The sequence below is a fragment of the Taudactylus pleione genome, unplaced genomic scaffold (genome assembly GCF_031769625.1).
Source record: "Taudactylus pleione unplaced genomic scaffold, aTauple2 ptg000392l, whole genome shotgun sequence".
In the NCBI taxonomy this organism is placed as follows: Eukaryota; Metazoa; Chordata; class Amphibia; order Anura; family Myobatrachidae; genus Taudactylus; species Taudactylus pleione.
The window spans coordinates 1,857,718-2,001,896 of record NW_028284793.1 but is presented as its reverse complement, the minus strand read 5'-3'; the positions used below and the strand labels follow the sequence as shown (position 1 = coordinate 2,001,896).

The 144,179-nt window shown below is 42.0% G+C and overlaps 1 protein-coding gene across 1 annotated transcript; it reads right to left on the bottom strand.

Moving 5' to 3' along the window:
- Positions 1 to 51,743: 51,743 nt before the first annotated feature.
- TGFBI (transforming growth factor beta induced) lies at positions 51,744 to 133,819 on the bottom strand. Its single transcript, XM_088445991.1, has 17 exons — positions 133,632 to 133,819; positions 133,048 to 133,146; positions 111,168 to 111,232; positions 106,937 to 107,094; positions 106,631 to 106,795; positions 96,848 to 96,994; positions 96,067 to 96,211; positions 95,011 to 95,223; positions 93,796 to 93,933; positions 91,331 to 91,476; positions 89,600 to 89,736; positions 86,860 to 86,990; positions 75,481 to 75,605; positions 74,488 to 74,590; positions 59,276 to 59,352; positions 57,718 to 57,742; positions 51,744 to 53,877 (listed from the first exon to the last, which is right to left on the bottom strand). Exons 1-17 carry the CDS (start codon positions 133,748 to 133,750, stop codon positions 53,831 to 53,833), a joined length of 2,040 nt encoding a protein of 679 aa, XP_088302117.1. The 5' UTR covers positions 133,751 to 133,819; the 3' UTR covers positions 51,744 to 53,830.
- Between the last annotated feature and the right edge of the window lie 10,360 nt (positions 133,820 to 144,179).

Sequence of the window (144,179 nt, the reverse complement as noted above, 5' to 3'; positions counted from 1 at the left end):
AAAATTTTTAACTAAATACCCTAAGGGACATGAAAATTACCACTTTATAAAATCTCAAAAAAAAAATCCTGTGCTCTTCAATGTGGGGAAAAAACACCTGCTGGGCATTTGCAAACCACCACTTTCCTTTGCATGAAAAAATGTGGGTACCCATAGTGATCCCTCATCTCTAGAAATTTTTAGGGGGTTCTTTCAATACCATTGATTTTTTTTTTTTAATCGTTGATCCTAATTCACCAGGGCACCTTTTTTTTGATTATTAAATTGAATACATTTATAATGTGGGCACGTGCAAGATTGTTTATCCCAGGAAAAGCTCCAATGTGCTAGGAAAAGTCCTGCAATGATTTAATGTTCCAAATTCAATTTGACTGCAAAATCCAAAAAACATATTACAGAAAGGTATTCAATATGGGAGCAAAAAGTCTGGCATTGACTTTTTACTCCACATGGGAGCTTTTACTGGGCAAAATTATCCGGCGGGTGGCCACTTTATCACAGTATTCATTTTTAAAGCAAGAAAAACGTGAAGTGGCGATTTAGATGGTGGGGGAAGAAAATTAGTTTGGAAATAATTGTAGGACCCCCCTAAAGATGTCCAGACCTTGGGGATCACTATGGGTACCCCCGTTTTTGCCTGCAATTGAAATTGTGGTATTTAAATAGCTTTGCCATTAATTTTTTAGCTGCCACGGCTTTTATAAACACCAACTTCCTTTAGGAGTTTAAAATGGGGCTACCCATAGTGATCCCCCATGTCTACACATCTTTGGGTGTATCCCTGGAGTTGTTTTTGAAAAAACCTGTTGTGTATTACCTGTATCAAAACAGTTTACAAATTAAAATAAAAAACATTACATAGGGTCCCCCCTCAAATGCCAAACCAGGCTCAGGCTTGGCAGCCAGTGGTGATATTTAAAAATAGGGTGCACAAAATGTGTTGGGTTCCTCCATATTTTAGATACCAACACCAGCCTACAGGGACTAGTGCTTGTTTTTAAATATGGTGGATCCTCTATATTTAAGACCAGCACTAGATACAACCAACCGGGGTGTAATGGCCGGAGACCCAATCACTGCGGCTCCAGGTACAAAGCCTTAGCACCCCAAGTCGGTCAGCACAAGCTGGTGATATTGGGGAATTTGGGGACCCCCCAAAGAAGGTTCCCCCTCTCCCGAGCACCACAGGCTTACGCTGAAGCCCGGCCCTGTTCCCCATGCCCCTGGAGCTGTGAGTATGGGATAAATGTGGGGCCTATAAAAGGGAAACAATAGCACATTACAGTGGATTTAAAATTGCCAGCATGCCTGCCATTTTGCACCTGTGGATCTACAAGTGCCAGCAGACATCCAGCACCTGTAACTTCACTGTAAAATAAATATTTTAAAAATTAAATAACACACACATTGTGTCCAGTTTAACTTTATCACACACACATACCCATTCACACATATTTACCTATACCAGATGTTTTGGGTCCCCTTGTCCAGTCGAATTTCGTGTTGACTGGCCTTTGCAAGTGTTATTTCATACTTGCTGTTATCCTGGCTTTGTTTTTCGCATTATTTTTTTAATTCTTTTCAAATTAAAAAAAAAAATGTGAAAATCCATGGACCAGCTATTAGTATGTGTGGCAACAGCTCCCGAATGGCCGCTGACGGCAGTGCGCGGAGCATGCAATTTGCGGCCGCAATGACTGTAGTGCTCCCGCTGTTTGGCTGGTGCAACTGACAGTTCACATGTGGGTTTTTTTTTTTGCCTTTAAAAAAAGAACCTTATTGTTAGTTTGTAAGGATTGTTTCCCACCTCTCAGTTTTCAGATGACGTCATTTTCCTGGTGTCACATTCAAAATACATGTTGTTGTTTTTTTTTTAACCAAAACAAATATTAAATTTCTAAATTATGTTTTAAAAAATGTTGATCAGCAGAATTAAAATGTTGTATTTTAAATTTTCATTTTAGCATCGGACAGAAGAGACACCAGACACCAGAAAAAAACAGTTAAAAGAAGAAAAATTCGCTTTATTGAAGCCGAAAATAACACCATCGTTGAAGGAGTCCACCGTCACTACGCGAAGATCTTCGGCGGCCGAGCACAGAGAACCACTGGAAGGGAGAAGAAGGCAATCTGGGATGAGATTGCCTCCAGGGTTACAGCAACATCTGGCCGAACACGGATTGGAGCCGTTTGCAAGAAGAGGTAAAGGTAAAGGATAAATGTTTGTAGTTTTTATTGACAGATTGTAGCATTCGACAAAATTGAATTTACAGACATCACTGGTCTTACTCTGATTCAAAAGTATTTTGTTTTATTTGTTTGTTTTAAATTTAATAATTATTTTTTCTTTTTTCAAGGATCAATTTTTGCATGATGCAAGGAAAAACTTATGATATTAGATTTATTGGTCTAAAATGTTTACCTGACTTCTTTATTGTATTTTATAGGTACAGAGACTGCAAAAGCCAAACAAAGGAGAAGATGAAAAAGCAGAGACAGCACGAGAGAGGAACCGGTGGTGGACCAGAACTCACCATTCATTGGCTGCCATGGGAGGAACAGATCCGCATTAAGATGAATCCAATAATGGTTACTGATGTCAGTGGGATAGCCATGACTGCGCTACTCCTCGTGTGGATTGTAAGTAGTATTTATTTAATTTTTTGTTTTTTTATTCATTATACATTGACAATATTTACAAGAATATTTATTCTTTCAAAAATAAAGACAACACCTCAAAGAAGAAACCAGAACACTGGAGGAAGAACTGAAGACAGAGGAGCAGTATCCAAAGTTCAGAGGACAAGTATTAATGCTCCAGATGTGCCCAGAGGGACCTCAGTTGAAAAAAGTAAGTTTTTTTGCTTTGTGCATTTTTTTTGTTAATTTGCAAAAAAAATTTTGTTACAAGGTAATTTTTACAAAAAACTACAGCTAGAAAACCATCAAAGGAGAGTTCAAGGCACAAAACAGACCAGATCGCCAGGATCAGGTCTACCAGGCGTCCAGAAGAAGAAGGAAGACAAGCAAGCGTCGTACAATCTGTGGAGCAAAGACTCCAAGGATTGAGGATAACATTTTCACACTACAAAAAATAAGTTGCTTTGTTCCTAATGGTGTATATTTTGATTTGCTTTTGAAATTAAATGAATTATTATAGTTTGTCTAATTTGTCTGCAGCAGCGAATTTAAAATTATTAATTAAAATTTGTGATCTGTTCACGGGTAAAGGTCTACCGGGAGGATCCTCCACAGTTAATCGTAATTCATATTAAACATAATACTGAAGTGTGTTGAATGTTAATTTTTCAGTATTTTATTCTATAACTTTAGAACGCCTATTTTTTATTATTTTAACCCTTGTCCAAATTAGAAGAGTCGACTGTTGAAGAAATTAGAAGAGGACCTGGATTGGAAGAAAACATTCAAGAACTTTAAGCACAAGAAGATTTGGGCATAGGTGTGCAAGACTCTTCGGAACCTTTAGGTAATAGTGTTTATTGTAAAGTCAATTTCATTCTAAACTATTTACAATTTAAAAAATAGTAGTTGACTTCATATTATGTTTTTTTTTGTTTGTTTTTTAACTCATCGTGAATAATTGTAGTTTTAATAAATGTTCAAAATAATTTTGTTTTAAAAATTGACTTTGTACTCTTTTCTATAGAAAACGTCGGACCATCAACCAGTGGAGGTCTTTCTTCAAATATTGGACCTTACTTCAGACCCGATCTACTGGAATCACAGGATGAAGAGGATGTGGATGTGGAACAAATGACGCCTTTAAGACCTACAACAGTTGGTAAGTTCCAAACATATCTTCAAATGTAAATTTTCTAATGAATAGTTTAGTTTTTAATATGGGTTTAAATCTACAACAGTGTACTGTTTTTTTTGCAAAAAAATCACGCACACAATAGACCTTTGTCAGGGGCATTGCTTGTTTTTATTAATTTATTTATTTTTTTCATTTTGACACAAATGTTAATCAATATGGACCTGATTGTCACCTGCTTGCGACCGCATAGCACTCACAAGCGGATCCAAAGATGGTCAGTGAGCATGTCTACCGTCCAGATTGTGTGTGGAAGCTGCTTAGAAAATGCTTTTTAACTTTCAGTGGCACTGACTGCAAGATGGGGTGGATGTCGATTGCATTTGACTGTTCACCACCTGCTTTTAGAGCATCTAGGGGGGTGCCTGGTCTAATCGAGACTTTCCTTAAGGAACGCCTGTTTGTGGGTGTCCCTACTGACATTACTAGTGATGTCAGTAGTGAAGTTCCAACTCTATTACAGCACGAAGTTCACTGGGTCTCGCGGTCAACAATACCCTACCACAAGGGTTCTTTTTGCAAAGCCCTTATGATAGTGATAATCGCGACTATGGGCAGGTTGGTCGCTAATGTTCTGGCTGGTAACCCACAGGTTAGCATACGGGTCTCAGGCCATAGGAAAATCAAACGGACCCACCTTCAGTTACAGTGAGCGTTTGCATATAGCATTAGCAAGTATCCTAAAAATCAGGGAATATTTAGGTTATTACATTTTTGTGTTGTTTATTTATTTTTTTTACTTTTTGTAACAGATTTTCTATTTTATGTTTTATTCCTAGTACAACAATTTAAAGTTGTGGCAGAAGTACAACAGCCCCTTCCACTGGCACAAGTGGACAAGATTATTGAACTGGCTAAAGACATGGAAGATCGCCAGAACAGCTTCAGGGATGTCGTGGACCGAATACTAGAACAAATGGATGCAAGAATTGGAAGACTTTTGGAAACATATCAAGAGGAATAAAGACAGCAAAGACAGGAACATCTGGAAACCCAGGAGAGATTTTGAGGAATTGAAAATCAGCTGTCTGTCATGTCCACCGCACTCAATAGGATAGTTGAAAATGCCGAATGTCAAGCCACATCACAGAGAGACATCGCCACCAGCAACAGCCTCATTGCCATAATTACCCAGAACATGATGTTTTTCCTAGGACCTCACAGGACAACAACAACATTTCAAGGATCACCACGAGCCTATGCCCATGCAATGCCACAGCCATGGTATGGTCAGGAGGCCCAACAGTTTTAGCCACCACCATATATCTACCAACGGGTAGCACCGACACGACCAGCACAACCACACTGTTCAAGAATGCCAGACCCAACAGGAGCAATTGTTAGAAGAGTAGAAGAGGAGGATGAAGGAGCTTCTTGAATATATTAGTTTTCCTACAAAATATCAGGTTGTATTACTCCTTTTTTGTCTATTTTGTATTTATTGTAACTAACATGCAACTTTCTTCCGTACCCACCCTCAAAAACAGGATTCTTAACGGGAGTTTTGGGTGTTTTGAATTACATACATGGGATTGTATGTGAAGTGGGTAAATGATGACGGCTCCCAAAATATTGACTTATTGAAAAAATTGTCATATTCTTGCTTTCTGACCCCACTTTTTATTTTTAAAAAAAATTTAATCCTAAGATTGTATGTTATTAATGATGTTTGATTGTGTATATGAAATTTTTGCCTCTCAAATTGTATTTTTTCTTTTTTTCCCCCGGGAGCCATACTAGGTGATCCGTATTTTCACTACGTTATTGGTGAGAACTTCATGAATACAACCATTTAGATACAATAAACATTGGTGAGTATTAAAGCACATTTTCAATTTATTAGATACTTTCACAAGTTCAGTTTTTGTAATGTGACGTTTTTTAAGTTTACCTTCTGATATGTTTATTTTATTTTATATTACAGACTGTCATAAAAAGAAGAAAAGCTCAAGAAAGAAAAGATGTTCAACAAAGTGTTTCTATATATTTAAAAACAATTTCATCATTTAAACTTCATTAAATTTTTATTTTTATTCATCAATTAAAAAATGTTAAGTAAAATAAAAGTATTTTTTTTCCAAAAATGTTTCTGGTAAATGTTATACAGATAGTTTATTGTAAGTTTTCTATGGGTGTTTTGTTAATATTTTATGTAAAAATTAGGTTGGTTTACTCTGTGATCGATTTCGCATTTTTTTTGTTTTGAGGCACACACGGGTCATCATATGTATGAGGCATGTGTGCCTCCAAACGTTAAAGGGATGTATGCAAAATCAGCCTCAAACTACAGTGTCATCTTAGCTGCTTTACTTGGGGTAGACATTACAAAATTTTTAATGTACTTTTTTAAGGGCTTGTACTATATTAAATACCAGAATTTTGGTAATATCCAGAGCGTACATGCTGTTAATGTGTGTGTATATATATATATATATATATATATATATATATATAAAACACAAGTTAATAGCAAGTACGCTCTGGATATTTTCAAAAGTTAATTTTTCAAAACCAACCATTCCTTTGCGAAGTAAAAAATTTAGGATTGATACAAAGCTGTTATCGTGTGTGTGTTTGTGTATATATATGTATATATGTGTATATATATATATATATATATGTATATATATATATATATATATACATATACATATACATAGACAGAGACCCTGCAACAGGTGGAACTCAGAGGCATAAAATTGAATACAAAAGATTGCTTTATTCAAGCTCAGTCTTTTCTAATAAATTCTAAGTTTTCCTGTGCCACCTGTTGCAGGGTGTATATTATTGAGGGTGGTGTCCTCCAGGGAAGACACCTGAGCAAGGTACCCCAAGGTGGCATGTCACAGAGTGACATGTGTGTGTATATATATATATATATATATATATATATACATATATATATATATATATTTATTTATTTTTATTATAGTATTTTTAGAGTCTACTAGTGGGTTGTATAGAGAATGCTTGGGGAAGGCTACTCAGAACCCCATTACTACTGTGGCCATTGCTGGGGTTAGCCCACTACAAGGGGCATTGCTGGGGGGAGGCTACTACTGCTCAAAGTACTAGTGGTAATGCACATAGGGGACCACTACTGTGGGCACTGAATAAGGGGCAATAGTGGGGCATTGCAGAGAGGACACAACAGTTAGGACCAGTGTATAATGGCTTGTGAAGGCTAAAGAAATGAATATGGTGAACTGAGGCCCTGAATGAGAGCCGGACGCTCTTATAGAGCGCTCGATCTGAATCTGTTTTTAAATTTAATTGAATAAAAGTGGCCTCCTGGCCGCTCGCTAAGTTGTGGGTAACCACCCACAGCTTTAGCGAGCGGCCAGGTGAAGGTCACCATGGTCAACACCATTACATACATTGGGCTTGCCACGAGACCCTTGCAGTAGAGTCTCATTGACGCAATACCCAGGGGACTTCCTGCTCTATTACAGCAGGAAATTCACCTGTTGACATCACGAGTGATGTATTTAGGGGCACCCACAAACAGAAGGAGTTCCAGCAGGTACGCCTCCGTTTGGCTAGCCTCCCCACCTTCCAAATATGGCAACCAGGTGATCAACATCGACACCCGTCCGCTTTGCATGTGAGTGCCGGAGGAAGTGCTTTATGCGCTTGCTCTGGGGCTCGTAAGTGCGCACTGGCTAACCATCGATCCCCTTGCGAGCGTGGCTGAATCAGGCCCTACCTTCACAGACAATGCTTAAAAAAAAAAAAAAACAATCAGGGGTGTAACCAATTAAACACATCATCTGACCACAATCAAACATTCTTACCAAACACAAACCAAAAGCAGTCATTTATATTCTGTGTACCAGGGCACCCGAGTAAACTTTTAGACAGTTGTAGTGCTGCCGTAGCTTAATTGTGCAGGACTAAAATACACTGATAAACAACATTGTAATTTGATTAAGTGGTCATACATTACCTTTTAAAAGCTGTCCAGCACCACATAACTCACATTAGGGATAACAGTTCAACTATATTTACTTCATATTACTATTTTTTTTTAATTTTAAAACAAATAGAAGATAGGCATAGGGCTGAGTGCCTTTAAAAACTGATGGTCTATGCCACTGCAAAACATAAGTCTGAAAACCACTGAGATAAATGCAAAATCATTACTTTTTATCGGTTATTACACATTTAATTAATAGATACATACAATAACTGAAAAAGTGTAACAACCTTCAAAATTTAATTTGAATACAATAAAACACAAAGAACAATTAAAAAAAAAAATTGGAAGTTTATTTTCACAATGTTACACACAGTGCAAATTTACTTTATATGGTATTTATTATGGTTAAACAAAAAAAATTTCCATTTTGTATCCCTGAAAAATTGGTTTCTTTTCCTTTTAAAAAAACAGCGGTACAGAAGTGACTTCATCCAAATCTTGAAATCATTTGTTTAAGGTGGTCTACCAAAAAAAGATTAAAAAAAATGTTAAAATTTCAACATCTAAGGCATGGTGAATAGCCAACAATTTTTAATGCATTAATTTAACTTCAGGTATCTATATTGAAATTACTATAAATCTAATAGTCAATAAAAGTTGTGAGGAAAACCACATAGTAAACATTTCTTTACAAAATGAAAACATAGGCCTCATTGATTATTTTGACAATAATAGGATAGCTATGCCATTTACTCAGTAGGTGTAAATTTTGCCTTTTTGACAAAAAAATAATTCCCAAAATTAAATTATTAACCTGTTTATGCTGCTAAACTTTATTAAAAAATAAGACCGGACATACTTTGTTGCCAGACAGCATATAGGGGTTTCTGCACATGTAGACGGCCAGGAACTTAAGATGAGCCAAGACCTTTGAACACAAGTTTCTGGGGAAACTTACGTTGGTGTGATAAAAATGGAAATATCCATAGGCTACAGTGGGTAACATTCCGTTCAAAAGTGGCAAACTTCAGTGGCCAAAATGGAGATTACTGAGAACATATCTAAAAACTACTTTGCCATTTATTGCAATGTACAGACACAATTATCTGCGGATGCAGCTAACATCAGCCATACATGTTGTGCCTGGAGAAATCAATTAATATTTGAAAAAAAATACAGCACTACTCCCAAAGGTGAAGACAAGTTACTTCCCATTAAAACTTATTACAAGTGTTTTTTACAATAATAAACAGTTACACATTACACAATAAAAAAAGCCCTCTATGACAGCTAAATTGGCGAGTACTTTGATAAGACATCACATTTGCTAAATATATGTAAAAAAATACCTTTAGTTCTAGATAAATAATCATAAATTCCAATGGTCACAACCAGGCAGTCTCTCTTCCTTGAGGATGACATATCAAATGGATCTGTTTTTGAAAGGAGTAATTTGATGGTCATAATCTTCACAAGGAACTTGCTCCATTATCAGTTAAAAAATATAAAAATATAAAATGATTAACACTGTAACGATAGTGTAAAAGACCATAATAATTTTACATGACAATACCTACTATTTAGACCAAAAACATAAACAAATGGTGCTTACAAAAATCCTTACAAACCAACAGCAAAATTTGCCTAAAGAACATTCCATGATTTGTTTCAAAACGCAGCTTTATGTATGCTGTGAGCACAGAGGGTGGTTACATGTGGCCATGGATGAAGGGCCTCATTTAGATACTGAGAGGAGAAGTCATCATAGAAGCGATGTGGCATAGATATTTACGGTACTACACAAGAATGAGGATACTTAAAGCCATTACTCAAAAGGCAAGTAGATCATTCTAGTAATCCAATGTCTTTATTTGTCCAAAGGGCGATGGCCAGCCAAACAGCAACCAATATGGAATAAAGTCCCATAGGACAGCAGGCAAAACTCCCCCAAAAGAAACAAAAAATAAAAAATAAAAAAAGAGATAAAAATTGCACATTTACTAAAGACCAACAGCTCCATGCCTCTATTTGACTTTAGCTCACCAACATTACTCTGCAGCGTCGAGCCTGGAAACATAGAAGCAGGGTGCAAGCCCTTATTTGATTGGTGTAGCAAGAAATACTTAGCTGAGTTAATAAAGTGGTTATTCGGACTGCATAGGCTTAAACATACATTCACCAAATGCAAAATTGCCAGACAGGAGATTCTTCTAATCTCATGAGTGTGACTTTCACAGGGTGGGTCTTCAAAGGAAGCTGACTATTCTGGAATACATTTGTATAGCTAAAAAATAAATGGGAAAGATTAAACACAATAATATTAAACACATCTCAAATTGCTTTACAACATAAGCCATCTTAGCTATTTCGGACTATAGCATACCTGTTTAAGATTGCTGCGTCTTTGTTCTTCTTAGCGCAGAACCTTGGAAACAACCGTGCAGGCTGAAGACCCTCATTTGGGATGCTGAGACAAGAGGTTTTCACGGAAGCCGACTGGATAAGGTTGCTTGGGGGACTGCAGAGGCCTCAGGATACTTTCTCCCTTTGCACAAATGCCAGGCAGGGCATTGTTGGACTCAGATGCCATGCACTCTCCATGGGTAGGTCCTCGAATGACAGCACGATTAACTGAAATAGATGAACATAGGAGTAGCAGGGGAAAACAAAACGTAAACTAAAAAGGCTGGGAAACTTTAAAAAAAGACATTTACATTTGCACCAAGAAAAAAAAACTATAAAAAAAAAAACAATTTGACCTTCAACTCACCATGTTCAAACTGCTGCGTCTTTGTTCTTCTTAGCGCAGAACCTGGGAATCAACCTTGCAGGCTGAAGACCCTCATTTAGGAAGCATTGACAAGAAGTAGTCATGGAAGCCGAGTGGATAAGGTTGCTTGGAGGACTGCAGAGGCCTCAGGATACTTTCTCCCATTGCACAAAGACATCTACCAACCATCCCAAAAAATTTATTTGAAACAGGAACAGAACTACAAAAGAAAAAAATTAACAAATTTTTTAATAAGACACACTGTACTTGACATTTCATTTTAGGTATATTTTTCAAAATCAAAACCAACCTTAACATAACACAACTTCCACAACTGGTGGAAAAAAAAAACAAATCATCAAAATGAAAAAGAAATGAGCGGCAAGAATTCCAAAAAAATTAATCCAAAAGGACCATCAAGCTAGACACCAATCAAAACAAAAATTAAAAAACAATATTAGTATTTCAAATTAACCCATTTTGGAAATTAAAAACCATTTACTTAGTAAAAAACATTTCATACTTACAATTAAAAAAATCCTCGATTAGTCCTTGGCGCGAAAAGACTTCGTCGTCCTACCTTCCGGCGGTGCGGAGGAAAGGTCAGCATCCTGGCAAACCTCAGGATCAATATGCACCGGAAAACAGTTTGCAACACAAATGTTGTGTAAAATGCAACATGCATTAACAATGCTGCAAACCTTTTCCGGTGAATAAAGCAACACACCGCCGCTATGGTCTAAGCACTGAAAACGGCTTTTAAGTACACCGAAGGTCCTTTCAATTACACCCCTCGATGCTATGTGTGCTGCCTGGTACCTTTTCTCAGCATCACTTTTGGGATTGGATAATGGGGTCAACAACCAGCTTTTATTGGGGTAACCCGCATCACCTAAAGACAAAAAAAAGGAATTTAGAGTAATCAATGACATAACATGATTTGAAAAAAACAAAAAGGGAAAACAAGTACCAACATCAATTATTTGGAGCCAAATTAAAATAACAAACGTAAGATTTTAAAAATTTTCCTGAAATGTTTAACACATTTGCATTTAAAACCTGGGTTTTAAAAAAACTAATTGTGTATTCCTTAAAAAAACAACATTTGTTCAACCAAGATCACATGGACTAACATAGTGAAGACAAATTTAAGTGTTCCAACTATTGAAAGGGAGCACATTTCAAATGCTGGACTCAACTTACATGTCTGCTATTCAAATATATTGTCAAATGTACAAACATTGTAATCCAGCAGATGTTATCATTCACATTAGCGTCAGTTTGTAATTTTTTAGAGTCTGCATAAACTTTGTGCATGAAAATCCTCATAATCCAAGATCACTTCTTTGCCCATGCTAATGAATTCTAGCGCCACCCCCACTTCTTAAAAAATCTACTACAAAATAAGGTTATACCATCTCACTTACATTTACACGCAGCCAATCATACCAAACAGAAATGTTCAATTAAGCCTTTACAACCACAAAACATGAGTTAACATAGGTGATTACAGTACACATGAAGAAGAACCACTTAAAAACAAACAAAAATTGTAATACAATTTAAAGATATGCACCACTTGCTATAAAAAAAAGGATAAACAACCAAAAAAAATGACCATAATTACGCAACCCCCTGATGAAAAGTTTGACACTATTTAAACATAAGGCGCCAAATTGAACTTTTGGGAACAGAATGTAAACATTTTATGCCAAAGTAATTACACAAAAAGTAAACCTTTTAGAGCATCTCCTAAGGATGCAGAAAAGTTCACAAAATGACATCATGGTGAATATGAGAAAAAGCTAAATTCAAAAGTCACACTATTTACAACTATTACATAACAATGAATATCTCCATTGCCATACAACAGACAAATCTACGGCTGCAAATACGGAAAATTACAAGGCCAAAAATTTTTAACCCAGTGCAACAGCATCATTACAAGGTTAATAAAGAAATATTCTATGAGCTATCAAAAACTACACAGTGATTTATGTTTAAAAGATTGTAAAAAATTAAATAATTAAACCAGCCTAAAAGAACAATTGACAACTTGCACTTATCCAAGCAGTTAGCATATTTAAAACCACATAATTTAATTTTCTAGTGAGGGACCAACTTTTTTAAAAAATTTTAAATTTGGCACAGAGATGACCATATGGCTACTACCCAAAAGGAAGATAGGGCCTAATTCAGCACTTGCTGCTGGCGACTGCTGGCTCTAAATGAGGGTGTCATTTTTAGCCTCCAACAGCCACTTGCAATGCTGTGGGTTACCACCCACAGCTTGTGCGAACCACCTGGAGACGGTTGCAATAATTGCGATCATCTTCTTTTGGTAAAACCCCGAGGTAGGGCCTCAGGGCCTGATTCAGAGCCGCTCGTAAGCGGCCGCTCGTTCGCTCCGAGCGATGTTCGCACATCTGCGCATGCGTATGGGTCATAATGCGCATGCGCCAACCAGTCATTGCGGTCGGAAATCGTGGGCTCGCAAAACAGCGAGGGTCTGCTAATTTGAGTAACAGAAAGAGGCGTTTGTGGGTGGTAACAGCGGAAGGTGCTTGAATACGGGGAGTGGAGATCCGAACACAGGCGTGCCAAACGGTCAAAAAGGGGGTTCAATGGGAGTGCATAATTAGTAAGGAAGTGTCATTGATCACGTCACTTGGTTGTCTTTTAGCCTGAACTGCTCGCAGTGATTGCGGGAAGTAAAACCTACCACAAGCACTGCGAGCAGTTCAGACACCTTTCGATGTACTCGATTAATCTAATAAATAGCGGAGATGACGTATGATGCGAACGGCCATGGGGCGTCTTTACAAAATAGCGAGCGCATGTTTCGTTCGCTCGCTCAGACATAGAAGCGTCAACAGACCGCAAAGAGCATGCGCTCAATTTAAATAGCCGGCCCCTTTTTCTGAACGACCGTTCGCAAATAGCGTCCAGCTCTGAATCAGGCCCTCAGCTCACGCAAAGGACAAGTGAACTCCCTTGTCTAATAGAGCAGAAAGTCCACAACTGTCATCACAACTGATGTCAGTTGGGCCGCCCACAAATGCCAGGCGTTCCAAATGGAACGTCTGCCATTTGTGCTGTCAGACCCCCTCTCCAACTCCAAAATGGGGCGACCTGTCACTCACCATCAACATCCACCCTGTCAAGTAGCGAGACCCACAGCGACTGAAGTTCAATCACTTGGCAGGTCACGGAAATGCTCACACCAGAGGGTGCACATGCACAATAGGGTAACATAGATCCGCTTGCCAGCGCTGTGCACTGGCAAGCGGGTCACAATCATAGTCCTGAGTACAAGCCTCACCATTGTACCTCTAAAATAACATAACAAAAAGTACATTCTAATTTATTTTGAGAAGTACATACAAAATCAACAAATACATTGCATTCAGTAAGTATGATTGTAAAACAATCCAAATGTGCATAGATGTCACAAAACCCCAAATTTCCTCTAGCACGCAAATAGCCAATATCACATACACTGCATTGAGGATAAGGCCCTTTTACAATTTAACAAACACATTTTTAATTTAAAATAAAAAAAATGCTACTCACCCAACAGCCAGCCGTTCTGGAATTTGCCGCTTTCAAAGTCCCGAGCTAATGTCGACTGGCTTAAGACGAAGGCGTCGTGGGCCGACCCAGGAAAGCCCACAAAAAGATCTGTTATTCTTAAGTTGGCATCGCAAACCATTTGGACATTCAGGGAACGGAAATGTTTTCGGTTACGAAAACATTCCTCCGAATGTCTGCGTGGTTGGACAGCCACATGGGTGCAGTCTATCACTCCCAGAATGTTGGGGAACTGTACAATTTGAAAAGAACCAAATTTGGTCTCCCTCCATTCACTATCCTGATCAGGAAATTTAATGTACTGGGTCGTCAATTTAAGGAATGCCTTGAGAACCTGCATTAAAATATGAGAAAATGTTGGTTGGGGAAAACCGGCGTCTTGGGACAGGGTCGGCTGGAAAGTGCCTGACACAAAAAAATGCAAGGCAGCCAGGAGCTTTGACATGCCACTGACTGCCTTGTTTGAGCGCTTCCGTGGTTGCAGGTCCGGCTCCATTTGATCATATAGTGCATAGATTAACGAGCTAGATAAGCAATAAATCCTTATCACTTCTACCTCGGGGAGACCATCCAGCTCACGTCTAGTGCGAAACTGACGTGGGTGTGGAATTGACTCACGGACCAACTCACCCGATGGAGCTGCCTCCTGATCACCACCTTCGTCCATGGCCAGACGAGACTCCACTGATGCACGGACCATGAACATCCAGATGCTGTCAGTATGCTGCTCCATCTTTGTAGCTGGTGTAAAAAAATTTACTTCTCGTAAGTTAAATACCTCAAAAGTGTTGGAAAATGCAAAGTTAATACAGCTGACTGCACAGATGCTGCTTCTCCCTGAATGTCCCTACCCAGGAGTGATTGACTTCATGTCAGTGACAGGAAATACTGCTGAGGTAAAAGCAGGAAGTGTTGTGAAGTAATATTAAAAACGCTGATATGACTCCCAAAAACTCGTTTTGCAAAAAAAAATATACAGCCATTACTAAAATCCCTCTACCACCTCAATACCACAGGTGAAAATCCCCCCCCCAAATGTTTTTGGGACTTTTCACCACCCTCCGATTGGTGGAAAAAAAACGTTGAAAAGTCACTTCAAAACGCCGATACTTTTTCGATGTTTTCATATTGAATATGGAAACGGCAAAATTCAATTAATTTCAATAGGTGATGAATCGCCAGGCGAAAAGCCATAGCGGCTAAAAGTTTAAGCATTTTTTTTTTGCGTAAACTCGAAATTGAATACGGTGTAAAAGTAAAAGCAGCAAAAATGACGTCATTCGAGCGTAAACCTTGCAGAAACAGACTTTTCGCTCCATATTGAATACCCCTGAATGTATAATTTTTGTCATAGTTTTGAAACTTTATACTGCAATTTTTAATGTGCTAAAAAGGAAACAATCTATGGGGTTTCGCTATCAAGGTCATTGAAACACTTGACTACTACTAATGTGTGGTGTATTATGCATTACATATGTGAACAGACAGAAACAATATGCTGAATAAATACTGTCCTAGGAATTGAATCTGTGTCTTTCAATTTCTAAAGAATGTAGAACATGATCTAAAGCTTACTGAGCCATCTGATTTACACATCATAATTAAGACATATATTGGAGCCTACTTTTGGCTTAGTATGTTGGCTATATTCATCTTCATCCTTGGAGTCTAAAGCCACTACTGTTCTACCTCCTCCTGCCTTAGCCTGCCTTTCCTCTTCTTTTCTCCTGATCCTCTCCCCTTTATAGGAATGCTAAACATATAACACAGGGGTAATCTTACACTAAAAATGCACTCTCTTGACACACACAACAAGAAATAAATAACAAATACAAAGCTGACAAAAAAATGACAAACTTTTAAAAGACACTGAATAACACACAAATAGACAAGACAACTTACAAACCAAATCAGCATATAAGAAACCCACCAATCTCACCCAAAGAGCTCCCACAAACTACTAACTCTCTTTTAAGGATGATTTTTTAGATACTATATATGGATTCCTTATAAAAGGATACTAATTATCATTTAGTTCTAAACCTGGGAAGTCTCTATGCTACAAGGATTCAAGTTGTTTGTTATTTTTATTATAATTTTTTTTTTACCATGTAGGAATCATTATTGTTGCCATAAATTCCTTATTGGATATCCAAGTTCAGTTGTTGATTAGTCTTGTTTTCTATTATACCATATGACCAATATATATTTTTTAAAGATACTGTTTATATGCATGGCAATATTGGATGACTAGTCTGCATAGAGCTTTATAATTACATATATTTAGGCTTTAATTAGTAGTCCTATTGGTGCAATATATCCGTTCTAGATTTTCTGTGTTTTTATATATATGTAATTTTAGTTTTTTATATTGTATGTGATTTACACTTATTATTTAATTAAAAATACTTTATCACTGACCAGTGCCTACACACATTTTTTATTTTTGCTTGCCCATGATAAGAAGAAAAAGGCCATTGTTATGACTGGGCATAAAACCAAAAAATCCACTTCTTTATTTTAATTATTTTTACCCAAATCCTGACAAAAGTTGTCAAGCCATCTGTAGCATTTGTAAAGCCAAAGTAAGTAGAGGTAGGGGCATTAACCTTCTAGGAACTTCCTGTTATGTCTTTTGCAGTAAAAAGCTTTTGGCAAAAGCTGAAAGTTATCCTAAAGTAAAACCAACAAGCAGTCCAGCATCAGCTAGTACCCAGCACCTGCAATCTCCAACACCTTCAACATCAATCTCCTCATTAATGATCAGAGGTAGTTCTGCATCCAATTTGCTCTGAATCCTCCCCTATCCACAATTCCTCAGAAGAATCCTTGAGCTTTAGTTCTGCTGCTGTTGCTGCTGGGGGTGGATCTTCATCTCAAAAGGAGACCAAGAAGACTACATCTTGCCGCTGTAGAGAAGAGATCATTAACAGTACTCTTAGCTGCCTTAAGCCGATCATCAAGGCCAGGTCCAGCATGACCCACGCTATGTAGCCATGCTCTGTGCATGGCTACACAGAGCATGCGATCGGCATCCATTCTTTTTCCCAGGGGCTGGCACCATTGCACAGCTGTGGTGGTGGAGGTGCCCAACATACTGACAGCCTGCGGGACACTTCGTCTCGTGGGTGGAACAGTGGGGCAGTGACTGAAAAATGGGTCTGTCCCACTGAAATCAGGAATGGCTGGGAGGGGTGCGCCCTCTATGGGGTGGCACCCCTGTCCGACCACACTGGTCAAACATGCCTTGAGCTGGCCCTGCTGATCATTAACAACACTTAGCTGCCTTAAGCCCATTGGCAGCTTGTTTTGTAGAAGCCCAAACAAACCGACTACTTCAGACTCAAAAGTAGCAGTTCCTGTCATTGAAGTGATTGGTTTGGTAAACTGTGCATGTCCTCTTTAATATACAACATAAGGGTAGGTGAGGGGGCCCAAGGACAATTCCACCTTGCACTTCTTTTTACTTTGCATTATGTGCTGTTTGGGGCATTAGTGACTGTCTTTTGCATAGACAACAAACATTTTTATAGATAATTAAACTCCCATCCTGTCTGCCACTGCGATGTGGCAATATTTCATAGATGTCCTATATTCTTTTAAACTGCTGCATGTTAGCCAGCCAGCTCACTGCAACATTTGGCCAATATTGGTGTAAACAATATTGTGAGCTGTCAGGTGGTGAAAATTGACTGGAATTTAATGTTATTGAGGTTAATAATACTATAGGAACAATAACAGGCCCCAAACTATGTAATTTTAGCTGTTTTTAATATTTTTTCTAAAAAAAACTACAGATCTAAAACTAAAACAAGCAAGGGTGATTTTTGGCAAAACCAAAACACGATGATGAATTAGAACCAAAACACGGGGGTCGGCGGACATCTCTTAATAGAGTTAGAGTTATAAAAGAGGTAAATTATGTTTTGTAGAAACTTATTTATGAATTGCTTTTAAAATAATTAGTCTAAATGCCAATGCAGGTTGAGTGTCCGATATCCAAAATGCTTGGGACCAGGGGTATTTTGGATAACGGAATATTCTGTATTTTGGAATATTTACATATCAAAATGAAATATCTTGGGAATGGGACCAACATATACACACAAAATGCATTTATGTGTTATATACACCTTATACACACAGCCTGCAGGTAATGTTATACAATATTTTCAATCATTTTGTGGCTCAAACAGAGTTTGTGTACATACATGAAATTCAGTTATGCTTCATATACACCTTATACACACAGCCTGATGGTAATTTTATACAATATTTGTACTAATTTGTGCCTTAGACAAAGTTTGTGTACATTGAACCCTCAAAAATCAAAGGTTTAATTTTCTCAGTCAAGCCAAAAAAATTCCTTATTTCGGAATATTCCGTATTTCAGAATATTTGGATATGGGAGACTCAACCTTTACCCTACTACAAAAAAACATCTATCTCTCCTTTTCAAATAATATATTTTGTACCTTTCTATTTTTTTTTTAGTTTAAATTAATTGCATATTTGTTATTTCTAAAATTACAAATTAAGAGATTGGTCAGAGCATACACTGAGAGGTCTTCTTTGAGAACGTCAATAAAAGATTTTAATTCTCTCAGAATCCACAAGAACAATGACTATCTATGACATTAATGGTGACATCAAACAGAAATAAACATGGATATTTTTTATCACGTGCCAGCATTTGTCAATATGTGGAAAATATGTTAACATGTGTCAGCGTTAATATTAACCCAGATGTACCAAGCAATAATGACTGGAAATGCAACCTACAGTATATGTATTTGAAATAGAAAGCACATGTTTTATACTCACCTTAGAAAGCAGGAATTCCATTTAATGCATCTTACAGACAGTCTGTTGGTTATAGTATACAGGTGCTTGCATTGTATAATCGAAAGTCTAGACTAGAATTAAGCCTAAATTTCAAAAGATTCCAAGTCACATAAAGGGATAAAAGTAAATGAAAACATCGCTTATGCAATGTGACATAGCGGATGGATTTAGAATGCGCCATGTAAACACATTTTTTTATGTTTTTATTCTGTGTTGATCTTGCACTTGAGATAACCTTGTGCTGGAAGGCTGCTGGGGAATTTGAACTTTAATTTCCTGTTATTCAAAAGAAAAAGGGAATTTCTGTGCACTTCACAAAACAGCTGTTCCTTCTTTAAGTCTAAAAATATTCAACTAAATATTCAAGTATTAAGGTAACTGGGGTAGTGGATGAAGTGCTGGGTGAGTTAGCAATATATTTGCTTTGCTAGGCAAGTATTCAGAATTTCGTTTTAGGATCGGAAGATAAAAAAATATTTCAGCACTATGTTTTAATTGTACTTTACTGTATATATGTAGTATGCTGTTTCATCAAATCATTCATTAAACAAACTTACTCATACAGTATTTCTATAACTATTACTCTATCAACATGTTTTTATCCACTTTCTTTTTGTACCACCTTAGTTATTCACTGGGGAAACCACACGGCATGAGACTCCATATTCCTAAGCAACTAAATTACTCCTTTTAAAAGGAAAACTGTGTATTAATCATCCAAATGTCAACTTTACCTGGATGTTAGGAATCCTCCAACACGCAAACATATTGCAGAGTAAGAGCATCCAGAGCTGCCAAGAGAAATCCTGGGCCCCAGTACAGCAACTTCCTGGGGCCCCCCTGGAGGGGTTTGGCCACATCATGTTGGGGGTATGGCTGCACCTCTTTGGGGGCATGTCTTGCATGTGAGTAGCACCCACTTACAAGACAGGAGCATGACATAGCTCCCAGAAGCTGGGCCAAAAGTATTCATTATTACTCTGGGTACACATCTGCACAATCTTGGCGAGATTTGGTCAAATCAGAAAGACAAATTGGGCATATCATGCAGTGTGTATGACCGATTTGTGCACTCCTGCGGTCGCATGCGAAATCTTCAGGTTGGTCGTGCTGCATGGTCAATCAGAAGATATCGTGTATGACTATGCCATATTGCCATAATATAAATACATATATATAGACATATATTCCATAGACAAAAAACCTTATGGTTTCACATGTCCCATTAAGGCTGCTTAGACATGATCTGAAAATTCACAAAACCTATTGAATTTCTGCCACTCAAACTCCAAAAAGCAATGAAATTACGATCATTAAGGCTGGCGCCTTAATTAACGTATTCCTTGCGTAACACATATGTGGTATGCCATGACACCATGTGGTTAACTGCAGATTCAGCACTCACATAGAGTGAGATTGTTGTCACTCACAAAATGGTAGAGCTGCTAATTCACAGAATGGTGTGCTCATTGGAATACACACATGCAGTCTATGCAACTGAGGTCTGAGCAGTTATGTGGCTCCCACATCCCACTCAGTGCCCTCAATCTTCCCATTCAGTCACCACAAAAATGTCACTGAGTTCCAACATCCTTCTCACTCCATACATCCATCTCATTCAGTATACACATTCAGCTTCCCAATTGCTAACACTGTCTTACTCTGTCTATACATGTAGACTATATTCGCTTCAATGCTGCTATAACTTACCCAATCCCTACAGCTGTGTGTTCTCCCAACTGTGCTAGTCTGCATGCACTGATCCACCAATATGTCTTTCCAAATGTGCACCACAGTGTCTTACTGCATCCATGCCACTGTTTACTTCCATCTGCACCACTGCCTTTCCCCCAGCCACGTCACTCTGTCTTCCCCTTATCTCTGCCATATTCCTCCATCTGCACCACTCTGTCACTCCCAACCGTGCCACTCTGTCTTTCCCCTCCCACCATCGCCACTCTGTCTTCTCACCCATTTACACCAATCTGTCTTCCCCAATCCCTTCTGTTGTGTGTTCTCCCATTGTGCTAGTTTGTATTCCTCATCCACACCAATCTGGCTTTACCCATCTGCACTGCTCTGTCTGCCCGCATCCATGCCACTCTGTACATTCATGTCGCTCTGTTCCCCCAAACTGTGCTACTCTGTCTCCAACCCCATGTGCACCATTTTCCACCAATCTGCATCAATTTGGCTCGCCCCATCTGTGCTGCCTAATCTTCCCCTCTACACGCCATTCTTTCTGCCCCATCCAAACTGCTATGTCTCCTTCCCCCACAGTGGCGTAAGTTCATCCCAGACACCCGGAGGCAAATAATTTGGTGCCCCCCTAAAAAAAGGGTAAAAATATATATTGTGCATATCTATCTATCTATCTATCTATTACATATGTACAAAAACACTAATATAAAATAGCCTTAAGCGGGGTGAATATATTATGGGCAATAGAGGAGGTGCTCCTTCAGTGCTGGCACCCAACGGCAGGTGCCTCCATTGTCTCACATAGTCCTGCCACTGTTCCCCCATCCACCATACTCTTATCCCCATCTGCGCAGCTGTATGTTCTGCTCAGACCTCAGTTTCATAGACTGCATGTGTGTATTCCAATGAGCACACAATTCTGTGAATTAGCAGCTCCAACATTTTGTGAGTGGCAGCAATCTCATTCTGTGAGAGTGCTGAATCTGCAGTTAACCACATGGTGTCATGGCATACCATTTCTGGATTACGTAAGTAACCCATCCATTAAGGCGTCAGCCTTAATGATCGTAATTTCATTGCTTTTTGGAGTTTGAGTGGCAGAAATTCAATAGGTTATGTGAATTTTCAGACCAGGACGATATCAGCACGATTAAGGTAATTGGAACGATGAATCGTGTAAATCGCATAGTGTGTACGCACAATTGTGCGCTCCCGCTGGCTGTATGCGACGTCTTATGATTGTCTGTGCTGCACAGACAATCATAAGATAACGCATACGATAAGGTGCCAATCGCACAGTGTGTACGGACAACCGGACGATCAGACAATTTGTTGTTCAATTAGTGCAATCTTGACGTCTTCATATAGCCACTCCCATTTCCTCCCACAATTCTCTGCCTTCCCTGCATGGTGTCCGCTCCCTGGAGGCCTGAAGACGCGATTTCTGTATTGTGCAGCCGCTGCAGCTCATACAACTGGTATGTGTGTGTGTGTGTCTGTGTGTGTGTGTGTGTGATTGATGCATGTATGTGTGTGCCTGCGTGGGACTGTATGTATGTGTGTGTCTGCATGAGTGTGTGTGAGTGACATGCATGCCAGTGGCAAACGCTGGATTTTTAAGGGGGGTTTCCATATATATATATATATATATATATATATACACAGCATTCATACACACGCAACTTAGCATACTCATGCACAGCGTACACACAGCCACGCTCACATAAGCATTCTTACACACAGCATACATGCATACATACACACACAAGTATAGTTACACACAAGATACCTACATTCATACATACACACAGCATATATACACACACACACGCATACTTATGCATAGCATACATACTAGGGGTGTGCACCGGCCACTTTTCGTGTTTTGTGTTTTGGTTTTGGATCTGGATCTTTCTTCGTGTTTTGGATCTGGATTGGTTTTGCCAAAACCACCCTTCCGTGTTTTGGGTTCTGGGTTTTGTGTTTTGGATCTGTATTTTTTTGAAAAAAAGCATAAAAACAGCTAAAATCACAGAATTTGTAGGTTTTTCTGCTCCTATGCTATTATTAACCTCAATAACCTTAATTTCCACTCATTTCCAGTCTATTCTGAACACCTCACACCTCACAATAGTGTTTTTATGTCCAAAAGGTTGCACCGAGGTAGCTGGATGACTATGCTAAGCGACACGAGTGGGCGGCACAAACACGTGACCCATCTAGGAGTGACACTGCAGTGGCAGGCAGGATGGCAGTTAGAAAAACTAGGCCCCAAACTGTACATAATGCAAAGAAAAAAAGAGGTGCAAGATGGAATTGTCCTTGGGCCCTCCCACCCACCCTTATGTTGTATAAACAGGACATGCACACTTTAACAAATCAATCATTTCAGCGCCAGGGTCTGCCACACAACTGTGGCTGAAATGATTGGTTCGTTTGGGCCCCCACAAAACAAGCTGGCAATTAATGTGTCCCTGCACAAACTGGCTCTACGGAGGCAAGATGTCATCCTCATCCTCCTCATCCACCGATTCCTCACCCTCTTCAGTGTGTACATCCTCATCCTCACAAAGTATTAACTCGTCCCCACTTGAATCCACCACCACAGGTCCCTCTGTACCTTCTGGAGGCTGGTCTCCCTGGAAGAGCTGATAATTCATTTTGATGAACATCATCTTCTCCACATTCTGTGGAAGCAACCTCCTACGCCTTTCGCTGACAAGGTTCCCGGCTGCACTAAACACTCTTTCGGAGTACACACTGGAGGGGGGGCAACTCAGGTAAAATAGAGCCAGTTTGTACAGGGGCCTCCAAATTGCCTCTTTTTCCTGCCAGTACAGGTATGGACTGTCTGACATGCCTACTTGGATGCTGTCACCGATGTAATCCTCCACCATTCTGTCAATGGTGACAGTATCATATGCAGTGACAGTAGACATGTCAGAAATTGTTGCCAGGTCCTTCAGTCCGGACCAGATGTCCAAACTTGGTCCTGCCTGCCCTGCATCACCGCCAGCGGGTTGCTTAGGATACCTAAGTTTTTTCCTGGCAGCCCCAGTTGCGGGAGAAAATGAAGAAGGAGCCGTTGACGTGTCACGTTCCGCTTCAGCTGACAGTGTGTTCACCAGCAGGTCTTTGCACCTCTGCAGGCTTGTGTCGGCCGGAAAGAGAGACACCACATAGGCTTTAAACCTAGGATCGAGCACGGTGGCCAAAATGTAGTGGTCTGATTTCAACAGATTGACCACCCTGGAATCCTGGCAAAGCGAATGAAGGGCTTCATCCACAAGTCCCACATGCCGAGCGGAATCGCTCCGTCTTAGCTCCTCCTTCACTTTCTCCAGCTGCTTCTGCAAAAGCCTGATGAGGGGAATGACCTGACTCAAGCTGGCAGTGTCTGAACTGACTTCACGTGTGGCAAGTTCGAAGGGCTGAAGAACCTTGCACAACACGGAAATCATTCTCCACTGCGCTTGAGTCAGGTGCATACCCCCTCCTTTGCCTATGTCATAGGTGGATGTATAGGCTTGTATGGCCTTTTGCTGCTCCTCCATCCTCTGAAGCATATAGAGGGTTGAGTTCCACCGCGTCACAACCTCTTGCTTCAGGTGATGGCGGGACAGGTTCAAGAGTGTTTGCTGGCGCTCCAGTCTTCGGCACGCAGTCGCTGAATGGCGAAAGTGGCCAGAAATTTTTCGGGCCACCCAAAGCGTCTCCTGCACGCCCCTGTCGCTTTTCAGAAAATTCTGCACCACCAAGTTTATTGTGTGAGCAAAACATGGGACGTGCTGGAATTTGCCCAGATGTAATGCCCGCACAATATTGGTGGCGTTGTCAGATATCACAAATCCCCAGGAGAGTCTAAGTGGGGTAAGCCACTGGGCGATGATTTCCCTCAGTTTCTCTAAGAGGTTGTCGGCGGTGTGCCTCTTACTGAAACCGGTGATACACAGCGTAGCCTGCCTTGTAACGAGCTGGCGTTTCTGAGATGCTGCTACTGGTGACGCTGCTGCTGTTGCTGCGTAAGGTGATACATCTACCCAGTGGGCTGTCACAGTCATATAGTCCTTAGTCTGCCCTGTTCCACTTGTCCACATGTCCGTGGTTAAGTGGACATTGTGTACAACGGCATTTTTCAGGACACTGAGGACACTTTTTCTGACGTTTCTGTACAGTCTCGGTATCGCCTGCCTAGTGAAGTGGAATCTAGACGGGATTTGGAACCGGGGACACACTACCTCCATCAATTGTCTAAATCCCACTGCACTAATGGCGGATACCGGACGCACGTCTAACACCAACATAGCAGTCAAGGCCTCAGTTATACGTTTTGCTTCAGGATGACTGCTGTCGTACTTCATCCTCCTCGCTAAGGACTGTTGGAGGGTCAATTGTTTAGTAAAAGTAGTGGTGTTCCTACTTCCTCTCTGGGATGATGAACGACTCCCAGCAGCAGCAGCAACAGCAGCAGCGGCAGCAGTAGGCGTAGCAATGCAGGATCCTCCGGAGGAATCCCGGATAGGAGAGTCAGTCATGCCAGTGATATGGCCTGCAGGACTACTTCCGATCCTGACTAAGGAGGAAATTGACGAGGAGGGAGTTGACGGTGTGGTTTGCAGGCGCTTGGATACAACAGGACAACGGGATTTAGGTGTCCCTGGACTGCTTACGGTCTGAGCCAAAGTTTCTGAACTTGACAGTAACTTTTTATGAACGCGCTGCAGGTGCCGTATAAGGGAGGATGTTCCTAGGTGGTTGACGTCCCTACCCCTACTTATTTCACCTTTACATATGGTACATATGGCAAGACAGTTGTTGTCCGGATTTGGATAGAAATATTGCCAGACCAAAGAGGTGGAATGTTTGGTCTTCTGCCCAGGCATGACCGTGATGGGCTTTTTCATCCCACGGACAACAACTGTCTCCCCCGGAGCCTGATTTAAACAAACCACATCACCATCAGAATCCTCCTCGCCAACTTCCTCCTCAGCGCCAGCTACACCAGTATCCTCATCCTGTTGTACTTCAACAGTGACATCTTCAATTTGCATATCAGCAAGTGGACTGTGGGTGCTCCTTTCAGCACTTGCAGGGGGCGTGCAAATGGTGGAAAGAGCCACCTCTTCCCATCCAGTGCTGGGAAGGTCAGGCATCGCAACCACCACCACACTTGGACTCTCTTTGGGGATTTGTGATATCTTCTTAGAAAGCACAGTTCTTCGCTGTGCTTTTGCCAGCTTAACTCTTTTGATTTTTTTAGTGGGAGGAGTGCTTCCATCGTCATGTGAAGCTGAACCACTAGTCATGAACATACTAGGGATCGACCTTAGCCGTTCCTTGCCACTCCGTGTCGTAAATGGCATATTGGCAAGTTTACGTTTCTCTTCAGCTGATTTAAATGTCTTTTTCAAGGTCATTTTCCTGAACTTTGCCATTTGGGATTGTATGTGCCCTCTACTATGACATTGGGCATCGGCCTTGGCAGACGACGTTGATGGCATGTTATCGTCTGTCATGACTAGTGGCAGCAGCTTCAGCACTAGGAGGAAGTGGTTCTTGATCTTTCTCTATTTTATTTTTATCGGAGAAAGTTTGGTCCTCCATTTATGTTATATCGATTTGATATATACGTGCGGCTAAACACAGAAAATAAATTTTTTTTTGGTTCGGACTGGAGTGTACTTTGTGGGTTACAGCACCCTTTAACGGTCAAGCCAGCCGGCCCTTTACTTATGACACAGGCGCACTCTTGGCACTACTTTGTTGATGCACGTGCGGCTACTGCGCACACAATTCACAAACACAGAAAATAATTTTTTTTTGGTTTGGACTGGAGTGTACTTTGGGGGTTACAGCACCCTTTAACGGTCAAGCCAGCCGGCCCTTTACTTATGACACAGGCGCACGCTTGGCACTACTTTGTTGATGCACGTGCGGCTACTGCGCACACAATTCACAAACACAGAAAATAATTTTTTTTTGGTTTGGACTGGAGTGTACTTTCGGGGGTTACAGCACCCTTAACGGTCAAGCCAGCCGGCCCTTTACTTATGACACAGGCGCACGCTTGGCACTACTTTGTTGATGCACGTGCGGCTACTGCGCACACAATTCACAAACACAGAAAATAATTTTTTTTTGGTTTGGACTGGAGTGTACTTTCGGGGGTTACAGCACCCTTTAACGGTCAAGCCAGCCGGCCCTTTACTTATGACACAGGGGCACTCTTGGCACTACTTTGTTGATGCACGTGCGGCTACTGCGCACACAATTCACAAACACAGAAAATAATTTTTTTTTAGGTTTGGACTGGAGTGTACTTTCGGGGGTTACAGCACCCTTAACGGTCAAGCCAGCCGGCCCTTTACTTATGACACAGGCGCACGCTTGGCACTACTTTGTTGATGCACGTGCGGCTACTGCGCACACAATTCACAAACACAGAAAATAATTTTTTTTTGGTTTGGACTGGAGTGTACTTTCGGGGGTTACAGCACCCTTTAACGGTCAAGCCAGCCGGCCCTTTACTTATGACACAGGCGCACGCTTGGCACTACTTTGTTGATGCACGTGCGGCTACTGCGCACACAATTCACAAACACAGAAAATAATTTTTTTTTAGGTTTGGACTGGAGTGTACTTTCGGGGGTTACAGCACCCTTAACGGTCAAGCCAGCCGGCCCTTTACTTATGACACAGGCGCACGCTTGGCACTACTTTGTTGATGCACGTGCGGCTACTGCGCACACAATTCACAAACACAGAAAATAATTTTTTTTTTGGTTTGGACTGGAGTGTACTTTCGGGGGTTACAGCACCCTTAACGGTCAAGCCAGCCGGCCCTTTACTTATGACACAGGCGCACGCTTGGCACTACTTTGTTGATGCACGTGCGGCTACTGCGCACACAATTCACAAACACAGAAAATAATTTTTTTTTTGGTTTGGACTGGAGTGTACTTTCGGGGGTTACAGCACCCTTAACGGTCAAGCCAGCCGGCCCTTTACTTATGACACAGGCGAACGCTTGACACTACTTTGTTGATGCACGTGCGGCTACTGCGCACACAATTCACAAACACAGAAAATAATTTTTTTTTGGTTTGGACTGGAGTGTACTTTCAGGGGTTACAGCACCCTTTAACGGTCAAGCCAGCCGGCCCTTTACTTATGACACAGGCGCACGCTTGGCACTACTTTGTTGATGCACGTGCGGCTACTGCGCACACAATTCACAAACACAGAAAATAATTTTTTTTTGGTTTGGACTGGAGTGTACTTTCGGGGGTTACAGCACCCTTTAACGGTCAAGCCAGCCGGCCCTTTACTTATGACACAGGGGCACTCTTGGCACTACTTTGTTGATGCACGTGCGGCTACTGCGCACACAATTCACAAACACAGAAAATAATTTTTTTTTAGGTTTGGACTGGAGTGTACTTTCGGGGGTTACAGCACCCTTAACGGTCAAGCCAGCCGGCCCTTTACTTATGACACAGGCGCACGCTTGGCACTACTTTGTTGATGCACGTGCGGCTACTGCGCACACAATTCACAAACACAGAAAATAATTTTTTTTTGGTTTGGACTGGAGTGTACTTTCGGGGGTTACAGCACCCTTTAACGGTCAAGCCAGCCGGCCCTTTACTTATGACACAGGCGCACGCTTGGCACTACTTTGTTGATGCACGTGTGGCTACTGCGCACACAATTCACAAACACAGAAAATAATTTTTTTTTAGGTTTGGACTGGAGTGTACTTTCGGGGGTTACAGCACCCTTAACGGTCAAGCCAGCCGGCCCTTTACTTATGACACAGGCGCACGCTTGGCACTACTTTGTTGATGCACGTGCGGCTACTGCGCACACAATTCACAAACACAGAAAATAATTTTTTTTTTGGTTTGGACTGGAGTGTACTTTCGGGGGTTACAGCACCCTTAACGGTCAAGCCAGCCGGCCCTTTACTTATGACACAGGCGCACGCTTGGCACTACTTTGTTGATGCACGTGCGGCTACTGCGCACACAATTCACAAACACAGAAAATAATTTTTTTTTTGGTTTGGACTGGAGTGTACTTTCGGGGGTTACAGCACCCTTAACGGTCAAGCCAGCCGGCCCTTTACTTATGACACAGGCGCACGCTTGGCACTACTTTGTTGATGCACGTGCGGCTACTGCGCACACAATTCACAAACACAGAAAATATATTATTTTTTTAGCACTTGGGGGGAGCACCCCTGATGGACAGAGCACCCCCTGGACAACACTACAGCACCCCTTTAGGACTGGGACACTGCACAGGACTTTGGAGTGGACACAGCCCCTATGGAGAACTGACTGCACAACACAGTCCAGCCAGCCCCTATGGACTTTGAAGTAGTGGACACAGCCCCTATTAACAACAGCAGCACAGCACAACACAGCCAGCCCCTATGGACTTTGAAGTAGTGGACAACAGCAGCACTACACTACACTACACTACACAGCACTAACTCCCACCCTCCCTCTTCACTGTCCACAGCCGAGTGAGAAAATGGCGCCGACGCGGGTACCTTATATAGGATCCAAAACCCGCGAGACTCGGAAGGCGGGATGATGACGTTTTGCCTCGATGTCAGATCCGAGTCAGGCGGGAAAAGTCGAGCCTGACTCGGATCGGACTCGGATCGGGGGGGCTCGGGGGGGTTCGGATTTCAGAAATCCGAACCCGCTCACCCCTAATACATACACACATAAACATCAGTATAGTTACCAAGGGCTGAGGAGAGAGGTGCGTCACCGCCGGATACCCATGTGAGCGGAGTTGCTGCTGCTTGGCATGCGTAGCAGCTCCTTCCCGGCGATCTCCTCGTGAAGACATGGGACTTGAGCTAGACCCAGAGCAGCTGCACCAGAACGGCCTTCACGGAACCTGACCACCTCGCAGCATGACGGTATACACCGGGAGACAAGCGGCTGCCCCACCTCCTACTGCCGCTACACCAACACGCCCCCTCACAGCCAGCCAATCACAGCACAGCAGGGATGACAGAGACACGGTACCTGCCCTGCAATGATGCAGCTTGGTCTGCAGATCCGCGGCAGCTCCGTCGCGGCCGCAATCAAATTTGGTCCGTCAGGGGGGGTTTCTGGGTACTCAGAAACCCCCCCTGCGTGTGCGTATGCATGCATGTCTGTGTGTGTGTGTGATTGATGCATGTATGTGTGTGCCTGCGTGGGACTGTATGTATGTATGTGTGTGTGTCTGCATGAGTGTGTGTGAGTGATACATTACATGCATGTCTGTGTGTGTATGTGTGTGTGTGTGTGTGTGTGTGTGTGTGTGTGTGTGTGTGTGTGTGTGTGTGTGTGTGTGTGTGATTGATGCATGTATGTGTGTGCCTGTGTGGGACTGTATGTATGTATGTATGTGTGTGTGTCTGCATGAGTATGTGTGAGTGATACATTACATGCATGCATGTCTGTGTGTGTGTGTGATTGATGCATGTATGTGTGTGCCTGCATGGGACTGTATGTATGTATGTGTGTGTAGTTTTTAAATTTTTTTTTTACCCCTTATTTCAAGGTCCAAATGCCTTTGGAGAAAGATGTTGATTTTGTCAAAGAATTTATTCAAGGGTATCGTGACAATGAATGCCTTTGAAAAATACGGTCCAAAGATTACTGTAATAAAGAGAAGCGAGCCAGTGCTATTCAGAGATTGATAGCCATTTCCAAGCCGTACCATAGTGAAGCAGATCCTAAATGGGTAAAACAGAAAATTCTAAATTTTAAAACCGTTTTCTTAAAAGAACACAAAAAAAGTTTAACATCAAAAAGATCTGGGGCTGGTACTGATGACATCTATATACCTACATTACCCTGGATCAAGGGGAACAAAGAATATCGCTCAACTCAATTGACCTGATAGAAAGGGACGAGGAAGAGGATTTGGAAAATAGCGGCATGGAGGTGGTAAGTAAAAAAACTGGGAAACGGGAAAACCACATTTTATTTGCAAAAAAAAGTTGTACATTTATATATCATTAATAAACTCCTCTTGCCAGGGCACAGCCCCCACACCATTGAAGTATGTCAAGTAGTCCTCCCGTGTCTGCTTTGCACGAACACTTAGTGTTTGCAGACTTGAAAGTCCCAGTGATGTCCACCTGTCCTCCACTTCTGGTTGATCCAATTGATCAGGCATAAATGTTCTATTGGGCCTTTCCTGTTGGCATTTAGCGCGTAGTAGGTTGTGCAACACACAGCATGCCAGGACAACCCAGTCGATCTTGTCGACCCTCAAATTAATTGGACCATGGAAAATGCGGAATTTATTGCTTAGAATTCCAAATGCACTCTCAGCAATGCGGCGAACTCTTGATAGTCTATAATTATAAATTTGCCTCTCTTTGGTAAGTGCCCTTTGGGGGTATGGTTTCATAACATTCTCGTGGAGACTGAATGCCTCATCAGCCACAAATACAAATGGTAATCCATGTTTATTTTGTTCACACGAGGGTATGTTTAAAGTGTTTGACATTAGTTTTTCATAAAATGATGTCTGCTGAAAGGAGCCACCGTCAGAACAACGACCATTCTTACCAATGTCGACATAAATAAACTGATAATTAGCATTGACCACAGCCATCAGTACAATGCTAAAGAAGCCTTTATAGTTATAAAAATAAGAACCGCTGTTGGGAGGTGATGTTATTCTGATGTGCTTGCCATCAATGGCTCCTCCACAATCCAGCGTGCATCAAATTCTTCCCCAATAGCTTTCCACTCCTCCATAGATGTGGATAACTGTAATAAAAAATATAGATATCAATGATTTTAATTAATTACAAGTCAATTTCATGCCATATATATGTAAACAAATAATCATATTATATTTAATTTTCCTTTCCAGCCATCTGCTTTGTTGACACCACCTGAGGATGCCTTGGAGTTGTCACAAGAAAGTGGGGTGTCAAGCGTCAATCTAGAAAGTCAGAATGGTGGAGCCTATACCACCACGGCGGCGAAAGAAGGTTGCTCAGGCTGAATCTTCACAGCAACACGACAACGTGCAGCTAACACGTGAAGTGCTGACAGCACCAAAAAAGTTCTTCAAAAGCGCCCCGATGAGTGGGATGCTTTTGGAACATCAATGCAGAGCGCATTATTTTTGATGTTTTTAGGATCGGGTTAGCTGGTCAATTAACGCTAAATTCAAACCTACAAGCACGGCCTGAGCATACATTTATGCCACTGTTGCCTCAGCCACAATCACATCCCCCAAAACCCATTTTTTAGCCACACCACAATTATGGTGGAGAGAGCAGCAATACACATAGGGCCTCTACTCCCTTACATTCCGCTGTTTATAGTGGTATGCTATATGGGTCACAGGATGACAATCATGGTCAGTCCAATTTTCAGCAGATGTGATTTTCTTTCATCTTTACAGCCCCATGCTGTTTTTCCCTGTTTAACGGTTTTGTTTATATAATGTCAGGGCAAATGCTGGTTCACTTAATTTTTGCCTTCCCAATTGTTGTGCTGAGGCAGGCAAGTTATTTATATTGCTTTAATTTCTTTATATTGTTATTTGGATATATAAGTATGTTTATACTATGTGGGACATAATGTCCTTTATTTAAATTTTTCTAAATTAAAAAATGTGGAGCACTTCGGAGTGCAAAGGTTAAAACGAGTATGCTGCATTGTTACACATATTGCAGAGTTTGAAATAAATGTATAAAAAACTACAAAAAAATGGTCCTTATTTTTACTTACCTTGAGGTATTGCTGTTTCAATACATGTATGATGGCTTTACACATCTCTGGGATGATAATCCCTAAATCTTGCGGAGATATTAGAGATCTAAACTTTAGATCCTGCAGGGACCTGCCTGTAGCCAGGAAACGTAGGGTTACCACCAGTCTCTCCTCAGCAGTGATGGCCTTGCGGAACTTGGTGTCTTGCTTCTCAATATATGGAGTGACCACAGCAAGCAACTCGTCAAAGGTGTCATCATCTATCCTCATAAAATTCCTGAAGTCATCGGGATTGTTCTCCCGAATTTCAGAGAGCAAAGGCATATGAGACATGGAGTCTCTCTCCAGCAACCACTCCTTGGTCCAGCAGGCCCTCTCCACTCTCCTCCTCTTGCGAGCCTTCTGGATACCAGCAGAGGCAGTCACAGCTTGATAACAGCAGAGGCAGCCACCGCTTGATAGCGATAACTATCCATACTTTATGCACCAAATAATCACTTTGTAGAACAAAGTAGAGCAGGAAGCAATGAAGAGCTTTCAGCAGGATAACCTAACCTCAGCAAATACAGAGCAATTTTGCAAAGCTAAAATGGCGTTTTTCCTATTTCCTTTTTTACAGGACAGCCCACTGTACACTGTACAGCCCATTATTCTAATTTCCAGGGATCCTATGGACGGTTGTTCTATTGTGTATGGTAGCAACGATAAATCGCATTCGATTTGACGATTCAACTAATCGTCAAATCTTATGCGAAATTGGACAGTGTGTATGCTTAATTTAGGAAGTTCTGCCTTCAAGGGAAATTGGATAGGAAATCGGAATGATTACAAATCGTTCAGGTGTGTACCCTGCCTAAGCAGCCTTAATGAGACATGTGAAACCATAAGGTTTTTTGTCTATGGAATTTCATAGCTTTTTTAAAATTTATTAACTATCAGGGTTTGGATGAGCAAACCAGGCCACCTGCAGGGGAAAGGGGCAAAAAAATGGTACACTAGCGCAGGTGGAAAAGGGGACAGCACACAGGAGGTGGTTTGGGAGGTGCAGAGTGCAAGACGGCTGTAGGCGTGCGGGGTAGCGGCAATAGTGGTGGTACAGAGCAGTAGCAGCGGTGCAGTGCAAAGGGGGCATCAGTGGGCGACACAGGGCTCACTGGTAGTGCGCATGTACCTGAGAAAATAAAATCAATAAGTCACAGATGCACAAAGGCAGCAGTGAGATCCATCTACGCATCTATGTTAAAAATTGTATGTGTAAAATAAGAAATGGTGCCCCCCCCAAAAAAACACAACCAGCATCGGGCTTTTAACAGCCAGTTCTGGCTGTGTTTAAATACAGGGGAAAAATGACAGAGGGGTCCCCTGTACTTAAGCACAACCAGCACCGGGCTAGTCAGAAAAAGCCCGGGTTGCCAAAATATGGGGGACAAATGATATAGGGGTCCCCCATATTCAGCGCAAACAGCACTGGGCTCTGAGCAGGCCCTGGTTCTGGAAATACAGGCAGAAAAATGAGTAGGGTCCCCCCCGTATTTCCCAGAACCGGTACCGGACCCTTTCAAGAGGGGGGTGATGCCACAGTCAGGGGAGCCTTTTCACCAGACCCCCCCAGCAGAAGCATAACCCCAGGCCGCTAGTCAGCCCAGGCCTGGGGAGCTGGGACCCCCCCAAAAAAGGGGTCTTCCTCTACAGGGCACCCCAGGCACAGGCTAATAGCACAGGGCTGTCCCCGGCACCCCTGGGCGGAGGGTGCCAGGTTGATTATGTAAAGTGTGGTGCAAGTAAAGTTTGAATATTGTCTTGGGCTGTGGAATTACAGTTCCCAGAAAGCCTCCCCCGCATGCTGGTACTTGGAGAACCACAAGTATCAGAATGCTGGGCATTTTGGGCCTGCTGGTACCTTTTGTTGCACTGCAAAAGCAATATTAAAAAAACACAGAACACATGCACCATAGAAAAGTAGAAATGTATTAAAACATACATGTACACACTATCTCACATACTCACCTATGTATCCCTGTAGCCAATCCGTCCAATGGAGCACCTGTAAATATGAACAAATGTGCCCTGCCCCCCAAAAACAGCAACCAGCACCGGGTTTTGAAGACACAGTGCTGGTTGTGCTAAAGACAAATGACATAGGGGTCTCCTGTATTAAGCACAACCAGCACCAGGCTTTTCAGAGCCAGTCCTGGTTGTCAAAATACAGGGGACAAATGACATAGGGTTCCCCCGTATTCAGCGCAACCAGTGCTGGGTTCTGAGCTGGCCCTGGTTCTGGAAATACAGGGGGAAAAATGCATAGGGTGACATACACATAGATAGACTCATATTTATACGCATACATATTCTGTATACAAATATATATATATATATATATATATCACACCTATTTATCTAGATGTACATATCTCTCTCTCTCTCTATATATATATATACATATATATAATATATAATATATATATATATATATATATCTCTACAGTATATATATATATATATATATATATATATATATGCATATATATATGTCTATATATGTCTCTCTCTCTCTCTCTCTCTCTATATATATATATATATATATATGTACAATAGTAGACCAGCACTCAAATCCAATAGATCCAACTAGCCCAGGGGCCCCTCCGGTGATCACACAAATACAGCACAACTGAATTAGACGGCACTCCTGGTCTCCACAATGCAAATAATATGGACAACAAGTCAAAAGTTTGCAGCCAAAACTTTTGACTTGTTGTCCATATTATTTATATTGCAGAGTGCCATCCAATTCAGTTGTGCTATATATATATATATATATATATATATATATAAAGAAATGATAAAAGAAGCGCCTACTGGTGTCTAAAATAATTAAATTAAATCACAAGTGAGCCCAAAAAGGATGATTTATAAACAACTTATCTGTTGAGGAGTTCTTCGGTCATATGACCATAGAGAACGATATATGGAAAAAACAAAAAGAAAACCAGCATAGTGTGTACTGTACCGCACTGTATGTTATTCTATAAAACACAAAGGAAATTCTAATAGACCTTTTTTCCTTATAGGGAACATTCCTTTCCCCAAATATTGGCAGAGGTCATGATAGATTTTTCCAAAACAATTTTTTTTATTAATAACACAGTGACATCAAATGGTAAAAAGACACACATACAAAAAACATAAATATTATCAGCTTATCTGTCCATTCAAGGGGGGGTCAAGGTACAGCAGGCCCAAGGTAAAGCAAATCCAACGCGTTTTGTCTCTAGGACTTCATCAAGACAAAACGCATGGAGTTTGCTGTACCTTGGGCCTGCTGTACCTTGACCCCCCTATGGTCATATGACCGAAGGACTCCTCACCAGATAAGTTGTTTGTAAATCATCCTTTTTGGTCTCACTTGTGATTTAATTGAAATATTTTAGACACTAGTAGGCGCTTCTTTTATCATTTCTTTATATTTATCATTGGGAACCAATCCCTACCACTATTTTGGAGCAGCCACTTAATTATTATTTAAGGTGTGTCACATTTTAAAAGGAAGAAACATTCCTCTATCAAATATTGTTTTTCACTATTTGTACTGTAATATCACAATCAGTGCGCCTCTACATCTCTTACACGAGATATATATATATCTATCTATATATATATATATATATATATACAGTATATAAACATTGTGATAGAAGTACTGGTCAAGTGGCCAATGCCAGGTACGTTTGTCCTAGGTTTTTGGCCTATGTGTTCTAAAAAAACCCAGGAGAAGTCTGTTTTGTAAACAGACCAGAGTATTGGCTTTTAAAAAGCCAGTTTGGGTCCAGGGGGCGTGGATGTGAGGAGAGGGAGGGCTCCATCCACAGGCCACTTCAGATTTTGGGTCTTTCAGCCAGGTAGTAGGCTCATTAGGGCTTGCACCTGGAAGTGGCTCATAAGAACTCTATAATCTTTTGGTGCAGTGTCTCACACCTGGGCGAGAAGGCCGACTAGCCTGTTCAGAGACACTTGGTATATAACTGCTGTAAGTACTGTGCATGTGTTTTGTTGGTGGTGAGGGCAATAGGCCCTACTATTATTGTAGAGAGGGAATCTACTGTGTAGTGAGAGCCCAGGTGGGCTAGGTCTTATGTTTATGTTTATTTATGTTTACGTATTTGGCACATTAAAGACTGGCTCCAACCAGCTTGAACGAGGACCCGGACTGGTGTACTGTTTCCTGGCTGCTGTGTGTATGAAAGAGGGAGTCCATCTACCCCAGGAGAGGGACCCCTATCCCGACCTTATCACAATTGGTGGAGAATGTGGGCAAGAACACACTGGAACTTGCAGCAAGAGGAAAAAAATTGTTTAAAATTTAAAGGGACAGACACCAATTTCTCAGTGTGGATATAAAATTGTGTCCTTTCAAGTCCATAGAGGTGGCGTCTGCAGATGCTAAGAGAAGCCAGATTCTGCTTCCAACCTATACCCCAGGACAAAATGGATGACATTATTAAAGCCTTGCTCCAAGCTACGGCAGCTCAACAGGAAACTAACAAACTTCAGCAGGAAGCTACCAGAACTCAGCAGGAATCCACCAAGGTGCAACTGTTGGCCTTGGAGACAGCCCAGAGGCAGCAACAAGTCACTATCGAGGAAACCCGCCAGGCCTTAAAAGAGGTAGTACAACACTTGGTAGCCTGGTCTGGAGATGCTTCCACTGACTCTCCAACCCACACTCATTCCATACGTGCCAGTCATTTTTTACAAAAGATGACTCCAAGTGATGATGTGGAGGCATATCTCACAGCATTTGAGAGAACTGCAGAAAGGGAGAGTTGGCCCAAGGAACAGTGGGCAAGTCTGGTGGCACCTTTCCTGTCTGGAGAACCACAAAAGGCATACTATGATTTGTGCCTGGCTGATGCAAAGGACTATGTAAAACTGAAATGGGAGATCCTAACTCGCTTGGGAGTCACCTCATTTGTTCATGCCCAACGAGTCCAATGTTGGGAGTTCCAAATGGAAAAGCCTCCACGCTCACAGATGCATGACCTCGTCCATCTAACCACCAAATGGCTACAGCCCGAGACGCTGACAGGACCACAGATCGTGGAAAGAGTCGTGATGGTCCGGTATCTGCGATCACTTTCTGCAACTCTGCGCAAGTGGGTGAGCCATGCAGACCCTAAGTCTGCAGAACAGTTAGTTGAAGCGGTGGAGAGGTACGTGGCAGCTGAAGAGCTGATGAGTGTGCCCCACCGAGCACCGATGGTGCATTGGCAAACTCCCATTGACACTGGTAAGACTGTTCCAGGGGAGAAGGGTGCTGGGCGGTGGAATGTACTCAAGACTTGGGGTGTGGAACCAGGAGATGGGTCAGCCAAGTCAGGAAGGTTCCTACCCCGTAAAAGACTAGATTTTAATGTGATTCAATGTTTCTGATGTGGTGGTTTTGGCCATATTGCGGCTAATTGTTCACTTACCTCTGAACCTCTGCAATGTGATACTGCTCAGGGCAACTGCAGGGGGTCTTTCTTTGCACAGCCTGCCTGTACTGCTGACCGGCAGGCTGAGACAGATAAGCACATGTGTATACTCACTGTAGAAGGCAACAGAGTAGAGGCTCTGTTAGATTCTGGTATCCTGGTTACACTTATGAAAGCTGAATTGGTAAGACCCTTGAAACATAAGGGGAAAACTGTTAGTGTGAATGCATACATGGGGATACTCGGTATTATGTTACTGCAGAAGTGGACATAGAAATACCATATTGTTCTACGGTAGTCTCTGTGGGTTTGGTACATGGTTTAATGTATGATGCAATACTGGGGAGAGACTTTGCTCAATTCTGGAAGTTGTGGGAAGCCAATTTTACACAGAGATAAATCACCCTGACTCATTGGAAGATGGTTACTGGCATAGTACCAGATGAAGTTTCTTCAGAGTCAGAGATGTTCCCTTTTTCTAGTATGATTGGCGAGTTAGAGAATGCGTGATGGTGGCTCACCAAGTGATGTGCCTCCCACTGAGGTGGGAAGTGTTATTGAGCCCATTGATCGACTGCCTGATTTAGAGGTCAGAAGAAAGGTCTTTGCCGTGGAGCAGTTAAGCCTATTTAAAATTGATCAATTAAGAACCTCTGTGTAGCATCCCCAGGCCGATGGGTTAGTGGAGAGGTTTAATAAAACTTTAAAACACATGCTAAGGAAAGTAGTGGACAAAGACGGTAGAGATTGGGATTACTTGTTACCTTAATTGCTGTTAGCCATAAGAGAGGTTCCCCAGTCCGCCACAGGGTTTTCCCCTTTTGATTTTTTGTACGGGAGACATCCCAGGGGATTACTTGACATTGCCAAAGAGACATGGGAGGGGCAGTCCAGTCTGTATAAAACAGTTATTGTGCATGTTTCCCAAATGCAAGAAAGAATTGCTGCTGTGGTGCCGATAGTAAGAGAGCACTTGGAACAGGCCCAACAGTCATAGCGGAGGGTGTACAACCGCAATGCTCGCTTATGCAACTTTGCTCCTGGGGACAGAGTGTTGGTATTGGTTCCCAAAGTAGAAAGTAAACTTCTGGCTAAATGGCAAGGGCCCTATGAAATTTTAGAAAAAGTGGGGCAGGTTAATTATAAAGTTAACCAGCCAGGGAAAAGAAAGCCAGAACTGATATACCACGTAAATCTTATAAAACCCTGGAAGGATAGAGCAGCTCTGTCAGCCATCCGTGCCCCGCCAATAAACCCAGGGCCCTTTGTTCCCGAAGGGACAGTAGCAAAAACCATGTCAGCAGTTCAACAGCAGGAAGTCAAGGAATTTCTTATCAGAAACAGGATGTTATTTTCAGACATACCAGGGAAAACCACGGTCATTAAACATGATATAATCACTGACCCAGGGGTTAAGGTTAACCTAAAACCCTATAGGTTACCAGAAGCCCAAAGGGAGTCAGTATCTAAAGAAATTTAAAAAAATGTAAAACTGGGTGTCATGGAAGAATCGCATAGTGGGTGGTCAAGCCTCATTGTGCTTATTCCAAAGCCCGACGGGAGTGTGCTTCTGCAATGACTTCCGGAAATTGAACAGTGTGTCTAAATTCGATGCCTACCCAATGCCTAGGGTGGATGAATTAATTGAAAGGCTAGGAACAGCCAGATATTTAACCACTTTTGACTTAACCAAAGGGTATTGGCAAGTCCCCTTAACTGAGAATGCCAAAGAAAAGACAGCTTTTTCAGCACCAGAAGGGTTGTTTCAATACAAGATGTTGCCCTTTGGGTTGCATGGGGCACCTGCGAACTTTCAAAGAATGTTGGATAGGATTCTAAGGCCCCATAGGCAGTATGCTGCTGCTTATCTAGATGAATTCGTCATTCACAGTCCTGATTGGCAGTCTCACTTGCCCAGAGTACAAGCAGTGTTGAACTCCATCTATAAGGCAGGTCTGACAGCCAACCCAAAAAAATGTTGTCTAGGGATGGAAGAGGTGAAATATCTTGGATACACCATTGGCAGCAGTTTGATAAAGCCAGAGCTTAATAAAACTGAGGCAATACAAAACTGGCCAAGACCCCTGACTAAGAAGCAGGTGAGATCCTTCTTCGGGATTACTGGGTATTATAGGAGGTTTATACCCAATTTTGCCACCATTGCAGTCCCACTGACTGACCTTACCAAAGGCAAACAGAAAGTCATGGTGGAGTGGAGTCTTGAAGCAGAGAAGGCTTTTCAGGCTTTAAAAACATTATTGTGTACCCAAACAGTTCTGGTGACTCCTGATTTTGACAGGCAGTTTGTGGTGCAAACTGTTGCATCAGAAGTAGGTATAGGGGTGGTTCTGTCCCAGAGCAAGGCAGGTGAAGACCACCCTATTTTTTACCTAAGCAGGAAACAGGAAATTAAATGTACATGAGAGATACTATGCTACAGTTGAGAAGGAAGTGTTGGCCATAAAATGGGCCTTAGAAACTCTTAGGTACTATTTGGTTGGAAGGAAGTTCAGACTGATCACTGACCATGCCCCTTTGAAGTGGATGTCAGAGAACAAAGACAGCAATGCGAGAATAACGAGGTGGTTTTTGGCATTACAGACATTTAAGTTTACGGTAGAACATAGGCCAGGAAGCCAGCTGGCCAATGCAGATGCTTTGTCATGCATTCACTGTTTGGGGGCTGCAGTAGTTCCGCCCAACAGGTTGAAACAAAGGGGGGGATATATGATAGAAGCACTGGTAAAGTGGTCAATGGCAGGTACGTTTGTCCTAGGTTTTTGGCCTATGTGTTCTAAAAAGCCCCAGGAGAAGTCTATTTTGTAAACAGACCAGAGTATCTGCTCTTGAAAAGCCGTTTTGGGCCTTGGGGGTGTGGATGTGAGGAGAGGGAGGGCTCCATCCAAAGGCCACTCCAGGTTTTGGGCCTCTCAGCAGGGTAGTAGGCTCATTAGGGCTTACACTTGGAAGTGGCTCATAAGAGTAAATAAATAATATAGAATGACATGAAAAATTAATAATAATTACATATAAACTGTAAAATATAAACTAGATAATCTTACAAACACAATATAAATATAAATAATTTGCACACTATCTAAATTTGGAGGCATATATCTCCATTAGATGCAGGATATGGAAAAATGGACAATAAGAAGATAAAAAATATAAAAATAGAAATAAAACAGAGTGTTAGCAAGAAATAGAGTTAAGTTCTAGTATTTCATTTAAACCCCTGGGATATAAGGAGTCCATCTTAAATATCCAAAACAAGTCTTGCTTACATAAAAGTCTGAAACGATCACCTCCCCTAGTGGTCAAGGAGATCTTTTCAATATCAATTAGTTTAAGTGAACTTGGATCCCCTTTATGGGTCTCTTGGAAATGTCTAGAGACACTATGAGATGGAAGCTGATTAATTATATTTCTTCGGTGTTCCATGAACCGTGTTTTCAGACAACGAGTTGTTCTACCCACATATTTTAAATTACACCCGCAGGTGAGGACATATATAATATACTTGGAGTTGCAATTGATGAACTCCTTGATGGAATATATCTCCTCACTATTGGGTATATTAACATTTTTTGTCCCATTTGCTATATAGTCACAGGTGGTGTGATTACTTCCGCATTTGAAACACCCCATTGGTTTAATGGGGAGCCAACTGATACTAGAGTTCATTCTTTCAGAATTTTTTAGTAAACTGGGGGCCAACATGTTTTTAAAGGATTTGTTATGTCTGAAAATAAAATTTGGTTTAGAAGGGATCAATTCACCTAAAATTTTATCATGTTTAAGAATATCGTAGTTTTTTATTATGATATATTTTATCTCTCTTTGTGAGTCAGTATACGTTGAAATAAATGCTAACTCTCCTTCTGCAACGCCAATAATACTTGCTTCTTTCTTTTTTGGTTTAAGTAATGTTTCTCTATCCATAGCAAGCACTTCCAAGAAAGCTTTCTTAATGAGATCTTCTGGATACCCTCTCATCTTGAAAGCTTCCATCATGGGATCTGACTGTAATTTAAAACTTTCTAGATCTGAACAGTTTCTCCTTAGCTGCATAAGTTGACCTTTGGGAATATTTCATTTCCATGTCATTTGATGTGAGCTCTTATAATGCAAGTAGGCATTCGATCCTACCTCTCTGGTGTAATTTCGTGTAGTGATATATCTCCAAGGAGATATCCAAAAAATTAATACAGTGACGGTGAAAAGTATAAGTGAAATTTAAATTATACTTATTTAAATTAAGTTTAGAAACAAATTCTTGTGCTGAGGTGAGGGACCCATCCCAAATAATGAAAAGATCGTCAATTTAACGGCCATAGAGAACCAGGCTCGAGCCCAGCCCACCCCCCCACACATGGAGGTCCTCCACCTCCCCCATGTAGAGGTTGGCGTAGCTGGGCGCGAACCTGGTCCCCATGGCCATTCCCATGGTTTCTAAATAAAATGTGTCCAAAAAAAGAAAATAATTGTGACGAAGAATAAATGAGATGGAGTCCAGTAGAAAGTTCTCATGATGTTCAGAGAGGTCACCATCTTTATGGAGACGTCTTCTGATGACATCTATTCCCAATGTATGTGGAATGTTAGTATAGAGACTCTGGACATCCAGAGTCATGAAAGCATAAGATTCCCTCCACTCCACTCCCTCAATTAACTGTAAAAAATGAGTGGTATCTCGAATGTATGATTTAAGTGTTTGAACTCTAGGCTGTAGAAATGAATCAACATAAAAAGATAGATTAACTGAAAGAGAACCAAAACCTGAAATAATAGGACGACCGGGAGGTGAAGTGAGGGATTTGTGAATCTTTGGTAAGTGATAATATATTGGAATGGTGGGGTGAGGTGAGTAAAGAAAATTAAATTCCTCCTTGGAGATAATCTTTTCTTGGGACTGTAGTTCTAACAAAAACTCCCCAGTGGGGTTGGATGGGAGAACTGAATAAAAAGTTGTATCACTAGGTTGTCTCAAAGCTTCAGATACATAGTCTGTTCTATTTTGAACTACTATCCCCCCACCCTTTATTGGCCTCCTTGATGACAATGGAAGAGTCTTTCATAAGTCTCTTAAAGGCCGTTTTTTCCCATTTATCCAAATTAGGTCTTTTATATTGATGTTTGTTAGTAGCGCATAGTGTTTTAAAGTTATCAAGAGTGGTTTTATAAAAACACTCTACATTAAGACTTTTATATTTAATTGGAAAGAATTCAGACCTGAGTTTAAATTTATCTCTGTTGACATCAAAGATTTGTGCAGTATCTCCCATCTGTGGATGTATATTATTTTCTTCTAAAATTTCATCAAGTATATTGATTATTGGAATATCATTAGAATCTAGCACTATAGGGAAGGCATTTTCTGTTTGTCTAGAAATCTGATAGTTCGCAAAGTATCTTTTCCTACAGAGATCGCTAATAAATTTATTGAGATCCACAAAGAGGTTAAAGATATTGGGTGAGGAGGACGGGGTGAATTTAAGGCCTTTGTAAAGGAGGGATTTCTCTGCTTCTGTTAGTCTCTTTGAAGACAGATTAAATACACTAGAGGATTTAATTTGTTTAATTTTAGAATAACTAGCTTTTAATCTCTTACAGTCAGGTCCATAAATATTGGGACATTGACAGAATTTTCAGATTTTGGCCTCTATTCACCACCACAATGGTTTTGAAATGAAACAAACAAGATGTGCTTTAACTGCAGACTTTCAGATTTAATTTGAGGCTAATTACATCCAAATCGGGTGAACGGTGTAGGAATTACAACAGTTTCAATATGTGCCTCCCACTTTTTAAGGTGCCAAAAGTAATGGGACTATCAACTCAAAAGCTATTTCATGGACAGGTGTGGGCTATTCCCTCATTATTTCATTATCAATTAAGCAGGTAAAAGGTCTGGAGTTGATTCTAGGTGTGACATTTGCATTTGGAATCAGTTGCTGTCAACTTTCAATATGAGATCCAAAGAGCTGTCACTATCAGTGAAGCAAGCCATCATTAGGCTGAAAAATCAAAACAAACCCATCAGAGAGATAGCAAAAACATTAGGTGTGGCCAAATCAACTGTTTGGAACATTCTTAAAAAGAAAGAACGCACCGGAGAGCTCAGCAACACCAAAAGACCCGGAAGACCACGGAAAACAACTGTGGTGGATGACAAAATAATTATTTCACTGGTGAAGAAAAACCCCCTCACAACAGTTGGCCAAATCAAGAACACTCTCCAGGAGGTACATGTATATGTGTCAAAGTCAACAATCAAGAGAAGACTGCAAAGAGTGAATATAGAGGGTTCACCACAAGATGTAAACCATTGGTGAGCCACAAAAACAGGAAGACCAGATTAGAGTTTGCCAAACAACATCTAAAACAGCCATTACAGTTCTGGAACAACATCCTATTGACAGATGAGACAAAGATCAATTTGTACCAGAGTGATGGGAAGAAAAGAGAAGGACAGGAACTGCTCATGATCCAAAACATACCACCTCATCAGTGAAGCATGGTGCTGGTAGTGTCATGGCGTGGGCATGTATGGCTGCCAATGGAACTGGTTCCCTTGTATTTATTGATGATGTGACTGCTGACAAAAGTGTTTCTGGCAATATTATATACTCATATTCAGTCAAATGCTTCAGAACTCATTGGACGGTGCTTCACAGTGCAGATGGACAATGACCCGAAGCATACTGCAAAAGCAACCAAAGAGTTTTTTTAGGCTAAAAAGTGGAATGTTATGCAATGGCCAAGTTAATCCCCTGACCTGAATCCGATTGAGCATGCATTTCACTTGATGAAGACAAAATTGAAGGGAAAATGCCCCAAGAACAAGCAGGAACTGAAGACATTTGCATTAGAGGCCTGGCAGAGCATCACCAGGGATGAAACCCAGCGTCTGGTGATGTCTATGCGTTCCAGACTTCAGGCTGTAATTGCCTGCAAAGGATTTGCATCAAAGTATTAAAAAGTGAAAGTTAGATTTAGGATTGTTTAGTTTGTCCCATTACTTTTGGCCCCTTAAAAAGTGGGAGGCACATATAGAAACCGTTGTAGTTCCTACTCCGGTCACCTGATTTGGATGTAATTACCCTCAAATTAAATCTGAAAGTCTGCAGTTAAGTCACATCTTGTTTGTTTCATTTCAAAGCCATTGTGGTGGTGAATAGAGGACAAAATATGAAAATTCTGTCAATGTCCCAATATTTATGGACCTGACTGTATATACCTCCTTTTTCCCCCCCTTCTCCCTCTGAACTTAGATCTCTGCGCCTTTTTGATAGTTCTGTGGTCAATTCTCGATTTCTGCAGCGGTGATAGGTATCTCTGTGTTGGAGTGGTTGATCTAAAAATAACTCTTTAGAGTATCGCTCTAATGGTTGTATCTTATTTGATAATTTGTCGTTCTTATAAGTTTGTGCATTTCTTACAGAAAGATCATTGTTAAATGAATTCTTTCTCTTAGTACTTCTAAGGCGAGAGATTGGAGTCAAATTATGATCCTCCTTTCTAAAAGAATCATCATGTGGAGGGCCGAGAGAACGATACCAACCAAAGTAATTCCTCTGTCTCGTTGGTCTCTGTAAGTCATCCACCTGATGGTCATATCCTCCTCGAGATCTCCCTGATAAATGGGAATAGTGCATCAAACCACTAGGGTGTTCTCTATTGCGGAAAGTTCTAACTCTGTTATTTCTATAATCCTCTGTATCTCTTTTGAATTTTTTACACTTGTTAGTTACTAACATTTTCTCAAATTTCATTATTTTTTCTGTTAAAATTTGGTCTCTCTCAACATACTCTTTATATTGACTAAAAGGTTCTAGTTTTGATTTCAAAGTCTCAATCTCAGTTTCTACTTGTTTCACTTTTAACATACAGAAATCATAATTACCAAATCCAATGTCCACTTGAATTGAGGGGTCCTAATTAGCAGTGCTGATAGCCCAAAGCTGTGGGTACAACACTGCGAAACGCGTCAGCTTTGGCTGCTTCTTCATACTACCCATCCACCAAAGGAGTGCCAATATATGGTCTAAACAGCGTGTTTATTCAGCCATACTAACGGACTGCCTAACCTCTGCCCAGGGGACCAAACTCTTGCGGAAGCCTATCAGCACTGCTAATTAGGACCCCTCAATTCAAGTGGACATTGGATTTGGTAATTATGAGTCTGGACTGATTTTCAGAATTTTACATGCTCAGTACCATTGGATCACTATCTATTGGATTACCATTTAAACCTCCCAGCATCTATAAGAGACCGATGTGATTGGTGGATTGGATTGTTTTTATGTATATCTTTATACATTTTATCATATTAATATGTATTGTTAATATACCTTGCATGCTTTATTAAATCAGTAATTTCTTTTCCTTTAAGTGAGCGCTGTTATTTTTCCATTTTTATCATTACCTTTGAGGACTGACTACCCTCTTTTTATACAGCTGCTCTACGTTGGTATTTATACTTGTTCATTTGTTATTTTTGTGCCCTGTTCAGTGCTTCTACAGTGTAATTACTGCATTTCACATTTTGCACTGATACAAAGCATACAATGGGTGTCAGTAGTCACTGGTCACTATTTTAACCTGGTTGCAGCTATTATTCAGCACCGATGAAATGGTTACCGTTAGTTACTTTTATGTTGTTGGTTTTTGCAAATGCAATTTATGTTTGCCAAAATCAAGGGTACATTTTACATAAAATAAAAGTATAAGTATATAGTAATGGCAGTAACTTTGCAATTGTTTTATTTTTTCTAGAAAGATGTATACTCCTCAGTTGTTTATCAGGGCACTGAGGGGCCAATTCAGAAATGCATGCACGTCTGACGCAATTACTCTCACATTACATATTAGTTATATACTGTATGTGATCACACTGCTTTATCTTTATACCTGGTTTCATAGCTCACACACACTTGTACCAGCCCTATCATTGCTGCAATAGATCTGGCTGAATTCAGCAGGTCTCTGTGTGTGTATAATTCAACATACCCCGCAATTCCATCTACATGCCCTCAACATGCCATCACTAAATTTAGCCTAAATTGCCCTGTTACAACCCAGATACAGTAAAAATTTAAGTTATAGAGTGCTCACCTATAGTGCTATATAACTTAGTTTTTTACTATATTTTTGAAAATGGAGGTGGTGACTCCTTTAATATAGCAGCTCCCGGACCCTTGTTCCAATAAGTTAACATAAGCACAACGCATTTCCATTATATCACAACCAGCAACAGCCACTCAACCGCTAGAGGAGGTGCGGCTGAGATGCGTACAATGTGGAGTAGCCTGTAGAGGCGCCCACTCAGCAATGCAGCATGCGTTGAGCTAAAAATCGCAAGATCCATCCGCAAAATGGACTTGCATCAGCCCCTTAATGTGTATCTCAGTTTTGCTGCTCTTTTTGTGAAAAAAACCCTCTTTTTGAAGATGCAGTGCAATCTTCCTAGGGGCGACTTTGTGTTCTTTACAGAAACCTGATCAGTGGCGGCTCCAGGGGTGGGCATGCAGCGCAGCCCAAAATTCAGATAAGGCATCTACACCAACTGCCAGTGAGTCCTGGCTGGTGATATTTGGGGTGGCAGTTGGTGTGGCTCCCCATTTGAATTTTGGACTGCGATGCAGCCCCACCTCTGTAGCTGCCACTGGACCTGATACTAAGGAGATTGTGCAGAAGCATCTAAGGCCTACGGAAGAAACTGTGAAAATACTCTGTTAAAGAGTTTTTCCACTTCTGTTCACATATAAAAGAGTTGGGGGTAAATGTAATAGCCTGTGGACTGAAGGCATCGGTGAGTCCTGTGTGAGACTGCAAGATGTTTTGAAATAGCAGTCATTTAAAAGGCAAAATCAACCTGGCTTTGCCTTTCAAGTGACTGCTACTTTAAAATATTGGGCATTCTCGCATGGGACTCACCGATGCTTGGATATTACATTTACCCCCTGGTATCCTAAATCCAGTGGCTGGTTCTCACTGAATAATGCTTATTTTCCTTGAAGGTGGTCACTTTCTTAGAAGAGTCAAGCGCATTATATCCTATCCATAAATCTTGAGTAGCTTCCGTAAAGCTATTCTGTGTAAACCTTTGTACAGACTGAGATCTTCAGTGCTGAAAGTCTCTGCAGGGGACCACTATATCTTCTATACATCTGGGGCATGTTTGATTAAGCAGGGACCATTCACAGCATGTTGTGTCTCCTTTATAAATAAATCTATGTTGGATAGCATTTTCTAGCATGTACAATCTTTTCTCAAAACAGATCCTTTGTACACCTAGTAAATCCAATTCTCTGTACTTTCTCCAATTCCTAGAAATCTTTCATTGAATTGATGGCAATAATTTTGAATGTGTTTTCAAGGCCCCAGGAGTGCTATAAAATACTTCTTTCTTACGTCTGTGCTGCTTTCCAATGCAAAATACAATCCTTCTGTCTGTAAATGTCATGGACTATCATTACATACTATTGCCAAGTCTATGATCTCTTGAAGACTATAGTGCCTTCATTGTATAGTACATATCTATATTTATTAATAGTAGAGCAAGATATCAAACTCTGTCAGAGAACAGCTTACTGTTATTCATACTCTTCAGCAGAATAGCTACACTATCAGCCAAATCTCCATGATAAACGGCAGAGCCCTTGCTTGTTATAATTAGAGATGAGCGGGTTCGGTTCCCAGAGAACTGAACCCACCCGAATTTAGCATATCCGAGTTGGATCCAAGCAGGCTCGGGGTTCCCGCCTTACTCGGTTCTCGAAACCGAGGCAAAACCATAGAGATGGAAATCTCACGGTTCGCGAGCTTTCGTCTCTATATCAATGTAGTATATAGGGACCACGCGACAAACACCATTTCACTCCGGCTGTGGAGACTGAACAGGGAGGGTGGGTAGTGTAGGTCTGGGAGAGGTGCTGGTGCTTTCTGCTGTGTCCTGAGCTGGTGCTGATCCATTCTGGTCCCTAGTCACGGTGCTGTCACTGTCACTGTGCTGTCTCCTGAGTCCTGATCCATTCCGGTCTCTGGTCACGGTGCTGTCACTATCACTGTGCTGTCTGTTGATCCATTCTGGTCACGGTGCTGTCACTGTCACTGTGCTATCTGCTGATACATCAGGGCTGTCTGCTGTGTCCTGGGCTTGTGCTGTGTTCATCTCTGAATCAAAGTGTCTTTATTATATTTTTCTGTGTGTGCTCGTGGGTGTTAGGCTTAACCACAGTAGCGCACAAGATCCAGTGACTCCAGTTGTGCTCAATAAAAAAATAACAATACAAGTGTCTTATATTTTTTTCTTCTGTGTGCTCGTGGAGGTTAGGCTTAACCGCAGTAGCGCACAAGAGCCAGCCAGCAATGTAAGTTGCAACCTTGTGCTGCCCGACTACAGTTGTGCTCCAAAAAAAACTCTGGAGCTGACAAAAAATAAAAATCATCACTTGTCTTTTATTCTAATATTTTTGTGTGTGCGCACGACTGCACGTGTGTGAATTTTGTAACCGCACCTTGGCAACACTATTGGTGATTGTGACACTGCTACTAGACTGCAGAAAAAATATGGAGGGCTGTCACATGACAGGAGAGCAAGGCCAAGAACCACATGTTGTAGCTGCCACCAGCAGTGCAAGGCCGTCAACTTCCTCGACCTCTAGGAAGGCCCATGCCCCAGGGCTTAAGTCACGCCATCGATATGGTAAAGAAAGTTTTACTGAAATTAAGAAACAAAAATTAAAAGGATGTTTGCCTTTATCGGCAATATGCCATTCACTACATGTAGTGGAAAGGAAAGGATAAGGCCTTCGCCTTTCTTTATGAAGATTGCTGTTAGCCCTTCTGCTTGTAGCAGTAGTGGTGGTGATCCAATTAAAAATGTGAAAGTTGTTAAGACAGCTCCGGGAAAACCAACTGTGTCCCCTGAGAAATCGAAATCACAAATCCCCGAGTCGAGTGCAAGTGTGTCCGCAGTTGCCATGTGTGAGCCCGACCTAAATACTAGTGTACTGGAGGATCCTCCAAGTTCCAACATTTGTGTGCCCTCTGTAAATGTGGGGAAGGGCAGTCAACATCTTGCACACATAGTCATTGAGGATGCCTCTGTGGAATTGCACATGGAGGAGGATATTTTGGTAGTTGAAGGTGTTAAGGACGATGAGGATGTTGAAGATGTTGGTGATGAGGATGTTGATGCCAAGGATGTCCTTTGTGTAAGTAAGGCAACAGCTGTTGCTCATGGATTGAAAAAGGCAAAGCCCATTGTTGTCATGCCGGGACAAAAGACAAAAAAATCTACTTATCACGTGTGGAATTATTTCCATCCCGATCCGGACAACAGTTGTCAAGCCATATGTGTCCATTGCCATGCAAGAGTGAGTAGAGGGAGGGACCTAAACCACCTAGGAACCTCCTCCTTGTTACGTCACTTGGAGCGCATTCATCAAATATCAAAGTGTATGTCACCAAGTTCCAAAACTCAAAACTTAACAAGTCCAGTGTCACCTACCTGCTCCCTCTCTGTGGGATCCAAGCGCCTTCGATCTCCAACACCTGCATCATCATCAACATCCTCATTCATCATCAGAAGTAATTTAAAAAAACAATTGACTATTAAACAGTCCTTTGATAGAGGAAGTAAGTATAACAGCTGTCATCCAGTTTCACAGTTGATCTCTGACGCCATGACAGCTGTGCTAGTATTAGATGGTGAAATAATAAAAAATGAGGATGATAGTGTGGAGGAAGTGCAAAAGGAGGATGAGGGGGAAATTTGTGTCCTATCTGAAGCTAATGTGGATGTTGATGATAAGGATGTGGTTTGCGTAAATCAGCCACCAGTGGCAGCAGTTCTTGATAAAAAAAAAATAAAGCCAGAAAAGCAATGTCTTGGGTGTGGAATTATTTTAGTCTAAATTCTGTTAACAGTTGTGAAGGCATCTGTTCCATTTTTTAAGCCAAAGTTAGCAGAGGAAGGGACGTTAACCATATAGGCACCTCATCCCTGTTACGTCATTTGCAGCGAGTTCATGCAATTTGTTTAACAAAATTATAATTTGTAAATTAATAACAAGCAGTCCAGTATCAGCTACCAGCAGGTTGGACCAGCACATGCAATCTCCACCACCAACACCCTCATCATCAACCTCCTCCTTAATAATTGAAGGTAGTCCTTCCAAAAAATGTTTTGTGGGGCCCAAAGAAACTAAGGAGTTCAGCCACAAAAGTGTCAGTCCTAGTCGCTAAAGTGCTTGGTTTGTTAAACTGTGCATCTCCTTTTTAATATCCCACATAAGAGTGGGTGGGAGGGAGGGACAATTCCATCTTTACCTCTTTCCTTTACATTTTGCACAATTTGGGGCATTGCCGACTGACATTATTATAGTTTATTAAACTGCCATCCAGTCTGCCACTGTTGTGTTGCAATGTTTCATAGATGTCTGATATTTTTTTAAACTGCCGTGCGTTTGTGCTGCTGCTCTTTTGCTTACTTTAGCCAGCCAGCTCGCTGCAGCCTTTGGCCTGTAATGGTGAAAAATAGTGAAATCAATATTGTGAGCTGTGAGGTGGTTAAAAATGCCTAGAAATGCCTGAAAATTATTGTTATTAAGGTTAATAATACTGTAGGAACAAAAACAGGCCCAAATTATGTGGTTTTAGCGTTTATATAATTTTTTGGAAAAAATACAGATCCAAAACCTAAAAACAAAACACCAAGGAAAATAATCCAAAACCAATTCAGATCCAAAACCAGGGGAGATCCAGATCCAAAACCAAAACACGGGGGTCGGCGCACATCTCTTATAATACACCAAACGCTGTATCAAGAATACAAGATAAGTGCTGTAAACTCTAGTTTTCAAAGTAAGTTTTATTATAATGTTTCTGCAAGGATTAAACCAATAAACGAGAATATTATTAAAATGTGTTGTTTATTTTCTACATTTTATGAATGCCGGATGGCTGTGATGGATATTTCGTCAGGTCAGTGGTAAACAGTACAACTCTTTCAATGAAAATGACTTCATTGAACATGAAGAAATAAGCCTACTGTACAAACATAGTAATTATCTTGCAAACACTCTAAGAGAAAGAAGTGAGCACCCTGGCACTGCTGATATTCATTAAGTAAAATGCAGAAGGGAGAATACAAATAAGGAAATACAAAACGTACAAAAAATGTCTATTGCTAATGATCCTTTCTTTTTTAATTGAATTATCTATATTTGGATTGTATGATATTTCTGAAAATGTCACCACTCATAGCAATGGCACACAAGGTGTTTATGGAATGTGTCTATAAATAAAAATTTAAAAGATTGTATAGAATATTTTATTATTCAATCACACACATACACAGAATGTAGGTTTTAATAGTATCAATGTATGTTAGGGGATATGATAAAATCATGTGACTACAATACACACTGTACAATCCAATTGTATCAGAATAAAACGGTTTCGAATTAAGTTGTATATTGTGATTCCAAAAGACATTAACTTTCCATACAATACAATTAAAATACAGTAGAAAGAATTTCAAGATCATAGTTTAATGCGTGTTTACAGTTTAATCTAATATTGTCACTGTCACAGTAGTACCTAAAGGAGAAATCGTTCCTTTTGCATTTAATTATTGATCACAAGTAGCCAGAATCAATAAACATGTATTATTATTATTACTATGGATTTGCAGATGTATCATCCTATTTTTTAAATAAAATGTTTGTTTCCTGGTATATGTAATGTGTAACAGCTAGCACATCCCTTCATTTTCAATTTATAATCTCAGCAAAAACTATTGTGTAATTGAGTTGTGGCTTTACTGATATCTGCAGACAGTGGGCCTGATTCAGAGATGAACACAACTGCAAAGCGCATGCACATCGAGCGATTGTTTGCCATTGCACATACGTATACATCACAGTGCGCATGAGCGAAGGCAGCGGGGAATTCGCTGTGCGTTCACGCAGACCACAGAGGGCCATTGCAGATCGATTGACAGGAAGTGACCGTTTGGGGGTGGAGACAGGGGGTGATTAGCAAAACGAAGACGTGCCTGGCCGTTTGAACACCGTTATGTGGGCATGCAAAAATTTGCCACTACAATTGCATACATACGCAGCTCTGCGTGGCAGAAGAGCTCCCAGGCCTGCGGCAGGTCAAAATGGTGAAATGGCCGCCGATTAACTTCGATGTTACCGATGTTTAAGTCGGTATGCGTAGTTGTACGCAGGTGAGAAGGCAGTAGCGGGCGTCTTTATGCTCGGGTGATCTTAGCTAACATTAGCATATTTTTGCAACTGCATTGCATACGGAAACACAGTTGCGACTGCATTAGCGTACATCTCTGAATCAGGCCCAGTATTGGCAGACATTTTGTCACCTGGACAATGTAATTTACCAATTTACAATGCATTCTGGGACACCATCACCAATTTTTATTGAATGGGTAGACTGCATAAACTGTTTGCCTTCTGTGAATCTAGACATCATACATACTTTCATTTTGATAACCAAAGTCTAAGGAAAAAGAAAGGAATCCATTAAAATCTTAAAGCAAATATTACCTTTATAGGGGGGACGAGAAGGGTCACTTGTGCTCAAGTTCATTTTGTTATTAGTTAACAGTATATGAGTATGTCTTTCATTTAATGGGTTCTGTTTCTTTAAGATGACATTGTCTGTTGTACATAAACTGAATGTTATTCCAGAAAATAAACTATTTATTGTCAACAAGTTTGTTTTCTTAGCTCATCAACATGTGTATCTAGCACAAGGCCTCGAGCAAGGATAACATTTAACATATTTTGGCTAGGTCTTTAACATGTTAAAAGGAAAAACACAGTAATTTTACAGAAAACAAAATGTGATTCTTGCTATTAGATACAAGGAGGCACTGATGGTGGTGATCGCTTGTCGGTTTTCACTCCACAGTCTTTACTGCGATTGTTTCATTCTTGACATTAACCTGGAATATACAGGTGCTGAAAGAGAGAGTGGAGGTGGAAGAATTAGTAACACAATACAATTACTTACTTAAGGACGTGCTAAAATTATGTTTCCCCTGTAGTTTTGCCTTCTTAAATGATACCACCTAAATCTGAAACTGTGGTTTTGGGTTTCAGCAAATTAACATAAATGCTGAACACTACTTACTTGGGGTCCTATGATCCACCTGAGACTGACTTCTATGCATTTAATTATTGCTCACACCTAGCCAGAATCTAAGAACATGTATCCTCCTTATGGATGGATTTGCAGACTTACCAACCTGAAATAAAATCCTTGTTTCCTGCCCCAATCACTTCATTCATGTAATTCAAACAGTCTGTTGTCCATCAACACACTGGTGGCAGGTGAGAGCACAGCCAGGCTGGACCCTGACTGTGGCAGATGTCAGAGGGCTGCCTGGACTAGATGGTTACCTGGACTCCAGGTACATAATATTAAGCATTTATATTTAACTTATTAAAATTAACAAAAACATATTTTCAGTTTTAAGTGATATTAGTGTTTGAAGTAAGAGTAGATCTTGCAGTATTTTCCCACTATTCACCGCTAATGATAAACCAGCTATGACAATTTTCCTTTACTCTAAATACAATACACTAATTATACTTATGGTGATGCTTTTACTTTCATTTACATGCACTCTCTCCATACTTGAATATTCTCCTGAATTTTTTGGGGAGATCTCCTGCATTTGGGATTGTAAATAGTCCACCTGGACCCCACCTACTTCTCCTCTTATGTAAGCTAGCTATAACTCTTAAGCAGGCCATACATCAGAACAATATCATTCCAACCAGCCAACTGGCCGGCAGTGACTGCATACTTCTTCACTATCGGGATCTCTGTCAGCGGCAGCGGCTGAGCGGGAGGAGACTATTCATGGTCTGTATTAGAACAGTAGGCCCCCCCACAGCAGCATCTTTAGTCTACATGGGGGGGAAACCTCCACTGGGGGCACAACAATGGGGGGACTACTACAAGGGGGGACTACTAGGGGCACTACAAGAGGGGGGACTACTACTGGGGGCACTGTATAAGCTTACTAATGGGGGCACAAGGGGCACTGCACAGGGGGGACCACTACCGCGGGCACTGCATAGGGGGGGCGCCAAAAAACCTAGTCGCTTACCAAAAAATTTGGGCTAGGGCCAGGGCGGTTATACCAGACATTTATGCCGAGATGTCCATGAAAGATGACGTTTTGCCGTGTTCTGAGATCTGAACTTGGTGAGCCAAAACCAATCTGCTCATCTTTAATATAAATTGTTAAAGTATCCCTCCTAATTAAGAAGTATCTACCTCTACTGGTTTCTGGGAACTGTTTTATCTGAAGTGATCTTGGAAGGATTTCTATCCTCATCAGTATATATATTTTCTTTCTCCTATTTATTCACATGCATTGGAGAGATACCATCAGCGGATGAAAGAGGATCTTTATCTGTCTGGAACAACTCTTTGGCGCAGTCGGAACCCCTTGTTCTTGAACTATTGCAAAAAACTTTTGATAAGGTGGTGATTTATCTGTGTGTGGGTTGATTGCAGCCGGGAGGTGTCAGTACCATTGCATAATATTTTTTTAGTTGGTGTGGCTGCCCTATTTTAATAGTGAGGGAAGGAACGGTGTTACTACACAGGTACTGTATGGGAGGGGAATCTGTTAGTACAGGTGCGAGGGAAGGAATGTGTTACTACAAAGGTGAGAGAGGAAAATGTGTTACAACAGCAGTGAGGGGAGAATGTGTTACTATAGAGGCGAGAGAAGGGAATTTGTTAATACACAGGTATGGGAATGGAATGTGTTACTACACAGATGAGGGAGGGGAATGTTTTACTACAAGGGTGAGCAGGGGTAATGTGATACTACAGTGGCGAGGGAGGGGAATAAGTTACTAAAGGTGTGAGTGAGTATAATGTGTTACTACAGGTGTGAAGGAGGGATTGTATTTCTACACAGGTGAGGGAGGGGAATGTCGAATGAGTAACAACACGGGTGAGCGAGGATAATGTGTTACTACAGAACTGAGGGAGTGGAATGTGTTGGTACACAGGTGAAGGAGGGAAATGTCTTACTAAAGCAGTAAGGGAGGGGATGCATTACTATAGAGGTGAAGGATTAATGTGTTACTGGAGTGGTAAGATGGAAATGGAAACAGTAAATATCTAAGGTCTACCCAGGTGAAACCGGGTACATCAGCTAGTTTATTATAATATAACATTTTCTGTTTGGAACAAAACAAGTTTCTTAAATGAGGTGATCTTCAAAACCTTCACTGAATATACACACAACATTCATGTATTATACAGTGACAGTGGCAGTTATTTGTCAGTTTTGTGTTAGTTTTAAAATCTTTGTAGTCTATGTTAGTGAATATCTTCTTTCATTTATTAAATCACTATACTACTAACCAAAAATATCAAGTTTACATTATAGTATTTATTGTTGTTATTATTATTATTATTATCATTATTTTTTTGCTTACTGTAGCAATTACAGATATTCTTTGCGTATGTTTACAATATTTGTCATATGACAATAACTAGTCATGATTATAAAGCATATGTCCAGGTATTACAGATTTGTCATTGGAAATATATGGAAATGCACACTGTAACCTTATGTAGATGTACACATGTTATTATGGGGATGTAGTTTTTTTTGCCAAATGCACCTGGTTACAATGGGCCTGATTCATCGTGGCTGTGATTACGCACTCAGGGCCTGATTCATCGCGGCTGTGATTACGCACTCAGGGCCTGATTCAGAGCCGGACGCTCTAACAGCGCGCTTGCTCTGAATCAAGGCCGGGCATTTTTTTTTTCAGTACGGCCTCTTGGCCCCTCGCATAGCTGTGGGTGACCACCCACAGCTATAGCGAGGGGCCATGATGATGGCCACGACCATCGCGACCATCGGGCTTGCGACAAGACCCTTGTGGTAGGGTCTTGTTGCCGCAAGCCCCAGAGAGCTTTCGGCTCTAACAGAGCCAAAAGCTCTCCCACTGACATCACTTGTGATGTCAGTGGGGCCGGCCCCAGACAGTAGGAGATCCCATGGGAACGCCTCTGTCTGGGCAGCCACGCCCCCGGCCCACCCACCAAAGGGGGCGTGCTGTCACTCAACATCGACAGCGCGCCCCCTTTGGTACGAGACCCGGAGCAACGGATTGCCCGTCGCTATCCGGGTCTCGCGCATGCGCGCGACAGAGCCGGCTCCGTCGTGCGCATGCGCACTGGCCTACCATCGACCCGGTTGCGAGCACACAGCGCTTGCGACCGGGTCTGAATCAGGCCCTCAGTCTCACTGCAAAGGTATGCTAATCTCTGCATTCGTAATGCAGTTTTAGCAAAACATAAAGAAGCCCGCCTTACCTTACATACATCCGTAATGTTTAGCAAGACTGCAAAACCGTTGGTAACATCGAGTACAATCGCAATCTCAAGCACACTTGCACAAGCTCTGACCTTACTCAGAAATTGCTAACTTCATTGCACGCTATGAGTCCTCAATCTGCGTAATGCATCTCAGTGAATAATTTATGCACAACCCTGCAACGTCGTTCAAATGCACAGCCACGCCTGCGATTCATGTACCCCCACCCCTTTACCACCCATAAACAGCACTTCCTGTCAATCACTCTGCGATGGGTCTGCATAGTCATTTAGATTGCAGTCCCAATATCAGTGGCTAGTTCGCACACACGCACTGCAAGGCATATGAATGCGCATATCACAACAATCATCCTATTGCGTGCATAATTGCAATTGTGATCGGTAGTGAATCAGGCCCAATATTAATAAATAAAAGTTCTTACCTAATCGGACATTTCTTGAAGACACCTGGAAAGAAAGCACGCATGTTTGTAAATGGGATTATTTGACAGCAAAACACTGACACTCCACTACATGATTGATGTCTCTACATTGTTCTATGTTCTGGTCTGGGAAAGTATTTCTAAGATCAATAACAGCTTTTGTTCTTAATGCATGTACTAGATACTACAGTATTCTGGCATTCCATGCCATGCTAGTAGCAAACACAGTGACAATGAAAACATGTTTTGCCAGTTGTGTGCTCAAACATTAGAGATACAAGTTTATTTACACATTTGTCTGGTTTGTACAGCATTGCAAATAAGACCCCAAACTGGGAGCAAATCTATTTAACTCATGTGAATGTGATCACAATACTCCATCGGTGATTCATTTAATTGCTGTTTACTTAGCAAACATCAACATATTTGATTTACTTTCCTGGAAGAGTTGGAGTTTTGTATTTCTACTTGCAAGTATCTGTATTCACATAAACATGCTCATGTGTCTCAATAATCAAATCAAGGGGCAAAATAAGTTGATGACTTATTGGTGATGTAAATAAACAATAAACACCATTTGGAAGAGATCAATAAAAGCAAGCAGATCATTGAATTTATTGCCAAGTAACCCATCAGTGTAGTGTTATTTATCTGGCTCATGCATTTCTTTATGTACAGGCACAGGAAACAGATATCAAGGGGTCTATTTACTAAGCAGTGTTAGGAGACAGAGTGAAAAGTGATAAGAAAGTGATAAGGTGCCAGCCAATCAGCTATCAACTGTCATCTCACAGGCTGTGTTTGAAAAATGACAGTTGGGAGCTGATTGGCTGGCACCTTCTCATTTTCTTATCACTTTTCACCCTGTCTCCTAACACTGCTTAGTAAATAGACCCCCAAGTTTCTATCCCATTCATCAAGGACATTTGCAGAGATCATATTTACACATCCACTATACAGACACAAATGGCATGTCTCATTTTGTTAGCATAACTGATATACTTGCTAAACACGGTGGGGCTGATGTAGTGTTGTGCACAACTCCTTGTTGTGGATTAATCTTGCCATTTTTAGCAGTGCATGCTCCCTGGTCAAGCCTATGCATCTATGAGCAAGAAATTACTAGTTGTGTGCGATGCAGCAATGGGAAGTTTGCATGTAGTCCTGAGGGTGTGTCATAAGTGTGTAGGCAGATGTTGATATACACGTGCACAGAAATCTATCTGATTTTGGATGGATTTCTTGCACAATGTACAGGGTGGGTGCACGTCTATGTTGATAGTGATGATGACAACTTTAGTGCATGGATAGGGGCAGTATGGAGGCACCAATGTGTGCATCTATCCGCATTTATGTCCAAGCACGCAATGTGGCCGCACGTGCGGGCAACTTGCGGGCAATTTTGCATAAGTCCCATTTCTTAAGCCCTTTTGTGTGCTCAATTTCCCAAATTGACTCCTTATTACCCCAACCATCATTCTGGTACATAATAGTGTATAACAACACATTTTTAGTCATTCAAATACATTTTATTGTGTTATTTACATGGTGATATTACCTTGGAGTACGCAGCAGCTTGCCTTAGCATTTGAAGCCCAGATTCTGAGGGCTCATTTCCTCGATCTTGGGACTTTGCTGAAAAAAAGTTGAATAAGTAAATTTAATTTGAAAACATATTTTTGTGTGTTAATAAATATATGTGGGCTTTATGGAAGAGGTGTGACTATTATTCTACATAGTATTTTCAAGCCCTATGTACCACATTCAAGCACAGTTATGTGAAATAATAGAAAACATTTTATGTGAGGAAGTATAATAAAATGGGATATTACGCAGTACATATAGCTTGAGACATGGGCCTAAGGATCCCTCTCCGATAGTGGCTAATAGCACATGCTCAGCCCGATGGCCACACATGCGCAGTACTTCACCCTGGTCACAAACCTGGAAATAAAGATATCGCTGGGACAGCTGGGTGTCGTGGAGCCGTCCGGGCAAGCAGAATACGATACATGCTGGCAAAACATCCCTCACGTAAGTAGGCGATGATGTCGGTTATCAATCACCTTATAAATGCGATCATTAATAAATCTCGCCCAAAGTATTTTTGCATCTATCTCTGCCTTCTATCGCCATCCTGAGACAGCAATAGCGATCAGAGCATTGTGGCTATACAGTACATGAACCACTAAGATCCTTGCTTTGCAAGGGGAAACTGGCATTAGAGGCGGCTATCACAAGTAAAGCGTGGCAATATATTTTGCCAGCTTTAGAGTTTGGTAAATAGGAAGAAGCCCTATCTGTGGTGAAAATGCCCATTTTATCTGGATTTAAATATGCCCCTTAATGACGCAATTAGGTCGGTATAAGTGTTAATTCAAATTTTTAGATGTAAATTGTAAGACTATTTGGTGCATAAACTATTCTTACACAGACATGTATAACTACAGCATTCTATGAATTATAAAATATAATCTTTTTCATGCTTCCTTCTACGTGTACCCCAAAACTATATGTTAAGCTTGCACATTAGGTATATAAGTTATACGACATGCAAAGACCTGATTTGGTTTTTGCTGCTTACAAAGACACAAACAATGCCATAGAATTTCTGCCTATCTATCTATCTATCTATCTATCTATCTATCTATCTATCTATCTATCTATCTATCTATCTATCCATCCTGAAATACAGTTACAGCATTATGTATTAGCAAAAAATGATATGTTTCAAATATGTTTTAGTTTTAAAACATATGTGAATACTTCCGTACACTGGATGCATTTTTGCAGCTTTGCATATTAGTGTCTGCTCAGCATTAAAGAAGGTTCTAAGCCATAAAATAGACAAAATACTGGGCCCGACATATGGAAAGTTGGAGCAAAGCCTTGAATCTGGCATAGTATGTAGAAGCATCATGATGAGTCACATGATCTTGCTTTATTTATGGAGGAGATCTGCATGTGTTATGAGAGAGCTAGATTTCATTGATTCACAGTTTTTACCTGGAGAATGCCAAGTATCTTGAATCGTTGAGACTAATGATTTCAGCATATTTTGCAAAGAGTTTCAAAGCTGCCAGCCAAATTGCTTCAGGGCCAGGCACATATTAATACTCTACAAGTAAGGAGCTACACGTCTATAAGTGGACCCCGGAGACATCTAATCTAGAGACATACTGCAAAACTGATTACACAAAACTCATGATTCAACATTTATCTGCTTCTACCTCTGGCACTATGACTAAAATCAGAGCAAAATGTAAACCAGACAACAGGGAGCATAGAGGTGCTGCTAGGTTCACCATTTGGTAGTTGTTCATGTGCCTTCATATTGGTCTATGCTTCCCTATAAAATCACAGGTGAAAATACATGATTTCTGTGGAGTATAATAAAAAAATACTTTAATTGGCAATAACTATTATTATTATTATTATTATAATTAGAAAAGAATAGTGTGAGGGGGTGTTATTTTTTTCCACATAAACATATATACCTTATGTCAGAGGTTCCAAAACTCCGACATTACAGTACACATTTTAAGAATATCCATGCGTGAGCACATGTAACTTAATAAGTACCTCAATCAATTTTAATTGACTGATGATGGTCCCGTACCAGTGTTTATTGTACATTTATTCCTAATCCAGTACAAAAAAATATTTGTTACCTAAATTCTTTTGTCCAAGTAAATATAATTTTAATTTATATAGTAATTAATCTGTACAGGTCTGCAGGGTTGCTACAGCTCACTCTAAATTTACCTATATAAGAACAAAAGGAGCAGCACTTATTGGATAATGATGCTGATTATATAGTTGTTGCTGGAAAAATAATTAAAATATAGTAAATCTTTATTTCTTTATTTTTAAAAATGGTCGTCCTTAATTGATGGAGGTGAAGTCAAACTAGGGGTACTCTCTAAAGTTTCCCCCCAAAAAGATTGTTTAATTTCTGTGAGCATTCCTGACTTTGGTTTTTCATGTCAAGAGTTTTCTGCATTGCTAGATTCTGGAGCAGCTGGCAATTTTATTTCATTGTCTTTGGTTCAAAAGTTGAACATTTCTGCAGTAAATGGGACTAGAATTTCTAATGGATATGTTACACATCAAACAAAGTCTGTGAAGTTGAGGGTAGGAGCTTTGCATGAAGAAAGTTTAGAGTTTTTGGTATTACCTATTTCTATGTATTATATACTGTAGTTCTTGGTTTACCATGGTTAAACCTTCATAACCCTCATATTGATTGGACTTGTTCTCAAATTCTTTCTTGGAGTCTCAAATGCAAATTAAATTGTTTGATTCCTGTGTCACGATTGGCTGAAGTGAAAGTAGATGTTCCACCCTCTCTCCCACAGCCTTATCATGAATTTGCTGATGTCTTTTTAGGCAGGAGGCAGACGAACTCCCACCGCATCATCCCTGGGATTGTCCTATTGAACTTGTCCCTGGTAAAATGCCACCTAAAGGTCGAGTATACCCTCACTCTGTTCCTGAGACTCAAGCCATGTCGGAGTATGTGCGAGATAACCTACGAAAGGGGTTTATCAGGCCTTCTTCATCTCCCGCTGGAGCAGGCTTCTTTTTTGTAAAGCAAAAAGATGGTGGTCTTCGTCCATGTATCGACTTTAGAGGTCTAAATGAGATTACAGTAAAAAATAAATATCCTTTACCTCTCATTACTGAATTGTTTGATAGAGTTAAGGGTTCTCAACTATTTACTAAACTTGATCTAAAAGGAGCTTATAACTTGATCAGATTTAAAGAGGGTGATGAGTGGAAAACCACGTTTAATACGCGAGATGGCCATTATGAGAACCTCGTCATGCCTTTTGGTTTATGTAATGCTCCTATGGTGTTCCAGGAGTTTGTGAATTAAATTTTCCGAGATATACTTTACCAGTTTGTTATTGTTTATCTTGATGATATTTTGATTTTTTCCAGGAATCTTTCTGATCATCGTACCCATGCTAAAGAGGTATTATGTCGTCTTCGAGCTAATAAGCTTTATGGTAAGATCTCCAAGTGTGTTTTTGAAGTTCCAGTTATACCCTTTTTGGGGTATATCATCTCCGGTTCTGAGCTTCAGATGGACCCTGAAAAGTTAAAGGCTATTCAAGATTGGGTTTTGACCACTTTATTAAAGTCTATTCAGAGATTTTTAGGCTTTGCCAATTATTACAGAAAGTTTATCAAAGTGTTTTCAACGATTGTAGCCCCAATTACTGCTATGACAAAAAAGGGACTAATTTATTATTATTTATTATTTATTAACAGTTTCTTATATAGCGCAACAAATTCCGTCGCGCTTTACAATTTGAATTAACATTATACTGGGTTATAAAGACATACATACATAAAATAAATACATAAGGGTAAGAGGGCCCTGCTCGCAAGCTTACAATCTATAGGGAAATAGGTGTTGATACACAAGGATAGGTGCTACATATTGCAAATTGGTCCAGCCCGATTGCAGATGTTCTTGCTGGGCTGTATAATCCAATCACACTGGAAAGTTGGCCTAGGGTTAGGAGGATGTTAAATTGAAGACAGAGAAGATATGATAGGTGTTTATTATAAGAAGAGAGTTAGAAAGGGAGCTATAAAAGGTTAGGTGAGTGGTCCTGGAATCTGATAAGCTTGTCTGAAGAGGTGAGTTTTCAGAGAACGCTTGTATGTTTGGAAACTAGTGGAAAATCTTATTGTGCGTGGGAGGGCATTCCACAGGGTGCGTGCAGCCTGAAAAAAGTCCTGTATTCGTGCATGGGAACAAGTAATGCGCAGGGATGAGAGACGCAGATCTTGTGCAGAGCGGAGATGTCGGGTTGGAAGATATTTTGAGATAAGTGAAGAGATGTATGTTGGTGTGGTTTGGTTAATAGCTTTATGTGTGAGTTTAAGTATTTTAAATTGAATACGGTAGAAGATCGGTAGCCAATGGAGGGACTGACAGAGTGGATCAGCAGACACTGAACGTTTGGTGAGAAAGATCAACCTTGCAGCTGCATTCAAAATGGATTGTAGTGGGGAGAGCCTGTTTTTGGGAAGACCAATAAGGAGACATTTGCAATAGTCAATGCGGGAAATTATGAGTACGTGTATTAGAGTTTTTGCAGGGTCTTGCGTAAGATATGGTCGAATTTTGGCTATGTTTTTTAGATGTATGTAACAGGATTGAATATGGGGAACAAAAGACAGTTCAGAGTCAAGGATGACACCTAGGCAGCGAGCTTGTGAGGTGGGGTTGATTGTCGAGTTGTCAACAGTAATAGAGATATCAGTTTGGTAACTACTATCGGCCGGTGGAAATATAATTAATTCTGTTTTAGAAATATTAAGTTTGAGGTGGCGAGATGACATCCAAGATGAAATGGCAGAGAGACATTCAGTGACACGGACCAGCACAGATTGTGACAAATCTGGGGAGGATAGGTAGATTTGAGTATCATCTGCATACAGATGATATTGAAAACCAAAAGAGCTGATTAGTTTGCCAAGAGAGGTGGTATATATTGAGAAAAGCATAGGACCTAATACTGAACCTTGTGGTACTCCAACTGATAGAGGTAGCAAAGTGGAGGTAGAATCACAAAAGTGAACAGTGAAAGAGCGATTAGATAGGTAGGATGAGAATCAAGAAAGGGCTGTGTCTTGAAGACCTAGGGATTGTAGTGTTTGTATGAGAAGAGAGTGGTCAACAGTGTCAAAGGTAGCAGAGAGATCTATAAGAATTAGAAGTGAATAATGGCCTTTAGCCTTCGCAGTGACCAGATAATTTACTACCTTAGTCAGTGCTGTCTCAGTGGAGTGTTGGGAACGAAAGCCTGACTGAAGTGGATCCAATAAGTTGTGGGTGTTAATCCCAAAGTATGGTCCCCAGAGGCATTGAATGCCTTTCAGATTCTTAAAGATGCATTTTCTGTGGCCCCTATTCTAGTTCAACCTGATGTTGAGAAACCATTTATGCTAGAAGTGGATGCTTCCACTTATGGAGTTGGGGCTGTTTTGTCTCAAGTGGCTGCAGATTGGAGAACAGTTTTCTAGTGCTGAGAGTAATTACTCCATCGGGGACCAGGAACTCTTAGCTATTAAGTTAGCTTTGGAAGAGTGGAGATATTTATTAGAAGGTGCAATACATCCTGTTACTACTTTTTACAGACCATAAAAATTTGTTGTATTTGAAGACTGCCCATTGCCTGAACCCACGACAAGCTCATTGGGCACACTTCTATTCTCGTTTTGATTTTGTCCTCAGGTATCGTCCAGGTTCTTTGAATAAAAAGGCAGATGCTCTCTCACGCTCAATGTTGGAAGAGAAAGAACAAAATGAGGATCAATTTCCATCTCTCCTGATCCTCCTTCTGGGAAGATATTTGTAGCACCTGAGTTACGAGGTAAACTTCTTTCCTGGGCTCATAATTCTCATTTCTCTGGACATCCAGGGGTTCGTAAAATGTACTCTTTTTTGTTCTAAGTGTGTACAACATAAGTCCTCCCAGCAAGTCTCCAGTTGGTCCTCTACATTAACTACCACTTCCGACCCAACCATGGACAGATCTTTCCATGGATTTTATTACAGATTTTCCTGAGTCTAGGAGGTGTACAGTTATTTGGGTAGTGGTGGATCATTTTACCAAGATGGCTCATTTTTGTCCTTTGGCTCGAATTCCATCAGCCCCCAAATTAGCACAAATATTTATCAAAGAGATATTTCGTCTTCATGGACTTCCTTCTGAGATAGTGTCTAATTGGGGTGTTCAGTTTGTTGTTCGGTTTTGGAGGGATTTATGTTCATCATTGCAAATTAAATTACAGTTTTCTTATGCATATCATCCTCAGTCAAATGGACAAACTGAAAGAGTGAACCAGGAGTTGGAGACCTTCTTAAGAATGTATATTTCTTCCTCCAAAGATGATTGGATGGATTTTTTGCCTTGGGCTGAGTTTGCTCATAACTTTCATTATTCGTCTGCTACAGGTATAAGTCCTTTTTTTGCCAATACTGGTCGACATCCTCGAGTTCCTGAGCTTCAGTCAAATCCTACTGTGGACGTCCCAGCAGCTAAAGCTACCCTCCAACATTTTTCTGGAATTTGGACCCAGGTACATAAGTATCTTAGGAAAGCCTCTCACAATTATAAAACCTTTGCTGATAGGAAACGTTCGGCTGTTCCTAAGTATTCTGTTGGGGCTCGTGTCTGGTTGTCTACTAGAAATTTTTGACTTAAAGTAGCTACCATGAAGTTTGTTCCCCGGTATATTGGTCCTTTTTGTAAAAATTATCAACCCAGTGACATGTAAGTTACAGTGACCTCCAACTATGCATGTACCTAACTCCTTTCATGTCTCCTTGCTTAGACCATTGATCCTTAATTGATTTCATGACAGCTTGCCTAAATAACCTCCTATAACAACTGCTCGAGGTGTCAAGTTTGAGTTCGATAAGATTCTGGATTCACGTAAGCATCAAAGTCAATTGCAATATCTTGTAGACTGGAAGGGTTATGGCCCGGAGGAGAGATCTTGGATTAAAGACTCTGATGTCTATGCTCCTAAATTGATACATAATTTTCATGCTAACTTCCCTTTAAAACCTGGTGGGTGTTCGGAGGGGGGGGGGTACTGTCAGGACTGCGACTATTTCAGTACATAAAGATAATTACTTTTGCCAAAGTTCCATTGTGGTCGTTGGAGGAGCTATCCAGCTTGCTGGCATGCTTCTCATTCAGGGGATAGAGTGTTAAAGTGATCATCTGTTTCCCAGGTGTCGTCAGGTTGTGGGATTCCTATATTGCTCATTATTTCAAACCTGATTCCATTTGGGTCACATGTTCTGAAACTTCCTATGGATCACAGACCTCTAGTATAAAGCCTGCTACTAACTGTATCTCAGTGTCTGTGCAACGTTGCTTTCAGGTCTTTTCTTGGACTCCTGCCAGATCCCCGCTGTGCCTGTGGATTGCTGTGGACTTTGTTGTATTCCAGATGAACTTCTGATGTCAGTCACCTGCTGCACTACAGGGCCCAGCATTCCTATTGCCTAAGTATTGCTGATTGCTCCATCACTGCACTTTCACCATTTTGCTGCACTATTTACTTTGCCTGTTGTCTTTCCGTTCCTGTGGATATTGAACTCATCCTTGTCACAGTTGTCAACTGCACCATTACAGTGTCATCTCTGCATCACGGGGCTCAACCCTGCTCCGAACCCTAGCCACACTACAGGGCCCAACCCTGCCACAATCTTCTCCGCATCACGGGGCTCAACCCTGCTACAATCTTCTCCGCATAACGGGGCTCAACCCTGCTACAATCTTCTCTGCATCATGGGACTCAACCCCGCTACAATCTTCTCCACATCACGAGGAACTCTAGCCATGCCGCTCGGCTCAACCCTGTCCTGGAATCTCATCGTCTTACAGGGCTTTACCCTGCTCTGACTTCACTACTCCACAAGGCTCAAGTTTGCTTCATCTCTCACTGCACCGCAGGGCTCAGTGATGTCCAAGAACTATATTATTCTGCAGGGTCTGCTCTGCTCCGGATTTCCATTACTACAGGGCTCTACCCTGGCAAAGGTCCTTTATGTCATCCTGAGGTGTTCCCTACCACGTTAGTTCCTATATGCTAAAGACTGCTTATATATATTTGGGGATTCTCTCCTATACATATTATTGCATATGTGAACCTCTGTGCTGTTTGAGACTTTATTTGAGACCTTGCCATTTATAATTCATGTGTGAATAAATTCTATTTTACTATTATCCTGTGCTACTGAGTTTCATGGAAAGGTCATTCCTAAGACCACCCCAGTTTATTGTGCCTAGTAGGCCTGCCTCCCTCCAGGAGTCTCAAGTGTCGGCAGCCGTGACAAGGACACTGTCAGCACCGCAACCCTGCCATTCCATGTACTGAGGACACCGTCAACAACCACGTTCTGCCGAGACTGCTGTCACAATAAGTGCACTATTGGTGTATCCAACCCACACTCTATAACACACTGTATCCGTGTTAGAATTAGAAGCTGAACTGCCACATGTTAGTGCCGCCCACTGTGTCACTAAGCTTAGTCAGCCAGCTAGCTGGATGCAACCTTTTGGCCATAACTAGATGAAGCAAATTATATTGTGAGGTGGTCAAAATCGATTGGAAATTACTGGAAATAAATGTTATTGAGGTTAATTATACTGTAGGAACAAAAATAGGCCCATTTTATGCGATTTTAGCTGCTTTTATGATTTTTTAAGAAAAAATCAAGATCCAAAACCAAAACACGAAAACAAAACACGGAGGTGAGGTTTTGGCAAAACCAATCCAGATCCAAAACCAGGGGGGATCCAGATATAAAAAAAAAAAAAAACACTTGGGTCGGCGCACATCTCTAATTTATACATAATGGATTTCATTCACAGACTAGAAAGAATATTCCACAAAATACATTTTGTGCAATATGAATGTCAACCAATCAATCAAAAAGTTAATTTGCGGATAATTTAGGAAGTGCAAGACTTGCTGTCTCTCCTGGTTGCAATACGTTCCAAAAATATATTAATCAACTACTCCTAGCCCTGTGTTAACTGGGACAAATATATGAAAGTGAAGTAAACATAAAACAAAAAACCACAGAGTGTTGGTACTTGAGAATCCAATAAGGACAACTATGGAATATTTAATAACTCCAGTTTATGCTCACTATCCCAGTTTATAACTGGGTGCTTGAGATCTGTAGCATTAGGAATATCAGGTCAGCCAATTAAGACATGACATTTAAAATATATATACTGTAGTGCATGGTTACACAAAGACCAATAAAAGTGAATATGATATGACATTGGTTATACAGTTATATATACCTATCATTATTGTACTTTTAAAATGTGACTCAAAAGAAATACAAATGGCAGTATTGCACCTACAGTAGTTCACATGCATAGTTATAGCCACAGCTATGCAGCACATAATTCAATTAATTACTGTGCAGCAACTGTGTTTTATGTGTTAAGTATTAAAAAACAAATTAAAAGTGATAATGTGGAAAAGTAAACGTGTTAAAATTATATCACTACTGCAGTGTATGGTCTTCAGGCCTGGGCATTACATTTTTGCTTCCTAAAGCAGTGTCAAATGCAGGATTTCTAGAGGGGGTTTCCAAATGCTTGAGCGAGTGTGGCCAGTCCATGAAGAGGGCATAATTAGCACTTAACCAGCTTTAATATGGGTCATACAAAGTGTATTGTGTATCATAATTCCAGCATATACAGGACTAGCGATCACAGTAAGCCATTAAATGAGGCAGTAGGTCCATCCTGTCTGAGCTGAGTGTTTTTATTTCAGATGTGAGATCCATTCGAGATAACTGGAGCAAGTCCGGGAGTCTGGGGGAGCAGCAGAAGAACCTAGCACTGCCCTGGACACATATGTACACATTGGTCTCCTTATGCACTGGATAGTGTATTATTATACAGTATTAATAATAGGGGTGAGCGGGTTCGGATTTCTGAAAACCGAACCCCCCCCGAGCCCTCCCGATCCAAGTCGTATCCGAGTCAGGCTCGAATTTTCCCGCCTGACTCGGATCTGAAATCGAGGCAAAACGTCACCATCCCACCTTCCGGATCTCGCGGGTTTTGGATTCTATAAAAGGTGCCCGCGTCGGCACCATTTTCTCACTCGGCTGTGGACAGTGAAGAGGGAGGGTGGGAGTTAGGGCTGACTGGGCTGTGTAGTGTAGTGTAGTGCTGTGCTGTGCTGCGCTGCTGTTGTCCATAGGGGCTGTGTCCATTCCTCCAAAGTCCATAGGGGCTGGCTGGGCTGTGTTGTGCAGTTTGTTGTCCATAGGGACTGGCTGGGCTGTGTTGTGCAGTCAGTTGTCAATAGGGGCTGTGTCCACTCCAAAGTCTATAGGGGCTGGCTGGGCTGTGTTGTGCAGTTTGTTGTCCATAGGGACTGGCTGGGCTGTGTTGTGCAGTCAGTTGTCAATAGGGGCTGTGTCCACTCCAAAGTCTATAGGGGCTGGCTGGGCTGTGTTGTGCAGTGTCCCAGTCCTAAAGGGGTGCTGTAGTGTTGTCCAGGGGGTGCTCTGTCCATCAGGGGTGCTCCCCCCAAGTGCAAAAAATATATATATTTTTTTCTGTGTTTGTGAATTGTGTGCACTGTACGTGCATCCTCAAAGCAGCACTGCCAAGCGTGCGTCTGTCCGTTAAAGGGTGGTGTAACCCCCAAAGTGCACTCCAACAAAAATAAAACATTTTCTTCTGTGTTTGTGAATTGTGTGCACTGTACGTGCATCCTCAAAGCAGCATCGCCAAGCGTGCGCCTGTGTCCCATAAGTAAAGGGCCGGCTGGCTCATCTCTTAAAGGGTGGTGTAACCCCCAAAGTGCGCTCCACAAAAAATAAACAATTCTTCTTTTTTTTCTGTGTTTGTGTGTGAAATGTATGCGCAGTAGCCGCACGTGCATCAACAAAGGAGCAGCGCCAAGCGTGCGTCTGTGTCCCGTAAGTCTGTTAAAGGGTGGTGTAAACCCCAAAGTGCGCTCCACAAAAAATAAACAATTCTTCTTTTTTTCTGTTTGTGTGCGAAATGTATGCGCAGTAGCTGGAGGTGCATCAACAAAGGAGCAGCGCCAAGCGTGCGCCTGTGTCCCATAAGTCTGTTAAAGGGTGGTGTAAACCCAAAGTGCTCCAAAAAATAAAAAACTATTTTTTTTCTGTTTTTGTGACTTGTGTGCGCTGTAGCCGCAAGTGCATCAACACAGTAGCAGCGCCAAACGTGCGCCTGTGTCATAAGTCAAGGGCCAGTTTGGACATCTGGTCCGGACTGAAGGACGTGCCAACAATTTCTGACATGTCTACTGTCTCTGCATATGATACTGCCACCACTGACAGAATGGTGGAGGATTACATCGGTGACAGCATCCAAGTAGGGATGTCAGACAGTCCGTACCTGTACTGGCAGGAAAAAGAGGCAATTTGGAGGTCCCTGTGCAAACTGGCTCTATTTTACCTGAGTTGACCCCCCTCCAGTGTGTACTGCGAAAGACTGTTTAGTGCAGCCGGGAACCTTGTCAGCGAAAGGCGTATGAGATTGCTTCCACAAAATGTGGAGAAGATGATGTTCATAAAAATTAATTATCAACTCTTCCAGGTAGACCAGCCTCCAGAACATACAGAGGGACCTGTGGTGGTGGATTCCAGTGGGGACGAATTAATACTCTGTGAGAATGAGGATGTACACAACACTGAAGAGGGTGAAGAATCGGTGGATGAGGAGGATGAGGACGACATCTTGCCTCTGTAGAGTCAGCTTGTGCAGGGACAGATTAATTGCCAGCTTGTTTTGTGGGGGCCCAAACGAACCAATCATTTCAGCCACAGTCATGTAGCAGACCCTGGTACTGAAATGATTGGTTTGTTAAAGTGTGCATGTCCTGTTTATACAACATAAGGGTGGGTGGGCCCAAGGACAATTCCATCTTGCACCTCTTTTTTTTCTTTGCATTATGTACTGTTTGTGGCCTAGTTTTTCAAACTGCCATCCTGTCTGCCACTGCAGTGTCACTCCTAGATGGACCACGTCAGGGCCGTAGCTAGGGTAGTGTGGCCGGTGCCATCGCACAGGGCACCACAGGTCAGGGAGCACTGTTTGGGCCTATCAAATTTCTGTTTATTATCATTCTTGCTTGTAGCTTCCTCTTATTTAATTCCCAGCATCTCCTTGCCTCTCCTATTTCTTTCCTGGCCCTTCCTCATGAAGCCATGGCCCTTTTTTGGGTGCATTATGTCCCTTTGAAAAATGAGGGGGGCGCCAATGGTCTTTCTGGTGCAAGGCACCAAAAAGTCTAGTTACGGCTCGGGGCCACCTGTTTGTGCCGCCCACTCGTGTCGCTTAGCATAGTCATCCAGCTACCTCGGTGCAACCTTTTGGACTAAAAACAATATTGTGAGGTGTGAGGTATTCAGAATAGACTGGAAATGGGTGGAAATTAATGTTATTGAGGTTAATAATAGCATAGGACTAGAAAAACCCACAAATTCTGTGATTTTAGCTGTTTTTATGCTGTTTTTCAAAAAAATACAGAACCAAAACACAAAACCCAGAACGCAAAACACGGAAGGGTGGTTTTGGCAAAACCAATCCAGATCCAAAACCCGAAGAAAGATCCAGATCCAAAACCAAAACACGAAAAGTGGCCGGTGCACACCCCTAATTAATAATTAACCCTATTGATGGTCTATAGCAGTGCAACCCTAACAGTGCATGTTTTCCATATCTCCTAGTTGGTGCACAGGTTTATTTATTACTGGCTGACATGTGTTAAAAGATCCACAGGTGGTGCTAATTATTTCATTTGTGATACTGAGAAGAATATGCAGCACTAGTAAAATTCTATTATATTACTATTTCTATTGTGGTTATGGTGTGGGTTGGGGAGGGGGGTTTCCAGACAAACGGAAACGCCCCCTGTTTCTGCCTTTGTTAAGCCATTTCCACATATCCCATCATGCCAGGATTAACATATTTTAACTCTTCTGTATATTTTACTCATTATATATAATTGGTATAATACAATTATAGATAAAAGCATTTGATACAGCAGAGTTGTGTACTGTATAGTGAAGAGTACAGTACTTCCTGTGTTAGTTTCTGGGCACCCCAGCGATTACCTGTCAGGAGAGCTGGCCTGTAACAGTGCATGATGTCGCGTAAACAGAGCGGGTCCCCGGGCACCAAGAAGTGCAGCGTTGCCCGGAACATCTTCAAGCCACTCTGGGCAGTAGTCAGGGCCGGATAATGGGCGGGGCGATAGGGGCGGTCGTCCAGGGGCCCCCACACATAGAGGGCCCCCCACACAAATTCAGTGTAGTGTGGACCGCAGTAGTGCGGTCTACACTACACACAAAGCAAAGAACACACTGCCGCCGGGTGCCGGTGGTGGTGTGTTTGTTGTTACTACAAACACATCGCTGCTGACACCTGGCGGCAGTGTGTTTGTTTTGGCAGCCAATGAGAGTCACACAGACTCTCATTGGCTGCTGCACCCACGGAGGGAGCCGGGCTGGAGCTCACTCATGAGCTTCGCTTTCCGGCTCCCGCAGTGGGTGATGGGAGAAATGTCATCACTTCTCTCCTCATGACATCTCTCCCATAGACTGCCTGCCGGAGAAGCGGATAGCAGCGGTCGCGGCAGGATTCAGGTAAGTGTTTTTTTTTTTAAATGTATGTGTAAGGGGGCACTGGCACTGCATGGGGGGGCACTACCTAGGGCACTACATAGGGGGGTCTCTACTGGGGGCACTAGCACTGCATGGGGGGCCACCACTTGGGGCACTGCATGGGGGGCTCTACTGGGAGCACTGGCACTGCATGGGGGTGGTACTACTGGGGACACTGGCATTCCATAGGGAGTCACTACTGGGGGCACTGACACTGCATACGAGGGCCACTTCTGGGGGCACTGGCACTGCATAGGGGGGCACTACTGGGGGCACTGGCACTGCATAGGAGGCCACTACTGGGGGCACTGGCACTGCATAGAGGAGCATTACTGGGGGCACTGGCACTGCATAGGGGGGCCACTTCTGGGGGAACTGGCACTGCATAGGGGAGCATTACTGGGGCACTATATAAGGGGCCTGCATAGGGGGGGCACTACTGGGGGCACTGCATAAGGGGAACTACTACAGGGGGCAGTGCATAGAGGAGCATAACTGGGGGGACTATATAAGGGGCACTGCATAGGGGGGTCTACTACTGTGGGCACTATATAAGGGGCACTGCATAGGGGGGACTACTACTGTGGGCACTATATAAGGAGCACTGCATAAGGGACCACTACTGGGGGCACTGCATAAGGGGAACTACTACAGGGGGCCTGCATAGGGGGTCATTACAGGGGGCACTGCTACTGGGGGATTGCATAATGGGCACTACTACAGTGGGCATTGCAAGAGGGGTATTACTACTGGGGGCATTAAGGTGCATACAAATAAATAAATGTTCCTAGGGTGACAAAAAACGGTGGTATATAGGGGCCCCAGCAAGTTTGTTGCCCAGGGGCCCCCACAGACCTTAAACCGGCCCAGGCAGTAGTACACAAAGCAGGGTGCCTGCCTGTAGGGCACAAAGGATTCTATGGATGGTACTGCCACAGTAATATAGGACTGCATGATGCCATTCCAGGCACCCTGCTAGCCAGCAGCAAAGGTCCTGAGGCAGAAATGATGGCGCACACAGAGCCCTGCACTCCGTGCTGCGGCATCGGTCACATACCTCTAGTTATGGCCCAGGGCAGGGGTACATTCTGATCATTTTTTTTCTCAAAGAAAAATATTTGATACTCTGATTAGGATTAGTACCTTCCCATGTGGAAGCACCTTAATAGATATGAAAGTCTTACATATATGTTGCCATATACAGTATATGCATCTAGTAATACTGCTTTTATTGCTTTTGGGGCAGGTTTTACATTGTGTTCTTTTGCTGGCTGTGAATTTAATTCAATTTCTGTTTTCTGATAATAATTATACTAAAATGTTAAAACAGTATTTTGTAACAATAGATGGTTTAGCAATGTAAAACTATTTTAGCAATACAACCCCAAAAACTGTTGAAGAAAATCTTTTTTCTAAAAGAAAAGGCTGGATTTTGTGCATCTGGAGTCATTTTATTTTGCAGTACACACAAGGTCACAACCACATGCAGGTTTATGCTTAATTACATAGAATTTATTTACTTAAAGCAAACTCTGCCAATACTTATATAAACTCACCTGGCAGCTGAAACACAGTGCTGATAGCGTGGACCACACCATTTGTCGCCATCATATCTGGTTCAGAAACAGGCTCTTTATTGACATGTAATGTAGAATTTCTCTGCAATAATATCACAAGTTGTTAAGCATGCTCTAACATTTTATAGCTATAGTCAACATGAATGTCCTCAAATTGCATGTCTTCATGTAATGGTCTGAAATGAATCAACAATTCAGATGTACACTTTCCAGGAATACAGCTCACGGACCACAGAGCAGTATACACCATATGCATTTTATACAGACCATTAATAATTACTGCCCATTGTCTAAAGCATAATTGCCTACTCTCCAGGAATGTCTGGGGAACTCTCGAATTACGGTGAGACCTCCAGACTCCTCATAGAGCAGGCAAATCTCTCACAGGGAGAATTACTCGCTTGCAAAGTTTACGCACTATGATTACACATATCACATCATTAAGCACCAGCCACCTTAATGGGCATTGAGTGGGCAATTACAATCATCAAATTGCACTCGCAGCTACATGTCTCCATCAAAATCTCATAGATGGGAGGCGATGAAGGGCAGCAATGTACTGTAGAGATGTTCAATTATAGCATAGGGTCCAGTGGGCACTACTGGCACAGATCACAGTAGCCCTTATTTTATTTTTTTTTACATGCAAGCAAAGGGGAATTGGGGGCCTAAACTAGTAGGTTAACTAGGGCCTCAAGGGTTCTTAATCCGGCTCTCAGTTCCGTGTCCTGAGAGTAGACAAGTTTGTATGGAGTTTTTTTTCCAAAATAAATGGTTAAAATCAGATATAAAAAAAGCACACGCAATACTTGAAAGCAATACAGTAGTCCAGTACATACTGTATAGTGTATAGGGACACATACTTTGCTTTCAGTAACTTGCAGCACTGTCAATAGGATGTATAGTAATATGTATCACTTTAAATTATTAAATACATGCACTGAAAACACCTCATCAAAGTAAGCAACTTACAGAACTAGCTTCCAGCTTTTCGCCCTGTAGAGTCTTTATCCTTACAAGTTGGCTAACTGCCCCACTGACCAGGATCTCATCACCAATATGGTATTTTAATAGATTAGACAGTTCATTGGCATTACCTTGAAAACAATAAAAATTCTATATAAACATATTATTACTATGGATATAGGTTCACAAAACAGTAGAAGGGAAATTATGCAATTACAGTAAAATACAACAAAATACATAGCACAGTTTAAAGTAGATACTATGCTGATGAAATAAATATGCTAAATATATAAAAATATTGTAATGGTGCCAGTTGTTTCACCTCTACCTTTCCACTGACAATGTAATTTACTCTGGGCTGCATGCAGGGCTTTATTTGGTTCTCAATGGTAATCAGTACCGGCATCCTGTGTTGGTAGAATTAAAATGTTTATAACTACAGTAGTTCTGGAAACAGGGAAAAATCAGTGAAATATGTTAATGATGGAAATATTCTCTGCATAATGCTGTGTAATACAGTATGTGTACAGGATGTGTGCGCTTTATTAAGAACTGTTAATAATGTACATTAAGTCATGGTGAGAACTAAATGGTTCAGTGGTTAAGAACTTAATGAAAGAGAAAGGAACTCGCTTATAAACAATAAGAATGACCATGTAGCAACCATCTTAGATACTTCTGTAACAAATTCTCATCAGAAAAGCTTCATCACACATCAATAGGACAGTCACCTATTCCAATATCTGTCCTACATTGGCAGAATTTCATCAAAGTCCCCAAAGGCTAAGGTTTACTCCAAACCCCCTTGATACTTGCCAGCTCATAGTGTGGACAACAGTGGAGCCTGGAGTAGAAGTGGACAGTGATGCATGGGCACCCAATAGAAAGCGCAGCCTATGTAAATAATCACAATCTGCCTCTCTAATGCTACAGTCAGAATGCAGCCCACACTACAAAGCTTGGGTGACCTAGGTGCAGGTCCAGGTATTCTGTAGGTACGATTCTGCTGGTGCACACCTGGTGCCTGGAAGAGAACTATACCATTGGCTTTGGGAGGTATGCCACTGCTGCCATAATCATCACATTTTCTACTACCAATTTACTGGCCAGATGGCAACTCTATTGGTCAAACCCACCGAAAATCACTTTCAGAATCTCAAAAAAAGAATTTCTTGTATATATATATATATATATATATATATATATATATATATATAATACTGTGCAAACGTTTTGGGAAGGTGTGGAAAAAATACTGCTAAGTAAGCTTTCAAAGATAGAAGTGTTAACAGTTTATTTTTATCAATTGACAAAATACAAAGTGAATGAACAGAAGTCAAGTCTAAATTAAATCAATATCTGCTGTGACCACCCTTTGCCTTCAAAACAGCATCAATTCTTCTAGGTACACTTGCACAAAGTCAGAGATTTGTAGGATTATAGTCAGGTGTATGATTAACCAAACATACCAAACACATAAAAATGATCATCATTTTCATATGTAGGTTGAAACACAATCATTAACTGAAACAGAAACAGCTGTGTAGGAGGCTTAAAACTGGCTGTGGAACAGCCAAACTCTGCTACAAAGGTGAGGTTGTGGTAGACAGTTTCATATCACAGGTCATACACCATGGCAAACCTGAGCACGTCAACAAGACACAAGGTAGTTATACAGCATCAGCTGGGTCTCTCCCAGGCAAAGATTTCAAAGCAGACTGGGGTTTCAAGATGTGCTCTTCAAGCTCTTTTAAAGAAGCACAAATATAGGGGCAATGTTGAGGACCATAGACGCAGTGGTCGGCCAAGGAAACTTAGTGCATCAGATGAAAGACACATCATGCTTACTTCCCTTTGAAATCAGAAGATATCCAGCAGTGCCATCAGCTCAGAACTGTCAGAAAGCAGTGGGTCCCAGGTACACCCAGCTACTGTTTGGAGAAGTCTGGCCGGAAGTGGTCTTCATGGAAGAATTGCATCCAAAAAGCCATACCTTCAACGTGGAAACAAGGCGAAGCAACTCAACTATGCAAGAAAACATAGGAACTGGGGTGCAGAAAAGTGGAAGCAGGTGCTCTGGACTGATGAGTCAAAATGTGAAATATTTGGCTGTAACAGAAGACAGTGAAGCATTTTGGAGATTCCTTGCAAGTTTGGGGCTGCATTTCAGCAAATGGAGTTGGGGATTTGGTCAGGATTAACGGTGTCCTCAACGCTGAGAAATACGGGCAGGTACTTATCCATCATGCAATACCATCAGAGAGGCGTCTTATTGGCTCCAAATTTATTCTGCAGCAGGACAATGACCCCAAATATACAGCCAATGTCATTAAGAACTATCTTCAGCATAAAGAATAACAAGGAGTCCTGGAAGTGATGATATGGCCCCCACAGAGCCCTGATCTCAACATCATTGAGTCTGTCTGGGATTACATGAAGAGGCAGTAAGATTTTAGCAAGCCTACATCCACAGAAGAGCTGTGGTTAGTACTCCAAGATGTTTGGAATTAACCTCCCTGCCGAGTTCCTTCAAAAACTGTGTGAAAGTGTACCTCGAAGAATTAATGCTGTTTCAAAAGCAAAGGGTTGTTACACCAAATATTGATTTGATCTAATATTCTCTTCTGTTCATTTACTTTGCATTTTGTTAATTGATAAAAATAAACTACTAACACTCCTTCACAGCATTTTTTCCACACCTTTGCACAGCACAATATATATATATATATAAATATATATATATATATATATATATATATATATAATATATATATACTGACAAGAGAAAAAGAACCAAAGGAGTGGAGGCAGGTCCCCCTGTCTTAAGCGCCCCATGAACCCTGAAGGCTTAATCCGGCCCTGGACTTGCGCCATCTGTATGTTGCATATTTGTAAATGGAATCCAGTTGTATTTGAAAGTATCAGCAGAGCATGTGTAATACCAAATTTGCATAAACCTTTTTACACGTCAGAACATTTGCAGTTCTCTGGCAGAAAGATTTGGTCTCTTCCATACACACAGAATGGTCACTTCCATACACACAGAATGCCACATCACACCACGATGGGCTGATAGGAAAGAAAGGGGAAGAATCTATATAATCAAAAAATGATTCTGAACAGTGTAATAACTATATACTGTACATGTGGTACTAATCTTATTACAGGGAACAGTGCATCATGTGTTAGAAATACACGGAAAATATGTGTTATGTTGCAACATTCTATTCCGTTTAACTGTGAATTTCTCAGTACAGTGGGGTCTATTCACTAAGCCTTGGAGAGAGATAAAGTGGAGAGAGAAAAAGGACCTCATTCAGATCCGCTTGCAAGCGCTAGGCGCTCGCAAGCGGGTCGATGGTTGTGCATTGTGTAACTCGCTCCGGGGCTCGCTACAAATTAGGCGGCTGTCGATGTTGATCGACCACTCGCCCTGTTTTGTAGGCGGGGTGGGGGGGTGGCTGGACAAACAGAGGCGTTTCTGAAGGAACGCCTGCCGTTTGTGGGCAGCCCTACTGACATCATCAGTGATGTCAGTAGTGAGCTTCCGGCTCTATTAGAGCCGGAAGCTCACTGGGGCTTGCGGCAGACGAGACCCTACCACAAGGGTCTTGTCGCAAGCCCGATGGTCGCAACCATCGCAACCATCACCTGGCTGCTCGCAAAAGCTGTGGGTGGTCACCAGGAGGCCGGCTTATAAAAAAAATGCGGCCGCCCTCATTCAGAGCGAGCGCTCGCTTTTTGCGAGCGACTCTGAATGAGGTCCAAAGTACCAACCAACTCCTGTCAGTTACAGGGTGTATTTGAAAATTGACAGTTAGGAGCTAATTTGTTGCTATTTTATCTCTCTCTCCAAGGCTTAGTGAATAGACCCCAGTATATTCAAACATAGGGCCTGATTCAGACCCACTCACGAGCGGCTGTCCGCTCGCAAGTGGGTCGATGGTCTGCACTGAGCATGCGCACGACGGAGGGAGCTCCGTCGTGCGCATGCGCCAGACGCGACGAGCGAAGGACTTTCCTTCGCTCGTTGTGTCTGATCAAAGGGGGCGTGCTGTCGATGTTGATTGACAGCACGCCCCCTTTGGTGGGCGTGCCAGGGGCGTGCCTCCCTGACGGGGGCGTTCCCAAGGGAACGCCTACCGTCAGAAGCCGGCCCACTGACATCACTAGTGATGTCAGTGGGAGTGATTTTGGCTCTGATAGAGCCAAAATCACTCCGGGCCTTGCGGTTGAAAACCTCAACCGCAGGCTCCGGCTCGCAGTGGCGATGGTCGCGATGGTCACGACCATCGCGGCCATCAAACTGCACGCTCGTATAGGCTGTGGGTGGTGACCCACAGCTATACGAGCGTCCAGGAGGACACGCCATAATTATGGAGGACGGCCCTCATTCAGAGCGTGCGCTTTGCTCAGAGCGTACGGCTCTGAATGAGGGCCATATTCATGAAAAATGAAACAAACATAAAAAACATATTGGGCTAGATTTACTAAAGTTCAGTTTTGAAGGTGCTGGACTTATTAAAGGACAAACCGCTTTTTTATACATTAAAAATACAAACCGTTACTTTTTGACAAGCAGCAGCTGGACAAACATTTGGAAAGGCAGACAGAAAAGTTGTGCTACAGTATCTGGCCAATCAGCACATAAAGAGGCACAAGAGGCACAGTTATGTAGTCAATCATTATTTATTAATTGTAGGGGCAAAAACATTTAATAATTATATTATGGAGACACAGGGGCTGATTCGGAATTGGAAGCAAAGGAAAAAAAAGTTACTTTATACCTGGGCAAAGCCATGTTGCACTGCAGGTGGGGCAGATGTAAAATGTGCAGAGAGATTTCGATTTGAGAGGGGTGTGTCCTAGCTCACATCTAAATTGCAATGTAAAAATAAAGCTGTCCAGGATTTGTGGGCTACATGTAAAAGCAGCCAGTATTTACCCTTTGTATGGCAATATGGTTTGTCCAGGTACACAGTCAGTTACTGATTTATTTTTTTGCTTTTGCAACTTAGTCCCAATATTAGGTTATGAATATATTATGGAGGTCAAGTTAATGTATATTAAGAAAGCATTATTATTTATTAATTCACTTATGAAGTCATTATTACTTATAAAGATTTATAGCAAACAATATTTCCCCATAAGATAATTAATAGATAATATTGTCCTTTTAATAAAATTATACATTAATGTGTCCCTATAATATATTAATAACATAATTTTGCCCATATAAGATTATTTATTGATTAAGGGTCAATAATTATAAATAATGATTCATAACAAGTGTTTTATGTCCCCTCAAGCACTGGCTGGTCAGATAACCGTGGGAAAAACCACCACAGCACTTTGAAGGTGAAAACCGCCAGCAATATGCAACTATTTGAAACTGCCACACAAAACATTTTTTAGTAATTTACCCCACAGGGGCCTATTTATCAAATAATATTTGCGGGATATTCCCTGAAAAAACATACTTTTTCGGAAGATATCCGCAAATATTAAGTATCAGCTGAATGTAGCAAGGAGGGACCGTAGCAGATATCTTTATTATCAGCTGTGGTCCCACCATTTCCAACAGCAGCTGCATATGGGGGCTGCAAAGCTTTTCTAGCCCGTCTCTACATGTGAATGTTAATACAATCGGTCGGTATATCATTTCTTATTGCCGCGAATAGTGCCTATAAGAGATTACAATTATTGGGTCTAAAACCCTAATTAGTAAACATGCCCCATAGTGTCATGGCATAGCACAACACGCCACCAGTACTTTATTTAGTAGATAGGAAGATATTATTTGGCATATAATCCTTGGTGTAAAACAGACACAAGTTGTACTGCGTGAGAGCATGTGTCATGGATATCCGATATGTGGTTAATACTACTGAGGAACTATGAACCCATACCGTACTTTGCAGCTTTGTGTTACTGTGTATATATTCTTTCAATCTTATCCCTGCTCTGAGGTCTGGGCCATAGTTTATAGCCCTCTTTCATGTGCGGACATTAACGATTCCACCCTACAGGATACAAACAGGCCTCTCAGTGTTCATCTTTATAGACTCCTTCAGTAATGTCATTATTTCATTCTCAGCTACATATATATTTGATGGGAGGTCAGTAGTATAACAATCTCCATAATAAAACTGTCCATTAGCTTTATGTTTCTCAGTTTTGGAAAGTGCTGGTGATCTAGCTCAATTGTGGAATATAATACATTTGTTTGTACTTTGTTGATCTTTGATTGTACGTTATCTTTTATCTTTTTGTAATGTAGCTTACTCATGACAGGTAACTTGTACTGTACAAATTTATTTGACATCTCCTGCATCAAGCAACTCTTAAATTGCAGGGATACTTCATATGCAAGCTAGCTAGCTTTAATAAGTAGTTCCCATAATCTTTCACAAATATCATATTTATTGACATTCTGACTTTCCCCTGCAGGAGGGGGCTGCCAGGTCAGTGCAGCAGGGGCTGTGGGTGTGGCTGAAGTGGGCCCTCCCCCAACTGTATTATGCAGATATTACCAGCATTATAAAGCAGGGACGGGGCTACAATGATGTGATTCAGTGCGAATCGCGTCATCGCACCCCAGGACCGCCCACTTTCCAGGGGTGCCAATCCGGGAGACTTGCCTACTCTTGCAGGGGGCTGGGAGTGGCACATGATTTTTGGGAGGCTCCCGGCAGTCCTGCAAGAGTAGGCAAGTATGGATAATACTGGACTGTAGTTTAATGCTATGGACAGAGGGCCTAATTCAGACCCGATCGTGAGCGCAGGACGCTCGCAAGCGGGTCGATGGTGCCCGAATGCGCATGCGCACGACGGAGGGAGCTCCGTCGTGCGCATGCGCGAGACCCTGTGAGCGACGAGGAAGCCGTTGCTCGGGGTCTCGCACCAAAGGCGGCGTGCTGTCGATGGTGAGTGACAGCACGCCCCCTTTGGTGGGCGTGCCGGGGGCGTGGCTGCCAGACGGAGGCGTTCCTACGGGAACGCCTACCGTCTGGGGCCGGCCCCACTGACATCCTTAGTGATGTCAGGGAGTGATTTGGGCTCTGATAGAGCCAAAATCAATCCAGGGCTTGTGGCAGCGAGACCCTACCGCAGGGTCTCGTCGCAAGCCCGATGGTCGCTATGGTCTTGACCATCGCGGCGCAACCATCATCATGGACGTTCGCATAAGCTGTGGGTGGTAACCCACAGCTATGCGAGCGTCCAAGAGGCCGCTCCATTTTTAGGAAGGCGGGCCCTGATTTAGGGAGGCGGGCCCTGATTCAGAGCGCTCTGGTCAGAGCGTTCGGCTCTGAATCAGGCCCAGAGTTGGTCTTAAGGAAATTACTGCATTGCTGTCTGCAGCCCATTTGACGAATACATATAGAGTTCTGTGTTTTCTTTGACATTTTTACAAGATTGTTTGACTGATAGCAGCAAACAGGGGTAACTACACTGCAAATACTAGAATGAGGAAGGGTGTATGATTTGCAAGTCACTATTCACAGATATTATAATCACCAAAATCACTGACCTAACCACGGCCACTATTAGTGTTACTATTTCATTCTTCTCCCTACATAAAGTGAAGTTAAAAAGTGTAATTAATCTATAGTGGTTTGTATCTTTATTTATTATACACCAAGCAGTGGCGTAACTAGGGTATTTGGAGCCCAGGGCAAATTTGAAAATGGAGCCCCCCCATGTACGCGCGCGGCGAAAAATGGGCATGGCCACTGAAAAATGGGGCGTGTCAACATGACACACACCCCTTTCTTGTCACTGGGAACATTTGTTTCCATTTGCACCTTAATGCAGTGCCCCTTATACAGTCCCCCCCTATGCAGTGCCCCTAGTAGTGGCCCCGATTAGTTCCCCTTATACAGGCCCCCAGTAGTGGTCCCTCATATGCAGGCCCCCAGTAGTTCCCCTTATACAGTGCCCCCAGTAGTGATCCCTCATATGCAGGCCCCCAGTAGTGAGCCCCTTATATAGTGCCCCCAGTAGTACCTCCTATACAGTGCCCTTTATATAGTTCCCCCAGTAGGAGTCCCCCTTGATGCAGTGCCCCCTGTAGTAGTCCCCCACAATGCAGTGCCCACAGTAGTATTCCCCCCCCCAGTGGTAGTCCCCAGTAGTGGTTCCCCATGATGCAGTGCCCACAGTAGTATCCCCCCCCCAGTGGTAGTCCCCAGTAGTGGTCCCCCACGATGCAGTTCCCACAGTAGTATCCCCACAGTAGTGGTCCCCCCTGAAGCAGTGCCCTCAGTAGTATCCCCCCCAGTAGTATCCCCCCAGTAGTGGCCCCCCCCCCGAGGCAGTGCCCCAGTAGTATCCCCCCCCAGTAGTTGTCCCCAGTAGTGGTACCCCCCCGAAGCAGTGCCCCCAGTAGTGTCCCCCACCCAGTAGTAGTCCCCAGTACTGGTCTCCCCCACCTGAAGCAGTGCCCACAGTAGTATCCCCCCCAGTAGTGCCCCCAGTAGTAGTCCCCTTCTTTGTAATAGAGCGCGCCCCCCCGAAATACACACTAAAATGAAACAAAAGAAAAATACTTACCTGTATCCACGCTCCTGCTCCCACCGCCGTCCGCACGTCCATCCTCCCAGGCCGAGCCGCTCTGCATTATGGGAGAGACGTCATGACATCATGATGTTTCTCCCATTGCGACTGCAGGAGCCGGACGGAAGCCCGGCTCTTGCAGTGGGCGTGCAGCAATCAATGAGAGTCTGTCTGACTCTCATTGGCTGCTGATTAACACACACATCACCGCCAGTGCTGGCGGCGATGTGTGTGTTATGCACTGTCTGAGCCCGCCTGCCACCCTCCTCCTGATGCTATTGGGTAAGCGCTCAGGGGGAGGGAAGGGGCTCAGCTGTGCAGCACAGGACCGGCGCTGGAAGCCTAGCGCCGGTCCTGTGTAAATGTGTAGCGCTGACCGCACTCACTGCGGTCGGCGCTACACTGACTAACTAGGGCGGGCCGGTACCGTGGCTGGCGGCGCTCCCCCGCGCCGCCGGTCCCACGGTGCCCAGGGCACGCACCCCGCTCGCCCTGCCCTAGTTACGCCACTGACACCAAGGGAAAAATGTAATAGGGTCCGAGTTTGTAAAGTGTGCGAGAATAGAGCCTTACTATGTAACAGGGTGTGAGTATAGAGCCTTACTATGTAACAGGGAGCGAGTATAGAGCCTTACTATGTAACAGGGTGCGAGTATAGAGCCTTACTATGTAACAGGGTGCGAGTATAGAGCCTTACTATGTAACAGGGTGCGAGTATAGAGCCTTACTATGTAACAGGGTGCGAGTATAGAGCCTTACTATGTAACAGGGAGCGAGTATAGAGCCTTACTATGTAACAGGGTGTGAGTATAGAGCCTTACTATGTAATGGGGAGCGAGTATAGAGCCTTACTATGTAACAGGGTGCGAGTATAGAGCCTTACTATGTAACAGGGTGCGAGTATAGAGCCTTACTTTGTAACAGGGTGCGAGTATAGAGCCTTACTATGTAACAGGGAGCGAGTATAGAGCCTTACTATGTAACAGGGTGCGAGTAGAGAGCCTTACTATGTAACAGGGCGCGAGTATAGAGCCTTACTATATAACAGGGTGCGAGTATAGAGCCTTACTATGTAACAGGGTGCGAGTATAGAGCCTTACTATGTAACAGGGTGCGAGTATATAGCCTTACTATGTAACAGGGTGCGAGTATAGAGCCTTACTATGTAACAGGGAGCGAGTATAGAGCCTTACTATGTAACAGGGTGCGAGTATAGAGCCTTACTATGTAACAGGGAGCGAGTATAGAGCCTTACTATGTAACAGGGTGCGAGTATAGAGCCTTACTATGTAACAGGGAGCGAGTATAGAGCCTTACTATGTAACAGGGTGCGAGTATATAGCCTTACTATGTAACAGGGTGCGAGTATAGAGCCTTACTATGTAACAGGGAGCGAGTATAGAGCCTTACTATGTAACAGGGTGCGAGTATAGAGCCTTACTATGTAACAGGGAGCGAGTATAGAGCCTTACTATGTAACAGGGTGCGAGTATAGAGCCTTACTATGTAACAGGGAGCGAGTATAGAGCCTTACTATGTAACAGGGTGCGAGTATAGAGCCTTACTATGTAACAGGGTGCGAGTATAGAGCCTTACTATGTAACAGGGTGCGAGTACAGAGCCTTACTATGTAACAGGGAGCGAGTATAGAGCCTTACTATGTAACAGGGAGCGAGTATAGAGCCTTACTATGTAACAGGGTGCGAGTATAGAGCCTTACTATGTAACAGGGTGACAGAAAATGCAAATTTGCTTGTTTCTCACAACCCCCCAAACTCGCAAAGGCAAAACGCACATCCACAATCTAAATAGACAGAATGCTATTGGTCGGTGGGGATAACTCAGGGACAACCTGTTAATGACAGCACTGTCTATGTCTGAAGTTTTTCAGAACAGCTGTGAAAAATAAAATAAAACACAATTAGTAAGGACAATATTGGCCGAAAACATAGCACTCTGATTGCTAGATAGGCCCCTTTATCTCAATGTTACTGTCCCTGCATTCTTTTTCTGTCTACTGTTCTTTCCTCTGTTCTCCGTCTCTTACTGTCTCTTCTCTGCTATTGATTGGCATGAGTGTAGGCACGTGAATAGCATCCAAATTAGCGACATGTGTCTGTGTGTACATGTGTGTAGCTGTGTGTACATGTGTGTAGCTGTGTGTACATGTGTAGCTGTGTGTACATGTGGTGTTACACCAAAACAGCCCTGTAAGCATCCTTTCCCAGGAAATGGAAATAAGACCTTCTACCATCCCTGGTGCCCATAGAGCAATGCATCAAACTCTTTAGTTCTACCCTTGCTTCTCTTGCACCACCCATGCTATGTTCCCATTCGTCTGAACTGCTTCATGTATATTAACACAATGCGGTCACTTTAGTTTAGTTTGCGCTTAGCATATGTAGTTGTCTGGCCCCTTATTGCTATTAACATCATAAAGAAAAAGAACAGTATCTTTCATTAAGTAGCCAATAACTAAGCAGTAATTGTCTCATAAAATGACATAGTGAACAATATATCACCCAGGCTATTCTGTCTAGTGATTGTTTAAGCTTATATACTGATGTGGTGAATTCTCTCAGGAAATATGTAGCCAACTGTATTATTGGCTTGTGACCTCAATACGGATAGTGAGATATTAGTGTTACCAATGAAGTCAGTAAGCCGTCATTTTATGTAAAAGTCCATTAATCTGACACAGATTCTTTGTTGAAGACTGTTTTAGGAAACAGGCATCACACTGGGCCTGGATGGTTTTCATTTCATTTCTGGCATGTAATGTAACATTTTCTTGTACCGTGTGTTGAAATTTCAAGATGACATGTATACCTAATAGTCTGTTTAGTTCTCCTCTTGGAAGTGCACGGAATGCTTCATTTGTCGGAGCAAAGACGGTGAAGCTGCCTTCTCTGTTCAGTGTCTCGGTGAGTCCAGCAGACTGGATTGCAGTCACCAATGTGCTAGAAAAACAAGAATAGGAGTTGGCTTACTAGCATGACATTCTGAGAGAAAGGACATATAACAAATGATCTAAAACAAATCCACACAGCATTCACTTTTATGTAAGAAAGTAAAAAAAGACAGAGGGGGAGATGTGTGTTGCATTGAAGAGAGAGAGAGTGGAGAGAGATAAAGTACAAACCAATCAGCTCCTAACTGTCATTTTTCAAACACAGCCTGTAGAGTGACAGTAAGGACCAGATTGGTTGGTACCAATGGCGTATCTATAATGGGTGCAGGGTGTGCGGTGCACACGGACCCCAGGCTCCAGGGGAGGCCCACACCGTACACCCTTCACCCATATATAGTTATACTTACCTTTCCGCTGTCTCCTGAGTGATGCTCTGCAGCGCGGGGCATAGTTCTGCAGAGCAGCAAAAATCACAGGGAATATGGCGGCACTCATTTTGCCAGTGAGCGCACCAAGTCAGAATCTACTGCGCTGTCAGAGAGAAGGGGACCCGCACTGAGTCTGCACACGGGCCCGCTCCTCTCTTAAAACGCCCCCGGTTGGTACTTTATCTCTCTCCACTTTTTCTATCCCCAAGGCTTAGTACATCTTCCCCAGAGTTTGAAATTAGCAATCATGTATTCAAAGCACTCATACTATCAGCCAACTAGAACTAGGACAGGATGATCCTGCTGTAATGTAACTTTAAAACAAATGAGAGTAAGTAACCCTTAAGTAAACAGTTGTTCCCTTTGCAAATCTCTTTTTATTTATAGAAGATTTTTTGGACTTGCATGAAAACTATAATATTCATGAGGAAACTCCAAGCACTTTATAGGACAAGTATACAAAAAAAACATCTTAATGGTCAGTTCTGAGTGGCACATATTTCCAGACCCAAAAATAGAAATGTCTGTACACAATAAGTCTGTCATATGATTTGTCAAAAGGGCCAGTCCTATGTTAGCGGAAACAGGGCTTTTACAAAATCGATTTCAATGGGATCTGTGTAATATGGTTGTGCTAAGTGAGTGACTATAGCATGTAACATTGGCATGAATACATTATAAAATGCACCCAGGGATACGAGAGGATTGTATATTGCACAGACAGGGATAAGTACATCCATGCTTGCTATAACATTCATCCAACTAACAAGACACAAATAACACATCTTTAGGGCTTAAACTCATTGGGCCTGATTCAGACCCACTCGCGAGCGGCTGTCCGCTCACAAGTGGGTCGATGTTCTGGACTGAGTATGCGCACGACGGAGGGAGCTCGTCGTGCGCATGCGCCAGACGCGACGAGCGAAGGAAAGTCCTTCGCTCGTTGTGTCTGATCAAAGGGGGCGTGCTGTCGATGTTGATTGACAGCACGCCCCCTTTGGTAGGCGTGCCGGGGGCGTGCCTCCCTGACGGGGGCGTTCCCACGGGAACGCCTCCCATCAGAAGCCGGCCCACTGACATCACTAGTGATGTCAGTGGGAGTGATTTTGGCTCTGATAGAGCCAAAATCACTCCGGAGCTTGCGGTTGAAAACCTCAACCGCAGGCTCCGGCTCGCAGTTTCGATGGTCGCGATGGTCAAGACCATCGCGTCCATCAAACTGCACGCTCGTATAGCCTGTGGGTGGTGACCCACAGCTATACGAGCGTCCAGGAGGACGCTCCATTTTCATGGAGGCTGGCCCTCATTCAGAGCGTGCGCTCAGCTCAGAGCGTACGGCTCTGAATGAGGGCCATTGTTGGTAGCAGAGCTCCTGTACTATATTATCCTCCTCTGTTAGTTCCCTTATGGTAAAGACTGTGGGGTAAATGTAATAGACTGCGATTTGCAGGCATCAACAAGTTCTCAACCTGGTTTTGCCTTTTAAATGTTTGCTACTTTAAAACAACAGCCAGACTCGCCAGGAACTCGCTGATGCTGCCTGCATTTCGCAGGCTATTATATTCCCTGTGTCTATCCATAGCCAGATCTTTAATTAGGGAACCTTTGCTCCCGCCTAGTATTCTGTAGGCTCTGAACACATTACATTAAGGCTTGGTACACACCTGGGTGACTTGTCTGCCGACCCAGGGATCTGCAGACCGAACAGCCAATTGGTAAACCAATACCCACTTACCAATCTGGCACTCGTTATGTCTGGGCTGACATCACAATTGGGCATGCATTTACATTTATCACCGGCGGCCCCCGAAGCAAGTATACGGGCGGGCAAGTGTACACATAGCCAGATGCACCAAAATGGTTGCATGATATATCAGCATCGGCTGTGCTGCAGGGCCAATGCAATATGTCTGTGAACAACGTAATTCACAACCATATCTTCTTACACATATACAGATATACTATGCATATGTCTTTTGTTGGCTGATTGAACAACATATCGCATAGTGTGTACCCAGCATAACACTTACACATTACACTAACACTTAGTTATGTTTTATTGTATTTCCATTTTTCAATAGTAACACACTTAAACAAACGAAAAGCCATATTTATTCACAATATCACTTTAATTATTACATTAATCACTTGTGCTAATGTACTAATAAAACTAGTTCCTATTATTTTATAATTTTTAATATTGAGTTTGTAATAATAGACAAATGCATACCTGAAACGATTATCAGCTTTAAGAACATCCATGACATTTCCTGATGGTGGAGTTAACAATTTTTCCACAACAAATAAAGTACCATATCTTCCCTTTTTGTCATGTGCATCGATACAGCTGTTTTCAATGCAGAGAGCCTAAAAACAATAATCAATTACTCTTTAATGCTGCCAAGAAGATTTACATTGTTAGGTAACAATAAAGTTATAGAAATCATAATGGAAAATAGTACTAGCCTTTACCACAAACATGTGTTTCCAATATGTGGTGTGTTTCTGTTCAGTATAATAGTCTCTGCATGCAATGTTTCCATGGAATGATCTACTGCTGGTGTAAGGTATGTTATATTGTATACAGCTATCGATGGTATGCTAAACGTTTTTCCTTTGCATGTGTTTAGTGAAAATATTTAGAGATCAAGGTATAATACTTTGCTCACTATATAGTGCACCTGCTGTATTTATAGAAGGCGTTATACAGTCTGCTCAACTTTTTCTATTTTATAGTCCCTATCCATGCTTGGAAATGCTATTTATGTGTGATAATCCTCCAAATGTACAATATCTTGAGTGCATGGCCACAGCATACTGTATGGGCTGTACAGCACTGGAGGGGGAATTACAGTGTTTAGTAATGCAGTATCTGGACCAGAACAGTTACACCCTATGGGTCTGATTCTTTTTCTTGCACTTCTGCAAACGCTTTATTATCTCTTACTGTAGTCACGTCTATGACTTTATGCTAATGCTATTATCAGCCCTTCCCCTAGTGTCCAAGCGTGATTCTGAATGTGCAATGACTGAGACACCCACTTTAAGCATCTTTAGACGCTGTAATACTGATTGGTGTGCTTTTAGACGTGACCATCGGTCGCACAAAGGAAACTTGCAGCAACCCCATACTAGGTGCAAATCCTCTGTCAGAGTATGGCCTCCAATGTGAGTAATTAAGCTCCTGGGTGTGCAACCAGGTATGCGATACACCAGCAACACTCTGGTAACTACAGTAGATGGCAAGAGCGATACGATCCCCATTGTCGGCAGTGGGGACCCGCCAGCAGCCTTTCTGGCTTTAGTGAAGGCTTCCAGGCACTGCTTGGTGAAACTGTCATGCACATGCGTAGACTGACCGTCGCACATATGCATGACATAGAAGCCCGTCGCAGGAGGACGTCGCTGGACCTCGCCGGTGAGGTAAGTAATGCTGAATACCAGTAGCATATTTGTTTTATCTCTGCAATACTAAACAAAATATGTCGCTGGAATTAACATTCATTGATAAATGGAGCCCTATGAGCATTCCATTGGATGATCAGATATACAGGGAAAGGGGGCCAAGGAGTTGAGAACCTATGGATTGTACTTTTAACCTCAATGTTAAACTTCAGAAAAGGTAAAGTAAAATAAATTAAACCAATGTACAGTAGAAATGCTGCCATTTTGTGTGTGACCAACAGTACGATTAGCTTGTTCATATGATATGTTCATAACAATATGTGGGGGTGTACTGCTTATACTACTGAGCCCCACCCACTCCCATTAGCCTTTATTAGCACGTAGTGTGGCTAAACACACCAAGCACGATCAGCACACTTGACAAGAGGTTACTGATCGGATCATTTGTCTCAAACACACTCTCCACCCATATGTGTTTCATTTAAAGCCAAAGGAACACAAAAAGTCATGACAACTTGTAAAGTGACAGGATAACATCTAAATCATTGGCACTTACATTTCGGTATACGAAAACTCTAAGTTTCTTTCCACCAACTGTCTCTAGAACTTGTCCATGATAAAGATATTTTGAAGAAAGCTGATCTTTTATAATGTGATTCTGAAGTAAACTTGTCAGGTCTCTATTGATGGCGGGAGCTCCAGCTGAACAATCACATAACATGTCACAAGATATTTGTGAAATACAAACATAAATCCCCAAATATAGTCTAAGAGATTCATTTGTCATTTCACCATAAATCAAACACTTTTTTTATTCTAAGACATAACTAACACAAGGATCTGATAGCATTGTAAAGAGAAATGGAAACAGATTTATTAGATTGTAATGCAATCCTTGTAGGAACTGGAACTTGGTGGTAAGCAGGAAATGGCTTTAAAATTGGCATAAAGATAATTATATTTAGGAACAGTCAGAACAATACAATGATTTGGGGCACAATATGTTTGTAAACAAAATTAGTACATATTTAATAATTAAATTACAGTACAATTATATATGATTTAGACCAACTTATAATAGTGCACTCACCACTTTTTGTAATAGTAGCATTCGATTCACAAGGAGCCAGTGAACTAGTAAAAATGTTTCTGTTTTACCACTGACTTATAGTGCATTGAACATTGGTTCAGAGCATGACATATCTATAAATATCACATAATACCTTCTTTTTGCCTCTAGGTGTCACTACTACTTTTATTGCATAAGAAATGAAAGAAGAATTTATAGTCAGCAATTGAGATGAGGTCAAGAGGTTGACTATCACTAAGTGGACAGTGAGTACGTATGTCGGCCTGACAATGCCACCACTGGGCTTCCGACACTGGTGTAAGACCACTTAAGGCATTTTTATCATGCAGGTGTGACACTTACCGTCATGTTTAAAGTTATAACACCCGCTCAGTTATTATGCTCTAAGGAACATTACCCACACGTGTCAGGATCCTGCCACCAGCATTTTCAGGTCAAGACTGTCAACATAATGAGTGTTGACCTTCCGTACCAAACCCCCAGCAATCATCCCTTGTACCAGAAAAAGCAACACCCATAGATTAAAATAATTTTCTCTCCAAAACAAATTGGTATTATAAGAAATTCATTTGAACCAAAACGACACAATTTCTAATAGTTTACACAATACTACTTCAATGCTTATGATACTTTGGTCCTGAAAAAGCTCTTATAATTGTGATTTCTCATCATGACAATAAAAAATAATTTATCGGGGCAAATGTTATGAAACTTCTGGCAGGACATGGGATCAGCCCCTTAGTGCTTGATGCAGAGATGAAATTGTCCATGTAGTACAAAAGAACACAAGATCCATCTGCGATACTGACTTGTATTCGTTCTGCATTCATCCCTTAAGGCCACTACACAATATCTTTAATGATTTGGCCGATTCCGACACATCGGAACAAAAAATCGTTAAGATATATGTAGTGTGTGTTCACTACATCGTTTAGTACGTGCTCCCGTGGGGTCATCAGCTTCATCGCCTGGTCTTATGTGCAGCATGTCAGATCAGGCGATGCAGCTGACGATCCCATGCAGTGCTATGAGTGGGGGCAGCATATCGGGCAGTCGGACACCGGATCACCCAGTGTGTACGGACCGCCCAATATGTCAGCCTGTCGGCAGCCGGGTTGTGTGTTGCATCGCTGGGTACACACATCGTTTAGTGTGTACTCCACTTTAGTTTTCATAACAGCCAAAGATAGAAGTTTGACTCAGAGGTTAATTAAGTTCTCAGTGAGTATATTTTTTGTTCTTGTATATATTTGCTGGTATTATCCATTTGGAATTGATATGTAATGCCAGCAGTTGGGATGCCTCCTGTCAAAATATCGGCAACGGCATCCCGATGGTTGGTATTCCGACAAGAGTCTGGTAAGTATAATTACCCTTCCACCTTCTCCCCCTAACCCTCCCTTTTTGTAGCCTAACCCTAACCCTCCCCACCCCGCACCCTAACCCTCCCCGTTAGTGTCTAAACCATAGTCATCCCCCTTTGTGCCTAAACCTAACCCTCCCCCCTTAGTGCTTAAACCTACCCTCCCCCCCTAGTGGTACCTAACCATAACCCCCCTAGGGGTGCATAACCCTAACTTGCCCCCCAAAACCTAACACTAACCCCGCTATGCTACCTAAACCAAACACTTCCCCTCGCAGCTAACAGCTAAGACGCCCCGGACTTACCTGGTTCGGGCTGGCGACTGTCTGTGTTCCAGTGTCGGTATTAAGATAGGCGTTCGTTATATCGACGTCTATCTTAAGTTCCGTGTCGGACTTTCAGCGTCGGAATTCAGACCGGCGGCATGCCGTCTGCCGGTCTGATAACTACATCCCATCCATTTAATGTGGTACAATTTGGCTTTTTTCCATCAGATCCTTAATTATATAAACATTAATTAATGACATATAAAAAGTAACATACATTTAACATTCCAGAGAAGACAAACCTTTAAATGCATTGTTGTGTGGAGCAATGACTGTTATGGTTTCATTTGTAACAAGATATTTGTTTAGTCCAGCTTGCCTGAAGAGATCGATAACTGTAGAGACCACTGAATCTTTGGCCAATTCTGCTAATGTTTTAGCTGCAAAAGAAGTTTATACATTAAAGAAAGAAAAAAGAAATTGAACCATTTTTGGGAGTGACAATAATTTAATAACAAAACCTGAGATGAAATGCCCTCTCTTGTAACCAGGGAAGCAGTTCAACCTTTAGCTAAGCTTTCCAGAAACCTCAGGTGTTTGGCCTTCCTTCAGTTTGAGCCTAAACCCTTACTGTACCTCTGAAGTAAAACTCTCTGTTTTGGGTTCAAGAACTATAGTGTTTCTGCTACCCCCATGACTTTCTGGTATGCAGAGGGGCAAAAGATAGTACCAACTGATGAATGACAAGCGTGAGACAGCATGCGTTCTGAGAAGGAGATTCTAGAACCTAGTTGTACTGAGTGAAGTACTCGGGATGTAGTCGGCATCCCGGCGTGCGGGATGCCGATGGTCTTAATACCGGTGCAGAAATCACAACAGGTCGAGAGCCCGGCACCAGTATCCCGACTGTCGGCATCCCAAAGGTAAGTATCGGGGAGTAGTACTCAAGTGCTGAGGACCCAGTAAGAGAAGAGTGGAAAGAGTTTGGAGATTCAGCCAACCCAACTGTTGTCAGACTTACTTGTCAGTGAGCTGTTTGTTAGTAGTGTGGCTGTCCACACTGAGAGGCGTCCTCAGGGGAGTGTCAGTGTAAGAACTGTGTACCCATGAATACTGAGAGGGGCATAGTGCAGAGCATTAAGCAGGAGAAGATAACGTTTAGTGAGGTGAAATCAGGGCAATAGAGAGACTGATAGCACTGATGCCGATAGGCGAGTGATAGAGTGACATATATGCGTATTGGTGTAACTATGATTTATGCACAGTGCAGGATATAATAAAAGTGATTTTTAAATTAATCAGAGAGTTGATTTTGCATTCATTCAAAATATATGTTACTAGGGTCACTGCTTTAGGCTTGCAATTGTATTATGTGTGTGTATTTTATGGCCTTTCTAATGCTACCACAGATACATTATTATATAATTAAGGGATAAACTAAGAAATAGTGCCTGAAAAAAATGAATTGCCAGCATTTTGAACTGAGTTTGTATACTTAAAAATAGACTCAACTGTACCTGACTCTGGAATCAATAATTCATCAATGAAATGGACAACACCATTAGTAGCCAAAATGTCCTTCTTAGAAATGATTGCTTTTCCATTAAGTGTGAGCTCATCACCAAGACAGCCAACTTCTAGTGGTGTTCCCTCCAGTGTTTCAATGGACGAGCCAGCAATGATCGCTTCCGAGCACTGGGCAGAGTGTAAGAGATGATGGTTTAACAGATCTAGAAAATGTAAAAACACCAAAAAATATTCACAAATATAAATAATTCACTTGAAATGATGGTATAGCTCATATGCATAAATATAGAAGATTGTATATCAAAGGTGAACAATTTACAAAACCAAGACGTGTTTTATGCTTGTTTGACTTCTCACTATCATTCAGAAATATAAGCAATTGGGGCACAGTACCAACATGTACTTCATATTGATATTAAATGGCTGTATTACAGTACCGTGACATAAAATATGTACAGTATGAGCCCTGAGAATATTTTGAGTTATAGTTGGCAATTATTACTACTTTTCTGATCTTATTAAATCATGTGCAGGATACAAAGTCTCCACAAGAAAAAAACTAAAAATATTTTTTTAAGGGTAATGTGTGCAATGGATGCAGCACAAACAGCAGTTGAAAACCAAGTAATAGTTAAAGGACCCATTAGGGGGGAGATGTACTAGGCCTTGCATAGGGATAAAGTACCAACCAATCAGCTTCTGTCATCTTACATGCTGTGTTTAAAAAATGATAGTTAGGACTTTATCTCTCTCCAAGGTTTAGTACATCTCTTCCTATGTCTCGTTCAATCTTTAGAAAACAAACCAGGAGCCCTTTTAAGATCTCACATGGGGGAAGCCTTATAGAATATTACATTCTTTCAAACAACCTAATAGAGGTAACAATCTATCGTATTTTGCATTATGAGATTTACTGTTTCTATATTCTACTTTAGTCTGATACCTGCTACAACCTATGGAAAGAACATACGTTTACTGTTTATAATTACATTATATCATTATATATAGTAGGGTTTATTGCACTGCTTTCTATCAGATCAAGTTACCTTTCAGTGCTTCTGGGTCAGCAAGGATTCTTTGCAGAGTTTCCGGTGGAACTTTTTCAAAGGCTTCATTGGTGGGAGCAAGGAGCGTATATTGCTTGTCTTCACTCTCCAGGAGCTCATTGAGACCTGCTGCTGCTATAGCCGCCTGTTAAAATGAAACAAAGAAAACTGTTGGGTACGGCTAACATGACATTATATATATTGTTCCCTCTATTTCAAGAAAATAGTTTTATATAGAGAACAACAACTGTATTATGTACTGTAATCAATGTTCACATTGCTAAATTTACCGTGGTGTGATTTGAGAAGCATATGATATGTACATGCCGCAAATATTTGCTACATATTGTTATTATTTGTGATATATAACTTCTCTATGGTTCATTTTGTTTATTCAGTCTAGGCTCTTTATTTCTGTCGATCTGGCTAAGGAATGATGTAACAGCATAGCTGTGTAAGCCGTCACTCATTTCCCTGGCTTTTTACTACAAATAGCTGTTAACAACACATGTTTCTGAATGCTTCCAGTTCCCACAGTGAACAATTACACAACAGAGAATATTTATACATTTTTCATAAAGAGGCCATTCATGTAATTGGCTCCAAAGTAGGCAGCCTACTGAAATATCAAGGTATTGTCAGCACAACTGCATATATCTGTGATACTCTAGCATATAGCTGTCTTCTATGGTGGCTGAAAGCCACTACTATGAGCATTGTTCAGGCATAAACCAAATAATGTTGTGTAAAAATTGTCATGGCAGCATAAATAATAACATACTCGCAGTGTTTCCAGGCTTTCTTCGGTCTCTACTACTTGGTCAATGTTATTTGTCACTGCTGTGATGACTTTATCAATCACATGGACAACGCCATTGGTTGCATGATGGTCGGCCTTTATCAGTCTGGCACAGTTTACTGTAACAATCTTTAAGAGAAGAAAATGAGAAAGTTTATAGGAAAGTTACAGAATCAGATCAACATATAAAAATTGCTCTGCAGTTTGCTATTCACCTACAATAATACCCATTGACTATTATGATGCTTTTCATTACTAAATAACTAATAGTTTCCCTTGATATCAATTACAGTGATTCTTTTAAATTGTTAAACATAATATATTTGAATTAGGTGTTTTCTCTACATAAGTATAATAAGATCTTTTACTTATTGAAGTACTTGCGCGGAAACTGGTTTACTTGATGTGAATTTTAATCTTTGTGTATTTTTTGTTCTAAGCTATCATTCTTTGTCTGTTTTTAATATAATATACACTAGAATAAAGTTTATTATTTATTATTTAAAAAACAATATAACAAATATTCACATAATATAATTTTTTTGTCCACAGTTGGTAGCAATTAATAGTACTTGTTTAGTTTAGTATTATATATGTTGAAATAGGGTTATCTCAAGGCATTTTTAGAGCCCTTATGTGCTAATTATTTTTTTATCAATATATATGTAATTGTATTTTTCAGTTGTTCCTTCAATATTAGACTTTACCTCTTCAATATAACTTATACATACACAGAGTGCTACTTCCGTTTCAATAAGACTTATACACTTGATTATTATAACAACACATTTTGGCTTAGTTTTTAATATATATTAAATACAAGCATCAACTTCCTACTTTTATATTTGGCTCATGTAGATGTTTGGCAGGGATTGTACTAATTAAAAATTTGTTACCAGTCTGTTGTAAATTTATATGTAATTTATGCTAATAAATATTAATAAAATATTGTTAGAGTCAACTTAGACAGACAGATTTTTCACTAAATACTGTATAAAAGACTAATGCTTTACTGTGCATTCGATGAATAAATTGGTTTTGGTATAACAAACGTAAAGATAAAGAAGTCAATTCAATTAGGAGCGAGGTTGTGAAAACTAGTTTGTAATATGAAACTCTCATACAAGAAATGCAAGATTCAGTGAGAAATGCCAGTTTGCGGTACTCACTGTGAGGGAGCACGACTTTTCTACAATATGCAACGTTGGAGAAGTGCATGAAAAAGTGGGGAAGCCATCCTGGACCCCCAAAAAAGTGGCAACTAAGGCCCTCATTCAGAGCCACTCGCTAGCGGCAGTACGCTCGTTGCGAGCAATGTTCGCACATCTGCGCATGCGTACGGTTTTTAGTACGCATGCGCGAACCAGTCAGTGCGGCCGAAAAACATTTGTACGCAATATAGCGAGTGCCTGCTATTTTGAGTGACAGAATGAGGCGTATGTGGGTGGTAACAGGGGAAGGTGCTTGAAAACGGGGAGTGGAGATCCGTTCGCAGGCGTGCTTAAAGGTCAAAACGGGCGTTTTATGGGTGTGCATAATTAATATAGCAGCGTCAATGACCACGTCACTTGGTTTTTTTGAACTCAGAACTGCTCGCAAAATAGCGGTTGAAAAAACCAACCACAAGAATAGCGAGCAGTTCATATCCTGTTCGATGTACTCGATTAATCTAATAAATAGCGGACATGACGTATGGTGCGAGCGGCCAGGGGGCGTTTTTAAGAAATAAAGAGCGTATGTTTTGCTCGCTCGTTCAGACTTAGAGGTGTGAACAGACTGCAATGTGCGAACGGATCATTTGCATAGCCACCCCTTGTTTTTGAACGAACGCAAATAGCGAACGGCTCTGAATGAGGGCCTAAGATAGCAGAACCATATATAACTCTGTTAGTGGCCGTAAGGAAAGTACTGGAGGTTCCACATACCTGTCCCACATCATTTACACCCCCAAAAACCTGTCCCACATCATTTACACCCCCACATACCTGTCCCACATCATTTCCCCCCCCACATACCTGTCTCACATAATTTACACCTCCACAAACCTGTCCCACATCATTTACACCTCCACATACCTGTCCCACATCATTTACAGCCCCTCATACCTGTCCCACATCATTTACACCTCCACATACCTGTCTCACATCATTCACACCTCCACATACCTGTCCCACATCATTTGCACCTCCATATACCTGTCCCACATCATTTGCACCTCCATATACCTGTCCCACATCATTTCCACCTCACATACCTGTCTCACATAATTTACACCTCCACATACCTGTCCCACATCATTTACACCTCCACATACCTGTACCACATCATTTACACCTCCACATACCTGTCCCACATCATTTCCACCCCCACATACCTGTCTCACATAATTTGCACCCCCACATACCTGTCTCACATAATTTGCTCCTCCACATACCTGTCTCACATAATTTACACCTCCACATACCTGTACCACATCATTTACACCTCCACATGCCTGTCCCACATCATATACACCTCCACATACCTGACCTACATCATTTACACCTCCACATACCTGTCCTACATCATATACACCTCCACATGCCTGTCCCACATCATTTACACCTCCACATACCTGTCCTTACATCATTTACCCCTCCACATACCTGTCCCACATAATTTCCACTCCCACACACCTGTCCTTACATCATATACACCTCCACATACCTGTCCCACATAATTTCCACCCCCACATACCTGTCCTTACATCATATACACCTCCACATACCTGTCCTTACATCATTTACACCTCCACATACCTGTCCCACATCATTTCCACCCCCACATACCTGTCCTTACATCATATACACCTCCACATACCTGTCCCACATCATTGCCACCCCCACATACCTGGCCCACATCATTTACATCTCCACATACCTGTACCACATCATTTACACCTCCACATACCTGTCCCACATAATTTCCACCTCCACATACCTGTCCAACATCATTTACACCTCCACATACCTGTCCCACATCATTTGCACCTCCATATACCTGTCCCACATCATTTCCGCCTCACATACCTGTCCCACATAATTTCCACCTCCACATACCTGTCCCACATCATTTGCACCTCCATATACCTGTCCCACATCATTTCCACCTCACATACCTGTCTCACATAATTTACACCTCCACATACCTGTCCCACATCATTTACACCTCCACATACCTGTACCACATCATTTACACCTCCACATACCTGTCCCACATCATTTCCACCCCCACATACCTGTCTCACATAATTTGCACCCCCACATACCTGTCTCACATAATTTGCTCCTCCACATACCTGTCTCACATAATTTACACCTCCACATACCTGTACCACATCATTTACACCTCCACATGCCTGTCCCACATCATATACACCTCCACATACCTGTCCTACATCATTTACACCTCCACATACCTGTCCTACATCATATACACCTCCACATGCCTGTCCCACATCATTTACACCTCAACATACCTGTCCTTACATCATTTACCCCTCCACATACCTGTCCCACATAATTTCCACTCCCACACACCTGTCCTTACATCATATACACCTCCACATACCTGTCCCACATCATTTCCACCCCCACATACCTGTCCTTACATCATATACACCTCCACATACCTGTCCTTACATCATTTACACCTCCACATACCTGTCCCACATCATTTCCACCCCCACATACCTGTCCTTACATCATATACACCTCCACATACCTGTCCCACATCATTGCCACCCCCACATACCTGGCCCACATCATTTACATCTCCACATACCTGTACCACATCATTTACACCTCCACATACCTGTCCCACATAATTTCCACCTCCACATACCTGTCCAACATCATTTACACCTCCACATACCCGTCCCACATTATTTCCACCTCCACATACCTGTCCCACATGATTTACACCTCCACATACCTGTCCCACATCATTTACACCTTCACATACCTGTCCTTACATCATTTACACCTCCACATACCTGTCTTACATCATTTACCCATTATTGAGCTTTGTAGAGAAATTCACCTGAAAACTAAAGTCTTTATTGGCTAAATTATTCTATTTAAATAAACCCCTCCAAGAACATGATTATACATTGGGAGGGGTGTACCAGAGGTTATGCACTAAGGGCTTTATTCAGCAGTGCACTGTTGAATGCAGATTCCTGATGATCGGGAAACTGTGCAGGTGCCTGACCCGTTCTGTGCATGTGCAGAACGGGTCTGTGATCCCGCACGCAGACTGACAGCAGACTGTCATTGCGATGACATCAGTTTCTTGAAACGGAGGTGTGTAGCCACCGTTGGCGGGGTGGGAAAGAGACCAGGTTCTCCATCAGCTGATGGAGATTTCCTGGCCTCTTCCTCTCATCTGCGGCGACTGGCTTGCGTGACCCCAATGATCATTTTTGCAGGCTGATGTTCCCGCAGAGTATCCAGCATGATGCCTCCTGTGCATTACCATATCTGCAAGGATCGCAATTGCAAAGATGCCTGCATGCAGCTTAGCAATTGTGACCTTGCTGAATCAGGCCCTATGTCCTGACAATTTTACCCTAAAATAAAGATTTTCCCTACCTTTTCACCTGCCCTGGGAGGTGCGGACAAATAATGTGAGCCTACTGTGCGAATGACTTAAAGGAGCCAATTTGCACCTAATTGATATGAACCCAAAAATCATATTACCAACAAAGTGAAAGTATTAACTAATTTTAACAAAGTGGACATTTGTAATTGGCTGAAAGAGATACACCTTCTGAAAAGTGATTGGTCCTTTCTCTCTATGAAGGCTATTAAGTACTTGGGATTGGGTAACAACAGGGGCTAAGTTGGGTCAGAATGGGGTGGAACTGCATACTGTCACTTGTATTTGTAGGCGGAACTAGTTCTGCCACGGCCCTGCACGGTGACTACCCAGCTATGACAGGGACTCCTCCTAGATGGCTCCCTGACAAGGCTTACCTTGAGAAAGACCCTTGGAGGGTCAGAATGCGTGGGTGCCATTATTGGATCCTGGAGGTGACTGACGGCTGACTCACGGAGTGGCTTTGGAGCTGTGATGAATGGATGACCCATGTCTGTAGCAGGGACATCCAAATCTCACACATGCTTCTAAGAACTGTCCGTTGCCAGTTCTTAAAATCGGCTGGTAATTGTCCCGTATTCAGCCACTTTTGGGATACATATTTGCTCTGAATGTCTACGCTTTTATTGTATTGTTTTTCTTGCATTATATTGTCATTTTTAGTGATTCCTTGGAGTACATCTCTAGAGATAATTTTAAAATTGTATTACACTATATACATTCTATTTTGGTATACTCCGCATATGAAAACACTGGTCTGGAGAGCTGTCTACTTCATATAATTATGTGCAGTGGGAAAGGAGGACCTATGTACATGAAATTCGTACTGTTTTGCTTTGCGATTGCTTTGCAATTACGCTCGTACAGAGGTTTCACTTGCAAAGTGAGTGACAGGTAGTAAGCATTTGGGGGGATGTAATTGGCATTGCTACGGAAACGAGGAGAGACGCAGTAGTTGAGATAGGTCAGACTTCACTCTGAAGTTGCATGTCTGCCCAATCTGCGTCGATGTTTCCGATGTTTACGCTGATGCATATTGTCTGATTGATATGAAAAGGCAGCAATGTGCATACCTATGCGCGTATAAACTTTGGAAGACAGTAGCATATTTTTGCAATTGCAATCCATAAGAGATCGCAGTGGTTGTGAATTCATTAGCATAAATCTCCCCATCAGGCCCATCTTGTGCAGAAGGCAAAAAAGGTGAGAGGGGGCTGGAGGGACACAGGGATGGTGAGCTGCTGGAGAGACAGAGGGGGAGGTGAGCTGCTGGAGGGACAGAGGGATAGATAAGCTGTTTGTGGGACAGGTGGGCGGTGAGCTGCTGAAAGGACAGATGGATGGTGAGCTGCTGGGGGAACACAGGGGGGTGAGCTGGAGAGATGTTTAATCATGGAAGTTCATCTTTTGCCCTGCCCCAAAACCTTTATAACTATGTAATATCTGGATGAATGTCTTTGTATGAAGATGACATATCATTCCTATGCAAATAGGTAACTACTGTACCACATGATCTCCTATATGCATACTGAATACTGGCTCAAGACAATGTCTGCCTATGGAGGCTCAATTTCTTCACAGGTCCCCCATTGCAGAGAAACCAAAATATTGGTAAGAAAAGAAGGGGATACATATGGTTTGAAAAAAAAATGGGGCACCCCAGTGACCTGTTTGTGGGGATCCCATAAAAAACTCAGAAGGATGGCAAAAAGATAATTAAGAGTGACACTGATGGCATAAGTGACCAAACATTTCAGTCTTAGCTGGTGGCAGGAGTGCTAGAAAAGCATTTAAAATGTATTTCAAACAATGGGCTCTATTTATTATCATTTACTTTTACTAAAATAAAGTGAAAAAGGGTGTTTTCACACCCTTTTCACATTATTTTAGTATCACCTAAAGTTACTAAAGGGCAGTTGGAGTAGAATTCGTAAAATTCTACTCCAAGCCCTAATTACCAAATATTTTTAGGAATCAGATCGCATTTTCCCATAATTATAATGAGAAATGCGATCTGTCTGGTAGTTACTAAAAATAAATTGTGAAAAACATACCGGGGGAAGCCCTGTGATAATAACGCCACCTGGAGGTTACATTATCCAGGGTATCCCCCGGTTACCGGACTCCTGCTCCGCTCTAAACAGACCACAAGCTGATAACTGCTAAAAAATAAAAAATAGTGAAAAAAAAAATAACTTACCTGAGTCCATGGATCGGAGATCGGGGTTCCGGTGATGTCCTCCCTCCGGTCAGCTGGTCTCCCATCCTCCACTGGGACCCGGTCAGCTGACCAGGTCCCAGTGCAGGATGGGAGATCAGCTGACCGGAGCCATGGAGGACATCATGGGAGCCCCGATCACCAGAGGTAAGTGTCTTGAGAGGGGGTCGCGATCGCGGCGGCGGGGCTTAGTGACAGGGGCGGGGCTTAGCGGCGGCCAGTCGGCACATGTGCGGGCACTTGTCACTGTATTTTTTGCGAAAATGCCATGATAGGTGTGCGGAGGGGATTCGCAGGGACAGAGCTTGTCCCTGCAAGGGATTTTTAGTAAATCCCTGTGATATTGGCTGAATTCGCAATGCAAATTCAATCGGTAGTATCACACTACAATCTGCATTCCCAATGCGGATTGTCGTAAACAGAGCCCTTAAGCTCCTGGGGGCCTAGGCAGTGTGTGTGCACTGGATATTTATCCCATATCTCCATACAGATTAATGTATTGGGAATAATGTCTCTACCCATATTATGATAAGAGCACTATTTATGCACTGACACTGTAGTACAGCTGATTATTAATGATGACAGACATATTGATATATTTAGATGCTTCTTTGTATCTTAGTTCAGAAAATACTTGTTTGGTATTATCCATGTACCAGTTTTTTGTCTCCTATAGTTAAGATTGTCAAGATTGTGTATTTGGTTTTCGGTTAATGTTTTTATCTGAGGTTGATAAAAGTAATAAATTAGAAGTTATAATTTTGTTATAAGCTTCAGCATTCAGTGTTGTATTGTATTGTATTGTATTGTAATCATGTGGATTATAACCTTGTGTGAGAGAATTAGTACTGAAATGAAAATATAACTGCTATTTATGGGCTTTCATAATACAAATGTGCTATAGAACACAACAAGCTATGTACCATCCTGATAAAGTCTTAGTGATGAAACGCGTTGTATGCATGGCTTGGTACATAATGTGAAGTCATTCATGTATGCTGCTCCTGTCTGCATGTTGTTACACTGGCAGAGTACCAACATTTATAGCATCTGCAGTTGGAATAAGCCTTAGAGTATACTATGTCTGGTTTATGTTTTTATACTTTTAAAAAAAAAATGATTAGAAGGTTTTACACCATGAAAGCACCCGTCTGTATTTTATTAGAATTTAGATATTCACGTTATAGTTAGAAAGCAGATACAGCTTATCAAGCCATTGTCTGGTTTAACTTTCCCTCTAAGTACAGTACTTAATTGCATGTTTTAGACATTTACAAACTTTACATATTAACAGTTGTATATCGCATGTGGCATTGTGTATCCTTGTTACCTATACTTTGACATCTCATTTCGTAATAGCGCACTATAGGTGCCATTTATGAAAGACAATTTTACAAAATCAAGCAGGTAGAAGAAAGGTCAAATTTACAGTGTCACTGTTTTATGCGTTTTCGCTTTGCAGGATTTGTGCTTACAATGCTCAGGGTCGTAGCGGGGCTCTATGCTATGTGTCGGCCTCGCACCCTAAACCCATCATGTCATGACGTCACACCTAGGGGACAGGGCATCCACCTCTAGTAAGTAGATCACTGCCCGGAGTGTCACTCTACAGCTCCTAAGGACACTCTGGGTGGCTCTGCAGCTGTGCTACTGACTTCAGGGTACCTTTCCAGGCAAGCCCTGCGCCCTGTGCGATGGCATAGCTCGCACACCCCTAGTAACAGCCATGATTCATACTTAGTATTTTATTTAAAATCACAACTGCATTTATGGTATAAGAATGCTTTTCTACAACAGAATTTTAAATATTTTTAAAGTTGCAAGTTAACAGAAAATTGCATTATCAATCCTAAATGTGATGGGTAAAGCAAAGTATTTGGGCTCATTTAACAAAATATCTGAAATTTTTACTGTTCTTAGAAATTTTATTCCGTCATTTTGCAAAATGGGGTAAAATTATACAATTGTTAAACATCACGGCAACATATAGAAATATCAATGTGATCGATACCGTATATGTTTGTAGGATTGAATTTTGTATAATGAGTTTTTCCATTATCAGATTAGCTTTTATTTATTCAGCACCACAAAGTCTATTGAGTGCCTTATATGGGGTAAACATAAAAACAAGTAACACAGCATAAGTACAATATACAGCAGATAGTCCTTGAGTATACAGCATGCACAAAAACATTACAGTACAAGGGCAAGGGTAAATCTGTAGTGGTGAGTCATCAAGGGAACATAGGCATATTTATAATGGGTGCAGGGAATGTGGTGCAAATGGGCTCCTGGGTCCAGGGGGGCCCTGTACCACACACCCTGTACCCAGAGCAGAAGTGATGCGGCAAGTAGGTTCCTACCATATTTAGGGGTCTATTTACTAAGCAGTGTTAGGAGACAGAGTGAAAAGTGGTAAGAAAGTGATAAGATGCCAGCCAATCAGCTCCCAACTGTCATCTCACAGGCTGTGTTTGAAAAATGACAGTTGGGAGCTGATTGGCTGGCACCTTATCACTTTCTTATCACTTTTCACTCTGTCTCCTAACACTGCTTAGTAAATAGACCCCATCTTTCTAGTGATATATTTGGAAATATGACACCACACAGTGAAACCAAAGACTGGTACTGTGCAAAAGCCTATGCTATTTTTATATGAAGGGGTCAGGGAGACAAAAGTCAAGGAGCACTGGTGAAATGGATAGAGCTCGGGTATAACAAGAGGGAGGAGGGCCTGTTAATAGAAAGAGGTGAACAGCTGAAGGGTGAACTAGACATGAGTCAAGGTGGACGGGTGGATGGAGTGAGTGAGAAGCTAAGAGAAGGCTGGTAGGCTATAATTTTTCCAGAAATGTAAGTGATTAAACAATATAATCAGGCTGTATGTTAGTAATCGAGAGGACACTTACTCCATTGGGATAGTGGTGTACATGTATGTCCAGGTTTTGGTACATTGATGGTATAGTAATTCCATGTCTCAGCTCATCTGTGAGAAGGCGTCTGTCAACCATATGATACCGTAATGCGTTAAGAAGTTCAATGTTAACATTGCTCACTAAAGCATCCAATATTTCCTGCAAAACATCATGTAGCAATTAATGTCAAACAGACAGTAAAATATCTGCACATGTTTTTGGTTATTTGCAGTCTTTGTGCTCAGTTTTACAACACAATAATCATACTTTATCCCTTCTGCAGACTGCTCGGATACTTACAGCTGGCAGGGCAGCCCATGCTTCGTTGCTTGGTGCAAAAATTGTAAAGCTTCCAGGACCCTCAATTTCAGGTCTTAAGTTAGCGCTGTCTGAATACAACTTTGTTGTAGCTGCTCCAACAATTCCCAGTGTCTCATAAATATTTGAAAGAGGAAGTGCTGCAGATGACATTAAAAGAAATGATTTCAAGAACAGAGTCACCATTGCTGCTTTTAACAAATTCTGTTGGCTTAACTTTGATGTCCTATTAATACATCCTTTAATCATAATTTGCTTAAATCACAGTTTAAGATTTGCATTTAGGCAAATAAACAAAAAAGTTTTTTTTCATCTCACTTGTAACATCAACTAGCAACTTCTGAATATAACATCAATATTAGTTCATGAAGTTGTTTACACAATAACACAGTAACTCTGCAGTTCTAAGATATTTTTTTTATATATTTTTTTTTTTTAAATACTGGCTTTACTTAATATATGTATAAAAGTTTATACCGAAAAGTGCCCAAAATATATGCTAACGTACACGAATAATATAGAGGCAAGAACAAATTGCTTGGTCAAAAGCTAAATCCGAATACAGTTCTGGTTGATTCAAGATTTAAGTGATTGCAATTTTTACCCAATGCAACGACCGGTACATTTAAAAACTAATTGACTTTGGAAACTGTCTCCAGATGGCGTTAGCGCCATGAGCACTTTATCAGAGAGGGGGACCTGTGCGCCATTTCTGTACAGACCCCCCTCTGTGCCAGTCTACTGCGCACACACATAGGGTGCTGATGGCACTTTCTCTGTGATCTCCGCAACAGAGACGGAACGCTAAGCATAGTCCATGGGTGCAGGGGTCATGTACACCTGACACTCTGCACCCATTATACAGATATGCCCAGCTATACCCTTGCAGCTGGCGCTGCAAATCACGCCACGCACAGCGTGAGATGCGCATCCGTAAGCAGATAAGAGCACTGCATATGTGAACACGCTTCATAGGCATGCATGGTGTGATCGCAGTGCCCGCCATAGTGTATATGCAGGCATGGGGAATCGCATAGTGGGATGCGTGGGCACGTTTGTGGCGCCTTCAACCACAATGTAACTTGGCGCATTTGTAGATACACTTTGGTTAACCTGTTGATCCTTGCTCCTTCCTAAGGAGCTCCAGTTAGAATAAACCTCTTTACATCCTTCAGTACTTGCTGTGTGCACATGTAACCTTAGGTCACGCGTGTGCAGTAACACTATTTAGCAGTGTCAATTCTGGGCTTTTCGGAGCAACTGTCCCAACATTGGAGCAATCCTGAATTCCTCTAGTACAATTGTATCTTCCACCGCAACTTGTGGTGTGTAAAATACTTAATTTCCATGGGGCCATAGCAAATCTTAATGAATAGGAACCTAAGGTGGATATCCAATTATCCCAGATATATTTTTGGAGGCGAAAATGAGGATTTTTCGCAGATAATCCCCTTTAATCACCCATTTTTCATCCCGGTATCCTATTTGTTCGGGAGAAAATACATACGATCCGTGATAATTTCAGCGGTGAAAAATCTGCACTTTTCGGGGATAATTTTTGGGAACATATCAGGTCCCAGCGCGCACGTCGGCGTTAGCTGCAACTGTCTTAACATGAGCCCTAGTTGAAATAATATGTTCATATGTATTAACAATTATTGTACATGAAAGAGTGTGCGAGTGCTGATGAATAAGGTGACCGGCAAGTGGGACACCGATACTGTTACAGTTTGACCCGACTCTGTTATAGTGCAGACTGTTATGGTGCATACACACGGTCAGATTTTTCTTCAGATTTGAACGATAATGATTTTAAAAATTGTTCCATCTTTCATATCTAAAGGAAAATCTGACATATCTGACATGTTTGTCAGATGAACGATGAACGATGCGCTTTCCCGTTTGTCAGATAACGATATCTGACATCTGATGTGTTTGCAGTCAAATTTGGACGATTCCATTAATTTTAATGCAGTCAAAAATCGTTTGTAGTTCAAATCATTCAAATCGTTGGTCAAATCATTCATCAAATCGTTCATTCGTTCATCTGACACATATGACAAATCTGACCGTGCGTATGCTCAATTAAGGAGCATAAACACTAGACAAAATGCTCCCTGAGCGATATCGTGTAGTGTGTCCCCGGCAGGGTGTGCTCAATGTTGTTCATGAGTAATGTGCCTTGAATATTATGGGCAGTATGAATATATGAGAAACCAGTGATATACATGTGACAAGGGGCTACACTGTATAATAATAAAATCATTACAGGGTGAATTACACTGTTTGGAGCTATGTACAACGGCTCCTAAATGGGGACTATATATTAGGGAGCAATGAACAAAGGCCACTAAGTAACAGGGTCTGAACTATGGGAGACAATGGAGGCAACTGCCGCCGGGCTCCAGCTCTGAAGGGGCACCTCCTCCATTGTCCACAACATATTCATCCCACTTAGGGCTGTAACTATGTACCCGGAGTGTACCTTCATGGCCGCCCAATACATGACACCCCTTCCCGGTACCTGGGAAGCCACCATACACTAGTGGAGAGCTCCATGTCAGAACATCAGCTGCTGCCTTCGTCTATCTATAGCCTGTATGCATGCAAATTGCTACATTACAGTGTCAGCGGCTGTGACCGGGGGGGGGGGCAATACATTATAACTCGCCTCCGGGCATCTGGAATGAACATACGCCACTGCTAAGTGAAGCCCATAAGCAATTGAATACATGTTGACTGCATTGAGACCTGAAATAATTTGAGATTATATTAAGCGAATAATAGATCTTTAATTGTTATAATATCCTGTTTGGCATTATTAAATGGTCTGCTCCTATGGGAATAAATCTGCATTAACATTCAGGATCGACACATTCTCAATAACATCTGTTGATACTCATTGAATAGGAACTCTGGGTCTGATTCAGACCCGCTCGCGAGCGCAGAGCGCTCGCAAGCGGGTCGATGTTGGGCCAGTGCTCATGCACTGACACAAGTGATGTCAGAGTGAGAGTGCTTTTGGCTCTGATAGAGTCGAAAGCTCTTTGAGGCTTGCGGCAGACGAGACCCTACCACAAGGGTCTCGTCGCAAGCCCGATGTCGCGATGGTCAAGACCATCACAACCATCTTTTTGGCCGCTCGCTATAGCTGTGGGACACATAGACAAATTGAGTGGGACACATAGACAAATTGCAGCCTTGATTTTAATTTTCATCCCTATTCTATATTTTATTTAGCTGATTTTATTGATGATAACCAGGAATTGGTATTAATAAATGTTAATAAAAGTTATATTTTAATAGTAAATTATTTTTTTGGGATAGTAGTATCTATGCAGTATCTATTCAGTACAGTGTTTTAGTGGATATATATCAGGTCTCCAAAAAAAAGCCCTGAAAAGTACCGGCGTAGGGGCTAATTGGATACCGCCCTCAATCTACTCCCTATGAAAGATTTGATACCATGTCAAATCACATATCAGTGTGTTTTTTCCCAATAGTATTTTGTGGGGCAATCACGATTTTCAGACCCCAAGAGTGACGTGTCAAAGCACGACGGTTGTGTGTGCTTTTTATTACTAATAAGAAGGTGGTATTTGGGAGGACTTATTATAGGGCTATGCATGTAATAGGAGACACTACATTAGTGGTGGGTTCAGTTTTCCTGGTTTATGTTTCAAATATTGGTACAGTAAGAGTATTATCAGAAATTAAAGTGCATTCAAGGTTGGTTAAAATATTAGTTATTCTTTCTGCCAACATATGGGCCAATGCAAAGTTGAGTGTACCCGTTTGCTGAGCTTATCTTGTGTTTTCGCACTGCACATGCTACAGGCAATGCAGAGTTGCACTGGCACCGGTGGCTATGTACAGAGAAACATCCTGCGCCTCCATAGTGCTGCTGCAGTGTCCTATAACATCCTGCACCTCCATAGTGCTGCTGCAGTGTCCTATAGTGCGACCGATGGAGCACTTTCTTATGCACAGCGGTGGATTACAGTCGCAGCTTGTGGGCATCTTAGTAGGAAGCCCATCAACATAAAGTTGCAGTTGCGCTGTGCACAAAGACGCAGTCGCTGCTGCAACTGTGTCCACCTCTGAATAAGGCCCTGATTGCCATGAGCACTAAATAGAGAGCTTATGGCATACAGTATGCCCAAATATAATAATAAGCTGTTTTAGACAAAGTGGGTAAGGTGAGGTGACGTACCTGCTGGACACCCTTTCTCTCCTGGGATCCTTTCATATCCAGGGCAGCATTCATAGCTGATTATACTAAAATAAAATAAAATAATAAGAAACATTTTTAAATACAATTTGAATATAATATACAGTAAATCACATAAAAAACATTATTTACAATTTATCAACTACAGTTTAGGTTAATAAAAAAAAGCCAAACTCTAGCAATCACTTTAAAAAATAAATGTATTTATTTTGAACAGCTGTATCTGAGCTACATATGAAATAATAACAAATACAACCGTGACATGATATACTATAGTACAGTCACAATGCTAATTAGATACTAAAGGTCAATTTTAGTTGATTTTTATGTTTTTCAAATTGATCTAGATCGATCAACATCGATGTTGTGTTTCTGGGGCTAAATCACACATTTACTAACAGGCAATATTTGATTTTTTTTCTAAGTGTGATTTAGCCCCAGAAACAAAACATTAATGTTGATCAATTTAGATAGATTTGAAATCGATTAAAATCAACCTTTAGTAAATATACACTATTAGGTCAATACGCAAACCGCAAACATCAGAAGTGACTACATAGTGTTGCTGAGGGTCGTCATTGCACCAGTAAGAGATGCGCATCCTAAAATATGTATCTGGGGATGTATCCAGATCTTGATGTATCACCAGAGGGAGGGATGCTGCACTTACTGGAACACACCTTTATTATACTCACCTTACAATTGCCTGTCTCCGGAGAAGAAATTCAGTATCTGTGCATTTATATACACTAGAATCTCTTTCCTCCAGTCATGCATATTGCAACAGAACAGTTGACAATACAAACACATACAAACAGAGCTGTTTCTGCTGCCAGTGAGAAAGCCCCGGCAAAACACGTGTCAGGCACTGCTCAGGGGTTCCTCTGTGCACACAGGGGACCCCTGCACCATCAGACCTTTGCACCACTGGGAATTACTTACCATCTATTGACAGGTACTTTTTTCTATATCGCTGTTCTCTCACCAGTTGCTGCGGTGTGCCCACAATCTTGCACTGCTTGCAACAGGGTCTGGACCTCATAACAGCACTGGCAACAGAAACAGCTCTGTTTGTATTTTCAACTGTGCCATAGCATGGGACTCTCATCCCCAGTCTAATAGTATGCATGACTGGAGAAAGCAGATCCCAGTGTATATAAATGCACAAATCCTGAATTTCTTCTCCAGAGACACGGGGCCTGATTCAGAGCTGGACGCTATTTGCAGACGGTCGTTCCAAAAAAGGGGCTGGCTATTTAAATTGAGCACTCGCTCTTTGCGGTTTGTTGACGCCTCTATGTCTGAGCGAGCGAACGAAAAATGCGCTCGCTATTTTGTAAAGACGCCCCTTTGCCGTTCGCATCACACATCATCTTCAGTATTTATTAGATTAATCGGGTACATCGAAAGGCATCTGAACTGCTCGCAGTGCTTGTGGTAGGTTTTTCTTACCGCTATCACTGCGACCAGTTCAGGCTAAAAGACAACCAAGTGACGTGGTCGATGACGCTCCTTTACTAATTATGCACTCCCATTAAACGCCTTTTGACCTTTAGGCACGCCTGCGTTCGGATCTCCACTCCCCCGTTTTCAAGCACCTTCCCGTTACCACCCACAAATGGTACATTCTGTCAATCAAATTAGCAGCCCCTCGCTGTTTTGCAAGCGCATGATTTCCGACCACAATGACTGGTTTGCGCATGCGCATTACGACCCATACCCATGCGCAGTTGTGCGAACATCGCTCAGAGCGAACGAGCGCCCGCTTACGAGCGGCTCTGAATCAGGCCCACTGTTCCCGATTATACATTTATGTACACATTTCCTTAATTCCTTGCATATTTTTATTCCCAGTGCTTTGAGGAACACTTCATAGGTAATTTTTTCATATATATATGACAAATTGGTCATTGGTCTATTTTTTGGTGTATTTTTTAATCTGTGTTTATTTCTACTATGTAAATCTTTATATTCTCCTTTATATCTTTGTCGATATTCACCCTTAAGGTGAATATTACCACAATCCTTTTTTTATGCACGTTTACCTTGCACATCTTTACTGCATTTAGTTTTAATTTTCTATCTTTGTTTTGTATCCATTTGAATTTTACATGTCAAGCTTGCTAGTCTGTGATTCCTATATATGTTTTATATATTAATTAAAGGTTATGTTTTAGGATATTTTAAGGTATGCACCTTCAACAAGGAGTTCTGTTTTGCCAGTTTTTGTTCATTGTCCATTTCCAGATATCAATTTCTGACTTGGTGAAATGACCTTCTTACCTACTTACCACCTTGGTGCGGTGTACCATTTTCCATTATACTATTTCTTTTCTCTTTTTTCTTGCCCCCCTTTTTTCCCCTTTTTCTTAGACAGACAATTGCCTGTCTCCTTTCTACAACACCAGGCATAGGAAGCAAATCTAAAATACACTCAACTCTAGGTATATTACTGTGCATTACAGTAATGCGGGTATTCACACCATGAAACTGATGTGCCCCCAAACCTAGATGAGTCCCTTTATTTAGGTAAACTGTAGCAAGTTTATACTGGAAGATGAATAGTAGCTGGAAAATAACGGCCTTATGATTCCATTGCATAGTACTAAATAGCCTGCTGTGTGCATAAACACTTCATTGTTTAGAAGAGATCTCGCTTCTCAAGATGTGTTTACATTTAACATTAAAGGTCTCTGTTGTGGAGTATAAGACAAATGACTGGAGTCAACACATGCCAACAAACTCTCTGTTTTATTTAAAGCTAGTTCCCCAAATCTGTTGGGTAAAACAGTAATTCCTTAGTCATACACATAAATAGTTGCAGATGACAGCTCTGGGGAAATTTAGTGCTGTTCATAACCATAAGAATTCTGACATGAAACAGAAGTGTTCAGTATTCTGTCCGTGGATTTTCTAACCTTTGGCCTCAGAAGCTCATACAGTAGGTACCTCCCACTGAGAGGAAGATTTACTTTTCATTGCTTCATCGTGAATGGACCTGATTCTTGGAGTATAAGTGGTCAAAGTCTGTAGCAACATTGCAGCATTTAATAGGAATTAATGTACACTTTATATGCTTTACCTAAAAGTTTCTTATTGGAGATGTATCATCTTTTAAAGGGGAAAAGAGGAGAAGTTTACCATGGCCACCAATCAGCTTGTAACAAATGTTTATCAAATACAGTACATTCAATATAATGAGATCTAGTAGCTGATTGGTCACTATGGGAACTTCTCCACTTGTCCTTCCTCTTTACAAGCGTATCTCAGGTCTTCAGTGATTGTATTTGGGTACAAAGCTGTATAAATATGTATATAAGATAATTTATTAAAGATTGTAACACTGGAAAATGTGTGTGTAATATATATATATATATATATATACTGTTATATATATATAAATATCTATATATATATGCTGTATATATATATATATATATATATATATATACTGTTATATATATATATATATACTGTTATATATATATATATATACTGATTTTACTTCAATGTGGTGAGTGCCCATCACTCTGGAGCTATATAGCTATATCTAGGACCTCTGTGTCTTTAATGGAGCTCCCCCCTCTTGATTGGATATAAGCAATGAGTGCAGCTACTCGGACTGACTATATATATAGTGCATAGTGTGATCGGCAGGCACTCTCACTCACAATCCACAATAACTGGGGTGCTCAGAAACTCAGTAATACTCTTCTTGAAAAGGCATTACAAAAATAGTCCAAAACAGGAATATGAGTGCACTCTTCACAAAGGTCTCAGAGTAGACCGAAAAGTCAACTTGAATATCTGATATATAAGTGAATAATTTCTACTATTTTAAGAAATCTGGCGAGTGCACTCATATTCCTGTTTTGGACTATTTATGTATATATTATATATTATATATATAATATATATATATATATTCTACATTTATAGTTATATTTGATAATATTTACGCAATAAAAGAATATACACAATATACAGATTAACAGCTTCCATGGGAGCGCTTATAAATATTGTCCAGTGGTGCTCCCCACTTATTCAAATGCAGTTATATCTCCTTTCATAATGTGCAGGTTTCTGAGTGAGCAGGATGGTTAGGTCTTCTTCTTCTGAAATACAACTAGAAAGCTTTCTGATAAAAATCACTTCTAGATAGAGATGAGCGTTTCAGATTTTAGGCAATCCGAATCCACCCGGGCTGGATCCAAAAATGAGCCAAACCACAGAGATCCCGGCGTCGGATCTCAGTGTTTTGGTTCGGAAAGCTGGCTACTCGGATCCAATCAGCAGTCACTATTATTGGTAACCTTGCTACTGGTTGGCTGAGAATGGCTGTCTCTCAGCCAACCAGTGGCTTGTTAGCATGGTAGCGGCTACTGATTGGATCTGACAGGCTGCATGCGGGGACATCAGTACACCGGGCCACTGCTGTCACAATCTTCCGGGCACCCGCTATGATGTATATTACTAGTATACATCTCAGCTGTGGGCGTCCAGCTCCTATGCAGTCAGCTCTGCCTCCAGTGGCTCCCGGCTTTGCCTCTCCAGGCTCCTGCAGTGACTGCAGCGTAGGTAAGCAGTACTGCAGCTATAGAAGTGCTCTGCTGTGTGGCGTAATGTGTATAAGGGCTCTGCTGTCTGGCGTAATGTGTATAATGGCTATGCTTCCTGGCATAATGTGTATAAGGGCTCTGCTATCTGGCATAATATGTATAAGGGCTATGCTGTCTGGCATAATGTGTATAAGGGCTTTGTTGTGTGGCGTAATGTGTATAAGGGCTCGGGTGTCTGGTGTAGTGTGTATAAGTGGCTCTGCTGTATGGCATAATGTGTATAAGGACTCTGCTGTTTGACAAAATTTGTTTAAGGGCTCTGCTGTCTGGCGTAATGTGTATAAGCGGCTCTACTGTGGTGTAACGTATAAGGGGTACTACTGTGTGGTATAATGTAAAAACAGACACTACTGTGTGGTGTAATGTGTCTAATGGACACTAATGTGCGGCGTAATGTACCGTGTATTTGTGCTGCTGCTCTGTCACTTAGTTTAACCAGTCAGCTCACTGTAGCCTTTGGCTGATATTGGTGAAAAATTGAAAACAATACTGTGAGCTGTGAGGTGGTCAAAACTGACTGTAAGGGGTAAATTTACTAAAGCAAGAGTTTTTAGAAGTGGAGATGTTGCCCATAGCAACCACTTAGATTCTACGTAACATTTAACTTGCACCTGCTAGAATATGATAGCTAGAATCCGAATGGTTGGTATGGGCAACATCTCCACTTCTAAACACTCTCACTTTAGTAAACTTACCCATAAATGACTGGAAATTAATATTATTGAGGTTAATATTACTGTAAGAACAAGAGTATGTGATTTAAGCTTTTATGACAAATTACAAAACCAAGACCAGTCACGACATTTTAGCAAAACCAAAACCAGATAACAAATTAGAACCAAACCCAGCAAAAATGGTCTGGTGCACATCTCTACTTCTAGTTCCAAAATACCCAATGCGTTTCGGCAATATTTTAAGTTCATCAGGGGTGTTTTTACTATCCTGATATCTGTTTTTCACCAGCCGCAGAGGTTGTATGTCTCATGTATTAACATACTGCTTTTATTATCCTTATAACTCTCATTTTCCAGCAGCCACAGATATATCGCAAATCCGCATTAATTCATTTTACTGAAGGGTCAAAAAAAATGGCATCTTTCAAATATCCTCCATAAAATGGCATAGTAGTTTTTGCAGCAATTCCTCTGTATCTGATGATGTTTCCAGGACTTTCATTCACTACTTGGAGAGAATCCAGGACACATCATCAGACATCGTTATATACTCAATGTGCTAAGTTAGTGTAATGCTATGGGACAATGGGGGGATAGATTGTTCTGGAGAGTATCAGCATGAGGAGTGGAAGGTGCTAAAATGTTGCGTGCAGAAGATAAGGCCAAATGCACATTGATGAACTCTATGTACAGAGAGAGCAGGAGCTGTTGGAGCAGCTGAGGTACCTTGGAGAAGGCCAGAGTCTGTGCTGAAGGAAGTTTGATTAGCGGCTACATCACCAGGACTCAGCCTAGGGAGAAGATGAGAAGCTGTTCAGAGTTCTTCGTCGATAGCCATGCCGGATGACAGAATCAAGCTCCTCCTGTCAAATGGGATGTGTCATCTTAAACTGAGCATATGCCATTGAGGAGAGCTGTCCCAGTACAGAAGTAAAGCTAGGTACACACTACACCATCCATTGTACAATATCTCATTCCAATGCAGACTGGAACAATATATCCTACACATAGTATAGTATGTACGCCTGATCCGTCGTTCACGGCCGTAGTTTATTGCATTAGATGCTGAGTGGTGTTCCCTGATATAGTAAACTTACATAGGGCATATTATGAACCTTTGCCTATCTCCGACTGTCTTAAGCTGGGTACACATCGAAACGACGATGTGACCCAGCAGTAAGATGACCGATGCAACAATACATCTTGTGTGTTGTACACAATGCATGATCACGTGTACATTGGTGTGATGTATCATTACATACTGCATGTAACTATACGACATCGTTCATTACATCGTCCCATCTGCTGTGCCTGACAGTAGATGGAACAATGCAATAGACGATGACCAGAAATCGATGTGTACGATATATTGTTCTAAACTGCGTTGTACCCGGCTTAAGGGTTAATTTGCAATAAACCAATCAGAAGTGGCAAAATAGTGTTGTAGATAGTCATGCTCATCCTTAAATATCTTTGTACTAGCTTACCAGTACCATCCATAAGAGAAACCGACTCCTAAGACATACGTCCCAACATCATAGTTTGTAAACTTAGGACCCCTGCGCTCCTATGGTGTACTTGCCTGAAAAGTGAGTGTGACATTGTTTGAAAGGGGTGTGGCTTCTCAGCACAACCCTATTTTATTAAATAATTAATACTGAGTTCAGAGCCGTAACTAGACTTTTTGGTGCCCTGTGCCAGAAAGAGCATTGGCGCCCCCCTCATTTTTCAAAGGGACATAATGCACCCAAAAAAGGGGAATGGCTTCATGGGGAAGGGCCAGGGAAGATATAGGGGAGGCCAGGAGATGCTGGGGATGAAATAAGAGGAAGCTACAAGCAAGAATGATAATAAACAGAAATTTGACTGGGCCAAACAGCGCCCCCTGACCTGTGGAGCCCTGTGCGATGGCACTGGCCGCACTACCCTAGCTACGGCCCTGACTGAGTTGCCCCGAAGCTCTCCCCAGCATCTATTCACCCACTATAATGCAGAACAGTGATGACAGTGCTCCCACCAACTCCCCCCCCTTCCCGCGGGACACTTTGGCCGGTGGGTCGGACAGCAGGACAATTCTTCAAAAGTCGGACAAATGGGAGGTATACTAAGATAGGTATCTGGATAAGTGTCCATATAATCATTGTGCTTTTCCTCCTGCATAATACTATACAAATAATATTGGCTCAGTGATGAGATTCATTGTTTTGATTTATTCATGTGGATTTTGAGGAGGAGCACAAACTAAATCTTCATCTCATGCAACAGAATAATTGTACTAACACATAATAAAGGTAATATAATAAAGAACAGCTTCATCTATGGACAACACAGCAGATTCCAGCTTTCATCCCTAGCATTGTGTACCAGACATTGTACAGATGGGAACTTAGCGTCTTTACACTATTTAACTAGGGGGCAAAGGTTCCCAAGTACATGGGTGTGCAGCACAGCTGTGTGTTTGTAACTTGGCCAGAATTACCTATGATATATAATTATGTTTTTAGAACAAAGAAACTTGGAAATGCTTTTGTTAAAGACATTAGACATTCTGTAACCTGTCACTCAGATTGTAGATTGATGGCGTAGTTTATAATAGATCATTTATAGCATTTTACTATTATATGCAATGTTATCGTAATTATTTATTAATTTCTTCCTGCAGCGATTGTTATCTTAAATTCTAAATTTTTATTGTATTTTATATAATTTTATCTAACTGAGTTTCTTGCATCACAATTTCGCGGATACATTTGTAATGTGGATGTGTCAACAAATTATTGATTGATTGATTATCTTATTGTGCTTCTGTTTGTTGTATCTTGTCTATACAGTATAGAGCAGTGATTCCCAACCTTGGTCCTCAAGGCACACTAACAGTCCTGGTTTTGGTGATATCCAGGCTTGAGCACAGATGGTTAAATCAAAATAATTGAGGTACTAATTAAGTCACCTGTGCTCCAGTATGGCTATCCTCAAAACCTGGACTGTTAGTGTGCCTTGAGGACCGTGGTTGGGAACCCCTGGTATAGAGTATATATTATTGGCAAACAGTTCTAGATCTATAATCAAAGGCTTACATTAAAAAAAACTGTACGTATTACAATAAAAACTAATAAAGTCCAAAGCAGGGACCAGGGAACAATACTTGAACAGCCATGAAATAAATGTTCTACAAGCCTTCAATTGTAATCAAATTAACCAAGATATTAATTCCTTCAACACCCCCTCTCCCCACCTTCGCTTACACCCCTCTCTGCTGCCCATCTCTCACAGCCCTAGTTACTGCCCTCACAGACGGGTCTTTATTTTTTAATGATATTTGTATTAATGTAAAGTTCAAATATCACTTTAACCAAAAAGTTTTAATAGTTTACATCTCATCCCTAACCGATTTTGTAGCCCTAGCCATTATTTAACAGAAACCAAAAGGAAAATAAACTATTTTGGTTATATTTTATATTTTGGCTATATAAAAAAAAAATTGCCCCAATTCAACAATAACATCAAAAGGTGGCCTTAAGGGGCCCATACTTCTGTGACTGATTGCCGCAACTTCCCTTAGTGCCAATAGGGGGCAGGGGAATAGGGGATATTTCCTATTTAACATATTGAACAATCTCAATACCCCATCCTAACACGAAAATGGTCAGAATTGGTAAGGCTGAGATTTTTAACATGTTGAATTTCTATGATCTGCTGATGGATCTCGGATCAGCGATGGTGATTGTTGGATTGTTGGATCGGCAGAGCGTGGAATCGGGCCATAGATGTATGGCCCGCTTTATTAATAAATCCAATTTTTCATGGCTACTGTAGATGAAACAGGTGGAGAATGCATAAACATTTCCAAAGGTGAAGGGATGTGCCGGGACATGCCATATTTACTCCGGCTGCTCAAATGAAACATTGTTGAATTTTGTATTTGTATAAACTTTGCCAAGCTAACAATTGCAAGTGGCAGCGGTAATGTTATTTCCATTTACAGTAGGATTAACTTTCCTGGGGTTGAAATTCACACTCTCTCACAAGTACCACAATATTGAACTTTAGGCAAAACTGAAAAAATAATGTACTGTAGCTATTTTATACTACAAAAGACTTACACAGTTATGAGCAGTGGTGGCTCCAGAGGTGGGCCTACAGCACAGCTCAAAATTCAAATAGTGAGTCACACCAACTGTCATTTCAAACAAAGCCAAACATCACTGGCTGGGACTCACTGGCAGTTGGTGCGACTCCCCTATTTGAATTTTGAACTGTGTTGCAGAACCCCCTCTGGAGCCTCCACTGGTTATGAGGTATAATTTGTTAGCACCACAACTAAAGACACAGCCTTTAGCAATACATATTGACCTAGCAAAGACTATTGAGGCAATCAGCTTCTGAACGGGCATACAATCAAACCCTCAAATGTGTGTTGGATTAACTGACACCACATCAGTCTTTATTGCTTCCAAAAGCATTCTTCAGGATCTCATAGCTGTTCTCCACAAGATGCGCCTCTATTAGTAACAGTGGGTTGGGTATGAAATCCCGGCTGTCAGGATGCCGCTGTTCAGAATACTGACAGCGGCATCCCGACAGCCAGAATCATGACACCCATAAGAACTGCTGGTAAGTATTTTCCCCACCCCTACCCGATTCCTTACCCTAACCCTACCTCCCCGATGCCTAAACCTAACTCCCCCTCCCTAGTGCTTAAACCTAACCTCCCCCTCCCCTACCCTAACCCTCTCTCCTTGGTGCCTAAACCTAACCCCCCTCCCTGCACTCTAATCCTAACACTCCCTCCCTGGTGCCAAACCCTAACCCTCGCCCAAATCCCTAACCCTGACTCCGCTACCTAACGCTAACGTCCCCCTACACCCCGATACTTACCTTCGCCAACTACATCCCGTTGCGGTACTGCACTTCTGCCATTTATTAAAAAATTAAATTTGCTGGACATTGAATTGTAAGGATTAATATTTTCAGGGTAACTCTGGTTGGATTCCCTGGAGGATATCATTTCTGTTATTGGTTTATAATACATGTTTCACTAGGATTTGAGAACATTTGTTGGTGTCAATCTTCAACTCCTACTTATCCATTTTTCGAGCTATGAATTCAGCTGTATGTAATATGCTTTAGCCAATCAGATCATTACAATGCTTTCAATTATTTAAAGAAGATTAATGTGTTCATCTTGTGGGGGGGTAGTGGCTTATCCACTCATGTGATGAATATGTCAGTGAGGACAGGGTTGCATGTGATAGGGCGAATCCATGGTGTAAAGCTGGATACACACTGATAGATATATTGGGCGATCAATTGATCGGCCAATATATCTGGTGCCCGTTGGCCAGTGTGTACCAGTGATATGTCTGTGAACGCCGTCATTCACAGATATATCGCGTCGGCTGTGCTGCACAGCCAATGGACATATATATCTGCAGGCATATCTGGCCACTGGCAAGTGTGTACGGGTAGACCGCCCGTACACATGCAGCGGCAGGGAGGGAGGTGGACACGTCCCCGACCCCCGGCCAGCGCGACCCACGACTGCCTGGAGGATGATGGTCTTTCAGTGTATATGAACAACCATCATCTACAGATATATCTGTAGATCACTTAATCTGCAGATATATCTGTTAGGTGTGTACCCACCCTAAGATGGAGAATGGAGTCAAGCAGGAAGCAACAGGCATAGCAGAAGGAACATGGTATCTCAAAAGGGTGACATAAATTTGGTGGAGAGCAAATGATTGGATAAGGGACATAAGAAATGCTAAGTTTGATCATGGCCCAGTTTCTCTCTCTCAGAAACAAATAACAGACTGTAACATATCTTGGGCATGCGCTGTGTGGGTGGAAAGGAATACATTTTACCTTTGAAATAGTGGATATGTCCTTTAAAATTTGGAAACTAGGGCACTGTACCAATAGAGACTTTGGGTAACATGAAAATGTAATTTTAGCTAGGCTAGTAAGCATTCACCTATCAGATTACTAAACTCTTACATAAAAATAAACTATACTCATACTTTATCTTCAATAGAACAGTGGCAATAATTACCATACTAGTACAAGCCTTACTACATCACCCAATAAATGACACTATAAGGCTGAGAAGCGGCATGCCAGCCATTACTGAAGCTGAGAAGTGGCAGGTCTGACATTACTAATGCTGAGATTGGTGAGAATGAAATTACTTGGCTGACGGGTTGGCCAACCTATCTAACATACTTACCAATCATTCATATGATAATCTGCCACCAGAGCTATTTGATTATGACTGCCCACTGGTGACATCATATTCAATTACTTCTGCTGCCGATATATGGGGCTGTCGGCGGGTCGGCTATACAGCCAGCTAGATGAAACAATATATATCTGCCCGACCCTGCTTTGTGTAAAAGTAAACACATTAGTGATCACTTTACTTTCATTTGCTACTGCACTTATGTGGCCCCTGTCATAAACATTTGCGTTTCCCAAAACCCCCCCACCATGAAAAAACTGGTGTTTTTAGGAGATATCCCTCAAATATTAATTCATAAATAGGCCTCTTAAACTCACTTCTCTACTGCCTGATTTCTAGAACTGCCCATGAAAACATGCAATTTGCATCATCAAGCCCTGGCCACCTTAGTGAATATGAAGTGGGAAGTTAGCATCCTCATGCACCTTGCCCTGCCTCTGGAAGTTAAGAATAAATAGTAGTATTGACTAGATTTTGCTGTAAAAAAAACGGATGTAGTCAGGAAACCGACGGTCTAAATGACGACTGTCAGCTTACCGACTGTCAAATCCCGGCAAGGTACTAATGACAGGCGTCGAAAACCCGACGCCTGTCATTAGACTTACGCCGCGAGCCCGATGCCCGGCATCCCGAACAAAGGTAAGCTAGACATGGACAGCAGCGGGAGAGAGGGTTAGGTGTCAGGGCTCCCAGGGGGACTTAGGGTGAGGCATCCCCCCGGGAGGGTTAGGTTTAGGCTAGGAAAAGGGGGGGTTGGGTTTAAGCACTTAGAGGGGGGTTAGGGTTAGGCACTAGGGGGGGAGGTTAGGGTTAGGCACCCCCCGGGAGACTTAGGTTTAGGCTGCAGGAATGGGGGGGTTAGGTTTAGGCACTTAGAGGGGGGTTATGGTTAGGCACTAGGGGGGAGGTTAGGGTTAGGCACCCCTAAGGGAGGGTTAGGGGGAAAATAGGGTTAGTTATACTTACCTTATTAGTGATCAGGATCTTCATCCCTGCCGGGCTTCCGCTGTCAGGATTTGAACCGTCATGCGGCCGTCGGTAATACCTACTACTCCCGTAAAAAAAGCCTACAGGGAATCTATAACCATCTGAAATGGTGTATAACGCTCACTTTATAATTGTGTAATGCTGTCCTGCTTCCTCAATGCGCAAGCCCTATGGCTCCCAGTACGAGGGAGACAAGACAGCTTTAGTAGAGACGGACCGGCCAACAAAGTGAGGGGGTGATGTAACAAAGCTTGGATAGAGATAAAAAAAGCACCAACCAATCTGCTCCTAACTGTCAATTTTTTAAACACAGCCTGTACAGTGACAGTTAGGAGCTGATTGTTTGGTGCTTTATCTCTCACAATTGTATCTCTCTCCAAGCTTATATCTCCCCCTAAGAGTCCGGGGGAGGGGGAGGGGAATGGATGACAGCCAGAGAGGAGGCAGAGACTAGTGGGGATGCCTGAGGTGACTGGCATTAAACTAGTCTATTTAATAAGCAGCCGCTGCATCATAACTCTTTGTATACAGAATCAGACTCATCCGCACACAGATGTACAAATGTCACACATCACCTTAGTGCAAGCAGCTAGCAATGTAGATTTGTCGCTTCCAGTTGTTATATTTGTGTGAAAAAGATGCTCCGTGTATGAGGACACATCTATATTACATTTTTTGCGACATTCTCACTTTTTCTTATTGCATACTAACTGCAGTACCGGCATTGCCTGGGATTTTAAGAATGTTTGTTTACACATCATCCTCCAACAAACCTCTCCTCAGGCAGGCCTCACGAAAAGTGTGAGAAACTTCCCCATCAACAGTTCTAAGGTCTTCGAAGGAAGTAGGACCTGTAACGGTGCAAAGCAGACTTCGGAGATAGAAGCATTCAAAATTTGTCGGATATCCAATGTAAACACGGCCAAGAGCTTCTGTTGCTCTGATACCAGGATGACCATCTACAGCGACTCCCTGTTTTCTGCGCATGAAAACTTTTCGAGTAGCATTCCATGTGTAATATTTTGGCAGCTCACAGTACAGCAGGGTCCTTGCAAAGTCATCATTTTGACACAGGGTCTCATTCAGACCCGCTCGCGAGCGCAGGACGCTCACAAGTGGGTCGATGGTACCCAAATGCGCATGCGCTAGACCCGGCGAGCGACGAGGAAGCTGTCGCTCGGGGTCTCGCACCAAAGGGGGCGTGCTGTCGATGGTGAGTGACAGCACGCCCCCTTTGGTGGGCGTGCCAGGGCGTGGCTGCCTAGATGAACGCCTACCGTCTGGGTCACGCCCCACTGACATCACTAGTGATGTCAGTGGGAGTGATTTTGGCTCTGATAGAGCCAAAATCACTCCAGGGCTTGCGGCAGCGAGACCCTACCGCAGGGTCTCGTCGCAAGCCCGATGGTCGCGATGGTCTTGACCATCGCGACCATCATCATGGACGCTCGCATAGCCTGTGGGTGGTAATAACGCACCAAAAAAAAAAAAATGCCCTGATTCAGAGTGGGCACTCGTTCAGAGCGTCCGGCTCTGAATCAGGCCCACAGTTCGAAGAAAGAAGTCAATGTTGTTGTGTAATTTGGTATAGTCAGAGAGAATGTTGGCAAAGCCTGCTAAAGCTCTCTTCGATAATAAACATTAAGATCATGGCAAAACATGACAACAAAAAATGCTTGCTCCAAGGCCCTACCCACATGCCGTGAGGTCCCACAATGAGGGTACAGCAAAAATTGTGCTTTTTAATTAATTATAAATGAATAGTAATTAATTTAGTTTTCAAATTATTTTAGTTGCCTCGGCCGTGTTTTAATACGCTCGTATGTAAAATTTCACAATCTTCGCTTGTAAACTGTGGAATTGTACAGAAAGACAGAAGGACAAATTTTCGCTTTTATGTAGTATAGAAGAAGAAGATAGAAAAGAAAAAATAGATAAGCTAAATCCTTTTGTAATTCCGGACCTGACCTGTAGAGGGGGTGAATGCTATGCAAAAAATTGTGTGTTTTAATTAATTAAAAATTAACAGTAATTAATATTGATTTACATTTTTTTTTGTTGCTTCGGCCGTGCTTTAATACACTCGTATGTAAAATTTCACGATCTTGGCTTGTAAACTGTGGATTTGTATAGAATGACAGAAGGACGGAAGGACAAATTTTCGCTTTTATATAGTAAATGGTCTGTGCATTCCTGTGTGCCTTTTTCCTTTCTTCTATGCCAGGAGTTCTCAATCCAGTCCTCAAGTACCACCTAAGTAAGTTAATCTATATTGCTGGGTCAGTAATTATTATTCCACCAGTTTCCATTAGACGAACTAGAGGGTTGAAGTTGAGAACCACTGTTCTGTACAGGGGATGCAATCGGGAAGCGGGCTGACAATATACCGACAGCCGGCTTCCCGACTGTCATATCCCGGCGAGGGTGAAATGACCTGCGTCTAGATGTAGACGCCGCTCATTTCACCGACGCAGGGAGACCAACGCCTGGCATCCCGATCGAAGGGATGCCAGGCACAGCGAGCGGACTGCCACGCGGGGGGGAGGGTTAGGTTTAGGGCTCCCGGGGGGGACTTAGTTTTAGGCACCCCCCCGGGAGGTTAGGGTTAGACTAGGGGGAGGAAGGGTTAGGGTTAGGCACCCCCCCGGGAGACTTAGGTTTAGGCAGCAGGGAAGGGGGGGTTAGGTTTAGGCACTTAGAGGGGGGATTAGGGTTAGGCACTTGGGGGGGAGGTTAAGGTTAGGCACCCCTAAAGGAGGGTTAGGGTTAGGGGGGTAGGTTAGGTTAGTTCATACTTACCTGGGGAAGATCGGGATTTCCGGTGCTGTCAGACTGCAGCTGCAGGGATCTGTTCCACTGTTGGCCTGACGCTGCTGGGAATCGAACTGCCGGCCTGGCACAGTACCTGTACAGTCATCAATTTTTGGTTGTAGATATTGCATACTTGGCGACATTCTGGCAGGAGAGGGCAGCCAGGTCGGCACAGTGGGGAGAAGTGAGGAGGGGTAGATTGTGAAGTGTTTGGAGACTATAGATGTAAGTTTTGCTGGAACTTTTTGGAAATAACATCACTGACACTGGGGTGATGGCCAGAGTTCATACCAACTCTCATTACATGAAAACCTGATAACATTGACAATTTTTATCAGAAGCTGATTTTATTGTATAGATGTCTTATCCATAATTATCTAATGTTAATCTTCTCCCTTAGGTGTTCCTGTAGAAGGGATGCAGGTGGCCAGTTCTGGGTAAATCCCATTTTTGTGATCTCACCCTCTGGGATGCCATAGGGTTGAGAATTGTACTATGAGAACAGCCTGTCCCCATTTACTAGGAAGAGGGCGAAATGCAGAAGGGTGACCTACTCTCACTGGTGTCTGTGGGGAGTCCCCGAACATTTCTGGAGAGTATGCAAGTTTGGCCTGATTATTGCACAATGACTGATAGTTTAGATTTGCCTGTGTGTCTTTTAGAGTTCTTTGCAATCAAATACCACAGTAAAATATTCTAGCAGTAAATCGCTGTTTTATAAAACTCCTGTGGATTTGTGCAGTGATTGCGGTAAATTATGTAACATATATACTAAATATCTGAATCATTGTGGAGACACAAAAATGAATGTGTCACACTTGTATAATGTAAACTACAATACAAAACCAGACTCATTTAGTCTAGACATTGAATATTCCATGTGGAAAATGCTTGCATAAAGAAATCCTTTGCTTTGTCTGACAGCTCAGCTCTGCAGAACCCTCTCTGAATCTATACCGAGCTTTTTTTTTATGCAAATGTATTTTTACGGTTTTATAAACAAACCTGACAAATTTATGTCATATTAGTGATAAGAAATGAGTCCCTCGTCTTTGTTTATAATAAGGCTTTGAGAAGATTTAAAAAGAATATCAAGTTTCTTAGAAAAACACAGAGAAGCGCTGATTACAAATATATACATATACAATTGATTCTAATAAAGATCAACTAATTTAAGATAATATTTACATTTTACATAATAATATGTTTATCATTTTCTGTTTGAGCCATACTAGTACCTTAAAATGTAAATATGTATAAATTCCGTATGTTCCATGTAAAGTGGAATCGCCACTATTATCACAGGCGTGCCAAAATCTACATACATCTTAATTGTCTATTTATTACTGGAGAAGAACAATGAACTGTTTATCACTGTCCCAAAGGTATAATACTAGGATAATAAATGATGAACTGTTCTTGATAGTATTCTAAATGATGTATTACTCATGATGTAATCTAGTTTTTATGCATTTGTATTTTTGAGAAAACTTAGTAGAAGGTTGGAAGCAGACATGTGTAAAGCGAGACTCGGAGGTCTAACCTATATTTCAGGACAAGTTACTCCCCCATACAAACGTAGCTCATTTTCCATTCATTGCAAAGATTTACTTTACACAATGAAACAACTTAAGATTCTGCCAACTCGCAAGCTGCTCAGCAATCAATTACGAGGTCTCCAAATACTAAATTCAGCATCTAGTCTTTTTCATAGAAACACTTCCAAATTGTCAAACTGAAACAAAAGAAATCACAATGTTGTAATTAGGAAAGTGTAATAGTTACCAACATTGGAAATAAAGTGTTCCTTAATGCAGGCATGGCTCCAACCAACAAATGTTATTATCCTTAGCTTATACTGTATAGCGCTTTCATACTCAATAGTTAGCAGTTAAATAGATAGACATTTAAATTAGGGGTGAGCGGGTTCGGTTTTACTCGGTTTTACTCGGTTCTTATCGCCACTTTACCGCAAATTCGGCTCGATTTTATTCGCTATCCAAAACACGTGTTCGGCGATAGCCAATAAAAAGATCCGAGTAAAACCGAACCCACTCACCCCTAATTTAAATGTACTCAGAAACAGTCACTCAGAATATTATTTATTCACTAACATTTATATAGAACTTTACAGATAAAATTTCAGTCATACACATCAGTCCCTGCCCCAGAGGAGCTTACAATCTATATCCCCTATCACATGGACACACTAGGTTTAATATTTGTCAGAAGTTAATTACCTACAGTACCAGTATGTTTTGGAGGATGGGAGGAAATTCATGCAAATACGTGGAGAATATACAAACTCCATACAGAAAACAGACTTGGTTGGGAATTGAACTCATGACCTCGACACTGTGAGGTAGACCTGCTAACCACTCTGCCAGTGTGCTGCTCACAAATTATATTGTATTAATCTTTGCAAAAATTAAATGCACTAATGTTATACATTTGATGCTTGTGTGATTATGGGTGATCAAAACGATATAGACTCACCAATCCATCCTCATAATTTTCAACTTGTATATAGTTTGTGGTTGGAAATATTTTTGTCAGTTACTCAGCTTGGTAAATGAATCAATATAAGAGCAAGCATTATGTCTCTCAACTAAGTGCCAAAGAAAATAAGAATAAGAATCCCCTTGTGGAATAGATTGAGGTTTCCTCTACTTCTGACCCGATGCTGGGATTATGGTTTTGAAAATAGTCCAGTGAGCAATGACTGGAAAAAGGTTACACACAGCTTAGTAGTTGAGAAGTATATTAATAAGAAACTGTTTTTAATGCATATTTTATATGCATTATTTGAAACAAAAAGTACAGTATAGTAGTATAAGCAAGAATTAAATATTCAATACCCTCAGTGCTGTTTTACCCCATCTACAGGATATGTAACTTGTTTTAGTGTTCACAAGGGTATCAACAAACATTCATCTTTAAAGCTGCTAAAGTAATATGGTATTGCTACGGGATATAGTCAGGATCTCGGTGGTGACTATCCCAATGGTTAAAATTCCGGCAGCAGAATCTCGCCAGTCACAATACTGGCAGCAGAATCTCGCCAGTCACAATACTGGCAGCAGAATCTCGCCAGTCACAATACTGGCAGCAGAATCCCGCCGGTCACAATACTGGCAGCAGAATCCCGCCGGTCAAAATGCAGAAGAATCTCAACGGTGAGTATTAGAGTTAGGTTATAGTAGGGAACTATTATGGCTGCCAAATGGAATGGTTAGGGTTAGATTTCTGCTGCCGATATTGTGACCGTCAGGATGGTTACCTCCAGGATATCGTAACCAACCCATTGCTACCACAATATAGTGGTTTAACAATAATCATATTAAGCATACAAAGTCAATCCAAAATTACCCATTAATAAATAATCTTGCAAACTGCTTTGTAATGTAACAAATGATTTGCCTCATTGAGGTTTATCCTTCACAGACATACACTACCTTGTATGATAACCACACCCGTCAAAGACAAAACCATTATATTTAAGTGAAAAAGCAATTGTAAGTTGCGCTGTACATACAGTACATAAAAAATATAGCAATTAAATAAAATAGAGATGAACGGGGTAAACAACATAAAAGGAATAGTTTTTGTTTTGTGTATAGTTTATTATTATTTTCTGTCCCATCTGCAAAGACTTATACAATACATTTTCAACAACAATATCTTACTTTAATTGGTTACTATTTTATTTTGAGGCATTTTTTATTCTCATAAGCCGCATACACACTAGACGACCTTTATGAACGATAACGATATCGCTCAACGATATATTGTGTATGCAGTGAACGACCAACGATGCGCCTATAGACATGCTAACAATTCTTATGTACATAAGATATATTCAATCGATAACAGACTTTCCTGACATTACCTACAGTGTACACTTGGGATACAACTAGTACATACCAGGAGTGCTTATTATTATATTCTCTAAGTTACATACAGTATGTACTATAGTGTATGCACATTATCATGGATAAATCAATGTAAATCCAATGTAAGTTTGGATGTTACTTTGTTACATGCGTGTGTATATATGGTGGAGGTGTATTAAGTAGTGAAAACAGTGGGGAAGTGGCAAGTTGTCCATAGCAACCAATCAGATTTGAGGTTGCATTTATCAATTACATTCTATAAGATAATAAGTAGAAGCTGATTGGTTGACATGAGCAACTTGTCCACTTCTCTGCTCTTTTCACTGCTTGACACTTCACCCTCAATATTTGTAATGCTTTTTTATAGAGCTAAATTGGAATCGACATCCTGTTTTTCTAAAGATCATTCCTACATTGCCTTCACTAATGATAAAGAGATCACTCAATTGTGGTCATTGAACATATACCATATCCTCTTTCCCTCTTCCCTTCATAATTATGCTAACTGCACAAACTGGGCAGAAAAATTACATATCCTAAATCATCTTCATATATGTAGGAACAACATTTACCAGTAGCCCTTGAAACCATCTCTACAAGGGGTCTATTCATCATCGGGGGCTATTCATGACCGCGGAAATTACTTATCACCGGAGCAATACAGCATTGCTGCGGGGATAGCTCCTTACCTCCCCCGTGGCTGGTCACACATGAGCAAAGCCGCTGGGGAGGCAGTAAGCCTTTTTGCATCCCCGGAACTCCTTCCCATAGGAAGGAGCGTGGCTCCGACAACAAGCGCTATCTGAAGATGCCATTTTTTCTTGGAGAAAACGTTGAAAACTTTAAGTTTTCAGAGTTTGCTGAATATCAGATGATCCTATCGGACCCCTGTTGATGAATGGCCCGTTCCCTAAAATTTATGCAAACTAGCATTTCCGCATGTTTAACTGGCCATTTTGTGATGATGAATGGACCCTCAAATGATTTATTGCTGCACCAAATCCCCATCCACTCTGTTGTCTATTATTAGAAAATAACATGATGTATTTAAAGAATTAAAAGTAATCAGTGCTGATTTCTTTTTCATGGATGAAACAGAATACTTCACTGTGCGGGTGGTGCTGTTTCTAATCCACCAAATCACACATAGGAGCAGTCACGGATATTACCTATAGGCTGCAGGCCCCCAGTAAAATCTCCCTGTGATTCCCCAGTCCTCCCTTATGTGAATTAGCAGTGGCTTCTTATTGGAAGCACTCCCTGATAATCACACGTCAGACAGACAGTCCCAGGAGGAGGTGTTTTCTCCCCCTGGGACTGCCAGTCTGGACTGACATTAACAGGAAAATCTTCCAATGGGAATCCCTTTCTGCTTTTATTATGCAACCTTATTCGGATTCTTGGTGCTTGCACCACATTAAAAAAGCAAAAAATAAAATAAATATATAAAAAAATGTGATATTAATAAATACATAATTGTCTTTTTGCCTGGAACGTATAATCATGCAGCAATCTCTATAAATTATTTAGCTAATTAATGGTAATATATTCAGGTCTATATGTATAAATACACAATATATGTACATGTAGACACATAAATAAGTTATTTGAGGCCTTTTCTGACTTATAAGGTTTGAAATAATAGGTGAAAGTGTCCATTGTGGATGATGCTAGGGGGTATATTTACTAAAGTACGGGTTAATAGAAGTGGAGTTGTTCCCATAGCAACCAATTCTACTTATCAATCAGCACCTTCTAGAAGACAATAGTAGAATCTGATTGGTTGCTATGGGCAACAACTCCACTTCAATAAACCCGCACTTTAGTAAATATACCCCTAGGTGCCTACATGAAGCTTGGTGTGTGGTGCAGGCAGCCCAGTGAGGTAACCAGATGCCATTGAGGAGTACTGTTACCCAGGAGTACCACTGACTAATAGAAAAGTGATGGAAGGTGTAAAATAGGGTTTGCACATAAACTTTTACAGTATATTTACCATACTGACAACTTTTCCTGCTAGGTTTATAGATAAAGTGTCTGCATACATTACAGCTTCCAGGACTTGTATGTTTCAGTAAAATAATATGGAAAAATCATTTATGATACAAATAATGTATTAACTATTACAATGATTTGTGCCAAATCTAAGTTTCATAACGTACTGTTGCAGCCAAAAGCCAAAATGACTATGGGGTCTATTTACTAAACTTTGGAAAGAGATAAAGTGAACAGAGATAAGGTACCAGCCAATCAGCTCCTAACTGGCATTTTCTCAAACACAGCATGTGACATGGCAGTTAGGAGCTGATTGGCTGGTACTTTATCTCCGTTCACTTTATCTCCATCCAAGGCTTAGTAAATAGACCTCTAAATAACTAAAATATCATATTTCCCTGTAAAATAAAGTTTATTAAATAAAACAATTGCCCTATATGGCTGCAATATTCATATTAACACTCTTTCTAAGCTTTCACCACCAGTATAGTGTTAGTGGTTTTACTGGCTTTTCACATTGGCTTGGTGATTGTGGTTGCTGTACTTCCACGGTCACTGTCCACATTCCCTAACACCCAGCAGTCAGCAAACAGTAGCAATATCCCCCACAATACACTGCACACTACACTTGAGATGACTTACGTTGACTTGCCACATATCTTTCTCTGGTACCACTGCTTGCAGTTTGTGTAGTATTGCTTGCTGGACCCAATGACCTTCTGTACTGCGCACACATTCGGGCTAAAAAATCCAAATGAGCAATATTAATACTAAAACAAACCTATATCACATAGAGAAGCTGATAGATGTAGTAAAATGAATCAATATCACTGGAGGGAAATTTGTGATTTGCTCTTTTGCAGTACATCATACTTTACATTAACTGGTATCAATGACATCCCTGCACTAACTCCATAGGAGATTTTCCCCATAAAACACTACATTATGTGATGTTATGCAGCAATAGGGGGACTACTGCAAAGTTGTTAACCACACAGGCAAATAATCACTTATAAAGAATAATATTTATTTTTGTTTTATTTATTGATACTAATTTACAGTAGTACACAGTTTTATGTTAGTTTTGTTTTTTAAAAACGTATCTGCAAAATATAAACTACAAAACTCTTTACTTTCATTAACGAGAATTTCTAGCAATTCCAATCCACAGTACTAACATGTATGTCTGCCCATTCAGAAAAAGCAAGCTGTGAGACGGCTCTTACCCATGCTGTCTGCCTCTGATCCTGCTGTGCTGCAGAACTTGCTGATAAGGATACCTTGCTGTAGATACAAATGCGGCCAGCAATGTAAGAGTCAAAGCGAGCAGCACAATGCGATTCATTCTGCGAGGAGTAAGTGCAGGTTGCGAACTCCCACAGCTCTGAACTAAAAGCCAGGAAACATAAACTGTGCTGTGTTAAATAGACCGAGAGCTGGAATGGGTGGGGAAAACAAGCTACTGCTGCAATCTGAGCCTGACTTTCCAAGCTGACTCTTTGGGGAATATGTAACCTCTTGGCTGTATGTCTGAAAGGGTTTCAGAAATGCAGTTACAATTATTAGGACTAGCTTGTGTTATGCATGCAGAATGGAGGCTTTATTTCAGACACTTATATGATGCATTGCATATTTACATATATATTAAGCATTTTGAATAAGGTTTCAAACTCAGATTAGATGTGTTGTAATCTATCAGTAAGACATTTAAGTGGGATTTTTGCCGCCTGAATTTTTATTTTAAACAGTGTACACCAAAATCACCAAAATCAGGAGGTAAGCTTCAAGTAAACTTGAGTTGTGTATAGCTTGGAAAATAATCTGCTAATGGAATCTGAGCTAAACACAAATGTGCATACTGTAGCGTTGCTCTGAGAGGGAGGCCTAGCTTTAGCTGTCTATCAATCTTACAGATGGATGAGGACAGGCACTTTAGATTCTGTGGTAGATTAGGCACATTTTTCTTCTCATTCCATCTACAAAGAAAAAACATTTAGTACATTAGCCAAATGGTTGAAATAAGAATACACTGTGCTCAAATAAAAAAACAAAAGTACCACAAATTGATAGATGGCTAACTAAGAAGAAAATAACATTGCACTTTTCTTGTTGATGATATAATACATAAACCCAGGGCCAGATTATGGGACAGGGATGGTCGTCCCGGGGCCCCCACACACTGTCCCTGACCCCTGGCCACATGCCTCAGGTCAGATTCAGGCGAAAAGGTTGATCGCGATCTACTGGAAGCTCATAGAGCGCCCGCGTGTAGATCACGACCAAGGTAACTAGGAACGCTGGCCACTGAATCCTCTGATTGCTTCAGAGGCCAGCATTCCCAGTGATGCAGTGCACGGGTGATGTCACTCACGAAGAGAGGAGCCTGCGCATGTTTACTGGATCCAGTTAGATCCAGCGGGCACGGGCAGCAGCAGTGATGGCGGGACCCGAGAGCCATGGAGCGAAGACAGGTAAGTCAGGGGTGTGGGCGGGGAGGGGGAACTAAGGGAGGGCACAACATTAGGGGGCACGACTACAGAGGACATTAAAGAAGGGGCACAACTACAGGGGAGATTGGAGAAGCACAACTACTGGGGGCATTGCAGGGGGCACAATTACTGGAGGCACCGGAGAAGGGGCACAACTACAGGGGACATTAGAGAAGGGGCACAACTACAGGGGGCATTGGAGAAGAGGCACAACTACTGGGGGCATTGCAGAAGGGGCACAACTACTGGGGGCATTAGAGAAGGGGCACAAGTACTAGGGGCATTGCAGAAGGGGCACAACTACTTGAGGCATTGTAGAAGGGGCACAATTTCTGGGGGCATTGGAGAAGGGGCACAACTACAGGGGGCATTAGAGAAGGGGCACAACTACAGGGGGCATTGGAGAAGAGGCACAACTACTGGGGGCATGCAGAAGGGGCACAACTACTGGGGGCATTTGAGAAGGGGCACAATTACTGGGGGCATTGCAGAAGTGGCACAACTACAGGGGGTATTGTAGAAGGGGCACAATTACTGGGGGCATTGGAGAAGGGGCACAACTACAGGAGGCATTGGAAGAGTGGCACATCAACTGGGGGCATTACAGAAGGGACACAACTACTGGGGGCAGTGGAGAAGGGACACAACTGCTGGGGGCATTAGAGAAGGGGCACAACTACTGGAAGCATTGGAGAAGGGGCACAACTACAGGGGGCATTGCAGGGGGTACAACTGCTGGAGGCATCAGAGAAGGGGCACAACTATAGGGATTGGGGAAGAGGCACAACTACTGGGGGCATTGCAGGGGGCACAACTACTTGAGGCATTGGAGAAGGAGCACAACTACAGGGGCATTAGCGAAGGGGCACAACTACAGAGGGCATTGGAGAAGATGCACAACTACTGGGGGCATTGCAGAAGTGGTACAGCTACTGGGGGCATTAGAGAAGGGGCGCACGTACTAGGGGCATTGCAGAAGGGGCACAACTACTGGGGGCATTGTGGAAGGGGCACAATTACTGGAGAAATTGGAGAAGGGACACAACTACAGGAGGCATAGGAGGAGAGGCAGAACAACTGGGGACATTGCAGGGGGTACAACTGCTGGAAGCATAGGAGAAGGGGCACAACTACAGGGGGGATTGGAGAAGAGGCACAACTACTGGGGGCATTGCAGAAGGGGTACAACTACTGGGGGAATTCGAAAAGGGGCACAAGTACTGGGGGTATTGCAGAAGGGGCACAATTACTGGGGACATTGGAGAAGGGGCACAACAACAGGGGGCATTGGAGAAGAGGCACAACTAGTGGGGGCAATAGAGAAGGGGCACAAGTACTGGGGGCATTGCAGAAGGGGCACAACTACTGGGGGCATTGTAGAAGGTGCACAATTACTAGGGGCATTGGAGAAGGGGAACAACTACAGGAGGCACTGGAAGAGAGGCACAACAACTGGGCATTATAGAGGAGGCACAACTACTGGGGGCATTTGAGAAGGGGGCACAACTATAGGAGTCATTGGAGGAGAGGCACATCAACTGGGGGCATTGAAGAAGGGGTACAACTACTGGGGAAATTCGAAAAGGGGAACAAATACTGGGGGTATTGCAGAAGGGGCACAATTACTGGGGACATTGGAGAAGGGGCGCAACAACAGGGGGCACTGGAGAAGAGGCACAACTAGTGGGGGGATTGGAGAAGAGGCACAACTACTGGAGGCATTGCAGGGGGCACAACTACTGGAGGCATCAGAGAAGATGCACAACTACAGGGGGGATTGGAGAAGAGGCACAACTACTGGGGGCATTGCAGGGGGCACAACTACTGGAGGCATTGGAGTAGGGGCTCATGTACAAGGGGCATTAGAGAACTACAGGGGGCATCAGAGAAGATGCACAACTACAGGGGGGATTGGAGAAGAGGCACAACTACAGGGGGGATTGGAGAAAAGGCACAACTACTGGGGGCATTGCAGAAGGGGTACAACTACTGGGGGAATTAGAGAAGGGGCACAAGTACTGGGGGCATTGCAGAAGGGGCACAATTACTGGGGGCATTGGAGAAGGGGCACAACTACAGGAGGCATTGTAGGAGAGGCAAAACAACTGGTGGCATTGCAGAATGGGACAGAACTACATGGGGCATTGCAGAAGGGGTACAATTACAGGGGGCATTGGAAAACAGGCAGGTAGCCCGATGTGTTTTTGTATGTATATATATCTATCTATATATATATATATATATATATATATATATATATATACTTGTGGTAGGGAACTTAGGGCCTGATTCTGCAAGGATCATTATTGCAAAGCTGCACGCAGGAATGCTAATTGTAATATGGTAATGCATCACGTCTCCTGTGCATTTCTTATACGAGCTGGGTTATCCAGCTCAGCATCAGATGATCTGCATAACATCAGCCGGCTACGGTTACCCATGGGGTCGCCGGCCACCGCAGTTTGGAGGAAGAGGCCAGGAAATTTCCATCAGCCGACGGAGATCCTGGCTTCTCTCCCCTGCAATGGTGGTGACATCGTCGTCCCCACCCTGCCCACAAACGGCAGAAGACTGTCATCACTGACAGTCTGAAAGCGAGTTAGCAGGACCCATTCTGCACAATGGGTTATGCACCTGCGAAATTTTCCAAACATTGGGAATCTGCGTTCAGCAGTGCACTGCTGAATCAGCCGATAGATTGTAAGCTCCACCGGGAATGGTCAAATATTCTCTGTAAAGCGCTGCAGAATATGTTTGCACTATATAAATAAATAAATATTGCAGTCAAAGAAATTATATAAAACTAGCATCTATGCTCCAATATGAAGAGCTGCACAGATAGGAATAAATGGGGCATTTTAGAAAATGCATGATTGTATGCTATGGAGAGCATCATCATACTTTGATCTACCAGTTATCGTCATTTCTTTTCTTGATGATTGGTGTTTTTATGTAGGTTATCAAAATATATTTTTTTTATAATATATGTAACATATTAATATAATGTCAAAGTGCGAGGACAAATAGCATGAAGTCTCCCTGCTATGGGGCCCTTTAACTGCTTTTAACTCAAAGAAAATACACCACTGGGGGGGGGCTGAGTGGGCGTCTCCATTGCATATGCGCTAAATGGGGGCTGTACAGGAATATGTAATACTAGTATATCGGACCCCATATGCTGTGTCACCTTGGTTCACCTCCCGGTCCGCCTCCCAGTCCATCCCTGCTCCATCCTGTGGCTGAATATTTACATTTTCCTGGTGGATCCTCCATTAAGCCCACAAGGTCATGAGGAGCTTGTAGTGCTGTCAGATACATGCCCAATGCTGTTTTGAAACTGATTCATCAACACATAGTGGAAGACTTCCGATGTTCGCCTTGTATTGTGATACTATAAAAACTTGTGAAAACTTGTAATGTGGTCTCATAAATGAATGCCAGGAAGGAGTTATTAATTAATGTATTTATTTATTAACAGTTTCTTATATAGCGCAGCATATTCCGTTGAGCTTTACAATTGGAAACATTTATTGAACAAAAGGGTAACAATAGACAGATATATAGGTAGGAAGCCCCTGCACACAAGCTTACAATCTTTAGGGAACTAGGCACTGATACACAAGGATAGGTGCTATATATTGCAATTTGGTCCAGCCAGAATGCAGAGTTTCTGGGTGGGCTGCATGATCCAGTCACACAGGAATGTCAGCTTAATGTCAGGAGTATGTGAAAGAAAGACAGTGTGTGAGATTAAGTGTGGACTGTGATAGGCGATGTAATAAGACATGGAAGCTGTGAAGGTTATGTGGTCAGTTCTGGAATCTGATAAGCTTGTCTGAAGAGGTGAGTTTTCAGGGAACGCTTGAAGGAATAAAGACTAGAGGTAAGTCTTATTGTGCATGGTAAGGCATTCCATAGAGTGGGTGCAGCCCAAAGAAAGTCCTGTAACCGTGAATGGGAGCAAGTAATGCATGGGGATGAGAGACGCAGATCTTGTGCTGAGCGGAGAGGTCGGGTTGGGAGATATTTTGAGATGGGAGATGCATGTTGGTGTGGTTTGGACTTATGTGTAAGTATCAGTATTTTGTATTGAATATGGTAGAAAACCGGCAACCAATGGAGGGACTGACAGAGCGGGGCAGCAGACGATGAATGTTTGGAAAGGAAGATAAGCTTCGCAGCTGCATTCATAATGGATTGTAATGGTGATAGCCTGTTTTTGGGAAGCCCAGTAAGAAGACTATTGCAATAGTCAATGCGGGAAATAATGAGTGCATGGATTAGAGTTTTTGCAGTATCTTGTGTGAGATAAGGTCGAATTTTGGATGTTTTTTAGGTGTATGTAACATGATTTTGAGACAGATTGAATGTGGGGAACAAAGGACAGTTAAGAGTCAAGGATGACACCAAGGCAGTGAGCTTGTGGGGCGTGGTGGATTGTTGAGTTATCAATAGTGATAAAGAGATCAGGTTGGTAACTGTTATTGGCCGGTGGAAATATAATTCTGTATTAGAAATATTAAGTTTCAGGTGGTGAGATGACATCCAGGATGAAATGGCAGAAATACATTCAGTGACAAGGACCTATACAGATGGTGATAAATCTGGAGAGGATAGGTAGATTTGAGAATCATCCATATACAGATGGTACTGAAATCCAAAAGAGCTGATTAGTTTGCCAAGAAAGGTGGTATAGATTGAGAATAGCAAAGGACCTAAGACAGAGCCTAGCGGTACTCCAACTGATAAAGGTAGCGAAGAGTAGACAGAGTCCGAAAAATGAACAGAAAAGAGCAATCAGATAGGTAGGAAGAGAACCAAGAATGATCTGTGTCCTTAAGACCTAGGGATTGTAATGTTTGTATGAGAAGAGAGTGGTCAACAGTGTCAAAAGCAGCAGAGAGATCTAGAAGAATTAGGAGTGAGTAATGGCCTTTAGCGTGGCAGTGACCAGATCATTTACTACCTTAGTCAGTGCTGTCTCTGTGGAGTTCTGGGAACGAAAGCCAGACTGAAGTGGGTCCAATAAGTTGTGGGTGTTAAGAAAGTGTGTGAGGCGAGTGTAGACAAGTCTCTCTAGTAGCTTAGAGGGGCATGGAAGCTGGGAAATAGGATGGTAATTTGAGAGAGTGTTAGGGTCAGAATTTTGTTTTTTCAGAATGGGAGTAATCACTGCATGCTTGAACAGTGATGGAAAGTTGCCAGTAGAGAGAGAGAGAGAGAGATTACAGATTTTAGTTAGGGTTGGGTTGAGCACAGGAGACAGAGCTTTACTGATTTGTGAGGGTATAGGGTCTAGAGGAGAGGTAATAGAGTAAAAGGATGAGAAGAGTGTAGATACTTCATCTTCGTTTGTAAGGTAAAATGAAGAGAACGTGCCAGAGGGTTCAGGTAGGGAATTGAGCAGGTCACTAGCTGAGGAAGAACATACCATTTAATTTCGGATATTATCAATCTTGTCCTTAAAATAGGAAGCAAGATTATATGCACAGATAGTAGCAGGTGGGTTGAGTGAGGGAGAGGTAAGAAGCAGTTTAAATGTATTAAAAAGTCGCTTGGGGTTAGAGGCTTGAGCAGAGATAAGAGATTGGAAATATGTTTGTTTGGCAGTGTCCAGCGCAGTACGATAAAAGTTGTAGATAGTCTTATATGTGAGGGAGTCACATGGAGTACGAGACAATCGACACTGACGTTCTACTTTACGCGAGAGTTTTTGTAGATGCCTTGTTAAGTTAGAATGCCACAGTTGACATCTAAGTCTACGTGGTGTGTGATCAAAAAGCTATCTGCCATAGTCACTTTGAGAAATGCAGAGCATTGTTTGTGTGAAATTGCTTGTCTAGAATGGTTTCTCGAAGTGACATGCAGTGTACCCCCAAGAGATACGCAGTAAACAACAATGTACGTGATTGAACACAATCTGGACAACTTCGAGTGATCACAAAACAGGAGGACATATTTGTCAGAGTGTGTTGCAAACGGGACAGAATCCAAACAACTAATCAGATCCGTGTTGCTCTGATGGAAATGAGGAAGAAAAGAGTCAATCGTGCCTTGTAGCCGATAGTTCTAAGTGATTTGTTGCAGCCTGAAAACCAATGCTTAGGCCAGAGGTTCCCAAAAGTGGTCCTTAAGGCTCCCCAACAGTTCAGGTTTTAGAGATATCCATGGTTGAGCACAGGTAGTTAAATCAAATTGACTGAGGTAGTAATTAAGTCACCTGTGATCAAGCATGTACAGTATATCTTTAAAACCTGAACTGTGTGGGAGCCTTGAGGACCGCATTTGGGAACCTCTGGCTTAGGTCCACAAATAAAAATTGTCTACTGTAGAAAAAAATACACAGGAGCTGCACCACTAGTAAGTGGAAGAAGGTTCTTTTCACAGACAAGTTGAAGTTTGAGGTGTTTAAGTCCTAGAGGTATAAATTTGTTTGTCGTTCGACAGGCAAGTGCATGCTTCCTCTTTGCATTCGGCCCAAAGTCAAACATTATGGTCTGGGGATCTTTTGGAGGTGGTGCGGTTGGTGACTTCATAAAGGTCAAAGGAATCATGGATTCCAAACGCTACCACAACACCATGGTGCGTCATGCCATCCCTTCCTGCACCTGCTTTTTTGGTTGTAGTTTCATACCACAGCAAGATAACGATCCAAACCATAACTCCAGTCCTTGCAAAAGTATATTCAGTCAGAACAACAACAACAGGAGCTAAAGAACATGGTTTGTCTACCCAAAAGTCCTAATTGCAATCCAAATGACCTCCTTTGGGATCATCTTTGAGGTATGCAAGTAACAAACCAAAATCACCTTTGGGAGTTGCTATAAGACAAGTGGGCTGCAATTGTAGATAAAACTTTAGACAAGTTGACCGTCAGAATGCCCCATGTTTGCACTCCTGTGATCGGTGCTAAGGGTGGATATTTTGCAGGGCCAGCAACAGAAATCTTAGGGCCCGGCACAATCATGTTTTTGGGGCCCCCTATCCACTCTCCCAGTCATTATCCTAGTCTGGCACATCTCCCACTCTTCCCCAGCAACTGTATATGTCACACCTCCCTCTCTTCCCCAGCTCTTGTGTCTGTCACACACACCCTCTTCCCAAGCACCTGTTTCTGTCACACCAACCCCTTTTCCCCAGCACCTGTGTCTGTCACACCTCCCCCTCTTCCCCAGCACCTGTGTCTGTCACCCCTCCTCTGCCCCAGCACCTGTGTCACACCTCCCCCTATTCCCCAGCACCTGTGTCTATCACACCTATACCCCTCCCCCAGCACCTGTGTCTATCACACCTCCAACCCTTCCCCACCACCTGTGTCTATCACTCCTCCGCCCCTCCCCCAGCACCTGTGTCTATCACACCTCCACCCCTCCACCAGAACTTGTGTCTATCACACCTCCACCCCTCCCCCAGCACTTGTGTCTATCACACCTCTACCTCTTCCCCAGCACCTCTGTCTATCATACCTCCACCCCACCCCCAGCACCTGTCTCTATCACACCTCCACCCCTCCCAGAGCACTTGTGTCTATCACACCTCCACCTCTTCCCCAGCACCTGTGTCTATCATACCTCCACCCCACCCCAGGACCTGTCTCTATCACACCTCCACCCCTCCCAGAGCACTTGTGTCTATCACACCTCCACCTCTTCCCCAGTACCTGTGTCTAGCACACCTCCACCTCTTCCACAGCACCTCTGTCTATCATAAATCCACCCCACCCACAGCACCTGTCTATCACTCCTCCACCTCTTCCCCAGCACCTGTGTCTATCACACCTCTACCTCTTCCCCAGCACCTATGTCTATCACACCTCCACCCCTCCCCCAGCACCTGTCTCTATCACACCTCCACCCCTCCCCCAGCACTTGTGTCTATCACACCTCCACCTCTTCCCCACCACCTGTGTCTATCACACCTCCACCTCTTCCCCAGCACCTGTCTCTATCACACCTCCACCCCTCCCAGAGCACTTGTGTCTATCACACCTCCACCTCTTCCCCAGCACCTGTGTCTATCACACCTCTACCTCTGCCCCAGCAACTCTGTCTATCACACCTCCACCCCTCCCCCAGCACCTGTCTCTATCACACCTCCACCCCTCCCCCAGCACTTGTTTCTATCACACCTCCACCTCTTCTCAAGCTCCTGTGTCTATCACACCTCTACCTCTTCCCCAGCACCTCTGTCTATCATACCTCCACCTCTTCCCCAGTACCTGTGTCTAGCACACCTCCACCTCTTCCCCAGCACCTGTGTCTAGCACACCTCCACCTCTTCTCCAGCACCTGTGTCTATCACACCTCTACCTCTTCCCCAGCACCTCTGTCTATCACACCTCTACCTCTTCCCCAGCACCTCTGTCTATCATACCTCCACCTCTTCCCCAGTACCTGTGTCTAGCACACCTCCACCTCTTCCCCAGCACCTGTGTCTAGCACACCTCCACCTCTTCCCCAGCACCTGTGTCTAGCACACCTCCACCTCTTCCCCAGCCCCTGTGTCTGTCACCGCCCTCTACCTAAGGACCTGTGTAAGTAACACCATCCTTCTTCCCCAGCACCTGTGTATGTCACACCTCCCCCTCTTCCCCAGCACATGTGTCTATCACACCTCTTCCCCAGCCCCTGTGTCTTTCACACCCCCTCTCTTCCCCAGCCCCTGTGTTTGTCACCCCCCCACACTGCTCCAGTACCTGTGTCTGTCACAGCTCCCCTTCTTCCCCAGCTCTTGTGTCTGCCACCCGCTTCATCTGCAGCTCCATCCATGATTCTCTAGCCCAGCCCGGCCAACACTCACCTGCTGCATTGCCTGTGTTCTTCAGACTTCCTTGGCAGGTGGTCTTGACCCAGTGGGTCCTCTCTGATTCAGCAGTGCAACGTCATGACATCACACACACTGCACCGGCCCAGCCTCCCTGTCACTGCCAGGACTCAGGAAGATCTAACCGCAAGCCCACAATTGTCATGCTAGGTGCCCTGCTTACATAGCAGGTGGCAGAGGCAAGGGAGACACGTGAACTGTGCTACCAAAATTCCAGAATTTTCAGGGCCCCTGTCACAGGGCCTGAAACTGTAATAAGAAAAATATGTAAGGAAGTGTAACTTTATTCAGAAACAGTGTGTATGAGTATAAAACATTGTAATTTGCCATAGATAATTTGGCAAACTAGCTCCTATTGTTCATTGCTTTCCAGAAAATCAATGATTTGGGTGTGTTGAATTTAATGAGCTGTAGTATATATTTATATACAGTTGAGTGCTGTCCTCAATGAATATTATGGGC

Excerpts from the sequence above, each read along its gene's own strand:
- TGFBI (XM_088445991.1), bottom strand. The coding sequence starts at position 133,750 with ATGAATCGCATTGTGCTGCTCGCTTTGACTCTTACATTGCTGGCCGCA. Across the intron at positions 96,212-96,847 it reads AAAGCCTGGAAACACTGCGA|GCGGCTATAGCAGCAGCAGG; the intron begins GTATGTTATTAT and ends TCATTTTAACAG. Across the intron at positions 75,606-86,859 it reads AGAACTAAACAGACTATTAG|GTAATGCCAATGAACTGTCT; the intron begins GTATACATGTCA and ends ATTGTTTTCAAG.